Source organism: Crassostrea angulata, chromosome 8 (genome assembly GCF_025612915.1).
Source record: "Crassostrea angulata isolate pt1a10 chromosome 8, ASM2561291v2, whole genome shotgun sequence".
Lineage (NCBI taxonomy): Eukaryota > Metazoa > Mollusca > Bivalvia > Ostreida > Ostreidae > Magallana > Magallana angulata.
The window spans coordinates 51,977,173-52,121,351 of record NC_069118.1 but is presented as its reverse complement, the minus strand read 5'-3'; the positions used below and the strand labels follow the sequence as shown (position 1 = coordinate 52,121,351).

The 144,179-nt window shown below is 33.1% G+C and overlaps 8 protein-coding genes and 4 pseudogenes across 11 annotated transcripts; 10 read left to right on the top strand and 2 right to left on the bottom strand.

The window, feature by feature from the left end:
* Positions 1 to 17,332: 17,332 nt before the first annotated feature.
* Positions 17,333 to 24,061, top strand: LOC128160424 (uncharacterized). Of its 2 annotated transcripts, none has more exons than XR_008240278.1 (8): positions 17,333 to 17,406; positions 18,530 to 18,575; positions 19,188 to 19,279; positions 19,774 to 19,956; positions 21,362 to 21,520; positions 21,817 to 22,571; positions 22,661 to 22,760; positions 22,943 to 24,061. XR_008240278.1 is itself a non-coding variant. In XM_052823741.1 (8 exons), exons 1-8 carry the CDS (start codon positions 17,385 to 17,387, stop codon positions 23,192 to 23,194), a joined length of 978 nt encoding a protein of 325 aa, XP_052679701.1. In that variant the 5' UTR covers positions 17,333 to 17,384; the 3' UTR covers positions 23,195 to 24,061. The 2 variants fall into 2 exon arrangements, 1 of the variants encoding a protein (XP_052679701.1); XM_052823741.1 differs by having other exon boundaries at positions 22,448 to 22,571.
* A 1,264-nt stretch (positions 24,062 to 25,325) lies between these two features.
* On the top strand, positions 25,326 to 31,461 carry LOC128158182 (uncharacterized). The gene is made up of 2 exons (XM_052820934.1): positions 25,326 to 26,134; positions 29,468 to 31,461. Exons 1-2 carry the CDS (start codon positions 25,798 to 25,800, stop codon positions 29,680 to 29,682), a joined length of 552 nt encoding a protein of 183 aa, XP_052676894.1. The 5' UTR covers positions 25,326 to 25,797; the 3' UTR covers positions 29,683 to 31,461.
* A 5,423-nt stretch (positions 31,462 to 36,884) lies between these two features.
* LOC128160179 (uncharacterized) lies at positions 36,885 to 39,320 on the top strand. Its single transcript, XM_052823460.1, has 2 exons — positions 36,885 to 36,981; positions 37,242 to 39,320. The coding sequence occupies exon 2, from the start codon at positions 37,280 to 37,282 to the stop codon at positions 38,954 to 38,956; it is 1,677 nt and encodes a 558-aa protein (XP_052679420.1). The 5' UTR covers positions 36,885 to 36,981; positions 37,242 to 37,279; the 3' UTR covers positions 38,957 to 39,320.
* Positions 39,321 to 43,393: 4,073 nt separating this feature from the next.
* Positions 43,394 to 45,033, top strand: LOC128158005 (uncharacterized; annotated as a pseudogene).
* A 283-nt stretch (positions 45,034 to 45,316) lies between these two features.
* Positions 45,317 to 48,260, top strand: LOC128158003 (uncharacterized; annotated as a pseudogene).
* A 5,981-nt stretch (positions 48,261 to 54,241) lies between these two features.
* LOC128161232 (uncharacterized) lies at positions 54,242 to 73,023 on the top strand. Its single transcript, XM_052824458.1, has 11 exons — positions 54,242 to 54,301; positions 57,207 to 57,258; positions 60,444 to 60,541; positions 67,947 to 68,126; positions 68,737 to 68,862; positions 69,322 to 69,453; positions 70,066 to 70,197; positions 70,408 to 70,539; positions 71,794 to 71,938; positions 72,035 to 72,122; positions 72,455 to 73,023. The coding sequence occupies exons 1-11, from the start codon at positions 54,277 to 54,279 to the stop codon at positions 72,749 to 72,751; spliced, it is 1,407 nt and encodes a 468-aa protein (XP_052680418.1). The 5' UTR covers positions 54,242 to 54,276; the 3' UTR covers positions 72,752 to 73,023.
* Positions 73,024 to 76,413: 3,390 nt separating this feature from the next.
* On the top strand, positions 76,414 to 80,996 carry LOC128161349 (uncharacterized). The gene is made up of 3 exons (XM_052824627.1): positions 76,414 to 76,589; positions 77,431 to 77,818; positions 79,992 to 80,996. The coding sequence occupies exons 1-3, from the start codon at positions 76,558 to 76,560 to the stop codon at positions 80,061 to 80,063; spliced, it is 492 nt and encodes a 163-aa protein (XP_052680587.1). The 5' UTR covers positions 76,414 to 76,557; the 3' UTR covers positions 80,064 to 80,996.
* A 6,670-nt stretch (positions 80,997 to 87,666) lies between these two features.
* Positions 87,667 to 88,720, top strand: LOC128161345 (putative nuclease HARBI1). The gene is made up of 2 exons (XM_052824622.1): positions 87,667 to 87,994; positions 88,108 to 88,720. The coding sequence occupies exons 1-2, from the start codon at positions 87,667 to 87,669 to the stop codon at positions 88,584 to 88,586; spliced, it is 807 nt and encodes a 268-aa protein (XP_052680582.1). The 3' UTR covers positions 88,587 to 88,720.
* A 10,172-nt stretch (positions 88,721 to 98,892) lies between these two features.
* Positions 98,893 to 119,161, top strand: LOC128161340 (uncharacterized; annotated as a pseudogene).
* Positions 104,181 to 106,900, top strand: LOC128161339 (putative nuclease HARBI1). 3 transcript variants are annotated; one of them, XM_052824615.1, is made up of 6 exons: positions 104,203 to 104,793; positions 105,480 to 105,592; positions 105,806 to 105,917; positions 106,041 to 106,230; positions 106,454 to 106,651; positions 106,819 to 106,900. In XM_052824615.1, exons 1-5 carry the CDS (start codon positions 104,373 to 104,375, stop codon positions 106,647 to 106,649), a joined length of 1,032 nt encoding a protein of 343 aa, XP_052680575.1. In that variant the 5' UTR covers positions 104,203 to 104,372; the 3' UTR covers positions 106,650 to 106,651; positions 106,819 to 106,900. The 3 variants fall into 3 exon arrangements, 2 of the variants coding, with proteins under 2 accessions (XP_052680576.1, XP_052680575.1); XR_008240356.1 differs by lacking the exon at positions 106,041 to 106,230 and having other exon boundaries at positions 104,181 to 104,793; XM_052824616.1 differs by lacking the exon at positions 106,819 to 106,900 and having other exon boundaries at positions 104,201 to 104,793; positions 106,454 to 106,668.
* On the bottom strand, positions 107,213 to 109,232 carry LOC128161344 (uncharacterized). The gene is made up of 5 exons (XM_052824621.1): positions 108,764 to 109,232; positions 108,061 to 108,125; positions 107,833 to 107,979; positions 107,599 to 107,718; positions 107,213 to 107,470 (listed from the first exon to the last, which is right to left on the bottom strand). The coding sequence occupies exons 1-5, from the start codon at positions 109,021 to 109,023 to the stop codon at positions 107,214 to 107,216; spliced, it is 849 nt and encodes a 282-aa protein (XP_052680581.1). The 5' UTR covers positions 109,024 to 109,232; the 3' UTR covers position 107,213.
* A 2,213-nt stretch (positions 119,162 to 121,374) lies between the features above and the next one.
* LOC128161348 (uncharacterized) lies at positions 121,375 to 122,256 on the bottom strand (annotated as a pseudogene).
* Positions 122,257 to 144,179: the final 21,923 nt, after the last annotated feature.

Sequence of the window (144,179 nt, the reverse complement as noted above, 5' to 3'; positions counted from 1 at the left end):
CAGTTTTGTTTAATTTGGTTTCCTTTATGGCGAGAGAAGTATTCGAAATTGAGGTTAATTGTTTTACAATGGAGTAAAACTAGTCTGTTATCTGTAGGAAAACAAATGGCAAAGTAATACAATTAAAGAACGTTCGTTTTGATGACATGGGTTTGATCGTTTATTCCGTTCTGATTGAATAAAGTAACTCTGTTTGGTTCGCTTTAGTATGTCAGGTGGTACACTTAGCTATGAAACACTTCTAGACGTTTCTCTCTGTCTCTCTCTCTCTCCTTTTCTCTCTGTCTCTTATACTTATTACCGAAATCACTAGGGAGAGTCTCCAAACCACTAGATTATAAATAGTCTTTTACTTAAAACGAAGCTCAAAAACTGTCGATTATTTAATACAGGATTTTATTATTAATGAATTCTGTACGTCTAGCAATAACGGTAGCATCTGTAATAAGGAAACACGTCGTTTTATTACTGGTTTGATATAATTCACTTTATGATACATTCCCTGAGAACTGTCGACAGGAATACTGATTGTGAAGTCAAAATTAATTATAACGTCACATCGTATGAAGTACAGATAAGTGACTTTCTACACATTGCTGTAAAGTCAGTTGTGAAGCCTTAACATACCCGCTTATTGAAAGTGTTTGAAAATATTGTCTTAAGAATTTCAATCCTACAATTTGTGATACTATGCAAGCATTTTTGATTGTGTACATGTATATTGTAAAAATTGTTTCTAATTTGTGGCTGTGTGACAAAAGGAAATTATTTCGAATTTGTGGCTATGTGACCAATACTTCAGCCATCAGAGGGATTCAAAGTTTATCAAAGAAAAACATAGGGATTATACTATTTGTGAAACTACTTTTTAATACCTTAGATACTGTAGATTCTAAATTGTTAAAACCATGACCCGAAGATCCGTTATTTATTTTATTCATACCAAGTTTGAAGTCTAAGAATTAGAATTTTGTTCTTTTTTGGAATAATAGGAGACCTGACTTTAAACCAGTCCTGCACCTATGATAGCCAATGTTTGGGATCTTATGCAAGTTGTGTCGAAGGAAAATGTTCTTGCATTAAAGGATACTCTGCTAAAGATTCTTCAGTCTGTAAATCGAGTATGGTTCATATTTTATATTTTAATCATTATTCAGATTTTCAGGAGTTCTTTCACTAATACATCGTTTAAGTTTTATTGTTGTGTGTGTATATATATATATATATATATATATATATATATATATATATATATATATATATATACCTGCCCAAAGTGAATGATAAAGATATACATAAAGCACAGAGAAATTCACCTTTTTTTTGGAGCTTCACCTCCGCCCCGGCCGGGGCTTGAACTCACGACCTCTGGAACCCATTCTCCTAGCAGTGAGCGGCCACCGCGCTATGCAATGCAATGTGTATTGTCCTGATCCTCTCAAATTGTCGTTTCACTGCATTTCACCTGTATCTCAAACGACCGTGTAGTGAGCGACCAACGCGCTAGTTTCCCTTAGTCATCGACAGCAAGATTTTTGTCTTGCCTAGATGGCCCAGTGGTTAGCGCGGTGGCCGCTCACTGCTAGGAGAATGGGTTCCAGAGGTCGTGAGTTCAAGCCCCGGCCGGGGCGAAGGTGAAGCTCCAATAAAAAGGTGAATTTCTCTGTGCTTTAAATATATATATATATATATATATATATATATATATATATATAAATATATATATATACACACCATATAACGGGTATTTTCTGCGGCTTGAAATTTTTGCGGTTTAACCCCTAAAAAGTATCAAATTATACTCTGCGTTTTCAATTTCTGCGGTTACATTAGACCGCAAAAAAAAAATACATATGTTTACCGGATTTGCCTTAGGGAACGTAAACTAGAGAACCAAACTTTTAATTGTAGCGTTTTTATTTCCGTATTAATACAAATTACTATTGTAAAATATTAGTATTTATACAAGAATGCAAATTTCTTTTATAACTATTAAAATGACAAGATACAAATACTTCAGTAGATAACTCCATTTAAAAGGAGATCAGTTTTATGCACAGTGTAACTATAATCAACGGACACTATACATGTACACTTTGTAGATCACTGTTTACATAATGGAAACTTGTAGCCGACGGCCTCAGCGATCCCGCTTTTCTCAAATCCTTTGTAGATTAGTTTTTTGTCGGATTTGATATCAGCATGAACTTGGACAAACCACTCTGCCGACAATGGCTTTAGAAATGAAAGTCTCAGATCAACGGGTGTCAAAGTTTGGTCAGTGTTACCGTTCTCTAGCTGTTTTGATATTTGATTGGCGTACCATTTTTGAAAGCGTTCTTTCAATTTGTCTTTGACGATTTTTTTGCACGGTCAAATCCATCGGCTGTAGTCGGTCGGTACAACTTGGGGGCACGAACACAATACATATACCCCTTTTCTTTAAATCATTTATAAAATCTTCTCCCATCTGCGCCCTGAATACGTCAAAAATGCACAATGCTTTCTGTGAGTCAGGAAGTCCTAGACGCTTTTTTGTACGCCGAATGTGAGGCATGAGGATTTTTTCGGTATATTCCATTTGCGTAGTATTGTTGGCCCAGTGGTTTGGACTTTGGGTAAAATGCCAAGCCAGGGGAAAATCATACGCTGGGTGGCAAGCTGAAGTTGTCCCCTTGTAAATTACCTGGGCAGGAACAAATTCCCCTATCAGTGTGCCTGAAAATTAAATAATGGGGCAATTATAATTATCAAGACACTCTTCTTTTTATATCATACAGTCATTAATGACGTAGCTAATCTTCGAGTGCATTGATATAGCAGTGGAGCTGTAAGAACAACACTTACATGGTATTATTAACCGATAAAACAAAACAAACCTTCAAAAACTGCCGTTATATGTCGCTTGTCGTCTAACCCAACAATCGGGATCTTCTAAGAACCCTGAACTTCCATGGTCCTGTTTGACACAGGGACGTAGTGTTGGCCGGTGTGGTCCCAGTTATAAATAAGATCAGGTGGAATGTCATTTTCTGTGACGGCAGTTTTAATTTTGTTTAAAAACTCTGTTTTTATTGCGTCAAACTTTTCATCAGGAATGTGTGTTTTAGCAGTACAGCTTCTGCGGCGTTTAACAAAGTTCATTCGTTGTAATAAAGAATAGGCCCAAGTCTTTGTAAGGGTAATTGGGCCCCCATTCTCCGAGATAAGTTGCTTGTCCTCAGACATTACAATGCCCATACCAACTGCACGCATTATTGCTGTGTTCACTACCCCCCCCCCCCCCCCCCCCCAGATTTTCGCAAGTTAGTAATATAAATCTGAACTCGATGATCCATATCGTCTGACAATAGAGTTTTACGGCCGCGTTTTTTAGTTTGAATTTCTGTGATTTGGCATTCTTCAGAGCAATCAAAGTCTAATTTTCTTTTTCTGTTTGTAAGCTCGCGTTTATATGAATCTCTAAAATATCTTGTCGTGGACTCTTTTTATTCTGGATAATTGGCTTTGAATTTTCTCATAGCTGCGGCAGGTCCATGTTCAGCGGCGTAGTTCCCGATTATGGCTCGGTCCCTGGGTGAATAGGTCGAATATGAACCACGTTTTTTGCTCGAATTTGGTGTTGTAGATTTATCCATAACTTCAGAAACCCATGTGTTACACTCTTGGATCGATCTAGGGGATAAACTTGCCGATAACTATCCGTTAGGATTTGGAAGAATACTTCCGCGCTTTACATATCTTAAAATCGACATTCTTACCGTGTTCACGGTTAATGAGAACTAACTCTCAAATGTTTTACAAGTCTACTAAATACTGTTTGTGAACTTTTCTCAGATCATTTTTATTTCATACTCGACTAAACACACAGTCCTTATATCTGTTTAGCTATAATTGATATCGCACAGGTAACATGAGATAATTAGGTGTGAAATACGACGCAGAACCCCCTAATAACTACGAAAGCCGAGAAGGATCATTCGAGATTCGAGATTCGAAATACAAGATTCGAAATACGAGATTCGAGATTCGAAATTCGAGATTCAATATCTAAATTAACCAATCAAATCATGGATCTGAAACCTGTATCCTAGCAACATCAAACTGTTCTAAATAAAGATCATTCGTACATGCTCTTTCCTACAAATAAATGTCTTAATAGCTCTTATATAGTGGTTATAAAATGGTTAAATTAACATTGATGAATTAACCCCACACAGTATAAACAATTAAATTAGAAATAACACTGTTGGATTTGCGAATCTAAGTGGTTTTGTTTGCCCTGTATGTATTTCCCCCCGAACAATTTTAACCCGAAGTGTATTCGCCCCAACTGTGTAAAAATCGGATTGCGAAGAAAGATCTGTTTAATCTAAATGTTTTAGCTATGAAACGAAACTCTAAAAAATAATCGACATGTCATAATATAGGTTATGATAAAGTTTTAAACCATAGAAAATATAATGATTTACAACCTCAAAGACAAAAATCCAGATAAGAATAGTGTATTGTAGGGTATGGCAATGCCATTGTCGATATGAGAGAGAAAGAGAGAGAGAGAGAGAGAGAGAGAGAGAGAGAGAGAGAGAGAGAGAGAGACAGACAGACAGACAGACAGACAGACGGACAGACAGACAGACAGACAGAGTTTTGTAGTGTCAAATTCAGTTTGATTTAGAATTTGAAATTGTTGAAATTGATTTGATTTGTTACAAGCATATATAGACAATAATTAAGCCTCTAAAACGAGAAAAGAGAGGAGGTAGCTAGGGTAGGGCAGACCAACTAGCAAGCTTTAATTTTAACGGTGTTAGCGCACCTGTGATTTACATCCTCTCTCTCTCTCTCTCTCTCTCTCTCTCTCTCTCTCTCTCTCTCTCTCTCTCTCTCTCTCATCACCTAGCATTTCCTTTTCCGTGAGGGGGCTTGGGGTATTTGTGATGTCTTACATTAGCTAGCGAAAATGATAAAAAAAAAAATGAAATTTTCTTTAAATTGCGTGCGCATGTTATACGCCAATAATCTGTTTTCAGTATACACATTTCAAGGGGGGGGGGGGGGGGGGGGGCGGCTATATAGTCCTAATTAATTTGTCAGTTATTCTGTCCCCACTTTGTTTTCTCTTCGTTTTCCAGGTTTTTTTTATTTGGCTCGGCAAATTAATATTAAACTTTCTGTGTAGCTCCATAACGATGCACTGTAGATAAATTATGAGTAGTTTTACTTTTGATAAACAGGTACATATCCGTACTTGATTTTTAATTTGACTCTTATAATCGGATTTAATATTCCAATGATTATAGGGTAGGAAAGAGTAGACGGGACTTTTTTGCGCATATCCTACTGTACCATTCATTCAACACAGGTATTAGCACTCATCGAGTTCGACTTGCTTTCCTTTTCTTTCATCCACTATATTTAAAGCTATTAATTTTGAAAATATTTTGAATTTATGGCCTGATTATATATAAATTAGAGCTGCGCTGGTGCATATATTTACCCAAATGGACCAAAATATAACCAAATGAATCTAAAAGTTTTGACAAAATTAGTTTTAAACGTATGACTCTTTTTTTCAATTCTATTAGGGTATGTCCTTTAGAAAAATCTTGAACCACACACATTTTAGCAAATAAAACGACAATTGTTTCATTTTTTTATGGGGAGGGAGGTGGTGCCGGTAAAGGACATGTATTGCTTGTGGCAGTTGTGCTATACTCTCATTTGTTATAATAGGTAATACTACATATTGATATAAAATGAAAGTTTCCAATTACACTGTACATAGCTTCTATCACGCATTTTGACCCGTGCGATAGTTTAAAACAATTTTCAAAGCATTTAATGTAATTCAACCGATCATTTTTGAAATTTAATTTTCTGGATCCCCGCCTGATACGTCCGCCTTCTTGTATATTAGAATTACATGTACGTTGACGATATGTACACATTAACTTAATCGGCTATGTTATGGGACGATAACATTTTTTATCAATGTTTTTGCAGGATATGTAACAAATAACAGCCTATTTGTGGGTTTCTGCACTGATTATTTGAGATAATTTGCCGCCATCTTTTATGCATTCCACACACCACTCACAGTTTCTTTATTTGGTGTTCTGTGTGTATGGCGACAAATTGGTAAATTTGCACCACTCACCCCTTGTAGCTTCATCCTGATTACATTTTATCTGTCTAAGTGTAATGTAGTAGTATATTGAATACACACATCTTTGTTTGCAGTGCTTATTTACATCTTTAGAGAGTTACTTACAAAAAAACTAAACATTTGTATGACTTATATGTAATTATTGTCAATTTTGGTGCGGGGGGGGGGGGGGGGGGGGTAGGAAACTACAGAGAAACTTGGCTGTGAAACATATGCTTTTATTCTTTCTTGTTGATATATCAATGAATGAATTATAACAAAATATATGTACAACAATTAATTTTGAAATATTCATGCACAATCAAATAAAGGGTTTTACTGTTCTCTGCACAAGAAATCGGCAATGTGAACAAATTGGCACCCTATCATCCCTACCTTTAATTGTAGAGAGTAAGTATCCTTCTATATTGAAAACAACGCCAAAAGTAAGACTCATAATAAGTTGTTTACAGAGGAAAAGGAAACAAAAATTGCATTTATTAATAATTCCGTATGATGTGATAATATCTCAATGATTTGTTTATAATCATAGTACTAGTGTATCACTGTATGCATACATAAAAACGATAAGTAATGCTTATATTTATTAGTGAAACAGGACATATTATTTATATTTAGATTATTTAGATACATGTACTAATCTTCATGCGGGGATCTAGAAAGGAGGGGGTCAGGGGATCTGGACCCCCTCCTCGGGAAAATTGGAGCTTCTTAAATTTACATAGCAAAATTTTCTAAAATTGGCCTAGGACCCCCTACAGAAAAAATTAGCTACGCTTATGAAGTTCTCTACCATAACCGCATTTTTACACAAAAGGGGTGAATAAACCCGGGTTTTAAACTATTACTGGTGGTGAAATACCTTAGGGTTCAAACGCATCAGGTGGAAATGCACCAGGGCAAACAAAATCACTTAGATCCGCGAAGCACACTGCATTATTACTAGTCTACTTAGATATTCTGTGTAAAAGTAAATGCAAATAATTATTTAGTTAGGTAGGGAGAAGTGAACATAGCATTTATTTGTATATAAGAGCATGTATGTATGATTTCATTTAGAACATTTTGATGTCGCTAGGATACATATTTTCAGATCCTTGATTTGATTGGTTAATTTAGATATTGAATCTCGAATCTCGTATTTCGAATCTCGTATTTCGAATCTCGAATCTCGAATGATCCTTCTCGGCTTTCGTAAATAACGGACTGATCACGTTTGAATATTATAACTTGTATTTTAAATAGTGTCAAAATTAGTGATTTTTTAAAGAATATTTTGCGTTTTGGATTTTTGCGGATTTTTCTTATCCGAAAAATACCACAGAAAATAAACAACCGCAAAAAATACCCGTTATACGGTATATATATATCCACAGAAAATAAACAACCGCAAAAAACGGGTATTTTCTGCAGTTGTTTATTTTCTGTGTTATTTTGCGGATAAGAAAAATCCGCAAAAATCCAAAACGCAAAATATTCTTTAAAAAATCACTAATTCTATGCAGTAGGTATTAGAATTACTTTTCTAGTATTTGCATTTTAAATTGTTTGAATCTTTAAAATTAATTTGTTGCTTTAAATCAACATTTTTTCATCATCCTCACCATCATCATCATCATCATCAGCATAGTCATTCCATAGAAGTTCACATATGTTTTTAACCCTTAACACATAATTAACTTATTCTTTAAAAAACAGTGTAGTCGATTTAATCTTTCTAAACCAATAGATGTTTTCATTTAAAGGAATATTTTTAAACCAGACCAAAATTTTTTGGCATTCTAAATATAAGGACAAGAAGTCTACAGAAAAATATAAAAATCGGTTTTTTAAGAGTATTAACGGGATACTATCAATATTTTATAAATAAATAACGGTGATTTACCTATGGATATTCATCCTCAATTGAAGTTTGCGATGGATTTGTGCATATGCACGGGAATAGTAAATCAGAATGCAGCATGGAAAACGACATAATTCAGCAAGTATGTTTATCAGGTATTGTCATTTGCTTTTTATGAGGATTGCTGCGTTTTTGTGTTATTGACAATGTAGAGGAGCTATTTTGCAATTGACCCTTTTTTCAATTTATTTAAAACCGTTGAATGCATTTTATTTAAACTGTATAATTCGCAAAAAGTTTGAACTCTTGTAGCTTGATTAAAAAGCGCAAACATTGTTTTCTTTTGAAGTTTTATTTCAAACAGCATATACATATCTTTTAGTGACTGAACGCCAAGAAACATTGACCAGACGGCAACAAAAAGTCCCTGTTTGCAGCCATTATTGGCGAACTTCTTGCGGGTGTAGTTATAGTGACTGTGTCTGCATTCCTCATTTTTAAAAGATTTTGTCGTAATAACACTACAAGGTCGGTGTATTTTCTGGGTTTTTTTTTATCACACATTTTGTTGATAATGTTATATTTTTGAATAATAAAACGGATTTAAGATTTTTTTTCCTATTTCGTAGAGAAACATGAAACATTTTGTTGAATATAATATATTTTTGAATAATAAAACTGATTAAAGATCTTTTGTTTATTTTGTAAAGAAAGGAGCCGGTAACACATTTCGAAAACCATCATTATGATACAAAGGGAGTTGAAGAAAACGCAACGCCCCTGAGAGAAGCTAAACAGGTAACGCTACAGTAATGCACGAATTAAAAAGGCATTTAAAAATGCCACGAATATTTGATTTTATCAAAGAAGATGGGTGGATAAGGCGTGTAAAATGTCCATACATGGTCGGACAAGATACTGAAAAATTAAAGTATCAATAAATCTGATATTGTTTTTAAAAAAAAATTTAAAACAAGATATATTTAACAAATCATTTATTTTTAACCTATTGATATGTTTAATACTTGGAATATGTTGACTCAAACACGCGTATACGTATCAAAACCTGCAAATACTGTCATTTGTTAGACTTCAATGCATTTTCTTTTAAAGAGTGGGTCTGGGCTCCATTTTTTTCTCATAGTCTAAATAAGGTCTATTGGAAAACAAACCGATTTCAATCAACAACAATGTGGTGAGATGACCCACTGTACATTCAAAAAATCATTTTGTATCCCAACAATTGCAATTTAAACTTATAATACTGGTTTCATGCCTTTACTCCTTAATCAAATCAAAAGTATTCGTCTGTTTAAATTTTAGAGTTATTCATCCGCATATGAATCCCCATCTTGATTTCTAATTTTATATATTTATTTATTTTTTTATTTAATTTATTCAATCTTAATTGCAATCTTACCTATCATCTACAAATTCTGTATTGTAGTCCATATTCAAAATATAACTAATCTAATATGTATTGTGGTGTGGTTTATTGAGAATTGAACATAAGAATACTGGGGGAGATGTTAGTTTTATCAATCATTCGCTAAAAGGTATGTAGATTTGCTTTTATTTCATTATTTTATTAGTGTATTTATGAACAACACTACCACGTATATATTGAACTTGAAATTTTATACTTATCGTTAGTTTGATCAATGCTTAAACTGAAAAGAGCTGCCAGAATCCCATGTTTTGATGCAACATACATGTACATGTACCGTTTTCCGCGCAAATTTTATAAAAGTTGGAAAGGTTTTACATGTACGAGAGTCGGATGAATAATTGTTTTAATTAAGAAGAGCATAGAGTTCTAGCAGCGGTTTTGATTAATCTGAGATGTTTTGCCTTTACTTAGTATGTTTATTTTATTTTGGAAACCGTGGGGTAGTGTTGTTCTATCACATGTTATTTTAAGGAATATATGCAAATAGTTGTCACGTGATAATGCACCAATGTGGCAGTAATTACTACCCGATTTTATTGCACTGTCATCTATATAAAAGGATAATACTAAGTTTTTGATCTATTCAAAATAATTATCTAATTTCACGATTTTGAATATAACAGTCAAAATAAGACGCTGAATTGCCCTTATGCTTTCCTAACACCCCCGCGATGTAACCTTAGTATTTTTCGTTATGTGTCTTCTGTCAATCTTGTAATTATCATGATACGAAACATGCAAGACACCACTAGATAAAGCTAATACTTGGAGTCGTTTTTTTTTAAACAAGGTGCATATCTTAATTAGATTTTTAAAACATATATTAACGAAAAAAACACATTAATTTTGTTAAAGGTAAGTATTTTGTTTGTGGCATAACATAGAACAGTTATTTATAATAATGCATAAAGAAGTGGGGTACTGCGTTCATTTCACTATTGTGACACCACAATATCGAACATGTCAAAACCAGTAGTTTAGTAATGTTTATAACAGAATTTTTATAGCACGATCATCAATCTACCAATCATATGCTTGGAAAAAGTACAATAATATAGTATTGTTAATAACAATCAATAAAATATCATAGAACAAAATGTTTACTTGGTAGTATTTATCAATGAAAAAAAAATGAACCACTTTTTGACAAGTCTCATAGAGATAAAACATAAGGGGGGATCTGATCAAATTTGATTTTTACAAATATCTTAACTTTTTCGAAATTTATGAAAAAAGTACGTGAATATGTATTATGAAAACCGTGACCGTGAAAAAGAAAAGTCTGACCAGTTAGAAAGTGAGGTATTATTACTACATCGAAGTTTAAAGAAAGCAGAGCATGAATTAAGTTTGAAAGATGAAGAAATGAAACAAAAGAGTGATTCAAATCCAAATAAAACTGTTTTTGTTGCGAGAGAGAAGAAGATTGCAAGGTTGTGTGGGAGACCTGTGAAAGAGAGTGACCCTGATGTAGCAGAATGGCTTGATGATGCTAGGCAACATTTGAAAGTTATCAATGACAATGATGCTAGGATATATTTTTTAATGGATAACTTAGGTGGTCAAGCTAAAGATGAAATAAGGTTGAGACCAAGACTAGAGAGAGATACAGCAGAGAAAATCTTAGAAATCATTAAGAGTGTTTTTGCAAGTACAGAAACTCTTGGAGCGCTGCAACAACAATTCTATCAAAGAGATCAAAAACACGGCGAGTCGCTTCAAAATTATTCGTTAGCCTTAATGAAACTTCTTGATAAGATCGTGGCAAAGATGAAAACGCGGTTACCGATTTTGATGAAGTGTTGAAAGAACGGTTTGTTGAAGGCATTAGAGATTCATCTCTCCGAAGAGAGATACGACGGTTCTCATTCGAAAAGAAGGCTATGTCATTTGGTGAGTTTAGACAAAAAGTGTTACAATGGTCTGAAGACTATAAAAATTAACCACTAAGCAAATCATTTTCTGCACATGAAATCACTTCACAGGAAAGTGTGAAATCAAAGGTTGTTAAAGATCAGGATGAAGATCAATTGTCAGAAATTTTAAAATATTGAAACTTCAGCAAACGCAAATTGATGAAAATCAGAAAGAATTGAAAAAATTGTCCGAAGCCATGAAAACATGTAAACCACAGTATGAGAATAAGTATTTGCAAGGTAGACAATTTCCAAAGGTTAGACAGTCCCATTTAACATGTTTTCGTTGTGGTGGGGAGGGGCATAAAGAGCAAGACTGTAGTACTCAGTTAGACACCAGTAGTTTTTCGCGCAGGGGTAAGTCACAGGGGGCATCGTTCTCTAATTTTCCTTTAAACGGGAAGCGTATGTTGTAGAGAGTCGCCCAGCGGACGAGAGAGCAGAGACGAAAGATTCAATTGATCTGAGAATCAAAGATAGAGCTATAGGACAATGTCCTGTCGTAACGGTACAGATTGAAGGTAAGCCAATTTCGTGTCTAATTGACACTGGTTCACAGGTATCTACAATAACCGAGTCTTACTTTCGAGATCTGTTAAAATCTGAACCCATATTGATTGACGTAACAAAATGGATGAAAGTGTCTGGCGCCAATCACTTGCGTATACCATACATTGGTTATATTGAGGTAGTGATAGACACTGTGCATGGTTCTGTTCCAAATGTTGGTGTACTGGTTGTTAAGGATACCACAGACCAATACGGTAAGCAGAAAAAGTTGCAAGTTCCTGGAGTACTTGGAAGTAATTTCTTCCGTATTTTAAAGGAACAAGTTGAACAAAATTTATATTCAGTCACTGAACATAACGATCAGTTGTTGAATACGTTGTCGATATTTGAAATGAGTACGTCAATTTCAGGTTCCAAAAAGTTGAGTTTTGTCAAAGTTGCAGGTCAAGATCCTATAAAAATACCAGCCAATTCAATGAAAGTTGTTATAGGTACTACACGTCAGACTTCTAGAAACTTTAGTGGTTTGGTACAAGCAGTACACGGTAATAATGGCACTCTTCCTAAAAACACCTTATTGATTGATACCTACGCAGATGTAGAGAACGGCAAGATCCCAGTCAGAGTCGTAAACATAGGAGACGAAGATGTTTGGTTGAATCCGAAATCCAGGCTTGGTATACTTCATGATGTAGAGGTTGAGTTTGCTAGCCAGCCGAACTGTCATGCAGAAATAGAGGTAAGGAATCAAGAGATCAATGTGTCTATAGAAAGTATTCAAAAAGGGGAAGATCATGATGTCAAAGCAGTTGTCAGTACAAAGAATGCGATTCAGATTCATGGTGTAGAAGTAGATGTTGGAGAAAATTTATCAGTTGAGGAGAAAGAAAGATTAATTTCAATTCTAAATACTCACCAAGATGTTTTTTCAAAGAACAGTGATGATTAAGGGTTTACTGATACTGTCAAACATAAGATTCTTACATCAGATGAAGTCCCTATCAAATTACCACATAGACGCATCCCTCCTAATCAGATCGAGGGAGTGAAGTCGCACATCCAGACTCTCCTGAAGCAAGGCATAATCCGACCAAGCACAAGTCCCTATGGTGCTGCCGTTGTCCTGGTGCGCAAGAAAGACGGAAGTTTACGACTTTGCGTTGACTATCGATGACTCAATCTTAAGACGATAAAAGATGCTACTGGCCAGGAATGATAGAGAATGAAAGAGATAACCCTGACCATGAATCTCAGGTAAGTTTTGATAAAAACGATGATAAACAAGAGTCGATGCCTCCGGAAGATAATATTGCAGAGAGCAAGCAGTCTGATATTTTAGATTCTCCATTGCAATTTACTCCGGGTCAGAGTCCCACTGACAATAAAGTTTCTGTTGGACATGGGCAAGAAATACCTCTTAGACGCTCTAATAGGTCAACGGCGGGTAAGCATCCCAACCCTTTCAATTTGCCTAAATCAGTGTTATCCAGAAACATGTCAGTAAATGCAGATTCTTCTAGTTCTGAGTTTCAGGATTTCGGAAATGCTGTAGCAGCATTAGTTGCAAGTCTAAGCGCAAGCTTAAGTCAAACGTTTTCAGAATACTTGCATATGAAAAACAGGTCAAACTCAGATGATTGTACATAGATTTTTTTTGAATGAGTATCCAGTTTTATATGTCTGTTGATGAGGGCATCAACATAGTTGCGCGGGGGAGATATGTAATGGTTAAAATTATACGTGGTATTTGCGCGAATCGCGTACCGTACATTTTACCTGTGTTTATTCTATTTATAGGGTTTCTGTTCCGCGCAAATTCTTTTTTTTTAGAGATTCTGTTTCTTTAAACTTATTAAAAATATCTTTTGAAAATTTATCTAGTTGTTTTCTATTCTATTATGATAATCAGCAAAGTGAGACTAATTTGTGAAAATATTTATTTACTTATTATAATATTTGAGATTTAAACTAGTTTAACAAGTTTATACGGAGTCTCACTTCGCTGACGCCCTTGAGAGTGTTCAGGTGTGAAACGGGTGAAACGTGTGAGTGATACTAGAACCTTGCATTATTTACGGTAAGAGAGTTTTTTTCATGTTTGGAATAACTATTCATTTGTATATTATTCCATACACAGTAATTTAAATATCATTTATGTGAGAATAATAAAATTGTTTTATATACAGACTGTATAGAGAAATGTATAGCAATTTTGAGATAACTTTGTCTGTAGTATTGATTTCCTAGATTTAAGCATATATATATGGTGGGTTTTTTATTATATACAGTCATACCTGTTGCAAGTGAGTGCGCTAGTCTACTAACTGACTGTGTGTGGCACCGCCGCCATATATTGGAGGTTCGTTGATGTCATATTTTGAATTAAATGCAAATTGTGTATTATGAATATTTTAGTGTTTCTGTATGTGTCTATTTGTAATTTGAGTTATTTTGTTTATATAGTAGCTCATTGCCAATAAATTTAATATCTAATTGAAATAAAGAACTTGAACAGAAAAGCGATTTTATTCTATTACACGTATAACTGATAAACTTTGCCTAATGAGAACATTTGGAGCATACGTCTTGAAGCGCAATCGCTAGTGCGAATGCATTGGCGAAAATAAATTAAGCGCACGCACCTGTATTTTAAGAACAGAAAAAAAATATTCTGGTTTGATATAGCTCAAGTTTCAGTTTGTGTTCACCCCAAGCAAATGATCAAAAATGATTTTTATTCTAAGGTTTTATTCAACTCACATACACAGGTTCACCGTCGATGGGGACTTATTAACTTTTGTCTAAAACGTTAGTAAACTTAATTTGTCGGGAACTGGTAAACAGGATTGAGTTATCGGACTTCTAGTTTAACACAGCGGCTTGGATAAAAGTTGCGAAATTAAAAGATGGGGAGATCAAATATGAAAAGCAAAGAACTAGTTACATTTTCAGACAAATTTTGTCCTGTTTTAGAGTGAATTTTAAAAATATCACAAGAAATTAAAATATTACGTTTATTTACACAAAAATACCAATAAATTAAGAATCTCTAAATAATTACGTGATTAGACTTTCACAATCTTAATTGCTTTGTTGACGCCATGGCGTGATAGTTTCAGCTGCAGATATTCAGCGAAATTTATTGAAAATAGCTCGTTTGGTGCATAAAATTGATATTATATTGTGGAATAAACATAACTGTCTCGAAGTATAAGCTATCTTTGGGCTCGGGCTGAAAACGTGAAGAGGTTTCAGCAAGCCTACCCCTCTGTCACGTTTTCTAACCCGCTAAGATATAGTTTATTCATATATTTCAAAACAGTAACCATGTAATTTATATTAATGACCTTTAATAAGTGATGTGTTATAATTATTTAGTACTAAAATTTGAATGTTTTAAGAATACTATAAAGATCACCATTTTCGTCTTTGTCTAATAAAAAATTGCCATCATCTGACAAACTGTGAAATTAGGCATACAAAAAACAACTTTGATAAGACCTCTGGAACAAACCAGGAGGTAAAACGGTCCTACAGTGTACCTGTATGTTAAAAAATAACAAACTTTGAGATGAGTCCTTAAACAAACGGTGTGGTAAATGTCTTATTTTTTTATCTTAAAATGATAATTATATCAGTAGAAATTCATGTAAAAAATGTCATTCAAAAATCTAGTGCAGAACAAATTAGACCCGGCCTCGTTAAATGTTTTATATGCCAATCAGAGAGCTGTAAGTCATTGATCATGTAATATCACTGGAATAGTAAACACGTTAGATCATCTGGAGGTGCTAAAAAGAAGTGACATCCAGGAAAGCCCAAGTTTAAAGGTGATAATTATATGTTCTAATAAACAAAACAATTAAAGTAATGATACATGGTTTTAAACAGAACGTTCTCGATTACCCAATTACGCTATTTGACCATGTGAGTGCGTTTGTAGACTGAGAATCGACCATCTAAACGGGCTAAAGTTAACGTTTTCACATATGTGAAAATGAATACATATTGAAAATTGTTGGCAAACAATTAAATTTAGCGATCAATGGTTGTTGCGCTTAAGGGGCTAAAATCTGTTGTGCGCCATGCTATCTCATTTTACAGTATTGATTGTTTTTCTACAAACACATTACCTCGTCAATTTTCAAAAATGGTTTGTTTAGCTATACGAGGGTCAATTAAAAAATACGAAGACTTTTGTCATAGCTATGTTACTCAACGTCATATTATTACTAAATTTGGTAGACATAATTTAGCAATAGTTTCAAACAATTTGCAAGAAAAAAAGTTGATAAATTCCTTTATATCTAAGAATTATTTAGAATCTAATCCTGCAAAAATGAGGTCACGGCGCACGGTCAAAATTTGTATTATGTCAACAATAAACCATATGATGTTGAAAGTAATATCTCTTTGAATTGGGCTTAAAACCAAATAATATTGAAACCTCAAATTAGGTATATTAATGGTATTCTATGTACCAAATAATGACGGGATGTATTGTTTTGTCGAACAGATATTAGTAACTAAAGACAGATAGTCCTCTTTAGAATTGACTAAAAACATCGACGACGCCAGACGTCACGGCGCAACGAGAAGTACAAACAAAATGGATTTAACTCAGGAAAAAGCCGATACAAGCTGTGAAAATGCTCAATGGTGCAAAAAATAAGTGAACAATTATTTGCAAGTTTGTGTTTAACTGTAATAAATTTTGTGGGGGTGGTGGTATTTGTATTTTGAATTTAAAACAGTCCGAAAGGAGAGTAGAATATCTGTAAATATTTGGTAAAAAAATAAGTAACGTAAACTGACGTTCAGGGTTATCCCTACTGCAAACTAAGAGATACACGGTTAGAAAATGAAAACTTTGAAGAACTAACTTATGATTCTCGAACAAATGTGTGCAAATAAGATGTTAAGTGGTTCAGTGCCATTTTAAATTGTAAGGAGAAAGGCACAAGAGACTAAGCGTGATATAAAGAAGGGGTATATCAATAAACTGTGCGTGTTTAATCTTGACGTCATGTTTTGAACGTTACCGTGCGCCGTGGTGACAAAACATGTTGTTTTTAAAAAGGGGTAACAAAAATACCGTCCCATCAAATAGACTAAAACTTCGCATATCAATAACATAAGTGTTGGTGCACAGATTAATCTGTTAAGTATGACTTTCATCAGAAATATATGATAGACAGCCACATTGTCTTCGTATTTTTTGATTGACCTTCGTATAAACTATTTATAGTAAAGAAAATTCTAAAATCTCATCTTTAAATTGTGAATATTTTTTCTTTAATCTCTATGCAAAACTCTTTTTCTCAAAAAGATAATATCATCTAAAAATGTTACAACGATCCAGCATTCTTAAGTTATACAATTTAGATATAGTTTTAAAAAAAAACTAAATCATCAATCCGTCGGCACGAGCAGGAAATTAAAGACAAATTATTTATGGATAAATAATTATCCTGATATTCTGACATTGCTGAAATTATGTCGACATTTGTGTACATTTGTAAGTAAACTTTATTTTCTTTTTGATCTATTTTTATTGCATGCTGATTTACCAATTAAGAAACTTAGAAAGTATAACTTCCTTTATGGTATGTTTTCAAACAACGAAAACATTTTAAAAACAAATTCTTTTTCGTCAGTAGAATTAAAATTGATTGAAACACAAAATACATGAATAATGAAATATTTCTTTGTTTTCTTAAGTTTAAAATGTTAACAAGTTATTTCTCGATATCTTAAAACTGGATTGAACCCTTACAGTGTTTTAAATAGTACGTTTTCTTTATCCTTCTTATGGTATCATTACTTCTACAACAGAATTAAGCGGACACAATTTCATGCGTGTCTTTTTCTATATTTGTTAATTTAAAACTTACAATATTTAGTTTAATTCATACATAACGTTATAAAGAATATGTTATTTCATAAACTTTGTTTTATCAGTACGTCGTTCGAATATACAAATATAGTCTGAAACACTAAAAGATCATTAAACAAGGAAGAAAAACATACTAAGGATTAAACTCCGGATGCACTAATTAAGTGATGTTTTTATATGCTTCAAGCACTAGAAACAACCAAAAGGATGACTTTAAAACTCTCGAGTTTAAAAGTCCTTTTCGTTTTGCGTAACTTTTTTATTATTTCCGTGAATACACGCAAGTCCAAACTACATACATTTACTTGAATACTAACGAACAACAGAAAGGGAACTGGGACAAATAAGAACTTCACTCTTTTGTTTTAGAAACTAATAATTTGTCTTACATCAGCATATATGGAAATGAATTTTACACAAATATCCCTCCCCGCTTTTACTTTTTAGACGATGCATAAAAAAGGAAAACTTTACATTTAACTGCAAATACTCAAAAGTGCAAAGTAATAAGGTTAAAGAACGTTCGTTTTGATGACATGGGTTTGTTTGTTTATTCCGTTCGGATTGAGTTAAGTAACTCCTTTTGTCTCACTTTAGTATGTCAGACGGTTCACTAAGCTTATGAATCACTTCTAGACGTTTCTCTCTCCTTCTCTCTCTCTCCTTCTCTCTCCCTCTCGTACTTATTACTGTAATCCAAAAGTCAGTATTAAAGTATTAGATTAAACTCTTTTATGTTTTGTAGACATCATCGTCCTATTAAAGAGATACTCTGCTGACAAAATTGCGAGGTAACATGAAATATATGTATTTAGATTTATCTAAAAGATTACAACAACGTTTTTAGTTAATTCAATGTTCATTTATTCATAATGTAATCATATAGAACATTCAAATTTATATCTATGTATGCACATATATTTACATTTCCTGTGTATTTCATTTTAAATTTCTTACGCAAACCCCACTAGAAACTGTCAGGGCTGAATTCCACACCATTGTGTTCTAACCAGTTTACTGAAACAGTCAGGAACCTAAGAAAAATCACAAGCTGCAAAAATAATTAGGATGATATGTTAGATTCTAATTTCCATATATGAAGATTTTGCTATTTTGTTTATCTAATGTACTGATGTTCATTAACAATATGTTTCATTTACCTACTATTTGCATGTATGATTAATTTGATAATTTAATACAAGAACCAAATAAATATTAACAATTGAATGCCATCTTTGATGATTCATGCGGACTATGAAGGTAACTATTATTGTAGAATAATTTAACATTTTTTCTGCAATGTCTTTACTTTTATATCTCACAAGTATTACGAAATGCAACATGTTATTGTTCAGATATACCTATATATACTTTTTACAAGACAATATCTAATATAATTGTAGGAATGTTTGCTTTAAGACAGCATCTGAGCTTGTGAAAAATCTGAATAAGTGTCGATTTTCCCTAAAATCTGTTGCGGATTTAATGCAAGATAGTAAGTTATTAAGTTTGCTTTCTTTTATCACTCCGAATCAAAACTATGTGTATTAAAATGTACCATGGAGCTGGTCCGTACAAACAATTTTTTCCAATATCACCTAGAAATTGATATTTTGACGCAAATAATAAATAGAAGATAGGTACATATATAATTACATATATAAACCAAAAGTAAACGCAGTAATATATATATGGCATTATCTGATCATCGTTTTAAGCAAAACAAATTACATAGATTGAAAATAATGCAATTTCTCGCGTTGTCTAAAAGCAATGTTTGGATGATACCAAAACTTGACGTTTCAAAAATGTGTGACTTTTGTGGGAGAATTTATAGTGCATGACTATACATGTAATAATAAACTGCAAAAAATAATTTTATGTTATTTGATTTTTCGATCAAGTTTTTTTACAATTGAATTTTGAAATCACTGTACATTAAAATGTTTGTTGCTCATATTTTTCTCTTTTTAAATATAATAATAATAGGAGGTACCACCTGTCGTAGTAAATGCGATGTTCGGATGAATAATATCGAGAGTCGCATGATTAATTCCCTGGAAGGCATTGTTTTTACGATCGGCAGCTATTCATACAAATCTGACGTTTGTATGGGGTTGAGAAACAACGGCGGAAGATATCTTATCATCAGCTGCTCATCAACGAAAGATGGTAATAACACTAAATGATATGTGAAACAATCATTCATAACATTTAAGCCGTAAATTTAAAATTTTAATTCATTGGAATAACGACCTTTCACTAATTTATAAAGGTTGCAGATTACATATATTTATAGATTTAACAATGCATTTAGACAATAGCATTTTGAGAGTAGGCAAATAAAGAAGGGAAATGTACAAAATTAAAATAAACATTCATTTTTTTCAAATACTGTTTCGTAAGGTATAATTAATCTGCTTTAAGTTTTCAGACATATTAGCATATGAGTGAAGTTAATCAGTCAGTAAATCTTATATCAGTATTTATTTTGGGATTAGAAAAGGTATTTTGCAACGATAGTGTACGTATTCCAATTATTCTGAGCATTCTTTTTTCTAATAAATATCTTTACTTTAAAAAGAAACTTTAAATATATTCAACATCATTTCTCTGTAAAATCCAAAAATACGCGACCACGCACTATCATAGACTTTGAAAGAGTGTTCCATATAAATACTCTCTGTGGGTATATATTTGACAGTACATACTCAGTTTCTTACGAAAGCCCAGACGGCTCAATCGTACGAAAGCCCAGAAGGCTCAACCGAAATTCAAAATACGAGATTCGAAATACGAGATTCAAGATTCGGAATTCGAAATTTAACATCTAAGTTAAACAATTAAATCAAGGATCTGAAAACTGTATCTTAGCGATATTAAACTGTTCTAAATAAAGATCATTCGTAAAATGATCACAGTTCCTTCTTTTAATAATAATATCATTGTTTGCATATATTTTTAACTGATTAAGATTTTTGCTACAGATTCGTAGTATATGTCTTTTGTAAACCTGTAAAAATGTCGAAACAGCACTTTTGACACTAATGCTACCCAAGAAAAGATATAAAGGATAACAAACAACAAAACAAAGGTCAACAGTTTCTAAAAGTTCTTAGGGCATATGAAAAATAAATAACGTTTATTACATCAAATTTTATATACATGTAGATGGATTTGAGGTTTGGCATACACAAGACTGCAGAAAAAAGGATGCACAATGTATCCAATTGAATAGTACTTGCATTTGCCAATGTTTGTCTGGATACTTAAATGTGAAAGACATCTGTGCAATAAGAAAGTTTAACTAAAAGTATTTTATTGTAATATCCTAAGATGATAAAAATATAGATAACACTACAACGATGCTTTTTTGGCTATATTTTCAATAGATCATGGTAAATGCTCATTCGATTATGATTGATATTAATGTGCAATAAAAAGTTCTTACAAATAAGGTCAGAGAAAAGTTAATTAAAAGTACATGGGCAGTTACATGTATAGCTTATACATTTTAAATTGTTACTCTAGTTTTATGTTTTGATAACTCTATTCATCAAGATTAAGTATTTTTAAGATGTGCCAATAAGCAACCAAACTAGGGAAAATGTAGAAAAAGAGGAGAGAAATTTAACTGTCATTGGGGAAAATGCGACACATTCTGGCAGAGAGACTGCAGAGTATGTCACAACTGTCTCTAATGCCATAAAGACAAGTTTTGATGTACATCAACAAGGTAAATTGTTTAAGAAATGCATTATGTTGTACCCTGTGTTTTAAAACTAACATTTCAATTTTAATCGCGACGACGTTACGTCTACATTTTTTAGTAGCAAACTAGCTCTCTATGCCAAGTATATGCTGATCATTTTAAACAAATAAAGACCCGAAAAAAACTGGCAACATTTTTTTAGCGCCAAAGTAGTCTACAGAAAACTATAAGAATTAAAGCAATGAAAAAGTCATTAATAATGCTTTAGAGGGTCAGAATAATTTCCGTGTACTATTATGTTGGGCGTTTTTCAATTGTAGCAGGTGTTTATTGGGATACAGCATAAAAAATCTCCAGGAATTTGTTGGTGATTATTAAAACAATTATCCTTGCAAAGTCTTCAATAACATCATGATGTGTAAACCTATCCATAACTGTTCATACATGCAATTCATTATATTTGTTTAAATATCATGGTTATCATTCTAAGGGGTTTTTTTTTTTACATCTTTTAAATCAATGATATAATATGTAATCTGCTTTTCATTTTTTTAATATTCAGGAAATATGTATGACAATGCAGGTTGTAAGTTAATAACTAACTCCCATAATAACAAGCACTGTATTCTATGTATAATTGAATAACTTTTAAAAAAGAGTAAAACTGAAAAGAAAAAAATCATTTCTTTTATATAATTAATATCATTTTTAATTTGAAATGATATTTGTTTTGTCACTAATGCTTAAAGAGACAGTACAGCTAAAATCACATGTGTGAATAACTTCAGATTTACCCATTGTGTCGTTAGGAAATAAGAAATAACGTTGACTGTAATAGTTAAAATACATAAAAATCCCTTTCACATACCTAATTTATGAAATTATGAGCTTCCGGAAATTTAAGGGTCGTACAGACTACGATACTTATTTAATTCCTAAATAATTTTAAAGGTAATTCAAAAACAGCAGAAGATATTATTGGGATACGGTGTGCAGCCTTTTTCTCTGGACTGCTTCTTGGAATAATTATAACATTGGTACTACATAGAAAGTGCAGACTTTGTGTCCGGAAACAGTAAGCGAAAATTTCTCTCAACAATTCATATTGCTGAACAAAAAAATCTAAATAATAAGATAAATATTATTTGATGTTTTATTTCAAAGCATAGAACCCATTGACCTAAAAGACAATGAGATCTCGTGCAGTGTTTCCAGAATAATGGAATGCAACGTTAATATATATCCTATAGACTGCAATAAACAGGTACAGGATAATTTAAATATACTTATTAAAGATAAGAGTTGAATTGACTGTTTTTCACTGTAAAATAAGTCAAATGTTCAATAAAACTATAATCATATTTGGTAGATTTTGTGTACATATGCATATGCGGCATTTTGCCTCGTGATAGAACTGGTAAAAAAAAAAGCATGTGTATGTTTTAGTCATTTCAGCGGAACAACGACCATCTGCCGTCCAACGACGGTCCTATCGACTCCCCCATATACACCAGTGTATTGGATATATCAATAGAAGATTGCAAACTGGATAATGAATATAATCACCTGAATAAACAACGAAATACTGACGAATACGACCATGCCGGTCTGCTGTTGTGTGATGAAATATATTCGGATTGTAAAAGAAATGTTCTTTGTGTGAATAGCGTTTACGCTACTGCAGCTGAAATAATATAACATCAGAACAATTTTGATATGTACATATTATATTTTGTGTGATTGTCAACAGGTGGCGTTTTGTATTTATAAAACTGCATATCTTTACACTGAGTGTGTAATTTAATGCTATTTAGAATGTGCGATGGTACAACCAAAATTGCGTAGACAAATGACGTTATTCAGTTAATCAAAGACACAGGAAGATAAAAGAAGATAAAATTTGTCCCACAAAAGGTTCAAGTAATTTGAAGTGAAATGATGTTTTGATATCAAATATTATATGAGAGTAATTAGTAAAACAAATGTACACTTATTAAAGAAACCTCGATCAAGTAAAAAATATCAAGTGCCGTCTAAAACTTTGTTATGTCTCCATTTCTTTTTATGTCACAAATTGCTAAATATATATTTCAAAAAATCGAAAACATGATTAAACACTTTTTTTTCAGAGCAAACATTTAGAGAATATACAGTACAGGGTTGATAGAGGCTTACAAGGGATGTGAACAGTGGAAGACAGGAGATGACAGGCTAAGTGGATATGCACAGGTCATTGTAACAAATTGTAAAGAACGACAAAAACAAGTATATGATGTTTTAAGACTATTTGTTGCAGATAGATCAGTCTTAAACGTAAACTGTTACAAGAATAACAGTTCATTCACACGAAAGATTAATTTGAAAACCCACACAAAGTACAAATTTACATTGGTTTTGCCCTCTATTTGCTTTAATATACTTAAAGTTGTGCAATGATGTCAAATGCTTTGATAACAAACCAAATTCAAACCATGTTATTTTAAAGGAAAACTGGTGTGACCGTATGTTTATTGTCTTTTGCCAAAATTGAAATTTATATTTGTGGACATCATGCAATAAATTGATCTGCCCCTTCTTCATTTTCTTTGATGACTGGGAGGAAACATCAGTTTTACAAATTAATTATTGCATGTCTTGTATTCTTTCGCCGACGAAAACTGAGTTATTTTATCAAACAGCATGATGTTGTTAAGACATGACTTATGTGAAAATATAAAAATAATAAACACATGCAAATTAAACAAATCTGAGTCAAAATTAGAATGAAAAAAGGCAGGCCTATGAAACTTACCCTCCTAATAGCATCGGCCAGCAAAACGACCACCAACACAAACAATAATTTATAAATGTTGTCCAAGACCACAGATTATGTTTGGAAAACAGATCGAATTTAGATACTCCAATTGATACCAATATTGCATAAAATACATGTACATCTGTTGAATGTTGGCTCGATGCAGGCAATTGTTAACATTTGTACAAAAATATATGAATGTGATGCGATTTAAATTTTGCTTATCTTATATCATATATGATTATATTTCAGCGTTGTTGAATAGCGACAATTTTTCGGCAAGAATATGTCTGTAATTTATTTAAATCATACCTAACGATGTTCATCATTACTTTGCCGCATGCAACGAAATTTTTACTTTGATTCACGTTCATTTAAGGAAAAAAGCGTGGTAAAAACAGTTGCATATGAAATTGATAGAAAATTATTTAAGAAAATTAGTTATGTAAGTTAGAATTTACTTATGCAAAAAAAGTAATAAAAATTGCATAGTGCAGGACATTCTTATGTTTCAATTTAAACGTCAACAATTGCCTGCATCGAGCCAATTTGTCATCGATTTAGGTAAACTATTTATATTAATTTAATAACCGGATATCGATATCTCGTTTTCCCCATTATCTTTTTATGCCATGATATTTTGGATTGCGTGCTATTTGAACAGGATTTCTGTTAATAATTCCATAGCAAATGTCCATTCTGAGGTTTTAATATGGTGAATTAAATTTAATACATCATGACAATGACAAGATATGACACTTCATCGTTAAATCTTATTACATGCATAAAATCAGAATAGGTGTAATCATTTTTAAATATTTGGAACATCGATTAAAGAATCGATCAAATAATTAGAAAAACTGAAAATAATTTATTCCGCATCTGAATTTTATCAGTGCTCATCCTCTGTTCAAATTAAATTTTTAAAACAAAAGTAAACCACATATCAAGTATCATAAATAATAAGATTTAACTTATCAGAGTTAAATCCATTTATCAAAGGGAAATCATATTTAGATTTCATCATATTAACATTTTATTTTATTATCAACTTGTAAATCTAGGCACGTATTTCACAACTATTATTCCCACAATAATCTGCGCCTCCTGGTATTAGCCTTACCATCGGCCTTAAATTTTGGGCTATTAGCCAAACCAGTGACGTCATTTTGTACTTGCATCAGTCCTTCAAAAAATTCAAGAGGCAAGACGTGATTTTGTTTCAGGCTCTGTCAGCCATTTTGTTAATGTTTTGGTTATGCCGTCGTTTTGTGTAAATTATTTTGTTACGACGAATTCTTATTACAAATTCTTAATTCTCTGAAACCTTTCAATCGCCGATGACAATTTAAAGCTTAGATTTTTATGGATTTAATCGGTTCGTAATACGGCACATGTAGCAATTGCTCGATCGTGCACGTGTTTTCAAAACATCCGACGATTCTTTGTTTTATCTTACAAAATTTATATGTTTTGATTTATTCTTTTTATTTTTAATGAGTAAACTATGCCAAAGAGGAAGGTTCGAGAGGCCCCGCCTGCACCACGTGCAAAGCCGCGCGACCGGAAGCGGGTCGCAACAAACAGCGCTGGCTCGGATGGTCCACAGCATAGTGTAAATCTGGTCGATCTATCTGGTCCCCAGCATAGTGCGAATCTAGTTGATTTCCCCACCTCACCTAACCTAAATAGGGAAACCATGTCGACCCAAAAGCAACCACCAGCGCTGAACAGGGAGCAGTTGGACGAGGTGACACGGGCAGTCATTGCCGCCATGTCTTGTAGAGCAGAGACCTCTCATCCCCAGAATAAGATGACGCAGGATGCATCCGCAGAGTATCCAGGTACTGACATTCTACCTACACTAGCCATAAGTAACAATCAAAAGTCTCATGTGCAAAGTTACCATAATGACCTTGGGCACAATGATTCCAATAACCTTAAGCTAAAAATAGCTAACGGCGAGTATGTTAACTTGGGTCTTTTAGTCGACCGCACTAATGAATCTGATCCTAATGACGATACAAAATACTTCTCTATGCAAGGTGGCAACATTACCTTGTCATCCAAATACAAACCCAAGGTTATTACAGATATTCAGGTATGGACTGATGCATTTCTGGTCTATGCCTCTATATATGTCCTCGCACACCCTGAGTGCAGTACAGCTTTATTCAAATACATGCATACTATCAGGCTAGGAGCTAGTCGTGCAAAAGCTCTCGGCTGGAGAGATTATGAAATCCAATTCCGTTTGAAAAAAGAAGGTAATCCAAATATGTCATTTGCTGTTGTTGACCAAGAGTTGTGGCTTTTATATATGTACATGTACAGCCCTCTGGCTGTTCAAGGGTCTGTGACACAAAACATCCCCCTTAGATGTTATGAGTTCAATTATAAAGGTCAATGCAACAAAAGTGTATGTCAATACAAGCATGACTGCATTTTGTGTTCTTTAAATCACCCCTATATCAAATGCAGACGCGGTTCAGGTTCTGATTCAACTTACAGGCCAAACAGCGTTTCAACATCCTGGTGCCCTCAGTTACCTAGAATGCAGTCAACCACGTCCACCTATGCTAGACCTGCCCTACCTCAGCGTCCCAGAGCCCCCAAGCAACCCACCAATTTAGACCTTAGCAGCATTGCTCACTCCCCGGTTAATGTTCTAAACTTAAGTAAATATCTCGCTCACTATCCAGATCAACTAGCTGCTTTTGAATTATTACAGGGTTTTACATATGGGTTTAAGCTTGGTTACCAGGGTCCACGGGTTGCATCAGACGCTAAAAACCTTAAATCTTTGTACTGTTTGCAGCGTGAAGCTATGCAGGCCGTCAACAAGGAACTAATTTTGGGGAGGGTTGCGGGCCCCTTTGTGTTTTCACCACTTCGTAATCTAAGGTTGTCACCGGTGGGCATGGTACCTAAAAAAGATGGCTCATTTCGACTCATTCACCACCTATCATACCCATCTGGATCTAGTGTTAATGACTTTATTGACAAAAGTTTGTGAAGCCCTTTGTATGTTAGCTAATCTGGGCCCCGGGGCACAAATAGCTCGCCTTGATATTAAAAGTGCCTTTAGATTGCTACCGATTCACAAGTCTGAATTTGAGTTGTTAGGCTTTAAGATACAGGACATGATTTTTATTGACAAGTGTTAACCATTTGGCTGCTCTGTTAGCTGTGCTAAGTTCGAGAAATTTTCAACATTTTTAGAATGGGTATTTAGGGACAGATCAAGTTGTGACAACATAGTGCATTATTTGGATGATTTTTTACTAGCTGGAAAAGCTAGATCACAGGACTGTGCCTATCTGATGGGTGTTTTTAGGGAAATTTGTACAGAGTTAGGAGTCCCGTTAGCTGAAGACAAAACTCTTGGTCCCACAAACTGTTTAGTGTATCTTGGCTTAGAAATTAACACAGCTAATATGACTGTTAAGATCCCCTCGGACAAAATTCAGCAGTTAAAGTTCAAGTTGTTGCATATTTTACAAAAACACAAAGTAACTTTACTAGAACTTCAAGAATTAACTGGGTTGCTGAACTTCTGTATTCGTGCTATCCCAGCTAGTAGGGCATTTGTTAGAAGGTTGTATGATGCATCCTGTGGGCTGTCGCGTCCTTATCACAGGCGTAGGGTTACTGAGGAAATGAGAAGGGATATTGACACTTGGTTAATGTTTTTGGAAAATTTCAATGGAGTTACATCATATAGATTGGTCAATTGGTCAAATGATTTTGATCTCCAGTTATATACAGATAGTGCAGGTAATGCTGATTTAGGTTGCGGGGCAGTTTTTGGTCATCATTGGGCATACTTGGGTTGGCCGGACCATTGGAAGGCGTCAGATATCTTCTCGGACATAACATTTTTGGAGCTAGTTCCTAGTACTATGGCCTTTGCAATTTGGGGCAGCAATCTGTCTGGTAAACGGCTAATAATTCATACTGATAATGAAGCCTTAGTTTCAATTCTCAATTGTAATACCTCAAAGTCCAAAAGAGTCATGTATTTGCTTAGGCAATTAGTTTTGCAAGGTCTGATGCTTAATATTCAGTTCAGAACTAAGCATATAGCAGGGATATACAATGTTAAAGCAGATTCTCTTTCCCGACAGCAATGGAATCGATTCAAGGCCAGTTTTCCAGGAGCAAACAGCCAGCCATCAGCAATTCCTGCATCAGTTCTGCACATGATTTACAGCTTAGATCCCAGGAGCTTCTGAGTTATGCTTTGTCAAACAATACCCGCAAACTATATGATACTGCAGTAAATGTATTCCATTTGTTTTGTCGAGTCTATCAAAGTCGGCCAGTTTGGCCCCCATCTCAGTCAGATTTAGTCAATTTTGTGTCATATCTATCACTGCAGAAATTTTCAGCCAACAATTAAAACATATGTTGCAGGTATTTCTTACCACTGTAAATTACATTGCTTCCCAGACAGGACCCAAGATTTTTTACTTTAAAAAGTTTTGCTGGACCTGAGCAGCAGCAATCCCCTCCATGACACTAGAAAACCAATTACCTTGCAGATTTTAAACACCATGGTCCAGACCCTCCCAAGCATCTGCTATTCATATTATGAATCCACACTTTTTACAACTATATTTGTTACAGCATTCTTTGGGTTTTTCAGAATGGGCGAGTTAGTACAAAACACAAAGCAGGATGTGGGGCATGCTATTCAAGTGCAAAATGTGTCATATTCACCACTGGACAACACAATTAAAATTGTACTTCATCACTCAAAACTGATCAGGCGGGTAGGGGGGCTGCCATTCAACTTAAGTCTACACATAAGATTGTTTGTCCTGTGTCCTGTATTAGGTTATATTTACAGTTGAGGCCGAAGTGTAGGGGATCATTGTTTTGTCATATTTCAGGAAGTCCGGTGACTAGATACCAGGTAGTATCAGTTTTCAACATGTTACTAGAGAAATTAGGTTTAGACACTAAGTTGTACAAGACACATTCATTCCGTATTGGTGCAGCATCCAATGCTTGGGCGTCAGGAGCAAGTCAGCAGTCTATTGCAATTGAGGGTAGATGGAAATCTTCTTGCTTGCTTAATTATATAAGACAGTAGCTCCTCTCAAAAATGTTAAGGTATTGAAGGTGACAACCTTCTCTCATGTTTTATTTACATGTATGCAAATTTTTTTTAGATCATACAAGAATCTGGATTGTTGGGTCATCCATCATTAAACATGCTTTTTGTCATGCAAGAAAGTCTTGCCGGGGCACTGATTTACAGCTAGATAGACACAAGGCATCCATTTTCTGGCAGGGCAAAGGGGGCATGAGGTGGGGTCAACTTTACTCTAAGATGAAGACATTGCTTAAGGTAGAAGATTTTTGTCATACATTGCGGAGGCAATAATATCCCTATGCAAATCGGGGCTAAATCAATTGAACTGCGATTTGGTATTATCAAAACTTTGGAAAAACTTTCAAGACTGATGCCATCCACCACTTTAGTTTGGTCCCAGATTCTGCCCAGGGGTGTATGGAGGGGTGGGAGGAACCCAGTAGCTTTAGAAGAGGTTAGGAAGCGAACAAATAGGGCTGTTGCATCTGCACTTAAAAGGTTGGGTGGAAAAAATAAAATATCCAGAGCTGCGCATTGATAGCCCTGGTTTGTTTGCCACAGACAAGGTACATCTTTCTGGCCTGGGCAATGATTTATTTCTGTACCGCTTGCAACAAGCACTACAAACATTCTTGTCCGACCCCACTGTGTTTGCGTCGCCTAGAGTAGGGGAAGAGGGGCCATGGCTGCGCTATGACTAATTGGGTCATAGTTAGTCACACTTGACGGTGACTTTTTGTTTTTGTTATTTCACCTAGTCCACTCGGTCTCAGTCATGATGACTTGAGAAAAAAAAATTGTGTGTTTTTTCTTACTCGGTCAATTTGCAGACCATATAACTATTAATGAACAGCATTGTTGTTACTTTATCATTTCAATCAAGGGCACTTTTTTACTCCCATAACAAGTAGTTGTTTTATACTTTTATGCCTTTGGGCTTAATATTCCCTGCCCTCATGCTTTAATCTCGCTTTTAAAATTTGCTATAGCTTAATGGTATATAATGATTAATCTCAACCTATAGCCCTCGTCCATGGCCCGGTGTAGCTCTACTGGTGGCGCAGACTATGCTGTGCATAGTCTCGTGGCGGCATTCTGGCTTACCAGTAGTGCTTATGTCAACAATATTAATTGACAGTTATTTGCATTTGTATATATATTATGGACTAGGTGAGCAAGCAGTTGAGCATCTGTTCCCAGGGCTCAAGCTTTTGCTTTGCTTGTTTGTTAGGGATGCCCTATAAGGCAAGAATTGATGCCTGGCTCCCACATTTTTAAGCAGCCATGGCCAATCATCGCCAAATAAACTTAAAATAAAATACTGTGTAGTTGTCTTTCATTGGGCGATTCCCCAAACTTGTTTTGTTTTCTGTATTTCGTCTTTGATAATAAGATTTAACTTATCAGAGTTAAATCCATTTATCAAAGGGAAATCATATTTAGATTTCATCATATTAACATTTTATTTTATTATCAACTTGTAAATCTAGGCACGTATTTCACAACTATTATTCCCACAATAATCTGCGCCTCCTGGTATTAGCCTTACCATCGGCCTTAAATTTTGGGCTATTAGCCAAACCCGTGACGTCATTTTGTACTTGCATCAGTCCTTCAAAAAATTCACCCACCCTCCCATATCCCTTATACCTGCTTGAGTCAATGCTTTTATCTATTAGGCTATTAGCTGTTTAATTGATATACTGTTATTAATTAATGTACAATGTTATTTTTCTTTGCTGCTGTTTTTTCTTTCTGACCATTGCAGGACAAGCTGAAGCCTGGTTCGTTGTTACTTTGTATTTGATGGCCTCCAATCGTCATGGCTGCTGACAGAAATCCCACGCAATTCCAACAGTGGGCGGCATTCTGGCTTACCAGTAGTGCTTATGTCAACAATATTAATTGACAGTTATTTGCATTTGTATATATATTATGGACTAGGTGAGCAAGCAGTTGAGCATCTGTTCCCAGGGCTCAAGCTTTTGCTTTGCTTGTTTGTTAGGGATGCCCTATAAGGCAAGAATTGATGCCTGGCTCCAACATTTTTAAGAAGCCATGGCCAATCATCGCCAAATAAAACTTAAAATAAAATACTGTGTAGTTGTCTTTCATTGGGCGATTCCCCAAACTTGTTTTGTTTTCTGTATTTCGTCTTTGATAAACTGAGTTATTGCTACTATTTGGGAAAAAGGTATTGTGAACAGTCCTTTAAATTGTTGCATATATTTGAATATCTTCCTTTTGATGATCGAAAACACTATTTTGATGGTACTACATGTATAAATTACATATTTCTTGTTTGAAATATACCTTTTAAGTTCAGGGACCGATAATTATTTCTTAATAACTTTACTATATTTTGTTTACCTTCAGAAAAATTTATTGATTGTGTAAACTAATGCTGAATTTAGAGAAATTTAACTGTAGACCATTTGTTTACATACAGATTGAATCAATTCATGTACATTTTAAAGCATGGAATCACAACCTTACATGTACTACCAACATCTGACTAACAACTCTTTAAAAGTCAATATATAACACATAGTATGAACATAAGGTTCTCAAAGCCGACATCAGACAAAAACAAAAACAGGAAATAAATTATTATCGCAGTTCGAAAAACTTCATAGTTAATTAATTTCCTGTTCTAGTTTTTTTTTTATTGTTATTCGATTTTACATTATGAACAAAACATCCTTTTCTTTTCCTTATTTAGATTGTACTTCATGTATATAGATACAATCAATTTTTCGATCAGATATATCATCATCTAAATTACACTTTACTTAATATGCAATGAAATATAAAAGTTTTCTTTAAACATTGTGTTAAGCTGTATTTCGCATGACATTCGTACTTGAATTTACGTAAATTATGTATATTTTATTTTTAAAGTATATACATCAATACATTTTACAGAACTAATCTGAACATTTTGTAATTCGTCAAATGGTTCTTATTATTGAAAACAGTTTGCTTCAACGTTATACATATAGTTCACAATACATATGTGATCAATAGCAGTGTATACAATAAAAACCTATTTACTGGCCATGAGGACGATAGCAAGTTTATTGGCCCCTAAGGCAGCAACTATTTCACGTTGCAAAGCCGAAGGAAATAGTTGCTGTAGAGGGGAACAATAAACTTGCAATCGTCCGAATATTCAGTAAATAGGTATATTGTATTTTATTAGATCGAAGAGAAAATCATTTGTATTCGATGCCAAATTTCTTGATGGTAAACAAATTAGAGCTATCTGACTTTGAATTGCATGTAGCGATCGGATTACGTCACAGGTGTTCCGAGTTTAAAAAGGAGGGAAATCGAATGCCACCGGTGAATAGTTTCGATGACTATTGGGCAGATAGCGAGGAAACTGTTTCACGGTTAGATAGAATAGCATGTTTTATTTGTTGTAATTTTACATAGCAAATATTCACAGAGGTTTAATTGGTTAATTTTTGTATCTGTAACAATCGTTAATTTGTTCTCGACAAGTCAAGAAAAGTGGTGGACAATTTATCATATGATTTAATTGAAACTGATATATAAAACGAATAAGTTGCTGTCCTTTGGGCCCCAGTATTAGTCTTGGGTTCATGATCTTAACAGTTTAGAATCTAAAATTACTGAGGTTGCTTGCATAGTATTCTCGATAATTGTAGCACAATATGTTTGAGAAGAAGATTTTTAAACATGTTCTCTAAATATTTGTATGTTAATCTTTGGACATTTTAGGGACCCCAGTAGAAGTCAGTGTGGGAGGGGGGAGGGGGCAATATTTTGAATTAGCGTTATAGGAGGATGCTTCATAGTAATATCATAAATTGAGGCAATGTAGTTCCTGTAAATATTTATGAACGTTTTTCCATATAAATTTCTATGTTAATTAAATTTTGAACCACTTTTGAGGACTCAATATTAGTCATAATTTTAATAATTGAGAATCTAAACTATTGGGGGATGCTTGCATAGTAGTCTCAGTAATTCAAAACATTTTCTCTATACTTTTCTGTTTATCTTTGAACCCCTCTTGGGTCCTAGTTTTTATCCGGGGGTTACGGTTTTAACAATCAAAATTTTCATCATATGTACAAGTTTTGATGTAATTATTGTTATTGCTGGTGCAGTGGTTCTTAAGGAGAAGATTGTAAAAAACATGCACCCTTTTTCACTTTTTCGCAATTATTTTACCTTTTGAAACGGTTGTGTCTTTAATTTTAACAACTTAGAATCCCCCCCTTTCCAAAATAATACTTTGTACTAAGTTTGGTTAAATTTGACTCTGTGGTTTAAAGAAGACGTCATTTACCTTCAGTTCAGAAGAATACTGTAACGACTGAAATTAATCTAAAACGCTTAAATATCTTTACTTTTGTATGATATTCAGAATATAATAATTAAGCCTGAAAAACAGCCATTAGTAGGAAAACAACAGTTAAAAAAATTTTGGAAGTCTCGGGGAAAACATTTAAAGCGGTTTAACTGCATAAGTGTATTGAGGAATAATAGAAACAGGCTTGATTCTGACTTTCATTACCTTCAAATTTGTACATTGTATAATTGTTAGCTTTTACTAACAATAATTACTACAATAAAATGAAACGGTCATACTCCTTGAATAGAAATATTATGTGAATTAAATTGGCAAAGATCACATATTACAAAGTTCAAATGCCAGTGAAACCCATATGTTACTGTACTTTCACATTTTCACAACCTCAGCTTCATAGAACTTAGAAATGTGCGCATGCCATGGAATCCCGAGTCACGTGTCTTTGCTGTGTACTCGCATGGTTCCTGCTCTATCAATAATGGACAAACTGATTTTTGCACTTCTTATGTGGTTTTACTTCGCTTATAGAATAGGTCAACGGTGATTACGGTGTAGTATCAGAAGACTACTTAACACCATAACCAATGGAATGAAAAAAATACAAGGTTTGATCATTAATTAACCACCTCCTTATACAAATTTTGGAGTGAACAGTTATCTTTGTCTAACATTAAGGTAAATGAGCAAATAATGTCCCTAGATTAGAACAAGATGGAATTCATTTTTATGGAAACACTACACGCCGATTACCAAATAACTTGACTTGTTATTTGTATAAAATATATGTGAAATATCAGAGGAGTTCATTAAATCTATACTACTGTATTAAAATAATAGACTCGAATTTTTAAGAAATCGGAAGAGTACTGTGTTTTGTTTTATATATTTAAAACATTATTGGTACTTGAAGATTACCAGTTTGTTTTTATTTTTTCTCAACCAAGCTTCGATAATTAATAATCAAGAAAAAATCCGGAAATCATGTGGATTTTTTGGATTTTACAATCTTGCGCATGCGCATTACATTCACGCTAAATCACTGGAGGATTTTTAATTCATGTTACCACAATATGACATTTGTCTGGACAAACTCAGAAACGATATTACAAATACGTGTAAATTTTCATTAAAAATTTGTCATATATTCTGTTCATCAAAGGAAATACGGGAGATAACTACATGTATAATTCAGTGCATTTAATATGAAAAATTCCGAGAGTTCCGAATGTCAAAATGGTGTGTAAATTCGAAGCGAGTAAAAAAACGTTGGTGAAAAAGTGTTGAATTCTTCATTAATGTGAATTAAATTTTTAAAAAGAAAGGTATTTACAGCCTCAAAATGGTTTGTTATGAATAATTTGACTGTTATTTTCAATGTAGCTTCATTAATTTTTTCCAAAATTGTTTCGGAGCTATTCTTAAATTTTCAGCTACATTACAGGTACGGGTATATGGAAGGTATTTAAATGTGGTAGATACACAGATTCTGTTAGATTTTTCTTTCTAAGCAGAGTGTAGTGAAATTAACAGCGTTTTTGTAGGCTTAAAGCTTGATTATGTAAATGTCAACAATACGGTGTATCGAAGTATCTATTTCTGAAACGTCCAATATCAACCCGTGCACGCACGGGTCAAAGTCTAGTGTATTTGGAATTATATTTGCTCTTTTATTTTAAGAAGTATTATTATCCGTTTTTTAAAATCAAAAAAATCTTGGGGTTTTTTTATAATGCATTTCCTTATTACCCTCTTCTTAAAAAAGGAGATAAAACAAATTTTTAAAAATTATTGGTCGTCAATTTTAACATATACTGATTATAAAACAATAGCCTTTATATCTGCAAAACGATTTAAAAAAAATAATTGATAAAATTGATAAAGATGCTGCCACCTTTCAAAAGGCCCAGGTGAAGTTGAAGTTGTGGTTCTGCTATTGACAAGCCCGATACTTTATTCACTAATCTTTGACGATTTACAGCCAAATCAAGTGATTTAAACAAGAACTGCCAACGCTGACGCCAGTTTTCCGCCTACATTTTACATTCAAATAGTTCGGTATTTCTGTCAGATTTTCAAAAAACTTAGTTTTCTACTAAAAAGTATAATCAAATCGTAATCAATTTATATCAATATAAAATTTGTAATCAAATTTCTAAGAAAAAAAATTAATTAGAAGATTATCAAATATGTCTTTTAGTAAGGCGGCTATACAATGCGATCGTTCACAGTTCTTAAACAAATCAAGTCGCAATCTTGTGACAGAGTGTCTAGAAGATCTAGGTTTAGACAGGTCACTTAATGCATATTTATTCCTTTCCGGATTAAAGAAAAATGATTCTTTAAATGTGCAAGTAATAGCGGTAACGCGAGTTACGTTGAATTTAACCATTATTCCAGCCTCGACAAAATTATTTTAAAGATTAAAAATACTGATCCTAAGTGACAAAAGGAAATTAATCGTTATAAAAGAGTTAAAGATAGGTCTTAATAAAAAGTAGCAAGTCATGGAAGACAATATCTCATTGTGAGAATTATACTGACCCTAATGAGAAACCTATTGCAAAGTAATTTACTCCGTTTTAACGATAAGTGTATTACAAGACCGAAACTGTCCTACCATTTGCTTCAAGCAAACAGTTTAAAAAACAAACCAATCCCACTCACTCAACACGATATATTTGGTTATCTTAATGTTGCGGATGGAGAACTGAAAATAGTGACCTGCGAATTATATGGTATAAAATTATTAAAAAAAACATGAATTCTAAAATATTTTTGATATGATACTCATTACCAAAACAAAGTCAACATTTCGGTACAAGAGTACGTTTAGGTGTTGGTTCATTAGGCAAGATATTCATAAACATCATGAAGATTTTTCTTTAGTATAATTTTAAACACACGTGTGTCATTTCACAAGCTTAAATATAAGGGTAATTAAAAAAAAAAACTCTGACATAAACGACACAACTTTGGAGAGGGGCATTACATTTAACAAGCATCTAAGCCATGGCGTTGGGCAAATTTTGGAGAAAAAAAATTTGTTACATTTTTTTTTTGAAATGTTGGAATTTTAATAATTAATACTATAATAAGAGAAACTAAAACAGGAACTAATTAAGTCTTTTGAATTTCGGAAATTGAGAGGGGATGAGGCGAAGTGCGGAAGTTATTCACATGATAATCACACATGCCAGGAAGGCCAGAATCAAAAAACAAAGTAATCACCATCTTGGATTATGCAGGTTTGATGAAATTTTTTACTTATGATTGCATTATATTATTCAGTATGTTACATGTATATTAATTGGAATTTATACAGAACAGTACATAAAAAAGGTCATTAGAAACGAACGCTAGCTGGATAACGTTCATTTGCATTGGCCTTTTGCCCATTAAGCATTTTTGGCAATGCTAGATCCCGTAATATATTTTATTAGGATCCTCGCCTGATACCACTGATCTAGATAAAAACAAATTCAACAGATATTGTTCTCTTTTCCAGATTCAAGATTTAATGAAATGTAGATACGGTGTCTGACCATGGATCAGCGTTGGGCTCAGGATGTGTTACGGTGTCATATCTGCGATACCCCGGGTCCTCTTATGTACTGTGACATTTGTCACAAACATCTGTGTAAAGCCTGTGTTGGGGAGCATCTCTCTGATCAATCCAAAGAACACAAAGTACTGCCATTTGAAAAGAGAGGATCTACTCCTAAATGTCCAAAACATTCCTCAAACATAAGCGTTCTTTACTGTAAACACTGTGACATTCATCTTTGTGTAACATGTGCATCTTCTGGAAAACACCAAGGCCATAACTTGATTGAAATAATGAAAAACATTGACAGCAAAAAAGACGCCATCCACGAGGATTTACAAGAATTAGAAAAAATTATATTTCCTCAATATCAAGAAATTGCATCCATTTACATATCTCAGAAATCAGATCTAACTGAAAACTCACAGAAATTGACAGCAGCTATGGACAAACAAGGAGAGGAGCTGCACAGAGAAATAGACATTTTGATACAGAAACTGAAATCTGATCTTAGTGAAATGGATTCCAAACAGCTGGCCCTCATAATAAAACAGGAAGATGAAATTGCACTCACTATTTCTGAAATTACACAGTGCATTGCTCATCTGAAGACGTTACTGGATTCCAGTGATGTCAACCGTGTCTCTGTCTACAAATCCAGGAATGCTAAATTCAGAAGACTGCCTCCAAAATTGTCAATTTTTTTCCCTCATTTTACCCCTCAGAAAATCAACAAAGAACAGCTTCATCAACAGCTTGGTTCTTTGTCAGCGTTATCTACCAACACAGAAGAACATGGCTGCATCATAGATTCTCCAGATGTTGAGTTTACCTCAGTAGAGGGACCGCTCATTAATGTACCACCGATCATCACAGATATAAACACTGAGTATGGAGAATTTAAACTTCGCAATGTGTCCTGCCTGGATGACGAACAGATATGGACGTGTGGTGATGACAAAATTATGAGACTCTACAACCTTCAAGGTGAATTAGTGCAGACAATCAAAACCAAGTCAGGGAACAATCCATGGGCCATGGCAGTGACAAGGAGTGGGGATCTAGTTTATGCCGATTACTATGACAAAACAGTGAACATTGTGAAGAAGAAAAAGATAATGCCATTAATCAGACTCAAGGGATGGAGACCTCTCGGTGTCTGTAGTACCGCCTCTGATGACCTCTTAGTTGTCATGGTCAGTAATGATAATAAACATTCAAAAGTTGTGCGTTACTCTGGCTCCACAGAAAAACAAAGTATTCAGTACAATGATAAAGGACGACATCTTTATTCGTGTGGTGGACTATTGAACACTAAATACATCAGCGAGAACAGGAACCTTGATATCTGTGTGTCTGACTTTTACGCCCGGGCAATAGTGGTAGTCAATCAGACCGGAAAATTCCGGTTTACTTACATTGGTCTTCCCTCAACTACCAAGGGATTATTTAGTCCACGCGGAATCACTACAGACAGCTATAGTCGGATTCTGGCAGCAGACAGTAGCTATGATAACGAATGTATCCACATTCTGGATGAAAACGGACATTTCCTCCGATATATCCACAACTGTCAGTTGCATACTCCATGGGGATTATGTGTGGATACAAAAGACAATCTCTTTATGGCTGAGTGCTACACGGGTAAAGTGAAGAAATTGCAATATTACATGTAAACAAATTGTGTTCATAATATTTCAAATATGTGTTTATTTATTTACAAATAATGTTAATAGAAACATTTCTTTGTACATATTAGACAACGACATTTCATAAGTCTCCAACTGTTCGCTACAATGCATATCATTTCAGTAAAGTTCTCAAGTGACAAAAGTGATAATGTATGTGAATGGATTATATTTCTTTAATAATATGTTAGCGTGTAAACAACTTATTTTACATCTTAAGGTATCTGAGAACAAACTTGAAACGTATGTACATGTACGACGTAACTGCCTGTATCTTCATATGAATTTGATCTGTGTTATGCAATGTATGTAAACTAACATGTATCTATTGTTTGTTAATAAAAACGTTGTCATCAAACTTAGCGTTTATATTTTGCTATATCTTATTAATGAAATACTGTATAATTTGTTCCTTCTTTACAATATTAAATACATATTAGATATTATATACAATTTACTTCTTTACTGATTAAATGAACTTGTTTATATTGAAAAAAAAATGTAATTGAACTTTATATATTATAAACTGTCAACCATCAACACAATAGGCTCTTTCATTCTGTTTCGTGTTTGTATAAAGACAGTGAGCAATGCAAAAACAATCCATAGCCCGTTCATAGCTGAATATGTAAATTCTTCTTCGTTGATTTCTACGTTCATGGCCGGTAGAATTTTTTAGGGTTATATCTTGAATCTTTCCTTCATTATCCATTAAAAGTCACCGATATCGTTTTTGTCGATTAAAACGTTACTGAGAAGGAACAAACCTTCCATATATTAATTAAGGTTGCCATGTTTACTACAACTACTTGGAAGTCAGAGGTCAACATATGCAAGTCTGAGAAGTTTATGGTCTCAATGCATCTAAAGTTTTGATATATTATGAATTAATTTGTCATTGTTAAAATTATAAACAAGAAACCAATGAGTGTTAAAAACATTGCCATATGTATTAAATTTGAATGACTGTCGAAAAATTATAAAATACACAGACAAATTGTTTTTAACTTGTTAGATTTGGAAAATATGTTCATGGTTATATCAAGGTGGCAGGGGACAGTTTTTTTGATACAATTCATTGTAGCCAAGGGATGCATGTCTTCGGAACTCTGTAACTAGAATTTCTTCAGTTCCCATTCAGCACAAATACCTTTAATTCACTCTTTATAAGGCCAATCACCAATTTCTGAAGAAAATTATTAGTCAAAACCTGTAAACTTCTCTATACTGGTTTTTATGAGATTTTGACCCCTTCATATTTTGCTAAATTTTTATGATTTTTCAGCTTTTTAGACCTCCCCCAGCTAATTCCCTGCAGGGGGTTGACCTTCCATACCGCGTGTATGTTGCACTATCACATGTCAGAAAATTACCGGTGTATAGTTTACAATGTCCCATCCACCTACTTTTCGTGTTATTTTACCTCCCGTCTGTAACTTGCAATTTCACTGTGTAAAGTCAGCACAACAGTCATAGCCGCAGGTTTCGCATTTACTTCTGATTCTCATGTACCTAACATAAGGGGCCTACATACTGCATATCAATTTCAACAACAGACACCCCTCTAACTAATGATAATCATTTAAAATCATTTCATGATTTTAGCAACACTCATAAGCCTTCAAGTACAGCAACTCTCAATTTTACAAAAATATTGACGGGTACTTTATTCGAAACTGTCCCTTGCTACCTTTTAACACAGTTGGATGTTTAAAAACAAATGACAATGGAGAAGTTACACGGTGTAAAAACAAATGTAAATAGGATTTTATATTTAATAATATAGAAATGCAATATATTTCATGACTATTTTCTCCCCTTGGTTTAAAATTGTGACAATGCACCTATTGATACACCTGAATAACGATCAAGATCTGAAACTTTACACGAACGTTTTATTTAGCAGCGGTCATAGAAGCGTTGATCATTTCGTGATTGATCTAACTTAGAAACAGAAATGTATATTGATACAATAAGAAATTAGACGTTTTATCTTCATTAAAGTCTTACTGGTATCAGTCATGATTGCTCGATTCTTTATGACAAATGTTGACAATTTAAAATATGAACGTTGCACTTTACATAACTTATTCTTTATAATGCAATTGCAGAATTTATCTCTCTTTGACTACAAATACTTGTAAATACGTACCCCCCCCCCCAACTGCGTTAAAATTGGTGGGATTTTCATGAAGAGTAGTATAATAAGAGTTATATATCCTGGATATCAGACAACGTAATACATATACCGGAACTATACTTAGAGTTTTTCACCATCTAAAAATTAAGTTAATTTTGTGATTCCCCTCTTTTATCCGTTTATGCGTATAAATGTGAGTACTTGCTAAGGATACAATGTTTGACCAGCAGATTGCTTAGTGATAAGATCATACTTTGGATAGTTCAGTGGACGGGAGAAATTGACTTTATACCAGTAATCAAATTTCTAAATAAGTCGTGATAATTATAAAAAAAATAAGAATGAAAAAATAAATGTTACTTTAGGTTTTTACATAATTATTTACTAAAAATATTGCCAAGACCAAGGTTTGGGGCTTCCCCCTACTTAAATGATAATGAAAAAAAAATTAAAAACCAGAACAAGGAACGGTGTCAATGCTTATCATAAAATTTATATAACATCGTTAAACTCTTCACGAAGGGTAAGCAATACGACATAAAACAAATAACAGTGAAGCATTCGGGTGCCAGGTATTCAGTCGGTAAAAAAGTTTATGTTCCCGCTATAACTATTTGTTATTTGAATTTAATTAAGACCATTTCATTGACGTCCCTATTGAATGATGATTTTGTGGACTATGACACTTTGTCATTTCAATTATTATTCTCTTAAATGTATTCAAAATGTTTGCATAAAGATATGCCTAAATTATAATTTAGACATTACGTATGATTAGGCATGGCTGGTTCACAAAACATTTTAATTGTCAATCTATCTTAAGACATATCTTTAGAGCCATAATATTGCAGTCCTTACAAGTTAACAAAGTTCAACTCCCTACTTTTTCATCGCGATATACTGTTAGATATTTCTTAATCTTATGTGTGCTGAATCTAAATGTGTAACAGAAACCCCGAATTACGTCATAATAATATGTTTATTGTATTATGAACATTCTAGTAAGAAATTATAATCCTTTATTGCTAAAAAAATTATGTGGCCGGGAGGGAGGGACCAAGTTTTAAATAAAGGGTAGCTATGAGTTATTGATTTTTGCTCTCTCATTTCATAAAACCTAAAGGAGCAGTTTTTAATTGCTGTAGTGCGAATACTTCGTCGTTGTTTAAGCAGCCTCAATCGAACACTCTGGATCAGCAGGGACTAAGACGCTTGGCATTACTATCTAACGCAAGTTTACATTTTGTTTCTCCTGTACCATTGTTTCTAAGTGGTTAGAGTAAAAATATAAACTGAATAAACAAGTTGAATAAAGAAGTTGAATTAACTTAGTCGTTTTTTTTGCAACCACAATCAAAAACTCTGGACAGTAAACAGTGACTGACCTCATCATGAATGGGTTCACTTACTTGTCTAGTCCATGTAAAAAGTGCTTACACTTATATACATGCTTTTCTATTTACAAAATCAAACAAAAAGGTCTCGAACGAAGGGAAGTCCAAATTTTATTAACGCAGAGGTTATCATTTTAGAAGAAATGTTGAAAAAAACTTAAATGTTTTATTCTCCAATCACAGCTCAACTGTCAAAAACCAGGCAAAAAAACGGGAATGGAACTTAATTGGTTTAAAAAATAGTTCGGTAAATAGCTCATTTAATCGTACAGCCGATAAGCTAAGAAAAAATAGAGTGTTTTTTGCAGCGACACCAAGAAGAAATGTTCAAAAATAAAACAAGAACAAACAAAAACTGGTGGCGATAAATTGCATGCTGATTGTTTTGTGACAACTATAGAGGACAAGAAACAGACAATTGTTGGAGAAACTTCAATATCCGGAATAGACATCAACACTCTGCTTGTAAACAATGAACAAAGTTGGTTTCATATAATTTACATAAAGATTAATTAAAGCTGAAATCATTGATCGTCAAATCAAAATTACAAATACATATACATATTCAGAACATAATGGTGTATATTTAAGAGTGTATTCGTATTAGGAAGACATGTTTTTAATCAGACTGGCATTAAGTGAATTTTATTTCATAGTAGCATACATTTATTTAATTAAATAAACAAAATAATTAAATGTTACATTGATGAAAATGCCCACTTCTGTTGAATCAATAATGTTGGACACATCATATTGATAATAATTAATGAAAAATAATAAAACATATATCTTTCAAATAAAACAGATTGCTCAATACATGTTTTTTCCCATTAAATTGTAGGTTCTCTGCGGAATGTTGGACCATGTAACAAATTCAAACAACAATTATGTTAATAATTGTATTTATGTGTTGAATGCTATAATTTTATTTGCTGATTTATTGTATTTTTCATGTTTATGTTTGATTAGATAAGTTGCATTTCTTTCCCAGGCCTTGTAGAGGTCGTTGGCCATATTATTTAATTTCCCTGCAGTGGTCACTGTCCATGTCTATTTTTAGCCCAAATTCCTAGTCTAAAAACCTCCCAGTGACCTATTATGTAATTGCTAAAAATTCCATGGTGTAATTCTCCCCAAATTTAATTTAATAGCCAATCAAATTAAGCGATACGGTCACGTGGTTTGATGCGGTCAGTATCTGACCAGTGAGAGTAGGGTCATTCTGTCTTCATCTATGAGAGTGTTAGCACGAGTAATGTTTTGATACAGTAGGTTTTTGAAACGCAGTTTCTAGTTTTTTATTGTATGCGATATCGCATGATTATTTCTGCTGGTTCCGGTTGGGGTACAATATGTAAACAATGAGTATTTTAAATGCGTGCGTGATTGGACATTCTTACATCAGAAGATTAAGAGATTATTGTATGCAGACAGAAACAGACAATCTGAATTTTGACCCTAAAGTGTTTAAAGTATCATTTAGAGGAAAAGGCAGTTTGAGATAAAGCAAGCGTGTCTTCAGGGCGGAGATTCTGCATTTTGACTCAATTTCTGAGGTGGTGTTTTTACAGATTGGTGGAAATGATATCTGTGAAAGTACAAACAGTGAGAAATTAGCTAGGGACATTATATCTGTTGGACAGTATTTAAGAGATGGTGTTGGAGTAAAATTAGTGATAATAGGCCAGTTAATTCGCCGAATGCAGTTTGCATCATGCCAAAATTTTAACGTCTTTGTGGTTCAGACTAATGAACATTTGAAACGTTTTGCTGAGCCCCTTGGTGGAATTTATTTCTGGGGACATCGGGGTTTTGGAAGGACTTTCATTATTTAGGCCCGGATGGTGTCCATCTGCTGTGTACCCCTGCCGAGGACCAGCCCATGAGGAAGTTTCGCCGCAGCATTAGGAATGCGGTGATCCTGCACTCAAAAGTTTTGAGGCCAGTATGATTTTAGATCTTATGTGCTACCACTCTAGAATAATGATATTCAATGATATGTGAATATATTTATCCATATTTATATATATTTACATTTTATTTGTTTTAATTAAGACAGTGTAGGGGCAGTTTATGTCATAACTCCCTGAAATTTAAATGCGTGATTTTTTATGTTGATGAGTATCAGTTCAAGTTTTACCTTTCATTTTTGGGTCTGTGTTACCCATATGGCCAGTGGAACATGTTTCCTTCCAATTATGAATTTAATGTTAACATGTAATTAAAAATCATGTTGAGACTATTTAGTTACATGAATGTTTGGATCTATATGTACTAATAATGATGAAGGAACATTGGGTCTGTGTTACCCATATGGTCAGTGGGACATGTTCCTTACAATTATGAATTTAATGTTAATAATGTTATGTAATTAAAGTCATGATGGACTATTTAGTTACATACATGTACTAATAATGATGAAGGAACATTGGGTCTGTGTTACCCATATGGTCAGTGGGACATGTTCCTTACAATTATGAATTTAATGTTAATAATGTTATGTAATTAAAGTCATGATGGACTATTTAGTTACATACATGTACTAATAATGATGAAGGAACATTGGTTCTGTGTTACCCATATGGTCAGTGGGACATGTTCCTTACAATTATGAATTTAATGTTTATAATGTTATGTAATTAAAGTCATGTTGGGACTATTTCGTTACATAATGTTTGAATCTACATGTACTAATAATGATGAAGGAACATTGGTTCTGTGTTACCCATATGGTCAGTGGGACATGTTCCTTACAATTATGAATTTAATGTTAATAATGTTATGTAATTAAAGTCATGTTGGGACTATTTAGTTACATAATGTTTGAATCTACATGAAGGAACATTGGGTCTGTGTTACCCATATGGTCAGTGGGACATGTTCCTATTATTATGAATTTTATGTTAACATGTACATGTATATCAAAATCTGTGTTGGTATTCGCTTAACTATCAGGTCAAAATACAAACTACATGGTTGAAATCATCTGTTAATGCAAAAGTTATTATGAAAATGGGTTAGGCTAATCATATATGTGAAAGGATAGGATTCATACTTATTATTCTTATTATATATTTAGCCATTATGCCACCCAGAAAGAGAGCCAGGAGAGATGATGTGGCAACGGGAGGAGTACCACCACCAACACCACCAACACCACCAACTGAAGTACATAATGGGAAAAAAGGGCAAAATAGAACCCGAAAACAGGCGGAGACTGACACTGTTAATGTGCTATCAAATCTTGATTATGAACTACTGGCAAAAGAAATTGTAAACCAACAAAAGCTGCTAGTGAGAAACAAAACATCGGTGAAAAGGTTGGGCAACCTCCAATGGTGAATTCTGTTGAGGATACTGCACCAGTAATTGGGGAAGCTATACCGGCCGCTGCCACAATTCCTGCCTCTGCGGCTGCCACAATTCCTGCCTCTGCACTGGGAACATTACTGGATAATGTGTTCACAGGTGAGCCCGCAGGCAATTTATCTCAGAGTACGGGTAGTAGTTTTGCATGCTTTAGTAGCCCTCAAATTCACTTATCAGATTGTGTGCCTCTAGGAGCATCAGTTTCCTCCAAACTCAAACTTAAAATTTGGAACAATGAATTTGTTGACTTAAAAAATTTATTCCAGACCTCAGGAGATGAACCCCTTTCAATTGTGGTACAAGCGGGGAAAATTGAGCTACAACAAGCGGCTTCACATAAAACACCTATTACAATCCATCAATGGACAGATGCTTTTCTGGTATTCAGTACAATTTACTTACAGAAATTTCCCCATGAGGCATGCAATCTGTTAAAATACATGTTTACAATTAGGGAGATTCACAAGCTTCATGGGGACCAACCCCGGAGAATGTATGATGAGTCATTTAGGAAAATAAGAGAGACATCCCTCCTGCCGTGGGAGAGAGTAGTAACAGAGTTGCGACTTAAGGTAGCCTCTATGGGTTTAAAGTCTCCTACCCAATTCCAAGCTTATAATGGTAAACAGCAGCCCTTTCGGGCAAAACAGTGCTACAATGAAAAGTGCCTCATGCATCTACTTCGGCGTTTTCGGATAGTGGCAGCAACACATGCTGCACATGCTGCACAGTTAGGCTATTCTGAGAGTTTTATTCAGCATTTAGGCTGCTGGAACCCCAATGCATATATATTAGAATACAATCGTTTCAACTGTAATTATTTGTATCTACATTCTTTCTTACCCCTGCAGTTTATGTATAGCAGGCCAGTGATTAACTGCTGCTATTGATCTGTACCAAAAAAAAAAATGTCCTTATGTTTGTTACTTTTTCCATAAGAATCTTGTGCGTAAAATAAGGAGGGTGTCTCAATTAATTTTGTTAGTTATAGTATGTTTACAGGTGTAGTAATGTGTAATAATAGGTCAGTGTTTAACTGCTATTTTTTAGTTGCACATTGTGTCTTTAGAAATTGTTAGTACAACTTTATAGTTAGTCTATTAGAGTGCCTGCGGGTTATCACCTTGGAATTGCCATTCATGTTACATTGGTACGGGTTATAGTATAATGAATTATATGCACTTATTGCCAGGTCAGTGTGTAACTGCTGGTAACAGTATGTCAAGTCAGTGTTTAACGGTTGGTACATTTGACTATAAACTGTGATTTGTGTATGTGTTCACATCAGCATCAACAAGTGCACAACTCACCTTGGATGGCACAATGGAATTGCCAATTGTCATTATGCAATTCACATTTGGTGGCATATTTTATTTTTGAGGTGCCATCTTTTTGCTGGTTTTCTATATATTGTATATAATTTTGAACAAAATATTGTTTTTCTGTATTTTAAGGGGATCAGCATATTGATAAGTTATTTAACATTTTGTGTGAACAGTTTTGGGTCTGATCCCCTACTATGTTGTTTATATTTTTCTTTACTTTCGTCATTTTTAATAAATGACATATTTCATCATGCACAAGTGTTGAGTTCATTTATCAGACAGCAAAAACGGAGCTGCGGTGAGGTTGTGCAGCATGAGAAAACATAAAACAACAATTATGTTAATAATTGTATTAATGTGTTGAATGCTATAATTTTATTTGCTGATTTATTGTATTTTTCATGTTTATGTTTGATTAGATAAGTTGCATTTCTTTCCCAGGCCTTGTAGGTCGTTGGCCATATTATTTAATTTCCCTGCAGTGGTCACTGTCCATGTCTATTTTTAGCCCAAATTCCTAGTCTAAAAACCTCCCAGTGACCTATTATGTAATTGCTAAAAATTCCATGGTGTAATTCTCCCCAAATTTAATTTAATAGCCAATCAAATTAAGCGATACGGTCACGTGGTTTGATGCGGTCAGTATCTGACCAGTGAGAGTAGGGTCATTCTGTCTTCATCTATGAGATTGTTAGCACGAGTAATGTTTTGATACACCCACCACCATCCCCGTTTCTCCACTCCAATATTCGAAAGTTGCATGTACAAAATATTATTATTTTGCATATGGCATATTTTATTTTTGAGGTGCCATCTTTTTGCTGGTTTTCTATATATTGTATATAATTTTGAACAAAATATTGTTTTTCTGTATTTTAAGGGGATCAGCATATTGATAAGTTATTTAACATTTTGTGTGAACAGTTTTGGGTCTGATCCCCTACTATGTTGTTTATACTTTTCTTTACTTTCGTCATTTTTAATAAATGACATATTTCATCATGCACAAGTGTTGAGTTCATTTATCAGACAGCAAAAACGGAGCTGCGGTGAGGTTGTGCAGCATGAGAAAACATAAAACAAATTATTAAACTATCTTCCGGCAATAAACCTCTCTCTCTCTCTCTCTCTCTCTCTCTCTCTCTCTCTCTCACACACACACACAAAACTTCAGTGTATTTGGATTCTAGTAAAAAAAAACATGCCCGGGTGATTGAATATTGCATGTGTTAAGCTTATGTAATAATTCCGGATATTTTAGGTTCGGCCCGGACCGGGTTTTTTCTTTTAGTTCCTTTGTTTATGTCACGTGATACAAGGGTATAAATACGACAGTGAATCAGCTGTCGGCTGCTTAAATAGAAATCAGCAGAAGAGAGAAGACTGTTAGATAATAAAAGGTATTGTGTCAATACAGAGCTTGCCCGTTCGTAACGGTGTTAAGTGTTTTCGATAAGCCATAGAGAGGTTGTCCTCTTGGTACTGTAGGTTGCAGTCATTTTGGCTTGTCAGTGTGTCACAGTAGGCTTTCCTCGCAGAGGCTAGCCATTGTTCATTACTCTATTAGCTGATCAGACTGTCGTCCAGGCCGTTGTGCTCACTGTCCGTCCTGAATAAGGCAGCCTACAGTGTGCACAGTGGTTGAAGGGCTACCACATATACTGTCCGTCCTGAATAAGGCAGCCTACAGTATATGCGGTAATCTGAGGACGGTCAGTCATTTTAGCTGAGTGGTTGACCTCAGTGGATTGTCACTGTGGGTGTGTACTGTCCGACCTGAACAAGGCAGCACCAGTACATCACACACAGTGTCAATTATATATATTTTTTTATACCCCTTGTTTTGTTTGTAAATATTCTAGATTCCCTGAAATTACTTGTTGATTATTAACCTAAGTAAGGTTAGGCTATACCAATCATTTTTTGACAATCAATAGAAAATCATTATATTATAAGACTTTGTTAGTGTACACCCAAAACCCTGGAAAAGACCAGGCACGAACCCTTCCCCTGGCACTATAAGTAGCTCGGTACGTTACACTTATACATGTAACGGCGACTAGGTGTAACCGCCGTCGTGGGCAATGTGCAATAACCGATACTATTTGAATCGAGCAATTTTTATCGTTTTTAAATTAACTACATAAAGTGAAACCTTAAGGTTTTTTTAGTCAATTAAGTCAATTTGCAAGGAATATTTTTATTCAAAATACTAAAATTTATAGCCAGTCGGTTTACAGCTTATACAGTACTCTCCATAAAAGTAACCATTCTTAGAAAAAAAGATAATAAATAAATAAAATATCTAAGTGATATAGAGGTAAAGAAAAGCGTATTTCTGAAAATTATTTAGACATGTCGACTTTTTTGCACCTAAACTACAAGAGAAAAAAACTCTGTATTTATTTTTAATCATCTGTAATGTACGACAATGCTAGTTTTACCTTCTGCGATTTTAGAAAATTTAAAGTCTGGTTCTTATTAGTAACCACCTCAAAATACACTAGATTTGTTATAGGAATATATAGAAACTGGCAAAGTTTTGCATTTCGCAGATATTGAAAGTAGTACAATCGACATTTTCCTCAAATTGTAAAATGTATTTAGTTATATTAGTTTCTACCTTAGCTCATTTAGTCTGTGCATGCACAGGTTGATCGATTTAGATGAACAGAATTTGAAGGGAAAAAAATATGATAGCAGTATTGCCACAAAACTGTGTTTATAAACACTCTTTTCTTTTATCACCCTATATCTTTACCATCCTTTCTCTTTACCATCCTTTCTCTTTACCACCCTTTTTTCTTTACCACCCTTTCTCTCTACCACCCTTACTTGTTTACACCCTTTCACCCTTTCTCTTTACCACCTTCTGTCTTTCCCACCCTTTGTATTTACCACTTTTTCTTTTCACCACCCTTTCACCCTTTCTCTTAGCACCCTTTTTCCCTTTACAGCCTTTCTCTTTACCAACCTTTGTCTTTACCACCCTTTCACCCTATCTTTTTCTCATCCTTTCTCTTTTCCACCCATTCATCCTTTTCTCTTTACCAGCCTTTTTCTTTACCAACCCTGCATTCTTTCTCTTTCCCACCCTTTCTCTTTATCGCCCTTTCTGTTGAACACCCTTTCTGTTTAACACCTTTTCCCATTACCACCCATTCTCATTACCACCATCTCTCTCTACCACCCTTTCTTTTATAAACACCCTATTTACTCTTCCTGTTTACCACCCACTGTCTTTAACATCCTTCCTATTTCCCATCTTTTGTTTTACCACCCTTTCTCCTCACCACCCCTTCACCTTTTATCTTTACACCCCTTTGTCTTTACTACCCTTTCTCTTTACCACTCTTTCTCTTTACCACCCATTGTCTTTACAACCATTTGTCTTTATCATCCTTTCACCTTTCCTCTTTACCATCCTATCTCTTACCACCTTCTATCTTTACAACCTTTCGTCTTCACCACCCTTTCTCTTTACCACTCTTTCTCTTTATCACCCATTGTCTTTACAAACATTTGTCTTTATCACCCTTTCACCTTTTCTCTTTACCACCCTATCTCTACCACCTTTTATCTTTACAACCTTTTGTCTTTACCACCCTTTCTCTTTACCACCCTTTGTGTTTACCACCCTTTCAACGTTTGTCCTTACAGCCTGTTCTTTTACCACCCTTTCTCTTTACCACCCATTGTCTTAACAACCCTTTCCATTAAACTTTAAAGGTAAAAAACATGAAAAATGATGCTTCTCCATCGGGTTAGATGGTCTTCAAAACCTACCAGATATTCTTTTCATATGGTTAAAATGGATGTTTGTATAAATTGGTCATTTTTGTAAGTGGGAACATACTTGCCCTTTCTGACCGACTATCGTTTATCTTCATGATATAAACATCAATTTCCGTCCGTGTAAGAAAACACTAAACATAGTTGTGAAAGTATACAAACTATATTTTAGTTAGAAAGCACAAAATCTTCTAACGACACAAATGATAAAATGCATGGGTTGTCATTTTTTGACAACTCATTCCTTTTTCGGGACACACACACACACACAAAATTGATATCTTTCAAATATTGAATCACAGCGATAATTTATGGCCACTTGTACATAATTGAGTACATGTTTAAATATTGATCGTTTCACTCTTTCTGTCTGTCTCTTCTTTTTCTCTTGTTTCTCTCTCCATCCATTTTTCTCTGTCCATCTAACAATAAGAATATAATCTTTCGCATACTCCTAGGTCGTGCTTTAGGTTAAATAGATGTCTGCCTTTTCTTGCATTTATGAATTACAATCAAATTCCGTGAGATATAGAGGGAAACTACTAAGTTGATGTAAATATTTTTTATTTTGTACAGATTATCATACTGAAAATCATTTGGTCTAATTTTAAACATAAACAAAACTAGAGCCGAACTCGTTGCAAGCAACAAGGATATCTTCCGTTGCAACTTCGAGTCAAGAATAGATTGTCAATTAGTCTTAGTAAAACCAGCCCCAGGAAAAGTATTGACTGCTACTTTAAAACACTATTAAGGACAGGGAGTTATTCCCTTTGAGAAAAATGAAAGCGGGTATGCATGTCTTAATGTGTAGCTTTTAACTCTCATATTACGCAATATCCAAACAATTCTATTTTACAATTAGATTGATAAGATAATGAAGAACAACTTTTCAAGCGACATCATTATCGTAGCATGTATCGCTTTTTAGTTATACAGCAAAGACTTTCCGGGCACCTAGATTCCTTATTGAAGGGGCCAGCCCCTTTTTTCTGGTATCAAATGAAAGCCCTTTAACTTTTGTTTTATATGCATTTAGAAAATATTTCAAACTAAAAAGTTACGGAGCAAAACATGAGTAAAAATTAGGAATATTTAAAACATATTTCAATTATATAGTTCAAGTGGTCCAATTTGAAAAAACTAAAATACAAAAATCAGAGGAAAACATTCAAAGTGTCAATTTTAAAGATTTCTAACTTTGGATTATTTGCTACTGACCATTTCGGAGCCTTTGTCCGGACACGAATGCCCCTAAAAAAATTCAAAAAGGGGAATAACTCGAACACGGAAGTTACGATTTCTCATTTTTTGTGACTAACAAATATAATCTAATTTACAATACACCCTGAAAATTTGAATGAAATCAGATGACAAACAAAAAGTTACTAATTTTTTAAAAAACGTCTACAAGAATAACAATAATGAATTACCATCAGAATCAGTACAAGGTCTTCCATAGGAAACGGAAGGCCTTAATCAAGTAAATTACGACATATATAGCTCTTATAGTTTAATACCAGTGTAAGTCCGTATACAAAAACCCTCTCTTTTGTATAACACATTGTACCCTGGGTTTGTCTAAATTGGGGGTTTTTTTCAGTCATATAACAACAAAACAATTAAAACAATGTATACAATTACACAGTAACTGACCCCGTCTTTTAGTGCTTTGATTTAAACTGAAGACCGAAATATGTCTTTTAACAGAATCACAAGACAAAGTATTCCCGTATATTTAAGTTAAATATGTAAACCGGTGAAAGTAGTTTAAAAACAAGGTACTTTAATCCACATTAATATCGACAGATGTCAAATACCACCGTAAAGGGATGGAAGAGTGGCTTTAAATTTCGAATTCTCTCAGGTTGGGATACATAAATCCTATAAGTTCATTCCAAAACAATATTTAAGAAAAAAATTTCAACTCAGAAATTAAAAAGCCACACTGGGCCTTGGGACTTAGGAGCAATAACTCTTACCTGAGGAACTTTCATACCAAATAAAATTTTGATATTTTTGGGGGGTGTTTATTTGTATTCATTTTCATTTATTTTTTTTTGTGTCACATTTATTAAAATATACACATTTACTTATAACATCAAGCAACATTTTCAGATGATTTGTCAACAGAGTAAGTTTATATGAAATTATATGCTGTGGGGAAACAGTAAAAAATTCTGCAATAATAAAATTTTTGAACATTATGAAGTGTTATAATTTTCTAAGTGTCTGAAGGAAATATCCATCATTTGACAATTTGTTTTCAATTCGTAAATAGTTATCTTTTTAAAAACTATTTTACAAACACACTAAAAACATCAACAAATTCTTTTAAAATACCTAAAGTATTACTTATATTATTTTAATATTTGATTAGTATATGTTTTGTGGTCTTCTATTGAAAATTGGAATAAACTGTGGGTGTATAGAGCCACATTAATGAAACATAATTTTAAAAACGGAGGAAACCAGTGTGCCTGGGTACAACAGATAACACGACTGGTAATAAATTGTCCTTGTTCTGGAAGGATGTTGACTCTATTGAGCAAGTTGTTAAGTATTTGTCGTCTGTGTAGATACATCGCCCTTCTGAACACTCAAATCTTCATTAGAACTACAGTACTATAGTGTGTATACAAAACACAGTTTATACATTATTTGGTGGTCTTTTGTAAGTGTGTGACGTGTTCGTTTATTTATTATGTAGAAGAAAAAAATGCATTTGTTAAGTAATAAATCAGCTTAAGAAATTTGAAATGTAGAACATTTTTAATTTTGTTTAGTCGTTTCAACATTTAAAATCATTGTTAGTCTAGTATACCGAAGATATCTGATCATAATATTAATTCTCCATTGAATGGTCAGCTTTAATTTCTTGATACAATATATAGTTAAAATCAAGTGCATGTAGATTTGGGGGTTTTGTATGTTTATAAATTCACTTCCTTCAACATAGGTATAATAAACATTTTAATCAATTAGAGGCAATAACACTTTAAATTAAAAAAAAGCATTTTTCGGTTAAAATATTGTAAACGTTGTTTGGCACTTCGACGATTCGGATGATGTTTAATATCATTTTTTCCGAAATCAATTTATTCAGAAAGATATAGAAAACAGTCTTGATTTTATTTTATTTTTTTTTTGGGGGGGGGGGGGAGGGGGGTGCATAGAAATAGTGTTTAGATGTCTTAACAAAGTGTATTTTTGTTGAAGTGCACATTTAGGAATAAAAAAGGAAGTAAAAAAAATGCACAGTCATTCGAAAATAAGATTCATTACACAATGGCGATATCTCATGTTTATATATGTAAGTAAACGTCCTTTTTTCTCTCTGTTTCTTTGTCTCTCTGTCTGTCTCTGTGTCTGTCTCTCGCTGTCTGTCTCTCTGTCTGTATGTCTCTCTCTCTCTCTCTCTCTCTCTCTCTCTCTCTCTCTCTCTCTCTCTCTTGCACGCATACACAAACACACACACACGCTTGGCGCAGACATACACCACTTTTATGAACTTAACACTTTAACAATTTCGTTTAACTATTCTTCTCCTTTAGAAGGGTGGAGTTGACCGAAAACACGTTGCTTTGAAAGATTTGGGTTTTTTTTTGTGATAATTTGATTACTGATTTTTTGTATTCTTTTTAATAGTAAAGGAAGTATATTAAATTTTCTAAAACTTTTGTTCACCTAAAAAGTACTTAGTCATCATAGTATAGTTAACAGCTAATGTGATTGAATGTTAATTTACCTTGTTCATTTTCTATTCCATTTGGTAGACGTGGTAGCTATTCCATACTAAGGAATAGACATGAAACAATGTAACTTGTTTAACGTAAATCGTATTTAACGGCATAGGAAATACATTATCAAATTTTAATCTATAGATATATTTTAAATTAGTCTTCGAGGCATAGGAAATTACTATAGAATCTACAAATACTAAAATCTGCAATTTTTTTAATGCCGTCTAATTCGTAACACATAGTTTACTAACGTAACTTTGCTTTGTTGAAGATTTTACATACAAAGTCACTGACTGATTCATTCTATGAAAGCATTTATATTGATTCTTACTTTTAAAACGTTTATTTGGCGGCCATCCCGCTAACAGAGATTGCTATTAGTTTTAGCAGTACGTTGAACATTTTTTTTTCAGATCACTGGCTACTAGAACATGTTTCGCCTTTAATGACGACATATCAAGCAGATAATAATATACTTTAGTCTTAGTACTTAAATTATGAAAGTTGTCCACTATTCACTTCATTTGGCGTAGGAATTTGTTGGATTTCTCCATGGAACGTTTTATTGATCAACAAAGATTACTTTTGTTTTCGAGATAAATGACCTGTGAGCGATCCGACAAATCATTGTAAAAAAGCAGTCTTGTCATCTTTCTGTATAAAAGTGTACAACATTAAAAATACTTAGAGGTGAATTCTTTGAAAATTTGGCATGAAAACAATTACTGTAGACGTAACAAAAACCAGTACGGTGTTTTTAATTTCACTTTGTTCACGGTCAGACAATTTTCCGTGAACATTCAAAGCCATCGTGAAAAATCACTGTGTATTTGCAATCTCTGTGTATGCCGCCATTACAGATGTTATTTATAGATGTGTGCATGAGTGGAGCCTAAATTACCACTTCCCTATCGTAATTATAGCACTTTAAAAACGCAAGCATAAATATCATGTATGATTAATGTTAATTAAACAACTAATTATAACGGAACATTCGATTCGCCTTTATCTTTTAACACCCTTCATGATCAGCTCTGCGGTCCTATCGAAGCCTTTGTTGTGAAGACATGCGCTAATTGCCACTTATTATTTCGGACATTTCCATAGATTCCTGTACACCCTGCGGGTTGCTTGCATTTGATATTCATATTGAGTAGTTCACGGAAAATTAATTGATTGTAAAGTCGAACAGTTTTTAAACAGATTACCCCTCCCCCTAATTTTTAAGCTCAATATGGTGGGTGCCCAATATACAACAGGGCGTATTATCTTCGATAAAATACATAAATTATTTTTCGTATAGTTTTTAAACGGGTTTTGGACAATAACTTAAGGTGATTCCAAAGAAACAAAAATGTAAAATGTATGGTAATGTTTTTCAGTCTTCATTTAAATTGAAACTGATTGGCCGTGAAATTAAAAATACCGTAAAAGGTACTGACACAGGAAATCGTGAAATTTTAGACACGTGGAATCTAAGACGTTTTCAGTATAAAGGGAAATAATGAAACTGTTATGATAAGAAAAGTAACTGATTTCACAGTTATTTGCATAGAAATCCGTATATAAATGCCGGTAACTTGAAACAGACTATCACAATAGATAGATAGATAGATAGATAGATAGATAGATAGATAGATAGATAGATAGATAGATAGATAGATAGATAGATAGATTGATTGATTGACAAAAGGATAGATAGATTGGCAAAAAGATGGATTTATTTTGAAGCCTTTTAAAAAATCAACTTAACGTCTTTTGAACAGGGTTTTAAATAATATGATTTAAAAACAGTTATTTTTTGTTTTAAATGCACTATAAACAACAATAGTAATTGTTATACCCCTGTAAAACAGTTACTATATAACTCTATACGAAAAAAAGTCTAGCATTTTGACTGTTGGACTGGAACTGTTAGATTGGAACTGTTAAAATCGACTGTTAAAAAGGCTGTTGACCGGTGACGTCACATTCCGCGAAAACGTGTTATTGATTAGAAAGGGTATAACAAAACAGTTGTTGACTGCGTCTCGGGCAACAGTTGATCTGTCGGACCGGCTTGCAAACTGTTGCCCGCGGCCTTCGGCCTTGGGCAACAGTTTGCGAGCCGGTCCGACAGATCAACTGTTGCCCTCGACCCCAGTCAACAACTGTATACTATAAATGATAATAGATAAATCATTAGTTAGAGAAGGATGTCATTTGTCATTTCACACTTGTTATTCGAATTTCTTGGCAGATACTTTGAATTTTTAACATTATTTTAAAACATGAATATTCAATGCTTGATTTTATTATATATTTCATGAAATACAGTGTATGCAGATTGCTTCCAACAATTTGATTGATTTTACTTTCTGATATCATAGTTATTCATTTCTCTTCTATCCTTCTTTTGGTACTTTACCAAAGGTTAACAGTTCGTGATTATCATTTTTAATTATTCATCCAAAAATAATTTGCTTTACATTCCAGATACCATTGTGATTTTGGTTTGTAAATCAAACACTGAAAATATCTATTACGGGTGAGTATGTACAGTTAGCATTCCTTGTATTATCATCTAGTATGTGAATGCGGTTTTTCCAGTATGACTCTGAGACAACAAATTTAAGTAAGATTTAATGCGGAGTTTTAAGGTCAAGGTAAAGTAAAGGAAAAAAGCCTTCAAATGTCTGAAATTTGTGATATAAATTATGTAAATGATGCTCCATAATATTAGTATGATTTTATTTGTTATATCAAAGCTTGATTTTAAAACAAACCTGATACATGTTGAAAGTCATCTATTATAGTGTCATTTGCATTGAAATATGAAGGAAACCAGCTACAAATATCCGAGGATTTTTTCTGTTTTTGTAAAATGAATCTATTCAGAATGCTTACAGTATCTCTCTAAACGAAATAAATAATGTTGTGTACCTCTCTTTAATGAGAGTACTGAAGAACTGATGGGAATTGATTTTGTCGAAGTTTGTTTATTTTTAAATCAATGATATGTTAGATTGCATGACAAGTACATCTAGTTTCTAATTTGATTTGAATTACGCACATTTCTATAAATGAATTTTTGTACTTTTTCGACAATAATGTCGAAAAAAACCATATGAATCATGTAAAATAATATTTAAAGATAAAATTAATTCAATTAAACTATGTATCAATAAAGGAAATATTTCTCGAAAATTGCATGGATCCAATCAATATTGAACTAATCTAATTGTTCGAACCATTTAAAATCTGACTATTTTCAAGGTATTTATAAATAAGTTTCCTTAAAAAACAACGCTTTAGCATACATTACATCGAATTTATCAATTATTTTCAAGAACTAAGTCTTGATCTTATCAGCAGCAATGATTTGTGCTGAGGTCCAAACACTTTCATTTTCGGTTTGTCTTAGTAACTGCATATGAGAGTTGATTAAAATCAACCCCCAAAAATGATATTAAATCAAACATGGATATTGGGATTACTTTTGATAGAATTTCCAATGGAATTTCAACAAAATGATTTCTTTTATACATGATTCCATTACAGTCATAAAGTACATTTATCAAATTACTTGTGACGTCATGATGGATATAGTACCTAAAAGACACTCTAAAATCATATACCTGAGGATTGTTCAACAGAGCGGGTTCTCGCGAGCCTTCGCCAAAATTTGCGTTGTGTTTATAGGGGATATTGGCGAGCGCTTTTGACACTGAGCAACTGCTCTGTTGAACACGCCTCTGATCTTGACATTAAAACATCGCTTAAAAATTGTAAGGGACGTGGTCAGGATTTTGGTAAAATTTTATCTTTCTATATCTATTGTTTACGATGCTTACGATACGATTACATTTTTTTGTAGTGCGTTGATTTCGTCAATATTAACGCATTTTGGAAAAATAATGTCTAGGGTTTGGTCGAAATAATGGATAAATTAAATTATATACAATAAATGATTGTTTAACCTTGTTAAACTCAGTGCTATATATTTAAAAAAAGTACCCAATGCATTCTTAGCTTACTTTATAAACACTCTCGAGATTAGAATTTTTTTCATTTTTCATAAGCTTTCGTAGTTTGCCAATTTATTTAAAAAAGAACAACTCGGAAGATTCAAATTATCCAAATATTACATCGCCTAGCAAATGTCTTTTCCTTTTTCTTTGTTTTCAGCAAATTTACTTCTAATCTGGTACATAGGGCTGTGCCAGAAACAAAAATTATTTATTAATATTGATTTCTGAGATCTATGCATAACATATTTCAACTGGTTTGAATTCCATGTGCTTATAAACAAACATGATGTTAAAGAAGAGGATACGTTAGTTATGTTTATCAAAAACAATATGATCTTTCACTTATTATTTAGTTTTTTTATAATTTAATTCTGGTTGTAACACGTTTTCTGATTGGTTGAAAAATTTATTTTATATCGTTTAAAAAATGTTGCCTACGTCATTGTCATTTTTATAAACCGCTTATATCGTATATAACTAATTAATATTAAATGTATTCCTTAAACAATTAAATGGTTGTTAATGTAACCTCTTTAATAATGCAATAATTAATTGGATTAAAATTTGAAAAGACTGTCTTTGTTTAAGCTCTTTTAAATTCTTTAACATATACCATAGGGGAAATTATTGTTTGGTCAGTTCGTATTTTTTAAAAAATAATACTGTACTTAATTTACAACATAGCGTATTTTATTGTTTTAATATACTTTTATTTCAAGTTCAGAAGGAAAGATGAGGGGTAGGAGACTTTCATCCTTTCATCAATTAAAATCAATGATGTACTGGTAATTGACCTCCCGTTCTCCAAAACAGCATATGAGATCCACTAATATTATCAAGTTCAACAAATTAGAAATACAATTTCAGAGTGCGTTAAGTGACTCGCTGATAAAAAAAATGTTGATGTACATTCATAACGCAAAAAATTTCAAAGTGCATTATAACATGGTCCAAAATTTAACTTTGAAAATATTTTTCAAAATCCGTAATTTTTTAAAAGTGCGTTACAAAACACCCTTTTAATAATGAATGATACCATTCTCTTTTAATTGATGATAAATAAGACATTCTTGGCTGGCAGTAATCGCTATTTCGATATGTAGACCGTCGAACATTTAGTGCATAATTAATGTAGAAGAATGCTACGTTGAAATTGTTAAAAAGTATTACTTATCAATTAATGCAAATGTCATCTATCATAAGTCTTATCTAGCACATTATATTCATAAGGTAAAAAAAAAATTTATTTGCATTTCCGAGTTGTACAGTGAGATCTTGATGATATAAAATGAATGAATGAAATGAAATGAGAAATTAAATGGAACGTGCAAATACATGCTGTGTGGATTAAGATAAAAATACATTTTTGAAAAGAGAAATACTTTCCCATTTGGATTTGACATTTCAATTTAGTATATTGTAGTTATGTTTTAAAGCTACACATTTGAAAGATTGCATTACGAATTTATCAAAAAAAAAAATTAGGCATACAGTATCCACACTTTGTCATATTTTGATTTGCGGACTTTTTTAACCTAAAAGTGTTTTACTTTTTATTTTGAATTTGAACTATCGCTTTAATCTCTCAAGTTAATTGGCAGAGAGAGAGAGAGAGAGAGAGAGAGAGAGAGAGAGAGAGAAATGAATACTTGAAATGAATAAAAAACAGTAATGAATTTGTCACATTTACATTATTTACCAGAGATTTGTGTTTGGAATCGGCTGCGAACTTTATGAATGTTGATGGTACTTCAAGGTGTGAATACAAAGAAAGGGATGTAAGGACATTTTTAAAAAACGGTAAGTTCTAAAGTGAATCATTTAAATAATGAGGCCGGTTTGGGTTTTTTTGCGGAAAAAATGCAGTAGCAAAACCCTTAACCAAATGTAACTCTCACCAACTCTAGTTTATTTCTGACGTTTCAAGAAAAACGAAAATATTTGGGTTTCTTGGGGGGAAAACACTATTAGCGATTTGCCCCAAATTGTAATATGTAATTTGTAATATCATTTTTACCATATATGTTAACAATACTAAATTCTACCGTCTGGTTTTTAGTGGGGGCGTCTGAAAACATTAAAATGCACCAAATATTGCTTCCGTTTTGGAGTATTACAAATGTAGATTGCTTTGATGGATTTTTTCATAAATTTATAAAAATACTCCCGATGATAGACTTATTCTGTGTATGAAATACCAAAGACGACGTACGATTCTTACTTTTTCTTTCATGCTATTTCTTATAACGTACTCCTAGAAAGCTTCATTTTTTTCATAACGTTATAAAAGCGCAATGGCAGCACTCACCTACCATACAACGGGGAAAACTCATTTTAAAAATAAAACTTTCCCTTAGAAATCTTTAAAATTTTTATCTGTTTTTTGTTAACTGTGTTCAATTTTAAAAATGATATAGAAAAACTCCATACAAGGTATGAATACACTGTATATTACTAGGATGCGCAAAAGTATGCCCAAATAAACCTAAAGTTGACCTCCTTAACTTTACGAAAGTAAAAGAGGCGAGCTCTTTATTCGTGTAAACTTATGATGCGTTTAATTGCAGAGAAACACTAGATGCTTTCTTTGGAAAGTAATATCCGCACCAAGTGTTTGCCCCTGAAGGCCACATGCAAGCTCCGGTAATACATAGAAAAATTATAATTTTCATAACTGAGCAGCACTTTATGTGCAATTTGGGGTTGAACTGTTTGCAGTGAATTTTCAGTTAATCAATAATCTTAAAAGTTCATGTCATAGAAAGTATAATGGTCTATATAATTCTAACAAACAAAATTATGAATTTAATTATGCCCCCTCCCCGAGGCGGTTGCCGGTTTTAGATTTGCTTCTGTGTGCCTACATGTACATCATCGTGTGCACAGATTAAGAGAAGCGGTGGGAGTGAGGGGTCCAGACCCCCCCCCCCCTGAAAATTCATTTATATCAATAGTAAAATTAGCAAAAGTACACATTGGACCCCAATGCTCTTACAGACATATAAATGCTCTAACCCATTGCGCTTCAATGTTAGGTAACATTATTTTGGGGGTAAATATTTAATTATTATTTATACTTTATTGTTTATCTCAATAGGAAGTATACATTACAATATGCAGGTGTCCTGCACCAACTTAAAGCTGTTATTCACCTATTAAAATAGTGCAAGGGGTTTTGAAGAGTAGGTCTTAAAAACACATGCATGTTACAAATAACTGATCTTTGTCTGAAGTTATGTACACAACACAGGTCTGCAGGTCTCAATAGCGGGTATTAGTTTTACCCAGCTCTTCGATTTGATGGTTTCACGTGTATACATGCATGTATGTGTTTTCAATATGAAGAAAAGGATTAGTTAAGGTCAGCTAAAGGAATTCATTATTGTGCTTTAATTGGATTATCATTATGATGTTGACCAATATAGGTAAGCATAAAACATGTAGTAGCAGTAGCACAATATAATGAGATGCCAGCATACATAAGTTTTACTTTCACTTTCTAAATGTGATCTCCCTTTGACAGCATACTGTATCATGTTTTAATATTTAAATAAGCTTATGATCATCGTTACCTATCCTATCGCATTTGTAAAGTTTCTGTCATTTTAATTGCCAAAGTTATTTTTTCATTTGTCAGACTTACACTATTGAGATGACCCCATATTGACCCTGTATAAACAATTTCGTATGAAATTTGTGTATTACATGTAAGTAAGTGTAGACACTTATCATTTTTATATGCGTTATAATAGGAAGTAATGAGTATTTCTTTCTTAATGTATTATAATTCATCAAATACAATACATGTAGGTCATGACCTTATGGGACTGTTTTGACCCCACGAAACAGGAAAATACAAAATATCTTCTAATGTCATTATGATGCATCAAATGGTGTAACGTACATTAATGACCCCCAGGTGTAGTCTTAAACCCCCCCCCCCCTTATGAAATAGGAAATTATGATACACTGTATATTTTGTAAACGTCTGAGATCCTCATCCCTAAACCATATAATTTATTCTTGCTCTATGTGTCATTGCGCGTCAAATTGTATATAGGTTATGCCCCCTTGGAGACACTCTGACATTCTAGAACTAGAAATAATAAAGTATTTGATCTTATTCATATGTAGTATTTGATCCATGTGGGTAATTCCTAGCCTAATAATGTCACTGCTTTGTTTAGGAGACTATACAATTGCACCAAATAGGCGAATACACAAGCATATGAAATCGTATAATGGTTATTATAACGTCACGGCACCAATGTAATCGTAAAGTGGTTATTATAACGTCACGGCACCAATGTAATCGTATACCAAGAGTTCCATGATATTCTTAGGTCTCTAGTCGCTTAAGTAAAGTCAGTCTCAAATCTGTCAGTTTTCTTAGTCTAAATCCAAAACTCCGTAATAATGTAAATGGTCTGAAAAGTTATATAAACGCTCAATCACTCTGTCAGATATTTATGAGTAATTCAAAATCACATTAAATCTAGCCCAAGTTCCAGCTACATGTAAATGAAAACACTTGTTATGGTACCATAGATTAATTAATGAAAAAATGTTATATATACAAATATACAGTTATACAAACTTCCCGTTATCACCATCCTTACCAAGTTACAACGTAAATGTAAGCCTGCCTTAAAGTTAATTTAAAGTCAAAGTAACCCAAACCTAATGCCAACCCAGTTAGCACGGACTAAACGCCTAGCACGCTGCACAATGGAAATTTACGGCACGATAAACAACATACTTAGCGAGGCAATGCACGAGACGGGAAACGGAGACCGGGGCCCACCCATCTACCCGGGGAAGTGAGTTGACTCGAACCTCAGAGAAGATTCCACGTCAACTGCTGGACGAAGGCAAATCCTGACTTTATATACACTGCGCTCTGGGGGTGTGTTTCTCTTAACCAATCCGAACGATTATATGTATTTATAACTCAAACTAACTTTTCCCCACATCATTATGAATAACACAGACACTTTCCGAATGATACTTAAACGAATACAACCAATCATATTTATCGTTACGTTTTGCTTAAGCTATAGCCGAACATGTGCTTGACACGTGACCATGCTAAATATAATCCTATCACACATATAACATTTTGTTTATAAATCTTAAAAATTGAATTAAGCAATTTCCAAAACGTGAATGTGCATCAGGAGAGAAAAAGCAATCAACAAATGATTAAAAGTTTGCTACTGTACACATGTAAGAATGTATTAAGAAGACTGAATCTTTAGAACCAGGTTAGATGGGGGAGGGGTGGATGTGGAGTATAAACATTTATAATTTTAATCATTTATTGTTATTAATTTTAACTTGTCAATGAATATTAGTTATTGATCCCAAGGTAGAAATATGACCTCTGATCATATGTCAACAGATCATTTGTCAATTATGCAAGGTGTAATGTAATTTTTTAAGAATAACATTTTTTACCAGTTTTTAGACACCCAAATTAAATTGTGATTTTAATAGATCATTCGGCAATTATGGGGGGGGGGGGGGCAGTTTATATTTGAGTTTGTTTGGGGTGGGGGTTCCAAGTCATATATTTGACAATTTTTTAATGTAATTTTAAATAAGACTAAGCCATATTACAGTCATAAACATGAATAGTATAAAACAAAACACAAACTAATACATGTATATATACATAGGAAGTATTACAAATAATAGATGATGGATCTATGTCTGGGTTCTGAAATTGGTTCATATATCATATGCATATTATTTTATTGTTTCTTTGTTTAAGGCATTTCAGATGGTATGTAGGTTATGATCCCAAGTGTTCTTACTGAAATTATCAAATATCATAAAAACCATTGAGATTCCCACCTTAATCCAAAGATATTATTCCTCCTTAGGTCATGGCGCATAAGATCATTATGGCATGTAAGTCATGACCCTAAGGGGTCATCCTGACCCCTTTGTAATCAGAAATTGTCAATTATCTTTAAATTATTGATGTTTGATGATCCTATCTCTATTCAATCTTTATTATTAAGTCTCCCGAATGATATTTGGAGACTTATTGTTTTTGTACGGTGTCTTAATACATGTATTATTATTCTTTGTCTTCTTTTTCTTCTCTCCCGCTCTGAACTTGTTTCTTAGAGATGGCGGAACATAATTCTACAAAACTCCAAGATATGATAGGCCTGCATATCTTGTTGTGCACCCTGGTTTGATTTTTCTCATTTTGGTTTAGACAACAACTTTTCGGGGGGGGGGGGGTCCAGAACGGTGTGGGGTCTAACATTGAACCTTGTAGCAAGAATTGTAGACTCTATTGTAAATGGTAACTTGAAAACGGACAGAGTTAATAATATATGGTTTTCATAATCATATATTGACTGTTACTGGCAATATATAGGGTAAATTAGATCTGACCCCTGGGGTCATCCCCACCCCCAAGAATTGGACATTACCATATATCTCAGAAACTGTTATAATCATGACCCCTAAACCATATATATTCATGTTTCTGATGTCAAAGGGCATCAAATGTTATGAAGGTCATGGGCCTGTGGGTGGTCCCTTCATATATTCAAAACAGTTGAAATCCCCACCCTTTAACCATATATATTCTTGTTCCTTGTGTCAAGGGGCATCAAACAGTATATAGGTCATGGGCCCCGGGGGTGGTTGTGACCCCCCTCGAACAGGAAGTGCACGAATATCTCAAAAACGGTAGAGATCCCCACCCCTTAACCATATATATTCTTGATCCTTAAAGGGCATCAAAAGGTATGTAGGTAATGGGCCTCAGGTTTAAATTTAATTTTTCAAAACCGTATTGCACATCTATGAAACAGTCCTATCATGTCTTAAGATATGATGTGTCTATCCATTCAATCATAAGAGGAGTTCTAGGATCTATGGTTTTTTGGGGGGTTTTTTTTAGTTATAAATTAAACGTCAATTTTCTGCTACTATTTGACTCCCTGGATGAAATTTAAATTTTTAAAACCTTACTGCACATCTATAGAACAGTTCCTCTTATATCCCAAGATATGATGTGTCTATCTATTAAATCATAAGAGGAGTTGTAGGATCTATGTTTTTATGGAGTGATAAAAGTCAATTTTCTGCTACTATTTGACTCCCTGGATGAAATTTAAATTTTTAAAACCTTATTACACATCTATAGAACAGTCCCTATCATATCCCAAGATATGATGTGTCTATCCATTAAATCATAAGAGGAGTTTCTAGGATCTATGGTTTTTGGTAGTGATAAACGTCAATTTTCTGCTACTATTTGACTCCCTGGATGAAATTTAAGTTTTTAAAACCTTACTGCACATCTATAGAACAGTTTTTATCATATTCCAAGATATGTTGGTCTATCCATTAAATCATAAGAGGAATTCTAGGATCTATGTTTTTTTTTGGAGTGATAAACGTCAATTTTCTGCTACTATTTGACTACATGGATGACATTTAAATTTTTAAAACCTTACTACACATCTATAGAACAGTCCCTATCATATCCCAAGATATTATGTGTCAATCCATTAAATCATAAGAGGAGCTCTTGGATCTATGGTTTTTTTTTAGTAATAAACGTCAGTTTTCTGCAACTATTAGACTCCCTGGATGAAATTTAACTTTTTGAAACCTTATTGCACAGCCCCAATTATTTCCCAAGAGATGACGTAAATGTGTAGCTACTCTAAAAGTTGTAAGAGGAGTTCCGGGAACCATGCTCGTTTTTGCAAAAAAACCGTCATTTTTTGTTGCCCACTGATCTCGTTAATGAAAAAAAATTCTGGAACCTGATCACACTACAGTATGACGCCCTCAATTATATTCTAGAAGATCATTTGGCTACTGCCCCCCAAAAATGACGTTTTTGAAACCAGTTTTTTTTTATAAACCTTTTTAAAAAACAACATGATACTCCAAATCAAACTCCAAGAGTTCAGTTTGCTGGTTTATAAGATATCAGAGCAGTTTGAGAAAGTAAAACGTGACAGACGGACGGATCGAACGGAACAGGGTAACAACAATATATCCGAACTTTCTTTAGAAAAAGCGGATATAAAAATACCTGATTTATCGATTGTTAACAAAATGTTATTTTCACCAAAAACGTTTTGTAATGCATTTGTATAGCATTTATCAGATATCATAGATTTATCATGTTCAAGTCTTTAAAAGGAGAACTGGATAGAAAAGAGATTAAATCTTTTTTTATAGCTCGATATCAAAGAATCTAAGCAATGCAATCACCTAATACAATCGAACGGCATCAATTGTTATATAAAAGCCATTAATTTACTTTTTAATACTGTTAATTGTACAAAGTGTTATCTAATTTTTTGAATTATAATCTATATAAAATTAAGCGTGGAGAACGAATATTTACTTAATCGGGCCTGGATAAAGTACATGTAAATAGCATGTACATGAAAGATAAGAGGTTCCACCAAAATAAAGCTAGTTATAACAAAGAATTTGGTACCGATGGATTTCCCTCGTTTTATCTGTATCCGAAACATACATATAAAGAATCTTAATAGCAATTATGACAATTATGTAATAAACATGTTTTCTACATTAAGTTTTATGTATTCATTGTTGCATTTCTAAAAGTAACCTTCTTTTGGGACCTTATATTATATAAATTTATTTAAAAGGAGTTCAATTACTTTGTCACAAGAGATGTATTTCTGAGTTTTAGGGGATCGAAATCAATTCGCCATATCCGCAAATTGCTGTCAAAAGACTTTAGTTGTTTTATTAAGATAAATCAAAAGCTAATTCTCTTGAAGAGTATAAAAGTAAAATATGTGTTGCATAATGTTTAGGCTTTGATTTCACTATTGTGACGTCATAAAGTTGCATATGCTAAAACCAGTATATTGTCATGAAAATCAATTTCTAGTATAACGAGGTTTATAAATTAATTTTTAGCATGATCAAGTGACAGCAATCGACCAATCATATGCTTGGGAAAAATACGATATCGTAATGATAGTATAAAGTATACCTGTATTATATTGCATTTAATATATATTTTAATCGAGTATTTAGTTGGGTCACAACGGAATATAGTTGCAGGAGTTTTGCAAATGGCCTATATGACTTCTGGTATCCAAAAAATATATAAGTGTGTATATTTTGTATTGAATAAACTATAACTTGAAAATGAATTTTCTTATTCTCATTATAATTACAGCAAGTATTACCTGTCCCAAAAGGTGCAAGTTCACGATGTCGAATTCCAATTCTAACGGAAAACGTGGATTGAAATTTCAGCTTTTTTTCAATACCAAAAACGAAACAGTAGACGCTTGTGGAGCAAATAAAAATGGAAAATTCAGGAATATATATATCAACTGCTCATCATGGAATGATGGTAAATTATATAATACACAAGAGCTTATAATTGCATTTTAGCACATTGTTTTTATAATTAGTTTTAATTTTGCATGTTAAATTGTTTTTCTCCGTCAAAAACTAGCACATTACAACGTGAGCAAGTAAAAGCTACTGCATGATTAGGTGTTATTTTTGGGACAGTTAATAATCTTCACTTTTTCCAACCAAGAGATCGGTCACACAATATAGAACAAACTATCTTAAAATCGCTCATATGCTGTAGTTGTTTTTCGCAGTCAAAGCACTAGTGTTGGTTTTAGTGCAAGTTTTTTGTATACATTAATTATTTCTTGCATAGCTGTCTCATCCTCCATATCCTTTTTTGGAACGGGTTGTCTCAATATTTTTGATTTTTTTTTATATTTTTATATCTCACATTTTCATTGTGGATATTTGACCTTCGAGGTATATGGATAAAGAGTCTTTTTTGTAAATGGTTTATATTACACTGTAATTATATATCTACATCAATGTAATCAAAAGAGTTAATCGAGCAGTTGTGTATTATTGAATTTTATTAAAAATCAAGATATTATCAAATGAATTAAAAAGGTAACGTTTAAGCATTCAACGACACTATCATATAGATGACCATGCAGTTTGGGGATCTGGAAACTGTCAGGATAGTAAAGGGCAGTGTGACCGTATATCAACTGTATGTGTCTGTCATTGTCAACCGGGATATACAATGGTGGAAAATAATTGTAAAAATGGTAAGATGTCAACAAAAACAACGTTGATTAAATTAAGTCAACTTTTATATGCTTCTATCAATGATATAATCAATTATTTACACATGTGTAATTTCATTTGATAGATATTGCCCATAAATTGGATGCTAGCCATAATCTTCTGTATCTGTTGTATAAACAGAAAGTATAGTGTTAATGTTTAGTTGTGTGAGTCTATGTAGAGTGTTCCATGTAATATAATTATATCTTTCTATAGCTGGATAGTAGTATTTTCTAAAGTTGTACAAACATAATTTTACTATAATTTATGCTATGACAAGCAAACAATAACTTGAACCAACCATTGAATTATATATACATGCACAACATAACGCTCATTTTTTTCTAGTTTGTATTATAGTTATATGATACAAGTACATGTTCCTTTTGTACATTATAATAATATTATCATTATTTTGTACCTGAAACTTTATCGTTTAGCAAACATTAAACTGAATGAACCGTGTGAATCCGATACACAATGTACCGGCACCGACACTTCCAGAAACTGTACTGGTGGTATTTGTGTTTGTCAAGTTGGACATGTATCAATCAACAACACCTGTCATCAAGGTAAAAAAAAATAATGTAAAATATGATCAATATTTTCAGACAGTTAAACTTTGAAACTAAAAATAAAAAGCTACACACACAATTTAATCTTGGTGAAATTTTTTCTCTCTTTGAGCTCTGAGGCTTTGTAGTATTTTCTGGCAGTCCCTTAATTTTGAAATTCGGAAAGAAACTAAATATCAGAAACAGAAAAATGAAAAGAAGCACCCACGTCACTATTGCAACGAAATCATCATTTACTTTAACTATGACATTCTGTTATCTTAACAATTATTTATACGCATTAAGGTATCTTGATATTGTGTTTATATTTTATGAACGATCGCAAATAACGTTTACACTAAAAAAAAATGCAAGGACGCCATGTGAACAACTTACAAACAATTTAAAATTAAATTTAATGTTACGAAATACTAGATTTTAGTAGACCAATCCATTATTTTAATAACAGAAATTTATAATAGAGCATATATAAGTGTCCAATAATATCAATTATTATAAGGGGTAAAGTAATTTAAATGTCTTAACATATTAATGCACAAAACATTTGATCAAGGTGTTATCTACAATTTCAGGTTTTTACATCTAAAAATGTATCGTTTATCTTTCTAGGTAATATAGCATTAGGTCATAACTGTGTATCAGATGTACAATGCACGGGCACTCCATGGGCAACAAATTGTAGTGCTGGTCAATGCACATGTCAAGTAGGTCATGTACCTGTAAACAACACCTGTCATCCAGGTAAGTGAAACTATTTCACATTGTATTTCCCCCTTAAGTTTTACGGCATAGTAAATGGACTTACATTAAGTATCCATTAATATTTATTAATCGTTATAAGGGTTAAAGTAATTTAAATGTTTTAACATATTAATGCACAAAACATTTGATTCAGGTGTTATCTACATTTTCAGGTATTTACATCTAAAACTGTATCGTTTATCTTTCTAGGTAATATAGCACTAGGTCATAGCTGTGTATCAGATGTACAATGCACGGGCACTCCATGGGCAACAAATTGTAGTGCTGGTCAATGCACATGTCAAGTAGGTCATGTACCAGTAAACAACACCTGTCATCCAGGTAAGTGAAACTATTTCACATTGTATGTCCCCCTTAAGTTTTACGGCATAGTAAATGGACTTACATTAAGTATATACTAATAATCCACCATCTTTATATCCAATGTTTAGAATCTCCGTATGCAAGTTGTGTCGAAGAAAAATGTTCTTGCAATAAAGGATACTCTGCTAAAGATTCTTCAGTCTGTGTATCGAGTATGGTTCATCTTTCATATTTTAGTCATTATTCAGATTTCTTTCATTCATTCATACATCGTTTAAGTTTTATTGTCGCATATATATATATATATATATATATATATATATATATATATATATATATATATATATATATATATATATATATATATATATAACCATGCCGTTTTAATGCTAATTTTGTAATGTTGAAAACCAGACCCAAATTTTGTTGGCATGCCTAGATATAGGGACAAGAAGTCTAAAGAAAAGCAAAATTATCGATTTTTATGAGTATTAACGGGATACTAGCAATAATTTATAGATAAATAACGGCAATTTTCCTATGCATCATCAATTGACGTTTTTTGAGGTGAATTTGTGCACATGCGCGGGAATAGTAATTCAGAATGCAGCATGGGGAACGACATAATACGGCAAATATGTTTATCAGGTATTGTAATTTACTTTTCACGAGGATTGCTGCGTATCGGTATTATTGACAATCGATAAGAGGTATTTTGATATTGGACTATACATGTATATGATTATGAATTAGAACGTCACAATAGCCCCTTCTGTGGTTCTTTGACTCAAAATATATACATGTACCATTTATAGATTTTAGTATTCAGGTGATAACCTTACAAATTTTATCATATTTTGAACAATAAATATCGTACCATGCATATGAGCTTCTTTTCCTATATACGTCTAGCAAAAAGCCGGCAAGCTCATAGTTAAAACATAAAATTTAACTAAATTCAAACACTTATCCACTGCTCAGATTGGTCTCAAAAATAGGTTCTCACCTTACAACGTTCTCTGTCAAACTATTTATTTTTTTTTTGCTAGTTTGTATCATTATATTACATCACGTGCTTATGAATATTTCAAACTTGGAGTTTACAGGCTCATCAAGTTAACTTGAATTTATATTCAAAACTTTTAAATGCATTTCATTTAAACTGTATTATGTGCCAAATTTTTTAACTTTGGTAGCTGAATACAAAAGCGCAAACGTTGTTTTCTTTTGAAATTTTCATTTCAACGGCATATATATATATATATCTTTCAGTGACTGAACGCCAAGGACATAGAGCAGACGGCAACAAAAAGTCCCCGTTTGCGGCAATTATTGGCGGACTTTTTGCGGGTGTAGTTATAGTGACTGTGTCTGCATTCCTCATTTATAGAAGATTTTGTCGTAATGACACTACAAGGTCGGTGTATTTTCTGTTTTTATGAAACATTTTGTTGAATATAATATATATTTGAATAATAACACTGATTAAAGATTTTTTTTTTATTTTGTAAAGAAAGGAGCCGGTAATACGTTTCAAAAACCATCAGTATGATACAAATGGAGTTGATGACAACACAACGCCCCTGAGAGAAACTAAACAGGTAACGCTACAGTAATACACTAATTAAAAAGGTATTTAAAAATGCCTGAAGTATTCGATTTTATTCAATTTTTAAAATAGCCTCGTGTTCTATTTTTTCTAGATTCTAATACATTAGAACGATTAATGATTATTGACACTTTTGGTCTGTGATAATCCTATGGTTTTTTTTTTTAAACTTTCAATTTTATACATAATTACCTGGATAGACGCACTTTTCAAATTTATTTAAATTGCTTTAGTGTAATTACAACGTATACATATTCTTTTCTATGTTTGAAAAGCCATAAACAAATTAGCAATTTAGCTACAAAGCAATGTTCATTATTTTAGGAAAATGCCGCCAACAAAAGTCCTCATGACCACTCAGAAGAAGCGGTAGATTACAGTCATATCTACGATGAAACAAGGGATGTACTTACACAAGATGATGTTTACCATCATTTAAACGAAGAAGAACAGAAAAAGGACGATAACAACTACGACCACGCAAGCGCTGCAGTTGGTCACGTGACAAATTTGAGTGAATATAGCCTTATAAGCGACTTTAAAAATGATAGAACTGTGTCACTGACAGAAGAACAAGATGAATATTTCGTCATAGAACAAAGCTTTAGCAAAGATGGCTAACAACTCAAAAGATTGTTTTACCTGTAGATAGTATTTACGTTACAAAAGTTGTGCTTACTTTGGTTTTATATAGATGTTTCATAAATAAGAGTTCAGTGTTGCGATTAAAATGTATAATAATGGTGTCATGCCTTGACTCCTTATTCAAATAGAAAGCATTATGTTTGTTTAATTTCAAAGTTTTTTAACCGATTCCCAACCCCTATCTTGATTTGAGTTTTTATATTTGATTATTTTTTTTAATTCATTCAATCTTAATACTTCTTTTAGTTTTCATATGTATTTTAGACAATGCAATAGATTCTAACTAAAGTTGCATTTGCAATTTAAGTGTGCTAAATGCTTTAATTTTTTTTTCGTATTTTCTTTTGCTAATTAAAATGTTTCAAATGCTTTGTTTTATTTATTCGCATTGTACATAGGTTTGCTTTCAATTGTAATTTCTGATTTTTTTGGTTGGTATTTAACTCCTATTTAATTTGAATAAAATCATTGTTTGTTGTAAATATCCTTTCCTTCTACAAACGAGAGACAAGAGAGATGTCAATCCAGGTAACTTTTTCTTAAGTTGAGTTCACAAGATAAAAGAAATTTAATGGATTTTTTTGGTCAATAACATCATGAGTAAATTGCAATTTTACATATCATCTATAAATATTCCCTGTATTGTACTCCCCTGCATAATCCTGCTTGGTTATTTTTAACAAGAGTACGGGGTTAATAAATGTGGGGTTTTTTTTAATAAATACCTAAATATTTATATTAGTACTCTTCGCTTACTTTTCATTAAGTTCAAGGACAAACCTGATTTCGGGGATCAACATCTGACAGAATATTGATCAGAGAGATAATATGGGGGCAAGCTAAATGAAACAAATTGGCGGAGATCAATTTCAACCCCGGCGTCTGTAAGCAAAGCTAATGTTGGTTATCAGAAACACCCCCCCCCCCCCCAACAAAAAAAAAACTCCGGAAAAACACACTTCAATACAACCTTATAGTCCTTTAAATGTTCTCTGCTGGAAATACTACAGGAGATTTATCATAGTTTCTTCCTCCTTTTAAATAACGATCCAAATGTTTCCGTTAATAACTAATATCGGAAAAACCACATTCTGAACAAGGAGTCCCTTATTTTGTTGATCAGACAGTCACAACAGCAGCTGTTGCCCACGTAACTTATATATATACATAGCACACACGTGACAAGGGATTTCTGTGTAACATGAGTGCGGATGGTACATATGTAATAATAAATGCCACATAAACTCAATTGCTCCGGTAGATTGTTTGATATAATACATTTTTACAACGTGGCTTAGCAATGATACAGTTATAATAACATGCAATTCTTTACATGATCTCTTAATCCGAAATATTCTTAATTTAATCGCCAATAAATAGTTTTCATTGAAAAACCACAATTTTCCAAACGGTAAAGAGTTTCAAAACATGTCTAAGAAATTGTTCACTAATATCAGTTAAATAACCAATCATTAAAGACAAAGCAATAAATTTTAAGGTCGAATTTTTAACTATAACGGACTTGAGTAGGGCTTTTATTCACCAGTAATTTTTTTTATCCTTTTGTGAAAAGTTAAAACTGATTGTTACTGATACCACATCTTTTGTTTACAACTGCTTTGATTTAAGGTCGGAACATTTAGATAACAAGAGTTTAAAAAAAAAAGAAGAAGAACTTTAAAAGATGCTCGCGATTGATTATCAACATAATAATAAACCATTAGATATGCCTTACACTTTTACATATGATATTTTTGGTCATAAACTATCATTTGATGAATAAAAAATTCATAAAGAGAAAGGTTAAAGCTTGTTACAGAAAGTAAAAAGTTTGAAATAAAAAATACCTGTAAAATGAATGATCTGTCAACATGCAGAAAAATCTTTCTTGGTAGAATTTTATTTTTTTATCCAAAATGAGTACTTTTCCCTTTCAATAAAATGATGCTTAAAAGGCTTTCGATGTATACATTTTGATATCCATTTTATATATCATAGTCATCATCTTTAGATTAAATAGCAAAAATGTCGTAAATTTCCATTTACAGATTTATTAAAAGATAGAAGACCTTTGCGAAACACAATTTAAAATCGATGGCTACAGAATTTAAGCATGCTTCATGAATTGATGATAGAAATTATAATCATTATCATTCTCTATAACATTAAACAACAGACTATAAACGTATGCATAGAAGTAGTAAATATTATAAACTATATACCGCGTATTTGATTAAGTTGTGAAAAATTTGTCATATCCTATTTCAAGCCATTTGACCTTTAGCAAGAATCGCTAATTGTTTTAGTTCATAGTTCTCGTATACATTAAATAATATACGGAAGGTCGAATGTAAAATTAATATTCTAATTATAGTTTGCGTAAAAATATTTGATGTATACTCACTTTTACATAATCAAATAAAATAAAAAATTCTACATTTTACTATATTAAGATTCTTTCAGTGTGTGCAACGTCATGAAGAACTTCCTATCAAAAGTTTGATAAAGCAGTTTTCTTTACCAGCCTTTATCTTGTTCTAAATGTATACTTATCGGGCAAAATGTAATCTATGAATAGAACATGAACGTTAATATCTTATGTCATGAAAATACATATATAATGCAGTCCGGAATAATATTTTTGTCAAAATCATTGAAAATAAAAGCTAGCTTTTAAGTTAGTTTCCACAAAACTAAATTACAGAACAAATCACACACACACACACACACACACACACACACACACACACACACACACACACACACACACACACACACACACACACACACATATATATATATTGAAATATTATTGCCAAATAATATGTTTTATGTCATCATTGTATCGTTAATTCTATTTTTAGAAATTCTAATTTAAGTTCCGGCTTTTATTGGTTATTTTTGGCTAATTTGTCCATCATGTATCTATTTATAAATGCCTGTGCTTGTACCTTGTCATTAGCCAATGAAATGAGAGTATTTCGATCACGTGTATATAACTTTTGTTTTAAACTCAAGTGTGAGAAAGACGTGTTTCCGTAATCTAAGATATTGATCGCTTTGTAAAGTTTAAATTCACGGCCATGTACTTTCCGATAGTTTGAGAAGTATTGGACGCGGGAGGATTTGCTTTGGAACTTTGTTATTTAGTTAAAGTAAGTGTTAAAATCGGTGTACTGTGTAAGTTTTTACCATCGTCGCCCGGGGTATGTAACCAGTCAAAATGGCGGATCGAACATCAGTGTGCATTATTGGGCATTCTTATGTAAAACGATTGGAACGATTTATTTTACAAAACCCTGTGTATGAAAACTTGGGTCTTGATGAAGAACAAATTAATGTGTGTTTTCGGAGCCAAGGGGGTTTGTCTATTTACGGACTTGCTAACTCGTCAAGATTGTGCGCGTTTTCGGCAGTTCCTACTTTATGTGTTCTGGAGATAGGGGGTAACGATGCGACGACTCGACCATCACATGTCATTGCACAAGACATTTTTTCATTTGCGAACTATTTGATACATGGATATGGTGTAAAATCCGTGATCATTGGTCAACTGTTGCGCCGCGACCCTCGAAAATCACCGATTGGATATAACGAGGAGGTCATCAGTATAAACAAACACTTGGAACATTTGACAAGTAGTGAGGAGCATGTCCATTTCTGGAAACATAGAGGATTTTGGACTAATTTGGCATACCTTGGGCGCGATGGAGTTCACCTTGGGGTAGATTCGGATGGATGTTATCCAGCACCCATGGTCAAATACTTGAGGAGCATAAAATATGCAGTGCATAACAGAGTTCAAAAACTCAAGGCCAGTAAATTAACATCACTTTGTCAAAGAAAATTTAAAAAAGATAATTTAAGAAAGTTTTTAATGAGTATAACTTGAGTTATTTTCTAAGAAATTGAGTATGCATACTTAACATGGTAAATTTTTGTTTACATAAGCATAAGGAATAACATTTTGGAAATATTCTATAAAGATATTTTAAGAATATTCAATTCAATCTGTACAGTTTAGGTACAGTACTGTAATCCTGTTTCAATGTAATGCAGGAATAGTAAGAATTTTTAGATTGATACAGCAATAATTGCGAGAGTGACCAAAAAATTTAAGTCATGTCTATTATACACACCTTTATCAAAGCTGAGACATGATTGGATGGGCTATATCTAAGTATGCCATCATCTGTTTTAATGGATATATATGTATTTGAAGAAATAAGAATTTAAAATACATGATTTCTGCTTATGGGAAAGTTGTCAGAATTCTAAGTTATATTCTGATTAAAGCCCTTTCTAAGTTGAAGCATGAGCAGATTGGCTGTATCTAAGTAAGCCATCATCTGTTTTATGTATGTGTTTATATCAAAAGAAATAAGAAAACATATACAAAGTCTAAGATTTCTATGTATGTGTTTATATCAAAAGAAATAAGAAAACATACACAAAGTCTAAGATTTCTAAGTTACTAATTGGATACAAAGGTGTATCACAGAAGTCAAGTCATGCAAGTTTTTAAAGATGGTTACATGTTTTTCAAATATAAGTTACAACCATCCATGAAAAGAAACAAATTGTCAATTAGCCCTCAAGGGTCAATACTCTGGCAGTAAGCATGTCTATTAATAAGTACAAAAATTTCACTTCAGAAAAACCATGCCTAAGCGGGCTTTAGAGGGGCGGTCAACAAAAAGGAGGCGACCGGCAAAAGTACCACGAAATGATGACTTAAGTCTTCAAGCAGAACCAGTGTCTGATGAACCAGTGGCTCGTGCAGAACCAGTGTCGAGTGATGCTATTAATTACGACTTATTAGCTGCAGCAATCTTAAGACAATCCCAAACTTTGTCCCAAAACCAGACAAATTCGAGTGATATCACCATGGATATCCTGCAGCCATGTGTTCAAAACCAGGGTGATATCGAAGCCCACGCTCATCCAATGGCAAGTCAGCAAACAACAACATCAACAGTTAGTGACAACCAGCCTCAGCAAAATATTGCAGACTTAGTGCGTTATTACAACAAGACGGTCAAGGTGAGCCAGCAACTGCCAATCTTAAAAATGTTATTGATTTATCTGATGGGATTCCTCTTGGGGCTGCAACACCTCATCGATTAAAAGCTAAGATCTGGGCAAATCAATTTATTGATTTAGGTTTGCTGTTGCAGCGTCGAGAGGATCCTATTTCGTTAAACATATCTTCTGGGTCCCTTATTGTACAGCAAGGGTCATCAAAGCCCAAATTGCCAATGTCAATTCAGCAATGGACTGATGCTTTTTTGATTTTTATGGGAATTTTTATTGAAAAATATCCAGAACAGGCTCCCCATCTCCTAAAGTACTGCTATTTTATTAGAGAAATGAACAAAATGTTAGGAGATAAGGCCTGGAGAATCTATGATGAGAATTTTCGGATGTTGAAAGAGACTGTTGAATTACCGTGGCAAAAACCGGTTGAAGAATTAAGAATCAAGGCTGCTTCTAGCAATTATCAATTTCAGCAGCCCTTTCGAGCAAACACAGGCAATAAGCCTATTAGATTCTGCTATGCCTTTAACAATGGGGAACAATGTACTCATAACCCCTGCTCATTTGCCCACAGGTGTCAATCATGCTCAGGATCACATGCAAGAGCCAATTGTAGATTTCGTAAACAAAAACCAACAAATACCAACACTGTCACCAAGTCCTCAACAATCACCCAGCCAACTACCTTCCCCAGTCAACCCAAAAAGTTTAGGTGAATTTTTAGTTGATTATGACAGTGATCAGGCTTCGTACTTGATAAATGGCTTTACTCATGGTTTTAGATTAGGTTGTATTTCTGCTCCTTCATCATGTGTACCTCAAAACCATAAATCCACATTAGATCACCCAGACATTATAGAAGACTATATACAAACAGGGTTAAACAAAGGAAGAATTGCAGGTCCATTTTCAAACAAACCTTTTGAACAATTTGTGGTATCCCCATTAGGTTTAGTGCCAAAAGGCAGTACAGGAAAATTTAGGGTAATTCATGATCTTTCATTCCCTAAAAATCAATCAGTAAATTCCAATATACCAAGAGAAAATTCAGCTGTTCAGTACGATTCCATAGATCAGGTGGTTGATTTAGTTCAAAAGTTTGGGCGTGAATGTTTAATGGCAAAGACTGACATTGAAGATGCTTTCCGGATCATACCTATTCATCCAGCTGATTACTACCTGCTAGGGTTTACTTGGGAAGGTCAATACTATTATGACAAATGTCTTCCTATGGGAGCGAGTAGTAGCTGTCAAATCTTTGAATCATTTAGTTCTGCTCTCCAATGGGTCATGGAAAATGTCTTCAATGCTTCGGGTATGTCCCATATTTTAGATGATTTTTTCTTTGTGGGACCCCCAAATTCAATAACATGTAGAAACGATCTTGCTAGTTTTTTATTTCTATGTAAAAAAAATTGGGGTGCCAATAAAAATGGAAAAAACTCAGGCACCTACGACCAACATTGTCATTTATGGTATAGAAGTTGATTCAGTGAAAATGGAGTGTCGGCTTCCAGTAGATAAGATCCAAAAAATAAAGGACAAACTTAACTTGTTCAAAAGGTGTAAAAAGGTCACTTTAAAAGAAATGCAGTCAATCATAGGCCTTTTGAATTTTGCTTGTTCTGTGGTTGTCCCAGGTCGAACATTTCTTCGTCGTTTGATCAACCTAACATGTGGTTTGTCTAACCCAAAATTCTACATAAGATTAAATAAAGACTCAAGGGCTGATTTAGAAACTTGGGCTACTTTTATTGACCATTTCAATGGCAACTCAGTTTTTCTGGATAGAGTTTGGGTGTCATCAGACCATCTGAGTTTATACACAGATGCTTCTGGCTCAATGGGATTTTCAGCTGTTTTAGGGTCTGATTGGTTTGCAAGGGAATGGCCATTGGAATTAGAAGATTATCAAATTTGTATTAAAGAATTGTTTCCAATTGTCCTTGCATTGGAATTATGGTCATGCCATTTTCAAAATAAAAAGGTATTATTCTTATCAGACAATATGGCTGTCGTTGAGGTTCTCAATAAAAAATCGTGTCGAGATAAAGCTCTCATGAAATTGTTACGTCGTCTTGTTTTAGTGTCCTTACGTTTTAATATTCATTTCCGTGCAAAGCATATACCTGGGAAGTTGAATGTAACAGCTGACAGATTATCCCGTTTTAAATTTCAGGAAGCTTTTCAAGAAACACCTCATTTACACAGACAACATACAAAAATCCCAGTGGATCTTCTTTACATTTGACAAACTCTGCAAAAAGAATTCTACAGGCTTCCTTAGCCCCTGCAACAAGGAAAGCATATCTACATTCATGGCATATTTTCCTTGAATGGGTAGGCTCCATATCCTTACCTGTACATTACATTACAATATGTAATTTTATAGGTCATTTATTCGAAATTGGTTATTCACCAAGCTCAATAGCATCCCACATTTCGGCTTTAACATATATTCATAAGATATTAAAATTGCCAGATCCCGCTCAGTGTTTCCTAGTACAAAAGCTGCTAAGAGGTTGTTACAAATTAGGTCCATCGGTAGATACCCGTCTTCCAATTACAGGTGAAATTTTGAAAAAACTTGTGAATTCACTAGATCAATCTGTCTCAACTAGGGCACATTCATTGTTACTTAAGGCATTGTTTTTGATGGCATTTCATGGTTTTTTCAGGTTAGGGGAATTGGTTATAAAATCAAAGACTCAGTCAGATAAGGTCATTCAGAGATCAGATGTCCATTTTGAGACAGCTCATGGAAAGCTAAAGCAGGTGCAAGTGGTGTTGAAACATTTTAAAACAGTCAGTTATGGACAGCCAAAGATTATTACATTAGAAGTATCAAAAAACACTAAGTCATGTCCAGTACATGCATTGTTTTACTATTTAAAACATTATCGCCATTCTGGTGGCCCCCTTTTCCAGTTTTTAGATGGTTGTCCGGTGCCTTATTCCTTTGTGGCAAAAAAGTTAAATGAAGTGATCAAAAATATTGGTTTGGATCCAAAACATTATAAGGGTCACAGCTTCAGAATTGGTGCTGCAACTCATGCATCTAAGGTTGGTTTCTCGGAAAATGCGATTCAGAATATGGGTAGATGGAAGTCTGATGCTGTTAAACGATACATTCGGTTGGGTTCATTTAATGTTGCACTTGACTAAGAAAATTAATCTGTTTAGATTTATTTCTCTGATATCGGCAAATACATGTATACTGGCGTGCAACCAGTTCTCATCGAGTATCATTTCTTGCCATTACATTGTGATGTCCTTTATCAACATATAAAATCATATACGAAAAATAACATCACAATGTACTGGCGAGAACTGGTTGCACGTCAGTAGAGTTTTTAAAAAATTTCACAAGTTATTTATGTAAAGATAGTGAAAAGTATTATTTATTTATTTATTTATCAATTATATGTAAAGATGCATGAAATTATTTCCTAAATGTCCTAAAAGGTACATGTAAAATATATCACAACTTATAGGATCAGGATGAAAAATACTGAGCAGTATCTGCGACAGTGCTTGTTTTAATAATCAACAAAAGATGCATCTTTCCACAGATTGGATTTTCAAGAACACCTGCATGTATAAACAAACTATTAACTGAATAAATTAAAGACTAAATTACATTGAATTATCGGGCCTAGCATGATTTACATGTATATTGAACATACAAAAGTAGCATCTTGTCAACATGGTCAAGATTACATAAGAATTAAATCCTTTCCACAACAAAGTGACAGCTTGTAGAGAAAATTCGAACAATTAACAATAACAGCTGTAGGCAATTTTGTCAACGTGTTGTACATTTATAATCACGAACGACCATCTTATAATAGGAATAATGTACTCACCACTGAAAAACAACTGTCTCAGACTCTTAATTTGATATATAATCTCCGAACACATGACAGCCTTCGAAAATATAGGTTTTACGGTGTCTTGACCAATGGCTGATTCGCCCCGGGTCATTTTGTCCTAACTATTTTGATGTATACTTACTTGTACATTATCGCGGTGGTATCAGTTTCGTGATGTGATTTATTCATATACGCTCAGAATTTTGTTTTACATTTTAACTTTTTCTAAGAGTGCATGGAAGAATTGTACATGTACACAGAGGCATAATATTATGTTAGTTATGTCTCTATTCAGAGCGAATATGATATTTATTCCATAAAATTAAACACTAGATGAGGAAAATAGCTTCTGTTCTCATATTTTGCAATTTTAGTGCTGTTTAGAAGTAAAGTTGAGATAAAACTTGGTATATTGTTACACAACATTGCATTTGATGTTTATAATTTATATACATGTACAATGTATATGTGTATATATATATCTATTTAAATTTTTTGTTCCGTTTTAAATTTTGTTTAATTTACAAAGTAAACTTGTAGTCAAACAACAAGAAAGTAAAACTTTGTATGACATGTCCAGATGTAGTTAATTACATGTAAATCTGGCATGTATGTACATGTGTTAGTATATATATCTCTATGAATAAACCTACACATATCAATTTGTAGAGGTCACTTGTAAGTCACAACATATTTCACTTCCGCCATTATAAACAACATCCGATATGACATTTGCGCATGCGCAGATTTTTCTGTGTAAAGGGGGAAAATGGAGCATAAAATGTCACACACACTGTGTGAAAAAAATTAGGAAATTGGTGTCAAAGAAACACTCATATTTTTTTTATTTTTTCTGATGAAATTTGGTGAGAGGAACACGAAAATGACGTTATTTCAACTGAACACCTGAGTTCGGGTGTCCATTTGATTTTCAGGTGATAAGTTGATTGGTGTGTAAACTTGGTATTCGGCCAACTTCACAGGGCTTACAAACACACACACACACACACACACACACACACACACACACACACACACATATATATATATATATATATATATATATATATATATATATATATATATATATATATATATATATATATATATATATGTGTGTGTGTGTGTGTGTATATATTTCTGATGCAGAAATTGCACTATGTTTACTATGTTTAATTGTTTCAGCGAAATGTGCGTACACGTGTAAGTAGGAGAGAGATAAAAGATGAACGAACGATATGTAATGTTAAGATTCATTTTATGGGGTTGCTGATGGTTGTATTCAAGTCGACATCTGCCGTAAAATGTCTGCGGATTGTTTGGAATCGACTATCTGTGCAGAAAAATATGCAGGATATAACCTTAATTAATCCAAAACAAGCGCAAGATTTTGTACGCCGTAAATTGCAACTTCTTAACACGTGAGGAACTGTAGCTCCCAGGTCGTCAATCAGATTTTTTTTCAGACGGGCAGTAACAGGCCTGAAAATAAGCACTTTTGCTGGTTTTGCAGTGCTACTTTTTATGACAGTATGTACATTTATAATTTCTTTCAAAGCTTTCTCATCCCCAATATCCTAAAGAAGAGACAGATTATCAAATATTTTTGAAAAAGTTATCTTGTCGTCGATTGTATTAGTATTTGTTTTAGCTCACCTGATCCGAAGGTTTAAGTGAGGTTTTATTTTTCTAATCACCGGTTGTCGTCCGTCCGTCTGATTACATTTTTTTTACTTCTTCTCCCAAACCATTAATTTTAATTCTTATAAACTTGGTACAAAGCAAAACTATAGAAAGGGAATTCTAAATTATTAAAATTCAGGGCGAAACCTTTTTCAGAAAAGGGATAATCACAAAACAGTGAAAATAGGATGTTTTGTAAAATATCTTCCTCTCTAGAACAACTGCACCAGAAATACTTATATTGATACCAGAGCAAGTATATAATGCATGGGTTCTAAATTGTTAAAACAATGCCCCCGGTACACCTAGTAGGATTCAGATTCATTCCAATATAAAACGAAAATGTTTAAAATCATTTTTTTCAAGAACGACAATGCTACATTTTGTGAGATTTCTATTCAAGTATCCTCAGATAGTGTAGATTGTGAATTGTTAAAACTATGACTCCTGGACCATTGACCAATATTGGGACCCCTGAAAAGGTTCAAAGTTTAACATAGAAATGTATTAAGAATGTGTTTAAAAATATTCGTCTAAAGAATAACAATCCTAGAATTTGTGATATAACTATGCCAGCATTTTAAGATTGTGTGTATTGTAAAAATTGTCTCTTATTTGTGGCCATGTGACAAAAATACACAGGGAATATGATAAAAAAAATCTTTTTTATAACTTCACTAATTCTACAATTTCAGAAATTTCTAATTAAGCATCCTCAAATACTGTAGATTCTAAATTGTTAAATCCATTACCCCAAGACACCAAGACCAATACTGAGACTCCAAAAGAAGTTGAAAGATTAACACAGAAACGTATAATATATGTTTAAGTTAAAAAATCTTATTTTCGGGAACTACAATGCTGCAGTTTGTGAAAATACTACGCAATCGTCCTGCAATAATGTAGATTAAAAATAATAAATTAAAAATCATGACCTTTGGACCAATACTGTGCCCCAAAAGGGGTTAAAAATTTAATGATGCATCTTACATAAATGTAGATCATGATGTCCAAAAACCTGGCATCTTTTATATATTGTTTTAAGTCTTTTGACTTTTTTTTAATCTCGGAACACCTCTGTAGTAATTTGGGTCGCTAAAAACGTCAAATTCCGAAAACTCTAGTTTGTTTACTATCAAACAAAATCTGCATCACTGACAAATGAAGTTTCCTTCGTTATGATAAAATACCTGTTTACTGACTATTCAGACGATAGCATGTTTATTGTCCCCATTAAAACTTGCTATCGTCCTCACAACCATAAAATTGGTCTATAATAAATACAAAATTAAATTAGCAGTAATTAAAGTATCTCATTGAAATCCTAATTTTTCGATTGAATTCAAAACATATAAGCAGTTTACGATATAATGTAGAGGAGATTTTGCAGTTTATGAAGGGAGCTGTTGGGAAAGTAATTGGCAGTGTGACCTTATTTACACTGTGTGTGCCTGTCATTGTCAAAAAGGATATACAAAGGTGGAAGATAATTGTAAAAAGGGTAATATATTTAAAAATAAACGATGAAATAAAATAAACTGATTTTTTGTCTGAATTTACATGAATTTACATATCACAAGTATTAATCAACTTAAACATTCTTCCTCCGTTAATGATATAATAAATTACTTACACATGTGTACCTTTCATTTGATAGAAAAAGTTTGATATATCCATTGCGCCTAAGCTTGATGTAGAATGCTCTATGTAATGAACGAATGTAAGTCTATAGCTGGATAGTGTTACTTTTAATTGTGGTGCAAACATGATTATTTATTATTGTTATCACCAGCAAACAATAAACTGAACAAACAGTAATATTCGATATACAAAGTAACGCCAATCTCTGCGAAATTGCAGTATCTTAGCAATAAGATACAAGTACACGTACCTTTTGCACAATATAACAAGCATTCTGAGAGTATTGCATAAGCAATACACGTCCCCTACCAGTTTGTAGAAATTTGTGAAAACAATGCATGCCGAATCAACAGACCAATCCGATAACGAACCCAATTGTAATAATACAAAAAACCCTGTCGATTAAATTTACAACACAATGCTTGACACTATTTTACAGAACTTGTTTGTTTGTTAGAAACAATAAAAGGACTGGTCTAAGTAATTCACGATATTACTGACTACATACTTTCCTCGTTAATTCAATACACATCGAACCCGATAACGAACCCGAACATCAATAAATTGGAATATTAAAAATTAATTTTCTCAAAAATACGTCAACCAGACGCTACTAAAGTGTAAACTTGATCTGTAGTTTGACATTTTGAAGCTGTTTAGCGAATTTCACATTATTCCTAAAACGCTGAAAGATAAAAGTGTGGAAAACTGAAGTGGGACAGACAGACGGACTGACAGACGCAGAGGAAAGCTATAGTCCCCTCCGGTGAAAACCGGTAGGGGACTTATAATATTATCATTATTTTGTACCTGAAACGTTGAAGTGAATGAACCGTGTGAATCCGATACACAATGTACCGGCACCGACAATTCCAGAAACTGTAGTGGTGGTATTTGTGTTTGTCAAGTTGGATATGTATCAATCAACAACACCTGTTATCCAGGTAAGGAAAAGAAGAATGCAAAATGTCATCAATATCTTTAAACAGTAAATTTCGATAATATAACGTGACAATAGATAACTCTTTGCGACTGTCTAAATTTAGCGTCCCGGAGAGTTTTGACGACGCATTCACAGTTTCATTAGACATTTTCTTAAAACATTGTTTGTGTACAATTATTGCATAAGAATGGTTTTTCCATTTTAAAAAGCATAACAATCAGGAATGTATTGAAAAAAAGCGTGATCCATTTGACATACAACTTTAAAAAAAACATTAAATTTATGTTTACGTTAATATGTTTTTGATTTTTTAAATACAATATAATTTTCATAATGTACATATGCAATTGAAAACATAATATTGCGTTCTTTGAGTTTTTCGCAAGGCATGTGTTTCAAGAAACCATTTGCCTTATCAATGTATTATCTATAATTTAAGTTTACACAACTACAAAATGCACATACACATTTTAGGTAACATGGCATTAGGTTATCCCTGTGTATCAGGTACAATGCACGGGCACTCCATTGGCAACAAATTGTAGTGCTGATCGGTGCACATGTCAAGAAGGAAAAATACCAGTAAACAACCTGTTATCCAGGTAGAAAATATCTTAGAATCATTGCTTGATTTTCTCTTTTTATACTTCATGTAGTAGGTAAATTTTACATAAAAATTCTGTAAATTTTCAGCAACATAGGTTAATATGCTACATGAAAACTTACGAAATAGTTTATTACATATGTAGATCTCTTTTAAATACACGTTTATTTTGGTTTTGATATAATTTAAACATAACAGATATGTTCTAGTGTATCAAAAAGTGACCAATTTGTAACTATTTCCAATAATTCTTGTTCATAGGAGACCTGTCTTTGGACAAGCCCTGTATCTATGATAGCCAATGCACCTAAATTTTGAAACTCAGTACTAAAACGTACATGTTATCCGTTGCCAAGTGACCATTAAAGGCCTGAAAGACTCATTATATTAAAAAATTACAATTGATGGTCCCTGAAGCTAGGATACCGGTATAACTAATGACTATGATTGCTTCGATTCCTGCCCCTCCCCCCCCCCTTTTTATATTTGAGTCAAAATCAAACAAAAAACGTGGGATGAGAGTCAAAGAAATCCCTGATTAAAGGGAAAGGAAATTGAATTATGTTGTACAATAAAAAAGTTAACTATCATCTATACGATTAAGCTTTAAACTCCAAAGTGAAGTTTAAACTGCAAACATCAGATGAATTGACAGGTCCATCTACGGGCAATGATAGGTAAGTGATCGTCAAGACCTGTTGTTCTCTTGTTTTATTTTGTTTATATTTTATCTTTTTATAATTTCAATATTGCTTGTCTATAATAAAACACAATCATTTCTACATAATCGGGTTTTTTTTTTACTTTTGTTTTAAATTTTAGATATTATTGTGATTTTGCTTTACAAATCAACAGCTGAAAAAATCAGTATGGGCAAGTCGATACACGTTCATACTGTACATATGATTTAAGGGATACAGATTTTTCAATGGATTTCTGGAAAGGTCTAATAAGGGGTGAACTAAAAAATGGTGATACTGGGAATTAATGTGATAAAGGCGCAAGCCTTTGTTAATATCATTGATTAAAGTACCATGTGCCCCCTCTGATCCTATTCAAAAACACGTGAAAAAATACATGTTACATAAAACTATATCAAACCTTGCATGTTATGCTGGCTCTACGTTTTTATGCCTCTGGAAGCTTTTTGGAAGTTATCGGAGATACCATGGGGTTTGATAAAAGTACAGTCAGCAGGGCTATCGACGATGTTACTAATGCACTCATTGCAAAGAAAGATAGATTTATAAAATGGCCTAATCATGAGGAAATTTTGAAATCCAAGCAAAATTTCTTTTCACGGGGTGGATTTCCAGGAGTAATTGGCTGTATAGATGGAACCCATGTCCGAATACAAGCACCTTTTGAAGATGAGGCCGTGTATGTGAACAGGAAGGGGTTTCATTCCATCAATGTACAGGCCATTTGTGACCATGAAGGTACTTACTATAATATAGTCTACATATATTATCTCATTACAAATTGGTTAAATAGAGAGTATATTAAACCCAGATAGAAAACCTATCATAATTTTTCATAACACCTTCAACAGGGAAATTCATTAACATTGATGCTCAGTGGCCTGGCAGTACCCACGATAGTCACGTATTTCGGACATCCGAGGTGTGTACCTTCTTGGAAGAAAACCACCGTGGTGTCGAAGATGGCTACCTCATTGGTGACAGTGGCTATGCGTGTTCTAGGTTTTTAATTACGCCTTATCTACATCCTGCAAACCTGTCAGAGGAAGCATTTAATACGGCTCATTGTCGTACACGCAACGCTGTAGAGAGAGTCTTTGGTTGGTGGAAAAGAAGGTCCCACGTCTTGCATAGCGAAATCAAGATGAAGCCTGCAAAAGTCTGTAAAATAATTGGTGCCTGTGCCATTCTGCACAACATCGCCATATCTCTTAAGGAAGAGATGGATGATGAGGACGAAGAAGACGTCAACGCCGCTGTTCATTTGGATTATCGGGGACCTGAGGACGGAAGAGCAATCAGGAACTTTATAACCAGGACCTACTTCTGAAATGAATGCATAACAAAAATAAATTTTGAGAACCCTTCATATTATTTATGTAATGATTTAAAACTGCAACTGTTTTATAAGTAGTACATGCATGCTTTTTTTTTATTCGTCAGTTATGGCTTGTAGTGCTAGCAAAGCATTTTCATTCTGAGTTACAGTCTGCTTCAGGCATTCGATCTGCAGCGCCAGCTTCGAATTCTGTAATTCCATATTCTGCTTCTCGAGGTCCGCCTGTTCGAGGTCCTTCTGTAGCTTCATGTTCTGCAGTTCGATGTTTTTTTTTCCGACAGCATAAAACCTTGAGAATGATCATTTTCTATATAAAATACGACAATGTAATATGTGTCGTTTACTGCTGATCTCTTTTTTAAAAGTGTTAATAAATATATCATTTCTTATCCAGCAAATTAAAATCAGTAAACTACATGTGAGAAGTACAATTTCCAACGACAGTATGAAACCAGGATAAATGCACAATGCTTATTATTTTACCTCATACTGCATCTTCTGAAGCTGTTCAAATGAGATCTTTCTTCTTTTTATCTGCACATGAGTAGTAGTTTTATCTCCTTCGCTATAATTTAAAAAATCAAAGAAAAAAGTAAGTGGATTAGCTATTAATATATATACATGTATATGTATAAAAATCTGTATCATCAACCGGTTGCATGGTTACTCAATTCACTTACTGATTAACCTATTAGGAATTTACATGACAAGACAACAGATTCTAATTAAAGTTGGAATTGTAAAACCGCTCCTCTATATATACAATATGCTATATATAAGCGTACGAGCGGTTTTCTAAGTATACAGCGATAAATGAAATAAAGAGTTCAAGGAGTGCAATATACATTATAAAATACCTTTTATTCCTTGAGTTGTGTGTATAATTTTATAAATAAATAGTATTTAACAATGTTTCAATCACCCAATTTTATCATAATTATAGTTTAGACAACTCAGTTTAGCAATACCCCCACCCGCTTTTTACTCTTTATAATATCGAAAAGGTTAGGTATACGCACAAGTATAGAAAAAAATCTTGGCATATGAACGCATGTAAATAGATGAAAATAAAGAAAAATTGGTAAATTCAAATGCGTGTCTTAATAAATGTCTCAAAATTTCTTACACTTGGGTTAATTTTGCGAAAGGAATTTGATATATCTTTTGATTGTCAGTATAGTCAGATTTTATGACAATCGATAAATTTCATTGTTCTATATAAATTTGATAGTTTTGTGAAATCCAGCTCTGATTGATGAAGAATTTGACTTCAGAAATACTATGCTTATGTCCTTTCCGATATATTTCATTTTATCAAATAAAATATACAACATGACTACTTTGTCATGTTGTATATCTTATTTGATGAAATTAAATATATCGGAAAGGACAGATAATTATGTTTATTAACAGTGTTTAATTAAATGTATACAAGTTAAATTGTTTAGTGAAGAATATTAGTAGAGGAATCTTTAGTCATAGTTTGTTTGATAAAGTAGAGTAGATGTTTTGTTTTATTGATCTCAATATTTTGTTCAGGTTTACAGTTTACAGAAATAGACCCTATACACATATATTGCCTTTTGCATGGGAAACACCCTTTTTATGCCCCACTTGTGACGTCATATTTGTATTTAAATTAGCATTTTGATGTATCAAGGCTATGCGATCCTGAATTTGAATGGGTATCCAAAATGATTCCAAATCAACTGTTGGTATATGAAAGGATAAGGATACTTATGCGTAATGCGGATCCAGTGACATTTAAGACACATTTGAATATTTCAATCGGTAGTATACCACATTCGGAACCTGTGATCATGTATGCAGCGACAATGTAAGACTTTCATTTTTATTTGTCTATTAGGCTATACATATTGTACATAGGCCTATAATTCATAGTGTACATGTGATTTGATTTGTAAGTAATGAATCATTGCATTGATAAAACAGTATATAAAGACGGAGAAAATCACATTATTAGATCTGAAACAATTCAGCCTGAATCTCTCTAAAGTGTTTATAATATGACGTCATCAATCAGTTCGCATTGTCAGCCGACAATGTAAACAATCAAACAAGCGTTGATAAATGGGGAAATTTTTAATTACTACACTATAAGAATTTGAGTACACATAGAATTTTATTAGTTCAAGTTGATTCTAAAGTAAGAACAAGTTTCCTGTCCATTTAATATTTCAAAATTAAATATACTGTACCTGATGTGGTTGGCATTGATGACTCGAACCCCCCAGCAATTCCGCTGAAATTAGGTCTATCCTTCATAAGGTCGATAATCTTCTCCTCAGCGGCAGTTGGGGGTTTTAGTGGAGGACCTCCGCCCGTTTTTCTCGCATGTTTGCGGGCCTCGGTGAAGGTCTTTTTCGCCCCCTGCTGCAGGTTCCCCCACTTGAACTTAACCTGCTCTACTGATCTGCGTTGAACGCCCACCGCATTAACTAAATCGGTAACCTCTGCCCATTTGCTGTTCTTTTTTACATTGGTAATTAAATTACTCTGCTTCGCCTTAAGTACTTCCTCATTTTTTTCGACGAAATCGGTTAGAATTGTGATTTCGGCCAAGGACCAGTTACTGCTTCGTTCTCGTCTGACTGCGACAGCCATTTTCACTACCGTAGGTACGGTAACACGCGCGTGCAGACGATTTTAACACAGAGTTAACTAATAAACATCAATTAAATCTGAGTTAGCTAATTTATTTTTAATTTATTTTCGAACAACAAAAATTTAACTGACAGTTAGCTAACTAGCCGTTAAGTATTTAACGGCAAGTTACGGCACTAACTAGCCGTTAGTTTAACTAACGTTCGTGCAACCGGATCCGGGTCTAAAAGGAGAGAGGGAAGGGGTCGCGGTCAGAAAAATTCAAGTTAGTAAAAAATATAATGCAAAATAACCAAAAATAAAGGCCTCGGACCCCCTCCCCCTTTCGTTTTTAAATTTATTCTTATTAGGCAGGTGACAGCGGTAGCCGTGAAAACCGCGTAAAATGTTTGTTCTTCCTTTCTACATACCCGCTGTGTAAATGGTCGTGTATATATTTAGACATGACGGGTATTTAATATGGAGGGTAATTGTGTTCAAAAATCCAGACATGTAAACTTGTAAATCCGAATATGCAATCGTGTTGATGTGTGAGCCTGAGCATGAATATGTGTAATTCTGATCGTGTAACCTATAAAACTCGGGCATAAACATGTGTAAGATTTGACTCAGTTCCTTCGCATGATGCACATTTTGCAACTTTATTGTTTACATTAGTTAATTAAACCTTCAACTTTGCACACTTTCAATCCGTAGTTTCTGCGTTTGTAACTTCAGGCTCGGCAATAGCACATCTGACATGATACAAATTGACAAATGTAAAGTCTACAAGTTTGTCGAATTTTGACATGACCTTATATATGGCAACTGCCTTGCTGCGGGAAAAGGCATGCCGTAACCACCGGACCGGAATGAACGAAAAATAAACATAATATTCAGCTAAACTGTTGCAATAAGCTTTTAATGAACGACACCTTTTCTATCGAAAACGCCAGTATTATTTTTAGAAAAAAAAATTGAGGTATGATTGAAACTGGACCAAACAGGAAGAGGTTCATGTAGAAAAAAAAATCGTTGCCGATGTGACGAATGCGATAATTTCCGTAATATAATTCTCATGGTATTATAAAAGGAAATGCCTAATATCTTATATAACATTTTTGAATAAGTTTTCTCGTTATGTCACAAATGAGATAATTTTATTACTATGCCCTGAAAATTGCTGAATCACACCGGAAACAGTTATATTGCCCTCCCGGAAACAGTTATATTTCACAGGAAATAGTTATATTGCCCTCCCGAAACTGTAATATCACCATCGCGTGCAAGAATTCTGCATATTAATTACGTCGGGTTCGAAATTCAACCCAAGCAAACGTAAACAGATCCGCGAATTTTAAACATGTCAGGCCAACATCTGCGGTTTGTTCATCTTAATTCAGATGATCTCGATAGTTTAATTGATGGAAAAAAAAATTCGGCAAATACGACAAAAGTGATAAACTCAAGCGTGAGTGTTTTAAAAACATTTGCCTCTGCCTTGTTGTGAATTAAATAAATATGTTGATAACCCGAGTTTGATTTGTTTAAAAATGTTATATAACATATATTACATGTCTTCTCGGACGACAATACCAGAATATTTGTCCCTCGGTGACAGGAAAGCCCTGGAGTGTTATGTCGCCCTCTGCCTTCGGCATCGGGCGACATAACACTCCAGGGCTTTCCTGTCACCTCGGGGCAAATATTCTGGTATGTCGCCCTCGAAGACATGTAATATATGTATAATATCTCATGACATGTAATTTAAACTGGAATATTATACATATATTACATGGCTTCGAGGGCGACATACCAGAATATTTGCCCCGAGGTGACAGGAACCCTGGAGTGTTATGTCGCCCGATGCCGAAGGCAGAGGGCGACATAACACTCCAGGGCTTTCCTGTCACCGAGGGACAAATATTCTGGTATTGTCGCCCGAGAAGACATGTAATATATGTTATATAACATTTTTAAACAAATCAAACTCGGGTTATCAACATATTTATTTATTTCACAAGAGTATTTAATGGCACATGCTCATTTCTAGTCAATTTACAATGTAAAACGTCAAGTAATACGCTGATCGTTGATTCTTATTCAATAATAATGATAGTTCCTCTGAATTATGATGAACAAACCGCAGACGTTGGCCTGACATGTTTAAAAATTCGCTGATCTGTTTACGTTTGCTTAGCAACTGGCTCGTTGAATTTCGAACCCGACGTAATTAATATGCAGAATTCTTGCACGCGATGGTGATATTACAGTTTCGGGAGGGCAATATAACTATTTCCTGTGAAATATAACTGTTTCCGGGAGGGCAATATAACTGTTTCCGGTGTGATTCAGCAATTTTCAGGGCATAGTAATAAAATTATCTCATTTGTGACATAACGAGAAAACTTATTCAAAAATGTTATATAAGTAAATGCGTACTCTTTTCTAGAAATGAGACGGATCAAGAAATTTCCTAAGGGGGTAAATATATTTTGAGCGGTATGGGGTTCGAAGACCGCCGTGAGGTATGCTTCTGAATTCTAAGAATTTTGAGAGTGAATTTTTAACCGGGTTTCCGATTATTGAAATAGTAAAAATTGCAGACGGGCGAGTGGCTGTCAAAAAGGTACCCTTATTGTACCAATAACTCCTCGAACAGTTTTCAAGATAGGAGGTTGTTCTTTTGCAGATCATTTATACATATATATCAGAAGTATGCAAATTGCTAGGATTTTGATTTCTGATAATTTATAAAAATATCAGCTGTTGAACTTAGTCATTTTTGGGCAAAAACATTGCATATAGAGTACCCCATTTTTACTCTTGTTTTTTTTCTGAATTAGTTAGAATAAACGACCTGCAAGGATTTGGTAATTTTTCGCGGATAAATTAATGTTACTTTACATGTATTTATACTTTTTGTTGTTGTGTAAGTGAAAGATAAATAATAACACAATCTTCAATAATAATAAAAAAAAAACAAGCGCATATTTTTTGTGCGCCGTAAATTGAAGTTTTACTATGGGAGGCACTGTAGCTCAAAGATCGTCCATCTGTATTTTTAGACAGGGAGCTACAGACCTGCAGCTAGTTCACAAGTGGCTGTAAAGCTGTATTATACTAGCTCTTCAGAAATTTTTTATCAGCCAACTTCACAAAGTGAGTCTGTATTGAACCGACATTCAGGACGTCATACTCAATCCCGTAATAATTGCTTAAAATAATTTTTTTAAAATGTCAATTTTTACCTGCATGATAGGCTTTTTTCCTATATATTGCCGACAATGCAAAGAAACATTTCTTAAAATAATTTATACACAATTTAATTTCACGACAGTTAACCTTATCTTTGGAATTTTTATTCATTTTTTTAAAGAGGGTGTCGCTTCTTATGTCTCATATTACCGGGTAATCACAATCTCAAAACCAATGTCTTTAAATAATTTGTTTTTCTTATCGATAACTTGGCAACTCAGCTGACGGACCCCGTGTAATTTTTCGCGTGGAGGGGGGGGGGGGGTTTCTTGTCACAACTTTGTGGTAGCGATAAGGATGCATTTGGAGATATTTTCTTAATTCAGCCGAGGCCTATACTTTAACAATTTGTTGCATGTACTCTAATAACAGTGGCGTCGGAAGCAAATTGAAAGGGGGGGGGGGGGGCTAAACTAATCATGAAATATATTGACAAGAATTCCCATAATCATGAAAATTCTAATCCGTGGGGGAGGGTATACCAATAACTCCAATCTTACCTGCCCAATTTTCCCCCCCAAATCGTGAAATTTCTAATCCGTGGTGGTGGTGGTGGGGGGGGGGGGGGAGTGCTAGTATACCTACTATGACTCTAATTTTCAATATCACTATTAATATTTCATTCTCTTTACGGTCTTTTAAGGAACAATTTTGTTTATTCCGAGGAAAAAGTAGGGGGGATTGAATCCTCCCTGTTGCTATGTTCCTAATGGTTAGGTCTAACTCTGCAAAAAAGTAAGGGGGGAGGGGGGACTTAGCCCCCCCCCCCTCCCGGTTCAGACGCCTATGAACAAAAATGCGTATATATCTTTATACACGTGTATTCAAACGAAGTCATTAAAATGTAATTTTTTTTTCAGTTCTAAGAGGATATCTGAAGCCGATCGAATTCTTTACTCGCATCTTTTATACATTCTCTTGATAAAATGTACACCAATCTCATAATTTAATTTTCCGAAAAATAATACTCTATGAAATGTTGTTATCCAGAGATAATATGATTATAGGCTTACCTAATATTTTTTTTTATTTATTCCGTCCCTATTCCGGCGATTACGGCATGCCTTTACCTGCAGCTAGCCTTTTTCTATCAGTGACGTCACTGTTTCCTTATAAGGTCATGTCAAAATTCGACAAACTTGTAGACTTTACATTTGTCAATTTGTATCATGTCAGATGTGCTATTGCCGAGCCTGAATTTACTAATGCAGAAACTACGGATTGAAAGTGTGCAAAGTTGAAGGTCTAAATAACTAATGTAAACAATAAAGTTGCAAAATGTGCATCATGCGAAGGAACTGAGTCAAATCTTACACGTGTTTATGCCCGAGTTTTATAGGTTACACGATCAGAATTACACATATTCATGCTCAGGCTCACACATCAACACGATTGCATATTCGGATTTACAAGTTTACATGTCTGGATTTTTGAACACGATTACCCTCCATAATTTAAATGTTTGTGTCTCAATTAGGGAATAATCCAACTTTCTGCAACACAATCTTTTCTTTCAATGATATGAAAATTTGAAAGTTTTGATGAGATTTTGATGGTTGAAAAATAATGGACAGTTGATTAAACTTGCTATTTCTTGATGTAGTGTTTGTATCAAATCACTGTGATAGCTGTGCGGATATTTTTATATATTGTATACTTAAAGAAAATATACCCATTTCCGCCCTGTGCGATATAAATTGATAAATCGCCTAGGGTGTGATATAAACCCTAGGGGTGGGATATAAACCCTAGGGGTGGGATATTTGGAGGATATCTATATTGTGCGATTTTAAATTTGCTTTATCCAACGAGTTGAAATGGTGTATATATTCGCGAGGCTTGCCGAGCAAATATAACCATTTTAACGAGTTGGATAAAGCAAATATAAAATCACTCAATTATAGATGTTTTATATATCTCATACAATTTGATTTATATAATGAAGCTTTTGAGACAGTCCCTTATATGACCTCAATTGATTTTTTTCCAAAGATTAAAAACGATGATGCAACGTTGTGTTCTGCAGTTATTGTGACCTTGCGCAATATAATTTAGAACGTCATTTCTGAGATAAAGGTAACTGTTGTAATATAAAGTTTCACTGAAATAAACTTTGAAATAATTTTTAGCTCTAAATAATTGTTCTTATTACTTATATTTCTTATACATATATTCCATCCTGTATTAGCCCTCGGTCGCTTATATCAGCCCTCGAGCCTGACGGCTCTCGGGCTGATATACCGCGATCTCCCGCTAATATAGGATGCGACATAAAAATTGTAATAATCTATATATATCAACTACATCTTTTCTGGTCTTTTCGTCAGAGCTCGGGAAAACACTTCTAACGTATAAAATTACTCAAATTGAATTCGTTTCCCATCAATTTGAGTATTTCAGCATTTGGTGGACAGCATTTACTGTCTTTACAGTCTTTTCTGTGGTATATTTTAGGTTACACAAAAAGTTATCAATCGTGGACGCCTACATATTAAATTCGAGGTTGTTCATCTTTGTCAATAAAACCTGAAATATGCGATTGCTGTAATCATTGATTGGTACGATCGCGGAAATCTACCGGATGCCACACGAGTGTTGGTAAAACGTTCAACGGAAAACGTTACAACAGGAAGAAAAGTTCTAATGGTATTGTACAAGTCAAAAACAATACACGTAATAAAAAATCAAGTCTCTCATAAAAGATCACCAATAGGAGTTGATTATTCAGAGATTGGTGGATTAAATAATTTTCTTCCAAATAAAATTGCACGTGCAAAAACTACATGCTGAGAATCAATTGCAAACTAGACAACGAATAAAGATCTAAATTTGGAGGGGATGTCTAGACGTTATGTCTATTTTACAAGAAATTCCTAGAAAAAAAATAATGATTTACATCCAATCAAGCGACGCTAAAGAACGAAATGATATCGATATGTTTACACATTCAGTACGATGAACTATATGAATTACATGCATGCATCGCTTAAGGTCAGACGACACGTTCCTTGAGAATCTTTTTTGTATCTCCTCGTAATAAAGAGTTCTAATAAAAAATATTAATTTTATAATTACTTTAAAAATGATCAAAATTTACTTGATTTTGGTTATATGTGTACATGGTTGAGTGGTTAGAACCGTGGCCGCTCTCTGCCAAAAGCGTCTAGGTTCTAGAGGTCGTGAGTTCAAAGCCCCGCCCCGGCGGAGATATAGTTCTAATTTAGTGAATTTTGCTGTGCTGTAGATGTATTTATTTTATATCAGCAATTCAAGTGTATTTTCAAGAAGATTATAAAGGAAATTGCATACTCTAGTATTTTGCAGAAATGCCTGGTAAGGTACCCTAATTTTTTGCAAGAAAGCTTGTCAAAGTAGTAGTAAACCATTAACAAATTCCTGGAAAAAGTTATCTATAATTGAGGAACGTGTCGTCTGACCTTAAAGTAATAAGATAGTTACACATTTAAAAAACATCAATTAAAACTTCAATATATATGTGCCAGACAGTCTCTGAACAATTGATAAAAATGGCTATCGAAACCCTAAGAGCTAGGAGCCGTACACACAAGACAATTCTTTTCCCTAACCTTAGTTAAAAAGAATAAAGCTTGATACACTATATTAGTTATATTATATATGCAACACAAAACTTCAATACTGTAGAATCATTAGATTTCGTGTTGCTCAATTTTCGTTGAATTCGTGGGTACCTCGCATCCACGAATTAACATCCTCAACGAATTGATAAATTTGGGTAATAAAGTCATATTTCCTTTTGTAGATATATCAGACTACACAAAATTACATCCCCACGAACCTGTAAAATTTTATCCATCCACGAAAATTGACCCCCACGAAATTTAATGATTCCACAATAGTATATCAAGTACGGTAGATTCCTTATTTTACGCGAGTTCTTAATTACGCGATTCTATCGTTATGCATCAAATCGCGAGAATTTAATGAAAAATGAAAGCGAAATATAACTGCGGATATTAATTCCTCGCGTTTTATTAGGAATATACAGTAACTTTGGTATAAAGTTAACATCTTGTGTATGTTCTAGTATTTATTATATTTCACAAACATGTTATCAACGTTATGAATTTTGTTCAGTAAAAGAAAGGCATGCATAAACAAGCGTTTTACTCCGAGAACTGTGTACACTGTAAATGTAAACCAAACCGGAATAGATGGTGTGACGTCCAAATAATTAATATTTTGGGTTTTCAATACAAAAGAGCTCTACATCATGTCAGCATCAAAACGCAGTAAATCGGATTTTTCTGATTTCAAACGTGTATTTAAGCTTAATATGTAGTTTATTATGTAAACAAAATGATCACATTTGATAATTTAAACCACTTTATTAATATGAATAAAATATGTTTCTGACTTTCCTTCCCCTTTAAATGTTATTCAAAGTGATTTAATTCTTTCCACAGCATGAGGAAGGAAAAAGACTAATTGAAATTATTCAAACATGGAGACGGAGTATACCTATATATGTAAGTATATAATAATATCAATCTAATCTCTCTTTCTTTCTCTTTCTCTCTCTCTCTCTTATTGTTTAATTTTATAAAGCGGTTACTTTTGTAGAATCCATGACCTTATGTAGGGCTTCCTTGTTAAATAGTAAATCCGTACGTTTGCTTGACATCTTGACATGAGAAAAGTTTGCTTTTCCCTTTAGAATTAAAATGGAGATTACGTATGCATACATGTACATCTCTTAGTCATTTCTCTCTCTCTCTCTCTCTCTCTCTCTCTCTCTCTCTCATTATGCAAACACACGATCATTAAACGCTTGCTTGAAATAAGATGACTTTATTGAATAAAGTTAGAATATAGAGTTAATAATTTTGGCCCCTGAAGCTAGGGTATAGATAATGTCTGAGATTCCTTTGACTCTTGTCCCATTCTCCTTCCCACATCTTTTATGTTGTTTATAAAAATAAAACCTGAAAAAGTAGGATGTGAGTTAAAAAAATTCCCGGATTTGGCTTTAAACTCCAAAGTGAAGCTTAGACTGCAAACAAGAGACTCATTGACACGTCAATCTACGGGCAATGGTAGGAAGGTGATTGTCAGCGCCTGTTGTTTTCTTGGTTTTATTGTGTTTATTATTTTTTATCATTTTCATATTGCTAATCTATAATAAAGAACACTTATTTCTACATTGTTAGTTTCTTTACTTTTGCCTTAAATTTTAGATATTATTGTGATTTTTCTTTCCAAATCAACTGCTGAAAATAATCAGTATGGGTAAGTCGATATATGTTCATACATATGATATACATGTTCGTTGAAAGATGGCATTTGTTATTTTCGTAATAAAGCACACAAACAAAAATAGAAAAGAAGCATAAAGTGACTTTAATCATAGAATATTTCATATCTTGTCTAGAAATCTATGTTTAGAGACGGCAAGGAAATTTGTGAACACGGACAACAAATGTAAATTCAAAGAAAATGAGGCTGCTGCTTTTTTTAAAGCCGGTGAGTTCTTTGGGTTTTCTTCAGATTTGTTATAAGCATTTAGAATCAATATTATAGTACTAATAATTGAAAATAAATGCAGCCAAAATAACTTTGGGAAATTCATTATAAAAGAAGTTAGTAATGAAATGGGCAATTTTAATACATTTGCAGGCGTCATACGTGCAAACCCATTGTAGATAAACGTCGATGTAAAAAAAAAAATTGTAGCTATACACATTACATAGAAATTGCATTATAAAAATATAACTATCAAATTTCAAGTTGATACATGCTCTTATCGAGGAAATAAAATACAAAACACGAGATAATATTTATGTGGGCTTTGAAAAGTATTTTTTTACTGAGTGCAGTCCTTATAAGATGTTATACACATAAGAGTTATTTAATATTGATAATATGACATTGTTAAAATATCATAAATCATATGTGATATATAAATTTCATATCTTAATCATTCACTCACGTTATGAAAAAAAATATTTTGATTTAAAAAGTTTGTTGATAAATCTTTTTCTGCACATGCGTTTTGAATATGAATGTCTTAAGATATTATAAAAGAACCAAAATATGACGTCATGTGATGCTCTAGCTCAGATCTTGTGCAAGCATGTTGATGTAATAAAAAGATTAATTTCTGTCAAACCCTAAACATATGACAAATAATAAAGAATCAGGAATCAAACGTTGGAATAACATTTTTTTAAACATCGTCTTTTCTTACAAGCTTAAAATACTGTAATATAGAAAAAAAAATACAATGCCAAATCTCTTTAAACGCGACTTTCTAAAATGTTTAAAGGAAGTGAACATGAAAAAATTTAATTTTGCATAATAAATTTTAAATGCCTTTTGAAACTTATAAACGAGGTCTTCAACCTTAACGTTTATTTCTATCATGAGCTTTTATCAATTTAACACACTCAGTGAAAGGTTTATGGAGATAACCCATTTTTCCCCAGCATGCATCTGTTCTCTGACGTAGATAAGCCTCATTGCTGCTGGTGACTGGGTCAATGATAGAACTGGATCATTGTTTATACAAAGTTGAGAAAAGTTGCAAAGAAATATTATGCCTGGATGTGCAACAAAGTTTTGTACTGTCATAAGGGGACAAGAATTCAGTATATTTCTTTAACTGAACCTTAGGTAACTGTACATGATTTGTGCAAAAAATGATCAGCTAATTTTTGAAATATGAGACCATGACATTCCAGATGTTTGTTTTGAAATGTGGCAGTCAGTGTTTACATAGATAAAATGCATTTGTAGATTTCAAATAAATGTAAAGAAGAAATTTCATTTTCTTTGTGGGGTTTCTTACCGTTATTTTTTTTAAATGCTCTAAAAATCTTCCTCTATTATTTGTTTTTATCTTATATTAGATCTTGATGATACCTATGCCGGTTACGTTTGTGCTGTCAGAAGAATAACAGAACTAAGTCACATATTAAAAATCAGGATGCTGAGCAATGCTCCTTGTGTGCTTATTTATGTAGCACACATAATGTTCAAACTCATAACAACAAATTAAGAAATTCCAGAGTGCAAGAAAAGAAAATAGGTCATAATAACAGTGGTCCAGGGACATTCGATTCTAGTTATATGTAACATTAGCTTCTGGTAGGCATGCATCATTCTGAGATCCAAAAATTTTCTCCATAAGCCCTGTTTCAAATTGACAACTCTTTACATCCATTTCAAGTTTCAATTGACATTTTGATGATGACATTTTATCTCTGTTACTAAGCATGTGTAAAAATGCAATGTGTCTCACTGACGTCAGCATCGGTGCTGCCCTCTCTTAGATGCTTAGAGATAACCCAGCAGGGAGGTAATGATTTTAACAATATGGCAGCGCTCGTGGATTGCAAAAATTAGTCATTTTCAGATAAAATTATCTACATTAAACAAATGTGAGCCCTTGATAATTTTTTCCTGTTCACTTCCGTTAACTCAAAGTTAAGCCCCTGTACAGACACTTAAACCAGGCCATTGTTACAAGCATCCTTGAAAGTTTTCACTTCATGGATGCATAGACTAAAGTCATTCCGCCCTGACGGCATAAACAGATTAATTATCTACACCAAAATGAACATCAACTAAAGCATCCTGATTTTTTTCTTCTGAAAAATTTGAAATAGTGTTGAGTAGGGTTTGTCATGTCAAAGTAATTTTTTTTCAAAAAGGCAATCATTAGCCAAAATGTTTTTCAAAATACTTTTTCACTTATTAAAGTTTACTCAATTTAGCGTTGTAACCATTTTTGTCTGGTATTGTATTACATGCATAGTACTTTGATATCATATAATATTCTAAGATAAGTATTTGGTTTGTACTGTCGCAAATGAGATGTTAACTATTGTTTATATTGCATCTCCTATTCCTTTTACAGATAACAGTACCTGTCTTAACACGTGTGAATTCGAGATGATCAATGTACATGATCGGAGGATGAAAAATTTGAAATTTAATTTTACATTTGATGCTGAGTACAAATTGTTGAACGTTTGTACAAAAACGAGTGCCGCCGTTAAAAGCGTTCTAAACATCAAATGCTTATCATGGATGAAAGGTAAAAATAACAATTACATATATATATCTATCTATCTATCTATCTATCTGAAAATTGATTGTTTTCTTTTATATGCTGTATGAAATCGTACATTACAGGTTTTTATAACATAAAACATGTATGTAACGGGTATGTATATTACTTATAGACACTGTGAATAATGATCAGTTTAATAACGTTCGTATTATCACTGTAGATTACTATAGGCATTGGGAGTCAGGAATCTGTTCGCTGCCTAATGCAGAGTGTGTCAGAATAAACACTTTTTGTGTATGTCATTGCATGTCTGGATATTTCATACAAAATGGAAACTGTTTAAAAGGTAAGATTTCAATAATTACTTAAAAAATAAATTATTTTATTTTATAATATTGGTTTTTTACAAATCACAAAGGTACCAACAGCGTTTTTTTTCTATCAAAACAAGCTTTATTTTAGTCAACTTGTATGTTTGCGTGAATCGTTTGATACAGATTTTTTGCTAGAGGCAAATAATAAGGAAATGATACATCTATGGCCGTATAAGCTTTGAAGAAAAAATGTATAGCCAACACCCGTTTTGATTGTGAAAATATACAGTTAGCATCCTCCAAAATCTGAATTCGTATATTTTCCTAGAATACATAGAATAAAATACGTTCTAGACAATTATATGAAGACACAACTACTATATAAGCTGGTGTCAATGATGTAACTACAATAAATGACAGAGCAAAATTAATAAAATCATTTATTATCTAAAGAAAAAAAAATGGAACCCAATAAATGTGTTATTTGTATTATTTGTACACTTTTTCATGTAGCAAACATAAAGGTAAATGAATCGTGTGAATCTGACAAACAATGCACGGGTACCACATTTGCCAGAAACTGTAGTGGGGGTCTTTGTTCATGTCAGGATGGATTTATCTTAATAAACAATGCCTGCCATCAAGGTAAGTATATATATATATATATATATATATCCAAGAAAAACCTCAGTGGTCGGTGAAATATATATAAAACTTAAATAAATGAAAACACAAAGATCGAGTAAAACATAAGCGGTTTCATTTTCTTCAGACGTCATACTGTATATTGTGTATATATATATATATATATATATATATATATATATATATATATATATATATATATATATATATATATATATAAAACGGAATCAAATTCTTCACATCCAATTAGACAAAAGCAATGTCAAAATTCGGTCTTGTCGGGTGTTTCGACGACGCGTAGGGCAGTCCTTCAAAAGTTCTCGGGAAGCAACAATTTAGTTCATTGTGGGTATTAAAAACAGGATATCAAAAAAACCAAATGCGCCACTAGTACAGCAAAAAAATCCTTGGTGTATGTTTCATGCCACGAACAATTGAGTTTTGCTTATATCAAATGACTTAGTACTCATTAGGTTCAAGTTTTACAAATCAGTGGTGACACTAAAGCAGCATTATTCATTTCAGTCATTCTTGGTTGGAAAAAGAATTATCATTGCCAAATTATGGGTTGAAAAAAAAAGATGTCTCCCTATATGAATGAAAATGTAAAAATATATTCACAACAAATAGATGACAATGGACAAATGATTAAAATAACAAAAATGAATACACGCAGTATATCCCGTTATACATATTAATAAGCATCTCTAAAACCAGGCCCCGCCGTCACCAACATCCCTCAACTCAATACTCAGCCTCAACTCTGAGGTTTTCCCTCAAATTTATTCCCTCACCCTCAAGTCGCCGTCACCACTCAAAATTGAGGGATAATCTTGAGGAAATCCTCAATTATTTAAGTATACATTCATAGCAACCTTAAGTTCTTCCTCAAGCAAATCCAACATGGCGAACAGACGTAGCAGACGACGTAGACTGCAGCGGTATTGGAATAGACCGTCCAAAAGGGTGATTCGGGACCGTCTGAACCCCTTAGAAGCGTATACTGACGACGAGCTTTTTGAGCGTTATCGATTTAGACAGGTGTCGGTAGTGTATCTTCTGAATTTAATAGGTGGTACCTTATTAGAAAGCACTAGAAACAATGCCTTACCCCCGATGTTGCAGCTGTTTGTTTGTCTTCGCTTCTTTGCGACAGGCGCTTATCACAAACTCATAGGTGATAGTTTGAATGTATCAGAGTCCACCGTCGGCAGATGTTGCAGATCGATAACTGAGGCCATCCTCCTTGTTCGCAAACAATTTATTGTTTTTCCGAGAGATGATGAAGCCCGGAAAACAAAGCAAGAATTCATCAAAATTGCCGGTATGTTATCAGTCGTATTGTTTTGTTTTCTACTTTCTCTTTTAAAAAAGGATAACTCGTGCTTCGATTTTTGTAAAGAGAAAAATTGGGGAAGTTGTTCATCAAATTTCATATTTCAGAAAATGAAATTAAAAGTAGTTACGTTAGATTTTGTCATTTTGAATTATATTTTATGGATGAGGTTCTTGCATCGTCCCACAAATTTTTCCCTTGGGATATTTTTAAGGTTATTGTTTTGTTTTGAACATATTTAATTGATTAAACGAAAGAATCAGAAACAAGTTCTAACAATGATACACACATCTTCTGTTTGACCACGTAAACTCAACGGATTATTTATAATATTACGTTTACAAAGATCATAGTTTAATACACAGTTATGTCTCAGCTTTGTATGAATAATGTTGTTACACCGTTTACCAAAAGAAAAATCAATAGAAAGTTTCGTAACTTTAGGCATGTGTTTGCGAAACAAATTGATCGAGGTGGCTGTTCTGGCTTCTAAATTTGGTGTATTCCACTGATTGACAGCATTGGGTACAATTTCATTTCATTTGTCGCCAACCACGATATATACAATAACCTATCACCCCCCCCCCCCCCCTCCCCACGCACAGCACATGCATCCCATGAACTTTGTGCTTTAAGGGTGTCATATTCTTTACCATTCTAATATTTTTACACAGGATTCCCGAACACACTTGGCTGTATCGATGGCACATTTATTAGAATCCTGGCTCCAACTGAAAACGAACCGGATTTTGTAAATAGAAAGGGATTTCATTCTTTAAATGTACAGGTCCGTTTTTTTTTTTTATTATTTTTTTCTTTTTCGGTATTTCAAATCACATTATATGCTTGAAGAAATTTTGAAGAAAAGAACTGAAAAATATATTCAACACCCATACCAACATCTCTGCAATTAATTAATTTTGTAGTGTTATAATATGCAATAAATCAGCAACATGTCGGTCCCCTTATATAATTGGGGTTGAATTTTATTTTTGAATAGATGGTTTGTGATGCCAAATTTAAATTCACAAGCGTCTGTGCCAGCTGGCCAGGGAGTGTCCATGATAGTAGGATCTGGCGAGAGTCCTCCCTTTGTCGACAGTTTGAAAGAGGTAAAAAATATAGTTTAAAAAAATGAGATCCAGTTGTCATTTGATAGAGGAAATAAATATATATTGAAAGCATTAAAACAATGATGATGAGTTTGTATTTTATAAAACGTGTTGTACGTTTAGGTGAACACAATGGAATTTTGTTGGGCGATTCAGGATACCCCTGCAAGCGATTTTTAATGACGCCTTATCTTAATCCACAAACAAACGCTCAACAAAGATTCAATGCTTCCCTATGCAGAACGAGGGTGCTCATTGAGCAAAGTTTCGGCATTCTGAAACGGAGGTTTTCCTGTCTTCAAGGAATTCTGAGGCAAAAAAGTTTATTAAATTAACATAAAATACATTAACTTCTAAATAACCACGATTGTTGTCTCAAAAGAATAGTCCTACATTGTTTGTTGAAACCATATAATTGACATTTGTTCCTCGATCAAATAATATTGACGGCCGTTCATTTGGGGAGTAACATAATCACTTTTGTCCTTAATTCAGGTCAATATCTGTATAATTACATGTAAATTAAAATATTTTAGAACGACTCCTGATCAAGCAGTGGGATACGTCGTCGCCTGTGTCATCCTGCATAACCTTGGCATTCAAACTGGTGATGTGATGGATAGAGTAGACCAGCCAATGGACGCATTTGACGAGACCGCCCACCAAGTTGCGTGCAATTCTCCAGAGGGAAGTCACTTGCGAGATTATATCGCACAGACGTATTTTGGTTAAAGGTTCGTACATTGGAATATGCACCCGCATATATATATATTATAAAATTCATAACACACCAGAAATCCCTCGAGTGTAGTTTTATCGAAAAGTAAATGTGTACATATTCCACTAAATGATTAAAACAACAATTCTTGTATTTAATTTATATTTTTTTCTTCTATTTCAGTTCATTTTGAAAATTTGGAGATACAAGTGAAAAAGTGGTTTATTTGAAGAAATAAATAGATGTGTTATATTCAATATTCCCCCAATCTCGTGTTTGTGATCTATTTAAAAGGACATGGTCACCATTATAGTCAAAATGCATTTTTCCGCTTAATATCTATTTCTTTTTTTATAATTCAACATTTAAAACATCTTAGCATTCAAATTGTAAGCAAAAATATGATCTAAGCTTTGTTTACAAGCTATGTTTCTCGCTTATAGCTCTACGACTGACAATCAAATATGGGTAAGTTGCATTACTGGCAAGCATCACCAATAATTATACGTAAACAATTTATATAAAATAAAATTTGACAAAATCGTGACCATATCACTTCAATTTTCAAAGGTAGTTGGTCATTTACATAAAGGGTCTAAAATGAATTCCGGAAATTCAGAACTTAATTTACACAACAGATAAGACTTCTTAATTTCTAATAATTCGGCCTCAATTTGAAATTTCTTTTCCTCCCTTTCTAATTTTTTCTGCTCTTGTTGAAGTTTACTTATTTCTTGGCTGAGCTTTTCGTTTTCAAGTTTTAGGTTTTTTATTTCCAATTCTTCTATGACTTCACGTGTTGCCATCTTCCTCTTCTTTTCTTTAGGCCGTTCATCTATTTATTGAAATATGGACAAATTTGCAAATACACATATACTTATAAAGAGTTATTAAAGTTGTATTGCAGCTTTCCACTTCGGTATTTACCCGTTTACTTGTAACAAAAATATATAGGTATCTCACCCATCTTCCTGTTTGAAGATAATCCAAATGTCTTGCTAGCTGAAGATTCAGAAGAAGCTGAAGCATCACCAGTGCACGTGGTCTCATTACCAGCCAGCGATTGGACAGATGACGTTGGTTCTATAAAATTATGTATTCTTTGGGATTTTTTTTCAGAATGACAATGCAATAACGTTAATATGAATTTTACTTTGACAATGTTCTACCTATAATAAATATGATATTTTTCATTACCATCGGAATCAATGCCCCCGACCAATCCAACAATATTGGGTCGTGTGTCCATTGCTTGGTACAAGGCTTCCTCCGCTTGCGTAAGGGGCGCCGTTGGTGGACCTCCCCCTGTCTTTGGTCGGCGTATGCCATCAATTTTCTCTTTCGCTAAAATTTATGTAAATTATCAACACAGTTTTGCTTTTAAAATAATTTACAAAGTCTTAAACTTTAAATGCCAATATATACCTCTTTGTTTGATGTTGTCATACTTTTTATAGATGGAATCAGATGTTCTGTCATTTTTAAATTGTCTAAATAAAATATAAAAAAAAAAGAAGAAGAAAATAAACAATACATTTTGTGCTACGCAAACATTTGGAATATCGCATTTTTCTATTCTATTCGTTTTTTTTAAATTGATAATTTATGAATCTAAACAAAATCTTTACATTACTTTAAGATCTATATTTCAGAAAGAAAATACTGGTATTGTGTGTTTTATATGTTAAGTCAAATTTAATCCAAAGAGAGGAGCGTAGATACGTAGATATTATTTATATTTTTGCTGTCTGGAATCGTGTAACGATAATATGCATGCATATATGCGTGCGGTGTGTACATATTATATATAGTATGTCAGTGTAATAATATCAGAGTGTGTTTATGATTTAAGATGTGTTATAACAATTTAATTAAGTATAAGGAATGCATTTTTATAAACTGTACGCTTTTTCTTTAATTAAAAGTAGAGCACACGGCCAGTTATTATAATTAGATCTTTAATCCGCTCCTAATAGATCGCTACACTAATAATATCAGACTGGAATATACTGGGGTTAAATTTGTGTATACACCTACTAAGGGAGGTTACAATATGTGCACAAAGGGAATCGTCTGGTCAAAACAACCGACAAGTAAGTGAAATACAGATAGATATCATAATACTTACAAGTTCAAAGTGTCTGCTATGGAATTCCAGGTCTCTTCTTTTATTTTCCCGTGCTTTCCCTTGATCCCCGCCCCTTTCATTTTCCCAAACAACCGATCTTCAAATTTCATTACCTCTTCTATTAGAATTATCTCCTCTTCACTTGTCCAATTAGCCCCCCGTTTCCTTTTCCCCGCTGTTATTAACCCAAGTATATCTTTTTCAGCCATTTTACAAAGAAATAACAAACAGACGACAGATATTTTATTGCGTACAAACATTACGTAAAAATTCCGCGAAAATGCGCGATATTATTAATGTAACAACTCAACTGAGTTGAGGGAAAAAAATACACCTTAACTGAGGTGATCCTCAGCGCAATTGGTGACGGTGATTTGAGGAAAACCTCAGTTAAGGAAACCTTAAGGACTTGAGTTGAGTACTGAGGTTGAGGGAGAGGAAAGTTTGGTGACGGCGGGGCCAGACCTTAAACTAAAATGATAAATAATATGGAATCATTAGAGTTCGTGATGGTTCAATTTTCGTGGTATTCATAGGTAACTCTCCCCTAAGAATTTACATCCTCGACAAAGACAAATTTGTAAAAAGTTAGTTCTCTTAGTGGAACTGAAAACCGACGCATCCACGAAATTACATTCCAACCAATAAGACTTTAACCCACAATCCACGAAAGTTGATCCCCTTGCATTGAATTTAAATAATTTCACAGTAACATGAACATCGCTTATTCGTACAAATAAACTATAAACCCACAATTCAAGAAAATTGGTCCCCTCGAATTTAAATGATTTCACAGTAACTCAAGCATCGCTAATGAAAAGGATAATGCTCATGTTACATACAGATAACCAGATCAATTATAACGTTGACAAAACGCAAATGCAGTGCAATCAGCTGAAACAAACCTGAAATGTTTTTATGAATTTTTATAATTTTGAGGTTCAGAAACATTTATAAGCGCTTTCATTTCATATAAATATGGTGGTTGCAAGTAGGGGACATTTATTGCTTATGCAATACACTTAGAGCTTTATTTTCAATCAATATGACTATATTTGTTTAAAAAATCATTATTTTAAAGAAATTAAAGTTTTAGGTTGTATTGTGTCGAATAAGGCTTAGTGTACTGCAATTATATAACAAATTTTAAAAACACTTTCAATAGTGCTATGAGTAAAAATACAATTTTTAAGGTCTTTTGAAAAAAATTAAAAGCAAACTCAAATATTTTTGAAGAGCCAGAATCAACTTTATTAATGTAGTTTCAAAGAATTACATTAGACTTAAATCACGCTGGCAAGTAGAAATCAACTTGATATATGTTAACATCAAAATAAATAAAGTCATCTTCTGCGCGGATCTAGAAAGAGGGAGGGCGGTGGTCGCAGTCAGGAAAATTCAAGTCATAAATATATAGTAAAATTACCGAGAGTATAGGCTCCGGACCCCCCTTTCTTTTTAAAATTTATTCTACTTGGGCAAGCGCTTGCTGTGCAAAGACATAAAATGTGTGTTCTTTATTTGTACAGGACATTTCTGCTGTATAAATAATTGTGTAGATATTTAGATGTGACGGGTATTTGAATGTCAGTCTATCGATTAGGGAATAATCCAGCCTTTCTGCAACACTTTTTTGGGAGTTGATTTTAATCAACTCTCCTTTGCAGTTACTCTGACAAACCGAAAGTAAAACAGTGTTTGGACCTAAGCACAACCCATCACCGCTGACAAGATCTTGAAAATAATAGATTAATTCGGTGTATTGTATGCTGTACCATTGTTTTTCAAAAGAAACGTACTTATAAATACCTTGAAAATAGTCAGATTTTATATAGTACAAACAATTTAATTGTTTTTTTAGTTGTATGTATTCCTACGCCAAAGTTCTACATAGTCTCGTTCAACCAGACGCTCGGATGTCTCCGTAAATCAACGACAAGCAGAGAGTCTCTCTTGGTAGTCGGAGATTAACGGAGACAGCCGAACGTCTGGTTGAACGAGACTAGATTTCAATATTGCTTGGATCCAGACGTGTACAATGTTTAGACACATTTCGATTACTGATACACAGTTTAATAGAATTAATTCTATCTTTAAATATTACACAACATGATTCATATCGGGTTTTCTCGGAATTCTTGTCGGAAAAGTTTGACAATTTATATTATAAAAAATGTGCGTAATTCAAATACGGATTAATACGGCAAAATACCATATCGTTAAAATTGATAATAATCAATTAAATCAACTCCCGACAGTATTTCAGTACTTTGTCTTTCAATGATATGTAAATTTTAAAACAAGTCTTTAAGATTTTGATGGTTGAAGATTAGTGGATACTTGATCAAACATGCTATTTCTTGCAAGGGTGTTTGCATTAAACCACTGTGATGGCTATGCGGATATATATATATATATATATATATATATATATATATATATATATATATATATATATATATATATATATATATATATATTGTGTCATTTGACGTGGTCAGTTTATATTCTAATATACCAACAGAGCTTGGAATAAAAGCGGTGAGCTATTGGATCAATAAGCAATAATTTGTCAAATATCACTACAAAGAAAAGAGAATATCTTATTAACTTTGATGCCCGAGAAAGTCAATTCTACGGATTACCAAATGTGCATAAATCATTACAAATAAAAAATGCTGTAGAAACCCAGACTGGAGAATATATTTGCTGCCTAAATCCAGAAGACCTCTCTTTTAGACCTATAGTAGGAGGGCCTAATTCATCCACCCAAAGATTAAGTCATTTGATTGATATTTTACTAAAACCCTACTGTGAAAAAGTTCCCAGTTTTATTAAGGATGATGTGAATTTTATAAACCAATAGCCTGAAAGTGTTCAACATACCGCAAAACTTGTGTCATTTGACGTGGTCAGTTTATATTCTAATATACCAACAGAGCTTGGAATAAAAGCGGTGAGCTATTGGATCAATAAGCATCCTGAAATTCTACAAGATCGCTTTACAAAAGAATTTATACTCGAAGGATTACATATAATACTTCAAAACAACACCTTTGCATTCGGAAAAAATCATTATTTACAAGTGAAAGGTACAGCAATGGGGACAAAGGTGGCACCAACATACGCCACTCTTACTCTTGGATACCTTGAAGAAAAGATACACGAACAAATACTTTCACTCTGGGGAGAAGAAGAAGCCAGATCTATTAAATCTAGTTGGAAACGATTTTTAGACGATTGCTTTATTTTATGGAATAATAGTGACGAAAATTTAAAGATATTTCATCAACTTGTGAACAACCTTGATCCAAACATCAAATTTACTTTAGAAAGTAGTGACACCAAATTACCATTTTTGGACGTTCTGGTTATAAAGAAGAATTCAAAACTATTTACTGATATATACTAGAAAACAACTGACACACATCAATATCTTCATTTTAATTCGTGTCACCCTCATCATACAAAAACTACTATTCCATATAATTTAGCTCGACGTATTTGTACCATTGTGAGCGATGAAAACACCCAAGACATACGCCTCAGGGAACTCAAACATTACCTCACTAACCAAGGTTATCCTGAAGGTCTCATTGACGACGGAATTCGTAAAGCCAGGAAGTATGATAGATCGGAATTATTAGCCAGTAAACATCCGGAAAAAACCATTGATATTATTCCATTTATACATACTTTTAATCCAAGAAATATGAACATTACGCAAATAATTCATCAGTTTAATAATATCCTCATCAACGACCAATCCACGAAAGAAATTTACAAAGATGTGAACTTCATTAACAGCAGACGTCAGCCTAAAAATCTAAAACGAATATTGTGCACTTCCAATTTTGATACTAAACACACAGTTACTAAGTGTAGAAACCCACGATGCGGGACCTGTGACCATATTACAGAGGGATCTAAGTACGACTTCAGCGGAAAAGAATTCATCGTAAAGACGGACATGTCATGTGACATTAAGAATGTATTATATGTTATAACATGTCCAGACTGCAACGAGTACTATATTGGGGAAACAAGCAATCCACTTCGGGCCCGTTTGCGTGTACATAAACAACACATAAACACCCCGGGATATCGACAGATACCGTTAAGTGAGCATTTGGACACTTGCGGCAATAAACAGTTTAAAATATTTCCATTTTACAAACTGTTGAGTGACAGTAATGTGCAAAGAAGAGAAAAAGAAGAACATTTCATCCGTATTTCTAAACCCAAATTGAACTGTTTGTAATAATAATGTATTGAATTGTATGTTATCTACTATGTTGCAAATTATATTTGTTTCCGCTAAATCTAGCTATGACGTCATAATAGACATTGCCGTTCAACGTTCAAGTTTTTTGACGTCACGTTTTTATGTTACCATTACACTGGTACTGTACCAGTTATCGGCTAAGACCAGTTATCGGCTAAACTGAGAGTTCGGGTTTATAGCACGGGACAATCCAAGATTTTTCAATTCAGTCGTCTTTTTCAAATAAAGAAAAGTAGGTTTGCTTGAAAACTTTCTTGAATATGTTTTATACATGAGCTTAAACAGTCATTGTTTACCGCTGATTTTACATCTTTGCACTTTCAGCAGTGGGGAAAATGACGTAATAAGTTAAAAATACAATATTACCTCTTTGTGATACGTTATTATATCCCTTCTTTGATTTGACATATAATATCAATACATATAACATGTATAAACAAAAGGAATTCTTTACTTTCTGAGAGATTCGTAGCGCAGTTGAACGCCTGGTTGCACAATTATGTATTGAATAGTGTACGATTTGGTGAATTACCGTATAATAATAAACGAATAATTTTATGAGTTTTGTTTATAATGTATCACAACCCCGACTACTTTAGTCTGACCCCACAAGGGACATAATTCAAATTTCATTTATAGCAGAGTATAAAATCAACATTTACAGTGATTTTACTATGTTATTATCACGAAGCCGATAACTGGTACAGTAGATCGTAAAAACTCGGCAAATTCGGGCCCTGATAAAAATCACAAAACAAGATGTTTGCGGTTCTAAAAAATGATATAAACTAACAGATTGATAAATAAGGAGTTCATTATTTAAAGTATGGCAATTTTTTACCAAAAATATCAAGAAATAAGAAAATACGAAAAGAAAACATTAAATTTTAGCCGATAACTGGTACAGTGCCAGTATAGCTTCTGAAGATTTTAAAATGAAAGCGCTTAAGCTATATTGAACGTTTTTCTTGTTTTCTTATTTAATTTATATATATATATATATATATATATATATATATATATATATATATATATATATATATATATATATATATATATATATATATATATATATATATTTTCTTTTCTGGTCTTTTCCTCAGAGCTCGGGAAAACACTTCGAGTATATTAACAAAGTGAATTCGCTTACTATAATTTTGAGTATTTTAGCATGTGGTATATTGTATGTTATACAAAAAGGTAGTTTATTGTGGACGCCTATGTATTAAGTTCGAGGTCTTATCTTTGTCAATAAGACCTGAGAAGTTGCAGTGGTGTATATAATCATTGATTAGTACGGTCTCGAAAATCTACCGGATGCCGCACGATTGTTGGTAGAACCTTAGACGGAAAACAGAACGTAACAGGAAAGAAAATTCTGATATCATGTTATTTTATAGATAATGGTATAGGCCTAATTGTACAGGCCAAAAATGTGATTTTAAAAATCATAGCTCTCATTAAAGATTATCAATATGACATGATCATTCAGAGTTTGGTGGATTAAATATCCTCCAAATAAACTGCACGTGCAGAAACTATATGCTGAGAATCAATTCCAAACTGGACAACGTTTAAAAATTCAAAATTGAGGGCGGGGTCCAGAAGTTACGTCCATATTACAAGAAAAAGACATTCCTAGAAAACAACTGTGATTTAGATCGTATTGCTATCAACACGTTTACACATTCAGTACGATGAACTCCATGAATTACATGCATGCATTTCTATATAGTAATAAGATAGTTGCTTATTCAAAACCATCAATTTAAATTTCGATATATATGTGTCAGACAGTCTCTGAACAACTGAACAACTCTGAACAAAATGGCTATCTAAACCCCAGGAGCAAGGAGCCCTATACACAAGACAATTTTTCACCCAATCTAAGTTAAAAGTATTAGGTTCGATACACTATATTAGTTATATAATCCATGTAACACGAAACTTCAATAGTATGTCATGTAACTTTGGTATTAAGATTACATCTTAGGTATGTTTTAGTATTTATTGTATTTAACAAACACGTCATCATGAAACAAAATCGTACGTATACCGAAAGCAGTTGTCTCTTACAGTACAGGTCCATACATCATGGCCGGATAATCAATTCTGTATTACGTTTGCAAATTTGTATTTGTTTTCAAAGCATGCGATGTAGTAAGTTTTTCTCATACAGTATCCTCTTACGAAATAAAGTTGCAATGTAAGTCAAAATCCTGACCATTAATCAAAAAATTTTTATCAAAAAAGAACTATCTAGCCATCCAATAAAGACAAAGATTTTTCATACATAATTGTATCATTAATGGTTGAAGTCGAAATAGTATTGAATTCAAAAATAAGTTACGTATGGTAAACATGCTACTCTTGCTTCATAATGAATGCATGTTGACCACTTATGATTAAGTTTTAAAATATTATTATAAATGAACGTTCATGAAAATCATCAGTGGTCGGGATTTGACCACTATTGCAACTTATATCATAACTGGAAAATGTACATGTATCAAGTATTATTACGGAGAATGGCGTTTTAAACCCGGCATACCACTTTGAAACAATATCAAATGGGATTTAATGTTTTAAGGTCATTTTACATGTAAAATACAACCTATATTTTTAATCATATTAAACAAGAAAATATTAAAATCAAGTTGTATCTACAATTTCAATTTGATACGTCTACGAAACGCATATTAATATATATTTTAGGTAACACTGCATTAAGTCATTCCTGTATATCTGATGTACAATGCACGGGCACTCCATTGGCAACAAATTGTAGTGCTGGTCGGTGCACATGTCAAGTAGGACATATACCAGTAAACAACACCTGTTATCCAGGTAAGTTAAATTATTTCATAATTACTTGATTTTTCCCAAATGGGCACAACAGTTAATAAATTTACATTTGAAGCTGACACATCACCTTAAGTTCGAGATTGCATATTGATGAAACATGTTTGCGAATTAAATAAGGTTCAGTTGCAACGTATGTACTAGTACATCCTAAAATATATTAGGTATACAGTATGATTTTATTTGTAATAAAATATCGACCTTCATAAAGGTACTAATCTTTAATTTATTTTGATTATATAAAGTTTGAAGTGCCTTAAAATTACAATTGTGATTAAGAACTTATGTATAAAATTCATTTTAAAAAGTTTATTGATAGGAGACCTAACTTTGGACCAGCCCTGTACTTATGATAGCCAATGTTTGGGAACTACGTATGCCAGTTGTCTCAAAGGAAAATGTTCATGCAGTGAAGGATTCTCCGTTGAGAATTATTACATCTGTGTACAGGGTATGCTTTTCTATTTTTCACAGTTCAATCATTGATGAGATATTCTGTTTTTTACTTATACATTGACCATGTTATTCACTCCTTATGAATAAAATTTTAAATATCATGTATAGCGTATTTGATGAACGTTTTTATTATTTTTTAAATTATTTTTATTTAAAATAGTTGTGGCTTTTATAATCATAAAATCATCATCATCATCATCATCATCATGTCCTCTTTTCATTATATAAAGTCAGCTTTACGTATTTTCTAACTTTAAACATATTTAAATTACATTTTTAAAACAATCTTTCTAAAAAAAAATAGATGTTTTATTTTAAATGGATAAACTCACAGAATATAGAGCAGACAGCAACAACAAATCCTTGCTTGGAGTTATTGTTGGTGGACACTTGCAGGTGCAATTCTAGTGACATTGATTGCGTTTCTCATTTATAAAAGGTTATGTCGTGAAAACACTTCAAGGTCAGTGTACTCTCTGGATTTTACCAAACATTATGTTCGTTTTTAATATTTTCAATAATAAAACTGATCAGATATATTGTTTGATTTTCTATAAAGAAAGGAACCTGTAATACATTTAGAAAACAATGATACAAAAAGAGTTGTGGACCACGCCACGCCCCTGAGAGAAAATAAACAGGTAACGCCACAGTAATGCACATATTAAAATGTATTTAAAAAGTCTTGAGTATTCGATTTTACATAATTATAAGATAATGTCTTGTTTTTTTTTTTTATAAATTTGAATTTATTAAAACCATTATTGATTATTGACTTTTTTTCTGTGATAATCGTTTATATCTTTATTAAATTTTCAAACCTATACATAATCACCGTGTTAGAAACAAATTTAAATCTATTCAAATTGCCTAAGTGTTTTTACAACGTATACATACTCTTTTCCATGTTTGTAAAAAAAAACTATAAACAAAATAGTACTCAAACTACATGTACAAGACAATGTTCATTATTTTAGGAAAATGTCGCCAACAAAAGTCCTTATGATCATTCAGAAGAATCGGTAAATTACTGTCATATCTACGATGAAGCAAGGGATGCACTTACACAAGATGGTGTTTACCATCATTTAAACGAAGAAGAACAGAAACAGGACGATAGTAACTTCGACCACGCAAGCGCTGCAGTTGGTCACGTGACAGATTTGAATGAATACAGCGTTATCAGTGACATTAAAACTGATGAAACTGTGTCGCCGACAGAAGAAAACGACGAATATTTCGTCTTAGAACAAAGCTTCAGCAAAGATGGCTTACAACTTAAAAGTTAGTTTTACCAATGGATAGTTGTGTATCCTTTGGTTTTATATAGATACACCTTAAGTGAACTTTCAGTTTTGCTATTTAAATTATTTATACTTGTGTCATACCGTGACTCCTTATTCCAATCAAAAGTACTCATCCCTGACGTGTGATGTAATATATTTTGAGTAAATTATATACTTGTGTATGTATATTTATTGTTTTATTCACCCAAAAAATGTGTATTAAAAAACCATAGAGCACCAACGATATATTGGTCTTAAGATTATAGTTATACCTAAATTCATTGTGTTGACCCCTGTAATTAATACGTCAAAAACAAGTCGGATTGCTTTGGTCTGGGTTTTCTAGAGTGGGTCAGAGGAAATAATTAGGGTCTTCCGTTTCCAACGTCACCGGAAGTGATTCAAAAATTTGGTTTCTGCATTTTTAAAGCATACACGTTTTGTGGACATTTGTGTACTGAATACAAAACTAAAAACCATTTTAAAATCGCACAACGCATTGCAAAGTTATTGAAGTTTAAAACTGACCTTTTCCGGAAATCTTAATTTTGCAGTGTTGGTAAAAAAATTAGTATTAAAGGAAGTTAAGATAGTAAGTCGTACCAAATGTCAACATTTTAAAGGGTCATGGTCACGATTTTGGTCAAATTCTGTTATTCTGTTTTTATTATTTACAATGGTTTAGAATTGCATTTCTGATGATCAAACAAAATTTGAAAGTCATCCGTGGAGTTATAAGCAAGATATACAGGGCTCACAATTCTTTGTCATGTAAACAAGGCTCGTGCCCTGTTTTTGTTTACATAGCTTCAATATATAGTGAAAAATCTTTTTCCAGCTTACTTGTTTCTATTTTTGTTCATCTTAAGCACAGATAAACTGTTAACTCTACAAATGACACTCAAATTCCGGTTGCCTATTAAACATGCCTTACTGAAGCATTGTAATTATTAAAATCAGAAAAATAATTTTTGATCAAAATTGTGACCATGCCCCTTTAATATAACCCTATCATTAATTCATAATCAAACGTTTAACGCGATCGTGTCTAGATATAAAAATATTTTTGTTTCATTTTTCAATTCAATTTCAAAGATTTTTTTAAATGATAAATATCACGAGAACACTCTATTATTATTCTTTTAGGCGAAAGGGTTATTTTTCTACGCTAAATAATGACCGGGGCAAACTGTTACACCTTTGTGAGTTCTCCATTGATATAATCTGTTTTCATTTTATATTAATATAATCAGAATAAAAAAAATTTCAACAGTCACATATATCAACTTCGTGATTTGTTTAAAATATTCTTACACCACTTTATCATACCCTTTATAGTTATATCCAATCAAGAGTAATATAAAGGATCAAATTGAAAATCGGGGATATATTGAATCAGAGTATATATATGTGTGTATACGATGCACATTTCTATTAGTTTTGGTTTAATTTCCTGCTTGGTAGGAGGGTTATCGTCAGTAAAGCCGGACGCATTAATAGAAACAAGATCACCGATGTTTTCATGTCTGTGAAAACTTTCCATAAATATGCAAAGGTCAATATCATAAAATATAGGTTTTTGACCCAGGTATTTGAAAGTGAAAAAACACTTCAATAGCACTACAATCGAAGTGTAAAAGTTACCAGAATTTGTGCCCCCCCCTCCCCCCCCGAAGAAATGAAATCAAAAACCCTCTGGCGCTTTCATCCGTGCCAAAACAACTGATTGACCAAAAAGGATATATCTTCAAATTCTTATGTCATAATTAGATTCAAGTCAAGCCACTCTTAAACAAAATAAATGACGGTTGATGTGACATTTTGTACATTAATGAATTTCTTAATGATTTTGGTCCACATATGTTTTAAGTTGCTGAATAATGCTTGAATTCCTCTTTTAAAAAAGTTAAGCTATTTTTTTTCCAAAAGCAACAAAGATTGGCTTTTGTAGACGGTGTTGAATTTAATTTCACTCTTTAAAATCAGTTTGTTTTACCTTAAATTTTTCTTCGGATTTTCTGATTTCTACCTTGTTACCGAAGCAACGTGGTCAATTTTTATCTAACATGTACATTTGAAAACAGTAAGGGATTTATGAGATTGTTTAAATGATTACTTCTATGGTATTTTAAAGATACAAGAAAATTAGACTTGGAAAACAGTTCGCTATTTACATTGAACTATTTTTATCACCAAACAACGTCTATCTTACTTTAAAAAGTTGGCGATATGGTTAATTTTATATATTGTATGCGTATTGAAATATACCCTTATCCGCCCTATGCAATGTAAACCGAAAATTCGCCTACCTTATGAGAAATAGAGAAAAATTCGTGTCAATATCTGTATTACATCCCTTATCAACCTTATATTCCAACATTAGTCCGGGGTTCAAAGGTCAGAGGGTTGATATTGGTCGGTGGTTGATGTTAGCTATGATGCAAATTATGTATTGTTTTTTCTATTATTTGAATTTAATTAGAACGCTAGTTTTCATTTCTGTTTGTGAAAAAAAAAACAAGAGGCCCATGGGGCCACATTGCTTACCTGAGCAACAATAACTTTATATGAGCATTCAAAGGCTATTATTCCATATGGCCTTTCGATAAAATTAACAAAAAAATACCGCAAAATATTCAAATTTTACATTTATTTTTGCATACACTTGATCTTTGACATTGTACCTTTATGAAATACCATTTTTATCGACAATACGATCCTATGTAAGATATTTAACTAATTTTTGGTAGGAGTTCACGGTTAACCTCCGGTTCTTTTTATTTTACCCCCCCCCCCCATCCTCCGAACCACTATATAAAGCGATTAAAGATACGAAGGCATATAGGTACATCTTCTCCCTCAGTTACTTACTAGTTATTGTATTTTATTTTTTTTTTAAATTCCTATATGTGAAAAAAAAAATTGTACCTCCGTGTGTGCGCTCCAATCTCGAATCAAAAACATTCAAAATTTTAATTGGTCTTCTCCATTATAAATGATTGTCGTTTACCTGGCGTGAATTCATTTCGTATAACTGATGAATAAACTATAAAACTGAACAATTTTGTCACATGATAATTCTACTCAATGTATTGACAGGCATATCGTTCTACTGTACTAAGGCCCATCAATTAATTTCATCTTCATTAAAAAAGAGCAAATGGCAACAAACAAAGATGCTTTTCCGCTGCAATATTTTTTTAAGAACAACGATAATGCTTTTATCCACAAAATAATAATGTGTCAGAACTATGGCAACTGCTTAAAAGACTTCGGTTTTCTTTACTTGTGTTTAAAAAACTATCACAATTAGTTTATATATATATATATATATATATATATATATATATATATATATATATATATATATATATATATATATATATATATATATATATATATCTCCAAATTTTTATATATATATATATATAATTCATATATAAGAAGGGGCACCAGAAAGTAGTTACTGCATATCATCCTTTTAGCAAGACATTTCTAATGATTATCCAAAATAGAGTTATAAGGAAGATACAGACCTTGATTTAAGTCATGTTTTGTTTACATGAATTTATTACATTCAACATAAGATTTTGTAGACAAACCGTGTCCATGTCCCCAGTGTTTTCTTTTAGATCTCTATCAAAATTCCTTACATTAAAAAATCTCAACAATGCAGTTTTAAGATGCAGAATAACAATTTTATTTGTCAAGACAAAGACAAACATTTCGGATTAAAATGTTTAGTAGACGTTCGACTGCTTGGAATATGGCTGTCCATACACGTACCCTCTGTGACTTCCGTGACTAGATAGATGCGGGATAGGATAGATAGGACCGGGACCACCTGAGATTCCGGGACCACCTGGGATTGGACCTGGGGAGGGGAATGTGCATGTGTCGACTTGACCACTTGAAGCTCGTCTACAACATTTGCCTCCAAATGGACATGTTGTGTCATGGTTGCAAGCTAAGCGCCTACCACCGATGATAATATAGTGTGTGTTGCAAGAACCTGGCTTCTGGTATTCTCGTGGAACTTGACACCTATAACCGTTTAATAGGACCCGGCAACATTTCTGTACTCCGTGACAGTGTTCGTCGTTTGAACAAAATGGACCGAGTTCGAGAGGATTAAATATAGATTCAAATGGACATGTTCCATACTTTGGAGAAACTGAAACAATAATATCGAATAATTTATTGTATATATTCAAGCAAAGATTATTGTCATTCAAAACCATATACAAATAAATTTGTATTAGAATTATAATCTAAATACCTGCTATGGGAACATTTCCTCCAGCGCCTCCCCCAATAATTCCTCCAAAACCTCCTGGTCCTCCGGCACCACCTAGTCCACCTCCTACCAATCCTCCGGCACCACCTAGTCCACTTCCTATCGATCCTCAGCCACCAGCACCTAGGATTCCCCCTCCTAATACGTGACCTACTTGTCCATAATTGTGTCCAACACTACCGTATCCGCCGTAATCATCCTTATGTGTGGAATAATCGTCAGCAATGCAGGACCCGACTAAGGCACAGATAATCACCAAAGTATTCATCTTTGCTTATTTGGAAATCTGAAGCATGAAAATTAAATAAATATTTTTTTAAAATCAAAATTCGTAACAAATTCTTAACTTCTGAGAGTTAAACAAGAGGCCAATAGACCATAACGGTCACCTGAGTATCATAGCCATGCACAAACTTGTCGAGGAGTCTCATATATTCATTTCATTAAGTTTCATTGTGAGGTAAAAAAATATATAAAACTGTAATGACGACCACCTTCCTGCCTGAAATCTTTCAAAAAGGACTATGAAACCTATAATTTTAGCAAAAAACTTATAAAGATCATATTAGAGTGCATGACCTGATATTGAACGGGTACAAGAAAAAAGATGAAAATTATTTTCCAATTTTTGTCAACTTTCAAGATATGTTTTATGTGTATAACTTTTCATAGAGAAACTAAAACAAGTTGGCTAGTAGACATGTTTTATTACCCCCCCCCCCCCCTTCCCAATCCCCAGGGGTAAACAAAAACTCTCCCTGTGGGCATTTAAACAGAAAAAAAAATAAAAGAGAACAGCTATATAACAGTGAAGCTTAAACATTCTCTTCATTTCTTCATTACACAATGTTCTAACCATCTGGTATTCATACCAAAATCATTTTACATGCACTGCTTATCAGTGATTTTGGTTAGACAATTAATATTTTACTATTAATGAGTTTATTTGTTTATATGAAGACTTCAAAAACTGTTTTGTTTAAATAAATAGAAATACTTGCATAGTTTTTTTTATTAGCTCACCTGAGCTGAAAGCTCAAGTGAGCTATTCTGATCACTTTTTGTCCGTCGTCCGTCTGTCCGTCCGTCCGTCCGTCTGTCCGTCTGTCTGTCCGTCTGTAAACTTTTTACATTTTGAACTTCTTCTCTAAAACCGCTTATCCAATTTCAACCAAATTTGGCACAAAGCATCCTTATGGGAGGGCGAATATAAATTGCAGTAATAAAAGTCCGATCTGTATTCAAAGCGGAGAAAACCTTGAAACTGTAGAAAAAGGGGGGTGCATTTTTAAAAATCTTCTTCTCAAGAACTACTGATTCCAATTCAACGTAGTTTAGCATAAATTATCCTTATGGGAAGGAAAATATAAATTGCAAAAATTAAGGTCTAATTCTGTTTCAAATCTTAGTTATTACGAAAATAATAATAAATGAAAGGCGTGTTTCAATCAGTTTAATAGCCTCGGATTCGGCATCCGGTAAAATGGGTAGACAAGACTTGGCCTGGGCAAAACAAAAGATAAGCAGTTATTAATCTGCCAATCTCATTAAAATTTCAGGATATTTGATGGACCAGTATATTTGTATTTGCTGTAAATATTGCTGCAAAATAATGCGTATTTGGAATTGACGATTGCCGATCTGCCCCGGCTTTTATTTTGCCACGGCCCGGTTTTGCTTACCCATTTTACCAAGACTCGTATTCCATACTTCTAAAACGAGGTTCTTTGTTTAAAGCAGCCATGACATTATACGAAAAAGGTCGATCTGACTATGATGAATTTGCTTGTTGTGCAACAGTTCGCGTATGAAGGGAAATTTTTGAAACATGAAAAATATATTGGTGCCGATTTTGTGAAGTAAATTGAGGCTAAATATTTCAATGCGTTGACAGTTTTCACACATGACGTTGATGTTAGCTTGTTCTGATTTTCGTTTCGTTTTCATTATTTATGCTTTGTAACCTGGAAACTGTCGTCTGTATTTCGTGATTTTTACGTATCAAATCAAACAGAGACTTCGGTAAATCAAACAGTTACGTTAACTGTTTACCTGCGCAAATTAAGCAAAATCTGATGTAGGAGTACTGAAATACAATTCATTCTATCGGTAATTCGGCATTATTTTTTGCGTAATGGTAGATTAATGCAATAGGTTTTTGTTGAGATGCTCGGCATTTTCTCTAGTTTATTCAGTTTAAATAGAGTTTGATATCGCTTACGGAAATATGTAGGTATATACATGTATATATATGATTCATTTCGAAAAAATAAATTGTGTTCTTTATTTGTTATACATGTAGTGCATGTTTCTTGTGTTTAATTGTTAACAATTTTTATTTACTAACCATTTTTGAGTGTTTGCTTCGAATTATAAGCAAGATACAGAGATTTGCTAACAATTCTATGTTTGTACACAGATCTTAAAAGCTAAAGATTAAATCAAAGTACTGATAGTACTGAAAAGCGCTTACCCAGCTTCTGTATGTATATAACAGATATATGTATATAGCATTTCAGCTTCTGTATACGCACTATATTTCCTCATCACTGCATGACAGTCCCTGCAATGATGTATGTAAGCCCCGTACATTAATTTCACAATAACCCGTAAATTAGATTCACAATAGCCCGTGCAGTTATGTGCATAAACCCCTGAAACTGGTTCCCTAACCAGTTTAAATGATGTATACTTTTGCTTAGAGGGGGCGGTTATTCGATGCACCGGAAGTTGAAGTCTAACGACAATAAAGGGCTGAGCTATGCTTAGCGCTTTAAAAAGTAAAAAAAATTGTCAATATTTATTACGAAAATTTTCAAAATCTGTTCTTCCAGAAACCAACTTATTGAATTGTAAACTTAACCTTTTTAGCTCACCTGAGAATGGGGCCACAATGGGGGATCGAAGTTTAACAAATGAATATATAGAGTAAATCTTTAGAAATCCTCTTCTCAGAAACTAATCGGCCAGGAAAGCTGAAACTTGTGTGGAAGCATCCTCAGGTAGTGTAGATTCAAGGATGTGAAAATCATGACCCCTGGGGATAGGGTGGGGCCACAATGGAGGGTCGAAGTTTAACATGAATATAAAAAGTAAATCTTTAAAAATCTTCTTCTCAGAAACTAATTGGCCAGGAAAGCTGACACTTGTGTGGATGCATCCTTATGTAGTGAAGATTCAAATTTGTGAAAATCATGACCCCCGGGGGTAGGTTTGGGCCACAATGGGGGATCGACGTTTTACATAGGAATATACACAGTTAATCTTTAAAAATCTTCTTCTCAGAAACTAATCAGCCAGGAAAGCTGACACTTGTGTGGATGCATCCTCAGGTAGTGTAAATTCAAAGTTGTAAAAATCATGACCCCCGGGGGTAGGGTTGGGCCACAATGGGGGATCGAAGTTTAACATAGGAATATATACAGTAAATCTTTAAAATTCTTCTTCTCAGTAACTCATTCGAAGGCAAAGCTGGAACTTGTGTGGAAGCATCCTCAGGTAGTGAAGATTCAAAGTTGTGAAAATCATGACCCCTGGGGGTAGGTTGGGGCCACAATGGGGGATTGAAGTTTAACATATGATTATATACAGTAAATCTTTAAAAATCTTCTTCTCAGAAACTAATCAGCCAGGAAAGCTGACACTTGTGTGGAAGCATCCTCAGTTAGTGTAGATTCAAATTTGTGAAAAGCATGACCCCTGGGGGTAGGTTTGGGCCACAATGGGAGGTCGATGTTTTACATAGGAATAAACAGAGTCATCTTTAAAAATCTTCTTCTCAGAAACTAATCAGCCAGGAAAGCTGGAACTTGTGTGAAAGCATCCTCAGGTAGTGTAGATTCAAAGTTGTGAAAATAATGATCCCCAGGGGTAGGGTGGGGCCACAATGGGGGGGGGGGGTCAAAGTTTAACAAAGGAATTTATAGGGTAAATCTTTAAAAATCTTCTCAGAAACTAATCAGCCAGATGATTCTTTATAATTGTTAAGACTTTGGCCCCAGGACAATTCTTTGGCCTCGCGAGAAGGTTGAGAGTTTACTGTACGTTTATATCCCATATATAAACTATTGTTAGGGATCTTTTTGAGAACTGCAATACTCAACACATGATATGACTATAAAATCATCCTGTTAGAAAAGGGACTAATGATTATAAACATAAGAATATCCAGGGGAAAATGGATTTTATTTATACAGGATTTACATGAATTATGGTACATTGTCCAGATAGTTTGTATTATGACTCCATTGAGCTGATTTTATCATACCTATTGTTCCTCAGGTGAGCGATGTGGCCCATGGGCCTCTTGTCATACAACTTCTTAATTACATTATATTTAATGATTAATAACTCCATTTTGAAGAAGCAAGGGAAGATAACAACATTATGAAGGAGCAAGGGAAAATAACTCATTTAACTTTCACAAAATCTTAACTTTGATAGACAGCTTCATTCTTTCTCTTTTTCTAAATACACATATATGTGCATTACCAGGGTATCTCATTTCTTTCATTGGAATTCCTAAGCAGAATAAAATAACAAGACAAATATACCACCCTTCTCCCAGCCATAACTCTTGTCTCACTTGAAGATGGCTTAAAATATTATATGATAAGATGATAGCTTAATGTTTTTGTCTACATATGCAGTAGGTTTTTATTCCGTGTCAGTAAACCTTTCTTAAACATTCTCTATACATTAACTTGAAATGATGTGCTTTTAGCCATATCCTGCATTAAGAATCCCAACTCTATGCACTATATGGGTGTTCGTGCCCCGCCCTAGATTCAGAACCTCTACCTCGGGGGACATGAAATTAAATAAAATTAGTAGAGGACTTCCTGGTTTGCAAAATTATGGGTTCAGTTTTCCCTACTGGTGTGTAGGAATAGAGAAGATAAGTTTGAACCATTATATGAATTAACACTATACATTTTGACCCCGCCCTAGAGTCAACACCCATTATCTAAGGGACCAAAAAAATTACAATTTTAATAGAGGACATCCCATTTCACATAATTATGAAGTCAGTTTTTCTTACAGATGTATGAGAGTAGAGAAGAAGATTTTTAATGATAATATGCATTAACACTATATGGCCATATGTATTTATGTAGAGGAATTGTGGACATCATAACCATGCATTCAGTTTTTTCCCACATGTGTGGGAGTAAAGAAGAAGATCTCCTAAGATCTAAAACATTTTCACCATATTGCTTCACTTACCCCGCCTTAGGACCTAAACCCCTGTCCCAGTGGTAATAAACTTCACAATTTAGGTTGCACACTTCATGGAAATCATAATAATGCATTTAGTTTTCAACAAATATATATGAGAGCAGAGAAGATTTTCTAAAATCTAATACATTTTTACTATATGGCCACATTGGCCCCAACCTAGATCCTGAACCCCTGATCCAGGGGCCATGAATTTCACAATTATGGCAAAGGACTTCATGGACATCATAACCATGCATTCAGTTTTTTCCTCACATATGTGTGAGTAGAGAAGGAGACTCGTCCCTTTTTTCAGAATGATAATTTTCCTATACACATGTTCTTAGCCCCTATTATACGGCGGTTTGTAGAATAATCTACTTTGAATTTTGATATGTGTCAGATAAGAATGGAATATATTGACACATTTTCAGAAGTGTAAATAATTGGCGTATGATCGATGATTTCGTAGGCTCATTAACAGTGAATGTTGCCCTGTTTGCGTTCCTATTCTAACTATGAAAAGAAATGAATCAAATTGGCGGGTCCTAATACAAAAGAGGATACGTATCTGAAGAATTTAAGCAGATCGGACAAGACTCATCCAGAGTATCACTTGACATTGTTAATCGCCCAAATTCTTACCAGTTTAAGGTGAATAACATCCGTTGAAAATACAATTTGTAAATTTATGGTTTGCAGAAATTAAGATAAATGGTTTACAGTAACATCAAACAAGCTCTTCGAGATTTCTCTCACGTGACGCATATAGTACAAAAATATAACATTATGAAAGGTTAATTGCATTTACACAAGGTAAGCAACATAAGTTTATAATGGGGGAAGTCAACTGGAATTTTGCATTTTTTTTAAAACAAAGTCCTTATGAATGCATTGAGTTACATTTTTATTCTTTGCTTTATTTATTGAGTTCGAAAAAAAGACATTGACGAGCTTAAAACAATTTCACACTACTGCACTCGTGTATTTTAAGACTTTTAAACGCGGGATGGAGCTAAAGGTCTACAGGGTTGAATGCAAACAGTATACCCCTACGATAACTAAAGATTTATGATATCGTTCGTGTTATTGTTCTGTTTATTGTTTTTATTTTAACTCGAGTTTTATACGGAAACATATATCAAACATTTAACAATCTCCGATCCTCAACAATGTTCGATAAATCAAAAGTATCCTGATTTTTCTGTACCAAAAATCTGCCTTTTTATGGACAAATTTAATTAGTCTTGAAGTGTTAATATTACACAAACCATTCAACGAACTGCTTGGCCTAGTGGCTCAACGGAGGCCCACTACCTAGAGATAAAGGGGTAAGAGCAACCGTTGTACCGGAATAACCTTTTTTTCTAATTTGATCTCAACTTGTATCATTCCATTATATTCATCGATGGCGAAGTTGTAATGAATTCGTAAAATGCATGGATCCCATCGAAAAATTTCTTTTTATTTTATTTCATTAATAAAGTTTAAAGGATAAATAATATTTTTAGGATGAAAATATAATTGAGGCTGAGGATCGGAGAACCTTAAGTCAATGCTAAATGAAACAAGGATTCCAAAATTAACTATTTGTCAATCTATCTCTGGGGGCTCTCTTTCATATCATCCTTTCCAACAACAATGTCTAAAGTAGCACTTACGTTGCTTGTTAACTTTCCATCAATCCGTATTCATAACTAGTCAATTATTTGAATCAATTTAATGATACAACTGTACTGCTTGTGGTGAGTTACTTTTAGTACTCTCAGAAGAGGTATACATGTAATACGAATATGACACCAACATTAATATTTTAAGTTAAGATATGGCGTCATTTTAGAAAAGTTTTTAAGTAACCAGATTACTCTAATAGATACACGTTTTCAAAAGCTAAAGTTAACTTACCGTTGTTTGATTCCGTGCGGCCGCAAGAATATTTTGGAACAATGGTGATGCCATTTTATACTGTTTGCTAGAAATACTTTGCACGTCACGTGTCAAAAGTTCAGCCCCTTCGTCGAATCAATTGCAAGATTTAATTTTTATCTCATTAAAACTCAAACATGTACATGACCGGGTTTTTTTTTACGTTTTTGTAAAATTTGCATTAATTATAAGACAGTTTTGTAAATAAAAGAGATGACATGATTTCTAATTTTCTTTTTTTCTGAAAGGTTCAAATAATAAGAAAAGTCCCTATTTAATCGACATATAAACAATTTTTTCAAGACTGCTTGTTATCTCAAATGAACGCATTGTCTTTTTACGAACAAGTTCTTTTTGTGTTTGTAAATTTGATGTTGTTTTAATTAATAAACGAAATCTTAGTTTTAGCATAGTTTTTTAAAGACATCTTGTGAACTATATATCCATGTTGATTTTATTATTCTTTAAATTTTTTATTAACTAAAAAGTTAATTTATTAACAAAAAAAATTTGCACCCTCCCCATCCTCCAAAAAAAGATGAAGAAAAAGCACACACCGACGCTTCCCATTGCATGACATATTCTGGCGATGAATTCTAAAAATAGATAGAATGGTTTTAGGTAGTATTGTCTTTTTTTGGAATGGTTAAAATTCGTTTAGGTGTATTTTCGTGGACTGTCCGGTAACTGCCAATTATAAAACCCGGCATATAAATAGAGATTAATTGAAATTGTAGTATGTAACCTCGTATTAAGAAATATTTAATTACGTTATCAAAATCATGAACTCGTTTCATTCATACGGTGCATTTATTTCTTATAACCTCTAAAAACAAAGATAACAAGTTTGTGGTTAACAAATGTAACATAAAAAAAATCCTCCAAAACGATATAGAATATCAAAATAATATCAAACACATTTAACATTGCTACTCATATTACATAGCAGGGGATATAAATTTGCATTCAAAAAGGAAGCCGTTACAATCAAATATAATCAAAATTATTTGATGAATATCAAATAGTACAACATTTTATTTATTATATATTATGCTACTTTATCCACCATTCTTGTTGTAGTGGTTGTATTGAAATTAATATTATAATAACTCAATAATGAATAATTTGTGTGTATGTAGAAGCCTTTTTTATCGTATTATTTCTACCTACAAATTTATTTGGTGTCTTCAGTTTCAGTTTCAGTTTATTTATTCTTTAAGCCAAATGGCTCATCAGATACATCAGATAGGGTCTAAAATATCATACATATAAGAATCTGTACAGATCAACCCATTTACATAATTATTATGATTTGTTATACCCCTGTAAAACAGTTACTATATAATTCTATACGAAAAAAAAAGTCCAGCATTTTGACCGTTGGACTGGAACTGTGAAATTGGAACTGTTAAAATCGACTGTTAAAAAAGACTTTTGAGCGGTGACGTCACATTCCGCGAAAACGTGTTATCGATTAGAAGTGGTATAACAAAACAGTTGTTGACTGTGTCTCGGGCAACAGTTGATCTGTCGGACCGGCTCGCAAACTGTTGCCCAAGGCCAAAGGTCCGACAGATCAACTGTTGCCCTCGACCCCAGTCAACAACTGTATAATACTTACTAGCTCTCGAGTTTATAGAGCCCATGCTATTTATTTGTATTTGCGGGGTAGAAAAGGTAAGAAAACAACAAATTACTTAATTGCAACACAGTTCAAAATACTTAGAGTGACAATAATTTTCTAATTTGTCCTTTGAGTAAAACATTAAAAGTAAATTTGAGCGAGAAAATACAAAACAATAGTGACTGAAAAAAGGACCCAAAATAGCGCGTCAAGGAGACCGAGGTAGGTTTTTATTGCGCATTTTAGTAAAATACAGTTATACTTGTTATATGATGTTTTAAAATATATTATTTAAAGTGAGCCCAGCTCGCCGGCGAGCAAAGCGAGTTCTAAGAACCAATGCGCGCGAAAATGAATGAGCTAACCTACACTTTCATCAGGAAAAATCTGTTGCAGCATCCCATAATATGCTCTTTAATGCTTTCTCCACTGGTGCTTTTTACGATTCCTTGAGATTTGCAGACACGTTTTGAATATCGCACAAGCATTTTGAGACCCAGAAATTTGCTTTGTGACAACGCTCTTTAAAAAAATTACGCACTTTGAAAAAAAATTCAAAGTCCGTTATATTTTGGACAAAGTGTGTTGTAACAATGCTTCAATTCCTTCGTATTGAGTTGAGAAACGTTAACAAAGTTAACAAACGAATAAAAATTATAGTGTTACACATCACAGTGATCTCGTGCTATAGATTAGAGTTGGATCAAACATGCGTGTCCTCGCTATTTCAGAATAAACTGCGATGCCTGCCTCAGGTTAAAAGTTATTGGGGGTTTATTTGGCTTTGATAGAGAGATCTAATATATACAAGCAAGATATATACTTTTCTGGAATATCGGTCCAATTTTTAAAGCTATTTTTCATACAATAAGTGTAAGTAAGGAAGATTTAAAAATATATATATTTTGGCAAAATTGCTATCTAATATACAGCCTCGTCAATGTGAACTAAACAACAAAAGAATAAAGAAGAATAAAGAAAAAATAAACAATTCCAAAAATATATGTATATATTGCATTTTAGGAAATCATTAAATTAGAAAATGGGAAATTACACACTTACAAAGTGGTTCCGGAAGCAAGTCTATACTGTAAATTCCTAATTAAATGCTAAGAATTAATATCCGCGTAAAATCGCGAGAAGCCCGTCTCGCTAATTTTAAAATCTCGCTTTTAATTTTCAAAACATATGTAAACTACATTAAACTTTGCTAAAATTTCGACATTCGCGATTTTATGTTCTCGCGATTTGATGGAAAACCGTTGAATCGCGGAATTAAGTACTCGCGTAAAATAAGGAATATACAGTATATTTTTATTTTTGTTTTTAACCTAAATTTCTCTCTCTCTCTCTCTCTCTCTCTCTCTCTCTCTCTCTCTATATATATATATATATATATATATATATTAGGGGAAACAAAGTATGTGATTAGTCTGTGATTATTCAAAATCAGCTTTAAAAAATTGCCAAGCGATATCATATATTGTTAATCTTAAAATAAGTCATAATTAATAAAATGAACTCAGTATTTCATCACATTTGCGGATGCAGTTTCATTTAAAATGCACACAAACATACAATGCACATCTTAAAATAGAACAAATATTTGATTTAAAATGGTCACGTGATAATTAACCTTGAAGATTTCCAGTTAAAAATGCACGCAACGGCATTATATTTCCTGATTGTTTCGACTGATTAAAAAAAATACATAATCACTGTTTAATGTGGAATAACACCTGGAAAAAGTCACTCACATTTACAAGGCATTCTTTAATAATAAAAGATATAATGATAAATAAACTGTACATGTGTCAGATAAGCGAAATATTTGCAGTTTGGGGATAAAAAATGAATATTTAAAATAATTGTTTCAGTAAGTAACAAAGCCCTTGCGGGATTCGAATTCGGGATGTACAGATCACAAGTCCGACACTTTATCCTCTCGGCTATGGAGTAAGTTACATGTTTTAGTCCATAAAATCCTTTTAATAAAACGAAATGTCGTTTCAATTCTCGGGCAGCCATATTGTGATGATGTGTTATTCCACCTTAAGCTTTATTTGTCACTCCCTATTAAAAGCATTTAACCTTTTCCCATTGGCAATGAATTTCATTATTTAGAAGAAGACATTTTAAACATAATAACAGAGCATTTGGTAGCTCTCAAACAACAATGAAAGTAAAATCAGAAATACAGTGTATTTAAAATTTTAATAATTTTCATTATGTTTCCATATTGGCTTTACCTGAATCCTTGACCTAGGGGCCATTTAATTTTTTACAATTTGGTAGAGAACTTAATAGACATTTTTTTTTCTAAAATATATACGAGGATAAATAATAGGATTTAATACAGGTTCAATATATTTCCATATTAGCTCCGCCCTAGGCTCTAAACCCTAAACCCAGGGCTATGAAATTTGGTAGAGGGCTTTATAGAATTCTTTAATAAACCATGCATTCAGTTTTCTCACATTTATATTGGAGTAGAGAAGACCTTTCTACGATGTACACTACACGGTCATATTTGCCCCCACCTTAGGCCCTGAGCCTCTGACAACAGGGGACATGAAATTTACAATTTTGTTTGAGGGTTTTCAAGTAAATCATAAGACTGCGTCTATTTTTTCTCGAATATATAACGGAATAGAGAAGAAGAGTTTCTTAGATTTAATACTTTTTCACTATATGGCCATAATGCACCACCCTAGGGCCATGAATCTGACTTAAATGTAAGAGCAATGAATTTTACACTTTCGATAGAGGGCTTTTTATACACCACAACCATGCATTTGATTGTTTTCTCACTTATTTTGGAGTGGGGAGATTATTAATCGAAGTACTGAAGTACTGAAGGGAGTTGATTTTATCGATTATTATTTATTTTAGAATCAACGATAATGTTATTTTGCATGGCAAGTGGTTTCTTATATGTATTTGATTTACGCACATTTTTTATAATATGAATACTTCCGAAAAAGAATTTCGAGAAAACCCCATATGAATCATGTCGTGTAATATTTTAAGATACTACTAATTCCATCAATACGTATCAGTAATCGAAATATTTCTGAAAAATTGTATGGATCCAAGCAATATTGTACTCTAGTTTCGTTCAACCAGACGCTTGGCTGTCTCCGTTAATCTCCGACAAGCAAGAGAAATTCTCTGCTTGTCAAAGATTTACGGAAACCACCGATCTACTCTAGCGTAGGAATACATACCACTTCAAGAAATGTCTAAATTGTTTCCTACCATATAAAATCTGACTATTTTCAAGGTATTAATAAATAAGTTTCCTTGAAAAACAATGCTTCAGAATTCATTACAGCGAATTTATCGATTATTTCCGAGAACTAAGTCTTGTCAGCGGTAATGATTTGTGCTTAGGTCCAAACACTGTTTCACTTTCGGTTTGCCAGAGTAACTGCATAGGAGAGTTGATTAAATTCAACTCCCAAAAATTTTGGTGGGAGGGGGTGGCATATTTGGGTGCACCATTGAGGCAACGGGGTTCGCAAAGTTATGAATTCCACAATTTAGATTTATCGTGCATGTATTATAGAGATGCTTCAATCCAAAAATGGTATATGTAACAACTGGCATTGCAGGTTTTAACTTTTAACGAACGACTTGCAGACGCACAACGATGGACGAAGACCGATAGTTATAGGTTTGAATTCACATGTTATGATTAGTAAACATAATTTGTGATGCATCCACTCCAATACATGTATAAATCCGAACAATTTAGACCAATCCACAATATGAAGAAGTAGTTTTCATTTGCAGAGTATATCCAGAAAAACCAACTTTCTACATATTTTTGCCACTACAAATAAACTGTGAAGTTTTATCCCCTCAACGCGTGTGTTGCCCAATCCTAAGTCAATCAAAATTCATAATGCACACCAATTTTCTTGTCAAATAGCACATTTGCAAAGTTCTAAACTACAAAAGCTACTCTGAGAATCCTATGGGCTTTCCCCAAAAATGGCGGCCAAGGAACATAACTTATGCAACGGGTAGATTTATCTATACCTGTATTAACACTAGTCAAATTTTAAGGGGGAACAGGGGGGTAAAATTATTTGTCAATGAATTGTTTTGCTTTTTTAAAAACATTTATATAAAGATATCCACTACAACATATATAATTTTCATGACTACTTTCTTACCTTGCAAAGAGGAAATTTTAATGCCTTTCCCGGCATTATGATTTTTTTTTAACAATTTTAATTTTTTGCAACAATTATTTTATTTGATGGATTTCTCCGAAATCACATTCATTAATTTTGAGGACGAAAACAAATTTCACAATTGTTTACAACATTGGCTTTTTTATAAATAAATGTCATAATTTTATCAATAATTGCTGAAATCAGCACTTCAAATTTTGAATTTTCTGATTCTATATTTGAACAAAATGTGATGGCACGTAAAAATGTGTCAATGAATTTTTTGGAAAAAATCATATATCAACATATAGCATGTGTTGTTTAACTTATAAAATTTTCATAGCAACTTACTTGGCATTTAAGAAAGAAACTACAATAGAAATTACGCCTACCCCTTTTTCTGGAATTATGACCTTTTGTGCCAAACTCTGTCTTAAACCATCAAAACAGTAATACATTATTCATATTTATCAATAATCATGAACAGATCAATATCAGAACATTTATCTGATTATATTAACCGCTTACGATTTTGTATACTTACATTTTACCGTACTAAACGGCTCTAAAGTAGTCTTTGTCAAAACATGACCTGGTGGAAATTTAAAATGTTAAATTTCCACCAGGTCATGTTTTGACAAAGACTACTTTAGAGCCGTTTAGTACGGGAAAAAGATCTAATATCAAATCCTATATGACGTCATAATGAATAAATGACATCATAGCAATATTCGATTAAATCAATTATGACGTCATAATAGAGTTAGCACATCAAAGCATCATTACAACGATAGTCACATGATACGTGTCCAGCCACCCCCCCCCCCCCTTAGAGAACTCGTTTCATCGTTACCAATATCTTTAATTTAAACCTCAACTCCAAAGAAAAGTTTTTAAAAAATGAGTGCATAAATATTAGGTCAATACTCAATAATTGAAGAAATTTGATCACAGCATGGCCTCTACGATTTATTTGATAAAAATCCCCTAATCAAATCATAATTACGTAATGAATCTGGTCTTAGATAGAGCACAGCACAGTCTTTCATACAAATAAAGCCGAGGATCTTACTTCTTGTCAACCTCAAATCAATCAATTGCAATGACGTAAGGTTAATTTGAATGACATTCATTTGCCAACTTAAAATTATTTTCTTTCAAAAATTATAAATAGAATTAGATGATCAATGCAACGACGACAAATGATTTTAATGAGAAATATCTGGGGGGTTTTGCAAATAAATTATGCTAACTGTCAATTTTATAATGTGACAATGGTCACATTATAAATCATTAAAATGTCTTCTTCAGTTATATTTCAACATTTTTAAAGAAGGCAAATTAATAAAAGGCATTTTTAAGTGGTGAATTACGCTATGCCATGATCTGAAAAAATCAAAATGATTTTTATTCTTGCCTATTTCTTGATTAAATAGTATTCCCCAAACCTTAAAAGTTGAAATCTAGATTGGTTTTATCTCTTCCCAGTTTACAAATCTACAAAGAAAAAGAAGTAGACAAAATAGTTTTTAATGCATTTAACTTATAAATAAAAAAGAAAAACAATGTCGGTTTATCAACCTTTGGTTGTTTTGTCGAGTTTTGGAATTATATTATAGCTTTTAATGCTTACCTCTAACGATACAAACCGAAGAAAAAAACAATATTTCTTACATTTTAAATTCCTTACTATTTTTTCCAAACTTTAAGACAAACTTTTGTTTCATTTTTAACTGAAAAATGCATTATTTATTGTGTTTTTTCTAATTCAAAATTAAAAGCACTGAAAAAAATAACATTAAAAAGTAAAATTAATTACAGGAACTTAGACCTTTGGAAAAAAGTTGTGTTAAATTAAAGAAACTTTCTGTCGAAAAAAAGTTAAATAATAAAAAAAAATTCAGTTAATATATTTGAGTCACAATGGTTTGACACATCGCTTTCAATTTTGGACAATACAAACTTAATACTAGTACCTCATTGAAATTCGTTTCGATACAATTTATTTATTCACTTCATGCACTCTTTCGTATTTATTTTAAAATTTTCCGCCCTGGAGATCAAAGTGGATATCATGAATTATAACCACATGCAAACAAAAAATAAAATATTAGGAAACGACTAGGCATATCCTTTCTTTTGATGGATGTATGTTGTTTTTATTACCAAGACAGAGCTAAATAATTAAATTTAAATGCATTTAGAATGATAATTATTTAAACATGCATCTGAAATTTTTTAAGGTAAATGACAGCAACTTGAATCTGTCATTCAATAATGATCGGGCTTTATTGATAGCTAAGGCTGGTAACTACATTCATAAAAAACACAATTGTTCATAAAAAAGAATACAAATGGGTTATATTACCCAGTATCAAAGAAATCTGACTTTGAAATTACTTAAATTTTCACTCGGTTCAGCTGGTTTTGAAGTTATAAACACCGAACTTGTAAAGATAAAGCTGTATATAGTTTTTCATATCCGTAGCACACACACACACACACACACACTTTCATTGCCACAAATTGATTGTTAACAGTTAATCTCTTCTCTCGTCGACATATGGCGAGAGAATGACGCGGCACTTGTGTAGAACTCTGCTGAAATGTACTTGATACTTTACAATGAATAATTCTTAAGAACATTTTTATTTAGCTTTATAATTTAAACATAATTTTGATTTACAAAATGTATGTTCAGCTTGCTAAACTTTATTTTATTGTGATTTTACAATTGCATCGGCAACAAATACCCAGATAGCAAGCTTACGTTGGCCCAACGTTGGCTTATGGTTGTAAGGTTGGCTACATATCGCTGTTGGTACAACGACGTTGGACCAGCATTGGACCAGCATTGCATTTATCACTGTTGGTGCATTGGCATCGTTCCAATATTGGACCAACGTAGTTCATCCAACGTTGGTACATAAACATTGTACCAACGTTTGGCCAATATCAAATTGATCTCAGTGGGCGCGAATACATTGCACCGATGTCGGGCCGACGGACTAAAATGTGTGTTTTGAATTTTTATATAAATGATTATTTTACAGATGAACAAAGTATATAATTTTAAAATTGGCGTGTTTTTAGAAAACTATTGACTAAAAGTCTTTTATAATTAAAAATATTTTATTAATTCAGATTAAAATTATTTTGAATATATTATAAATATATAATAGTTACTATAAATGTATTTAAATTAATTTCAGATTTAGATTTTTAGGTTTTTTAGGTTTTTTTTAAATGTACATGACTATATTATGTGTGTCCATCATGAAGCATTTTACTTATTTACACTTTGAATGAATGCAGTATCAATGCAAAGTAACTTTTCGGCACTCGTGAATGAAACATTACTGCCAAAAGAACTGTGATGTCATATTTGACAAATTCATCGGAGTAGCCTAACTGCCTGCAGGAATAATGTAAGTATGCAGATGTTCCTTTACAGATTTTTTTTATTAAATATGGGTGACTATACAATAATGTTCTCTAAACTTTTAAATGAAAATTTTAAGGCAAATTCAAGGCAATTTTCTTGTACAGACATCCTCCTGCTGATGTTCAAACTCGGTGACATAGCTCGTATATTATTTGTGAAGATGAATAGAACCATGCAGTTTATCGGCTCAAGTTAAGGAACATCTAAGGTAACTGAATTTAATATAATGATAATATTCAATTTTAGGGTAGGAATTAAAGACACAAAATGTTTTATTATTGATGTGAGATAATCAGAATATCTCAGGGCAATATAATATAATTTTCGTCAATGCAGCTTTAATAAATACTTCTGTTGTACGTTTGTATGAAAGAGCTTATCATTTTTTTTCCTCCCATGCATCTGATCCCAGCTATTTTAAGAGGTACGTGTTCCTCTGCTTTGTATTTGTATTTAACTTTATAGATTTTTTAGATGATTGACAGTTCGTGATTGCTGTTTATCATCTAATATATTATATTATATTCAGTATTGTGAATGTAATAAACGTTTTTCTTGAAATTAAGGACTGCGATTATTGCAAGCATTTTATCTAGTTGGTTTTTTTATTGTTATAGCTTAACTTTGGCACTTTTTTGTTGAAAATGACACGTTGGAAATTTGACTGACAGGAGAAACATTTAAATGAACCACAATGCGTTTTGCGATAATAATTTTGATGCAAAATTTACCAAGATCGGGAACTTGCAATATTTTTTTATGAATTGTTTGCTAATGAGTCTATTAATCTTATCTTTGTTTCAACTTTTGATGCAGTGTCACTGTTCTCTTTATAAGCAATTAAACGAGAATAAAAAAACATGCACATAAACTATATTAAACAAATCTACCAGTTTCGTTGATATACAGTTGAACTAATGAGAATAATCGCTTGTTAATATTAAGGGATAATGACTCATCGCCCCATGATAAAAGATGTGTATTAAATTAAATTAAATATGATAAATTTTATACAATCTACACCAATTTTGATAGTTTTTTAACACAAGTAATTAAAAACGAAGTCTTTTAAACAGTTGCAATAGTTCTGACACATTGTTATTATGTTTATTCATCAGTCAAGTGAGTAAGCTTATGAAACGTCATACGTTGACGTAAATGAATTCACGCCAGTTAAACGACAATAATTAATTATAATGGAAAAGACCAATTAAATTTTTTAATCTTTTTGATTCGAGAATTGAGCGCATTGAGGTACATTTTCCTTCTTTCATATATAGGAAAGTGGTTGGGGGCTAAAATAAAGGGAACTGGGGGTTAACCGTGAACCCCAACCAAATATTTAGTTAAAAATCTTGCATATGATCTTATTTTCGGTGAAATGTTATTTCATAAAGGTACAATGTCAAATGATTAAGCCAATGCAGAAAGAAGTGTAAAAATGGATACTTTATGGAGTTTTTTGTTATTCTACCGAAGGGCCATAAGGCATAATATTCTTTGAATACCCATATAAAGTCATTGTTGCTCAGGTGAGCGATGTGGACCCATGGGGCTCTTTTTTTTTTTTTTTTTTTTTTTTTTTAAATAATGATTTTATTTGAAATTACATACAAATTGCTTGAGGTAATACCTCCGCAGAGGCCCTCTTTGTATACCTTACCTGGGGTGCCAGGGGCCCCCTGGATCGGTAACTATGTAGCAAAAAAAAAAAATGAGGATACCTTATACATTTATATTTTTACAAAGTAAAGTTAATAAAGTGAAGTAATATAATTATAATCATAGTAGATCATACACAAATCTAACTTAATAGTGCGAATTTATCATTTTTTTTTCCTTATGTAAAGATTTATCGAAAAAAAAAAAAAAAAAAAAAAAAAATATATATATATATATATATATATATATATATATATATATATATATATATATATATATATGAAAACAATTCATAATTTAAATACAATTTACATATAAACATGTAATAGGAATTGACAATTGTGAATATAGAGAATATAAAATGCGGTACTATGCGGTAGGACTTGCTTCTACAGTCACAGGGGCTCTTGTTCTATTTGACTATTTTAGCTGGTATGGGACACTTCCATGTTGTGACGTATTGTTTATCAAAATAAACAATAAAACCAAGTGTAATTTTATAAGAAGTTTCTTTCCCACTTTTGTCACCTTAGCTTATCAGCATGGTGCAGTGGTTTTGATGGTTCTCTACGAATCTGAAAGTTATAAGTTCGAATCCCGCTGGGGGTTTAACAAATTTTACCTCTCCAAATATTTTCAACAGTTTGTTTTTTTTTTTGGTTAAATATTGTAAAATTTAATAATTCAAAACCGGTGAAAGCATTTCAATTATTGCACTTCAATCCATATTATCACCGACAGACGTCCCATGCCATCTTAAAGCATGATATACTTATTTTAATCTAGGGGGTTTTTTTTGTTATTTTATTTTACTTATTAGCACGCGCATGCCAAAATCAAGTCCATTATTATTTTTATCCTATTTATCCAATTGAAAACATTTTGAAGAAATCTATATTGATTAATTAAGATTCAATTTACATTATTTGACATATACACTACTATATTAAAATTATTGACTCGAATTTTTGGTCTTAAATACCGATAAATCAGAAGAGTACTGTCTTTTGTTTTATACATTTTAAATATCATTGGTACTTGAGATTACCAATTTGATTTTAATTTTTCTTTATCAAGCTTCGCTAATTTATTATCAACAAAAATTGCTTTAAAAATTCCTGAAATCATCTGGATTTTTAGGATTTAATATCTTGCACAAGCGCATTGCATTTACGCTAAATCACGGGAGGCTTTTTAGTTTATGTTTCCACAATATCACATTTGAGATAATAGATAAACTCAGAAACGATAATACAAATTTTACGTGTAATTTTCATTGGACATTTGCTAAATATTCTGTTCATCAAGAAATACGGGAGATAAATCTAACACATTTCAAATCCCGAGTTCCGAATGTCAACATGGTGCGCACATTTGAACCGATTAAAAAAAACGTTGGTGAAAAGTGTTGAATTCTTCAATGATATGAATCAAATTTTTAGATGATAGGAATCTACATTCTCAAAATGGTTTGTTATAAATAATTTGACTGGTTTTTTTTTCAATGCAACTTCATTAATTTTTTCCAAAATCGATCCGGAGCGATTCTGCAATTTTCTGCTACATAACGGGTATATGGGAGGCATTTTAACTTTGCTGAAAGCCTGTCCCGAAACACAGTTAGATTATTCTAACTAAGCAGAGTGTAGTGAAATTAAAAGCATTAGTGTAGGCTTAAAGCTTGCATGGTTACGTAAATGACAACAATTCAGTGTGTCGATGTATCTATTTCCTAAACGTCCGATGTCATATGCAATGTCAACCCGTACACGCACGGGTCAAACTCTAGTACGTTGAAATAGTTTTTTGATATCTCATATGTAAAATTTGATATTTTAAACATTACTCGAAGAATCCTTACTTAGATTGTTAAAGGGGCATGGTCACGATTTGGGTGAAAAATAAATTTTCTGATTTTAATGTTTACAATGCTTAAGTAAGGCTTTTTAATATGCAACCACAACATTGAGTGTCATTCGTTGAGTTAGAAGAAAGTTACAGAGCTTTCAATTCTTTGCTATGTAAACAAAGCTTTAAAAATTTGTTTACATTTTGAATGTTGAAGTGAAAATTCTGGTTTTAGACTTGAATGTAAAAAATGAATGTGTTAAATGTTAGGAACTGTTTATCTATGCTTAACTTGATGAATAAAGAGATAGACAAATCAGTTTGAAAAATAATTTTTACTGGTACATGTATATTGAAACTATGTAAACAAAAACAGGGCATGAGCCTTGTTTACATGACAAAGAATTGAAGCCCTGTATCATGCTTATAACTCTACGTCTGACTCTCAAATTTCATTTGATCATTAGAAATGCATTCCTAAAGCTTTTTAAATAATAAAAAAAAAATGACCAATATCGTGACCATGCCCCTTTAATATCAACTCTCAGGAATTGAAGGTTAAAAAAATATCTAAATGAGATGCTAAAAAGCTATAGAACGTTTGAATTTATTAATTTATGTCTTTTCGAAATCGGTCTAGGGGTTCTTTTTAACAATTTAATGAAATATAATGTGAAAGGAAAAAACAATTGACATACTTTTGGCAAATGAGTCCGACTATTTTAATACAAATTCCACAGATGTAAATTAAAATCATGTTGTTTACTATCTTTGTTGATCAGTTGAATGAGATAAAAAGTGTAATATTTTACTAAAGGCCGTACATAAAGACGGCAACATTTCGATTATTTGAAAGTATGCAGTGTTAATTCAGACTCGAAAGAATCATGTCAAATAATTTCTGCTATCTGATTTAATATTCATCATTTCTTGTAAACATATTTTGCAAAATGAAATTTTTTTATTTCATTTTTTTTAAAAACGTTTAACAACGAACGTTTCAATTTGAATTCATTTGTAATTTTAAAAAGTTTTAAGTTTTATCATACCGGGTATCTCATTACCATTAGGCTATTTTTGTGCCTTCATTGTGTTAGGTTTGTTTTAAAATAGGAACGACTTTTTTGTAACAGAACTATTGGGCCAAATAAATGCCTATTGTTTAACCAAAACATACCTTCTCTTAGTTGGTTGATCAATCTTATATAACTTTTTTTGCAGTTGCTTCAAAATATTAAATTAAAATCCTTAAATGTGACACACTAAAATCGATAAAAATAAACTTACCGCAAGATGACCTAGAACAAATAACAAACAATACATGAATTAATGCCTTCATCTTAGAAAAAGTTCAGATTGGCATAAAAATATATTCTTCCTATGCTTAGATGGGAGGAAATGTTTTGTGTAACTCTTTTATGCTATGGTAAACTTTGTAATTGTTTATGAAAAGATCATGACACTTATAATTCTTTTAAAACTGCAAGTTTAAACATATGATAGAAAGTTTGTTTTTAAATTAGGGATTTAATAAGATAATAAGAAATGCAAATATCCAGCGCAATAACGTGATCTGTCACGCATCATTTCAGAGAGAAATCGTTCTTTTTGTTATAGAGCTGCATAACAGGTATGGAAAACCAACTCTGATAGAATGTCCGATGACAAACGGAAAGGGGGCATTTTACATATCAGGAGCATTTCATAGGGTGGGGTAAAGGAGTCTTTTGATAGACGTATATGGAGGCTATAACTTGTGAAATTATTTAAATAGCAACAATGAATGAAAATGTGTTTCTTTTCATTCTTTCTTTTTTTTTTGTTGGTGAAACAAAAACATGACCACTTGCAGTACGAAATAAAATAGATGGGAGTCCGGTAATATGGATAAAGCATAATATATCAAATACGTGAGTGTTATCCACTGCATATTGAAAAATATATAGAACTCTGTAGGCATAGACAAAGTTTCCGAATTCGATAGCTATGAAAAGACGAACAACGCACTCAATTAAATTTTCCGTTGGTTGACTGCTACCAGAAGACAGAACATTAAAATTAATATGTTCATGGATGGTCTTTGAAGGTAACTGTTTGAAAAAATTAAGCTCTGTTTATTGATATTAGAAGTATAGATTCTGAAAATAACAAACTGTCGTTTTATTGTCGTTAAAGATAACTTGTGCGTTATTTTTATCATGATCACTGTTTATATCAGTTTTGAATAGTAATATTATGTTAGTTTAATTCCATTTACGGCGAAACAGATGGTGTCTTAACTTCGGTACTTTTTATTAACAAACTCAGACATATGGAAGAATATAAAA

What these genes read in the sequence shown, in the direction of transcription:
- LOC128161345 (XM_052824622.1), top strand. Translation starts at nt 87,667, where the DNA reads ATGCTGGCTCTACGTTTTTATGCCTCTGGAAGCTTTTTGGAAGTTATC. An exon ending in GGCCATTTGTGACCATGAAG is followed by an intron (nt 87,995 to 88,107) that starts GTACTTACTATA and finishes CACCTTCAACAG; the next exon opens with GGAAATTCATTAACATTGAT.
- LOC128161344 (XM_052824621.1), bottom strand. Translation starts at nt 109,023, where the DNA reads ATGTTTGTACGCAATAAAATATCTGTCGTCTGTTTGTTATTTCTTTGT. An exon ending in ATAGCAGACACTTTGAACTT is followed by an intron (nt 108,126 to 108,763) that starts GTAAGTATTATG and finishes TATTTTATTTAG; the next exon opens with ACAATTTAAAAATGACAGAA. An exon ending in ATCTTCAAACAGGAAGATGG is followed by an intron (nt 107,471 to 107,598) that starts GTGAGATACCTA and finishes TTCAATAAATAG; the next exon opens with ATGAACGGCCTAAAGAAAAG.
- LOC128161232 (XM_052824458.1), top strand. Translation starts at nt 54,277, where the DNA reads ATGGCGATATCTCATGTTTATATAT. An exon ending in AAGGACATTTTTAAAAAACG is followed by an intron (nt 60,542 to 67,946) that starts GTAAGTTCTAAA and finishes TTATAATTACAG; the next exon opens with CAAGTATTACCTGTCCCAAA. An exon ending in TGTCGTAATGACACTACAAG is followed by an intron (nt 71,939 to 72,034) that starts GTCGGTGTATTT and finishes TATTTTGTAAAG; the next exon opens with AAAGGAGCCGGTAATACGTT.
- LOC128160424 (XM_052823741.1), top strand. Translation starts at nt 17,385, where the DNA reads ATGTCGACATTTGTGTACATTT. An exon ending in CTGCTCATCAACGAAAGATG is followed by an intron (nt 19,957 to 21,361) that starts GTAATAACACTA and finishes AGTATTTTTAAG; the next exon opens with ATGTGCCAATAAGCAACCAA. An exon ending in AGACTTTGTGTCCGGAAACA is followed by an intron (nt 22,572 to 22,660) that starts GTAAGCGAAAAT and finishes TTTATTTCAAAG; the next exon opens with CATAGAACCCATTGACCTAA.
- LOC128158182 (XM_052820934.1), top strand. Translation starts at nt 25,798, where the DNA reads ATGCCAAAGAGGAAGGTTCGAGAGGCCCCGCCTGCACCACGTGCAAAG. An exon ending in TGCATCCGCAGAGTATCCAG is followed by an intron (nt 26,135 to 29,467) that starts GTACTGACATTC and finishes AATTTTTTTTAG; the next exon opens with ATCATACAAGAATCTGGATT.
- LOC128160179 (XM_052823460.1), top strand. Translation starts at nt 37,280, where the DNA reads ATGGATCAGCGTTGGGCTCAGGATGTGTTACGGTGTCATATCTGCGAT.
- LOC128161349 (XM_052824627.1), top strand. Translation starts at nt 76,558, where the DNA reads ATGCAGTGCATAACAGAGTTCAAAAACTCAAG. An exon ending in ACAGAGTTCAAAAACTCAAG is followed by an intron (nt 76,590 to 77,430) that starts GCCAGTAAATTA and finishes ATTTCACTTCAG; the next exon opens with AAAAACCATGCCTAAGCGGG. An exon ending in ATTACAACAAGACGGTCAAG is followed by an intron (nt 77,819 to 79,991) that starts GTGAGCCAGCAA and finishes TTTAAATTTCAG; the next exon opens with GAAGCTTTTCAAGAAACACC.
- LOC128161339 (XM_052824615.1), top strand. Translation starts at nt 104,373, where the DNA reads ATGGCGAACAGACGTAGCAGACGACGTAGACTGCAGCGGTATTGGAAT. An exon ending in AGAATTCATCAAAATTGCCG is followed by an intron (nt 104,794 to 105,479) that starts GTATGTTATCAG and finishes ATTTTTACACAG; the next exon opens with GATTCCCGAACACACTTGGC. An exon ending in TGTCTTCAAGGAATTCTGAG is followed by an intron (nt 106,231 to 106,453) that starts GCAAAAAAGTTT and finishes AAAATATTTTAG; the next exon opens with AACGACTCCTGATCAAGCAG.